The sequence below is a fragment of the Lethenteron reissneri genome, chromosome 18 (genome assembly GCF_015708825.2).
Source record: "Lethenteron reissneri isolate LAM-NWPU_2019-01 chromosome 18, ASM1570882v1, whole genome shotgun sequence".
Lineage (NCBI taxonomy): Eukaryota > Metazoa > Chordata > Hyperoartia > Petromyzontiformes > Petromyzontidae > Lethenteron > Lethenteron reissneri.
Genome location: NC_083796.1, coordinates 1,085,364 through 1,200,159, shown reverse-complemented (window position 1 = coordinate 1,200,159; position 114,796 = coordinate 1,085,364). Strand labels below are relative to the sequence as shown.

At 53.7% G+C, this 114,796-nt stretch overlaps 6 protein-coding genes across 20 annotated transcripts; 2 read left to right on the top strand and 4 right to left on the bottom strand.

The window, feature by feature from the left end:
• Window positions 1-3,758: 3,758 nt before the first annotated feature.
• LOC133343664 (CUGBP Elav-like family member 3) lies at window positions 3,759-48,591 on the bottom strand. Of its 9 annotated transcripts, XM_061553390.1 has the most exons (13): window positions 48,456-48,591; window positions 47,146-47,353; window positions 41,852-41,934; window positions 15,888-15,936; window positions 13,646-13,774; window positions 13,233-13,312; window positions 7,493-7,636; window positions 6,223-6,379; window positions 5,637-5,789; window positions 5,122-5,184; window positions 4,767-4,850; window positions 4,126-4,269; window positions 3,759-3,946 (listed from the first exon to the last, which is right to left on the bottom strand). In XM_061553390.1, the coding sequence occupies exons 2-13, from the start codon at window positions 47,270-47,272 to the stop codon at window positions 3,819-3,821; spliced, it is 1,341 nt and encodes a 446-aa protein (XP_061409374.1). In that variant the 5' UTR covers window positions 47,273-47,353; window positions 48,456-48,591; the 3' UTR covers window positions 3,759-3,818. The 9 variants fall into 9 exon arrangements, with proteins under 9 accessions (XP_061409374.1, XP_061409372.1, XP_061409373.1 ...); XM_061553388.1 differs by lacking the exon at window positions 48,456-48,591 and having other exon boundaries at window positions 6,250-6,379; window positions 47,146-47,632; XM_061553389.1 differs by lacking the exon at window positions 48,456-48,591 and having other exon boundaries at window positions 7,553-7,636; window positions 47,146-47,630.
• LOC133343663 (ATPase family gene 2 protein homolog B-like) lies at window positions 48,060-57,526 on the top strand. Its single transcript, XM_061553382.1, has 7 exons — window positions 48,060-51,335; window positions 51,621-52,151; window positions 53,030-53,239; window positions 53,543-53,737; window positions 54,553-54,672; window positions 55,739-55,864; window positions 56,538-57,526. The coding sequence occupies exons 1-7, from the start codon at window positions 49,854-49,856 to the stop codon at window positions 56,688-56,690; spliced, it is 2,817 nt and encodes a 938-aa protein (XP_061409366.1). The 5' UTR covers window positions 48,060-49,853; the 3' UTR covers window positions 56,691-57,526.
• Window positions 57,527-60,110: 2,584 nt separating this feature from the next.
• Window positions 60,111-67,842, bottom strand: SUB1 (SUB1 regulator of transcription). 5 transcript variants are annotated; one of them, XM_061553377.1, is made up of 5 exons: window positions 67,720-67,842; window positions 65,490-65,555; window positions 62,681-62,803; window positions 61,962-62,067; window positions 60,111-60,723 (listed from the first exon to the last, which is right to left on the bottom strand). In XM_061553377.1, the coding sequence occupies exons 1-5, from the start codon at window positions 67,840-67,842 to the stop codon at window positions 60,644-60,646; spliced, it is 498 nt and encodes a 165-aa protein (XP_061409361.1). In that variant the 3' UTR covers window positions 60,111-60,643. The 5 variants fall into 5 exon arrangements, with proteins under 5 accessions (XP_061409361.1, XP_061409362.1, XP_061409363.1 ...); XM_061553378.1 differs by having other exon boundaries at window positions 67,716-67,811; XM_061553379.1 differs by having other exon boundaries at window positions 67,726-67,792.
• A 2,282-nt stretch (window positions 67,843-70,124) lies between these two features.
• LOC133343660 (protein FAM219A-like) lies at window positions 70,125-82,248 on the bottom strand. Its single transcript, XM_061553376.1, has 6 exons — window positions 82,162-82,248; window positions 80,876-80,960; window positions 78,185-78,290; window positions 77,017-77,097; window positions 76,321-76,372; window positions 70,125-74,484 (listed from the first exon to the last, which is right to left on the bottom strand). The coding sequence occupies exons 1-6, from the start codon at window positions 82,201-82,203 to the stop codon at window positions 74,341-74,343; spliced, it is 510 nt and encodes a 169-aa protein (XP_061409360.1). The 5' UTR covers window positions 82,204-82,248; the 3' UTR covers window positions 70,125-74,340.
• Window positions 82,249-84,415: 2,167 nt separating this feature from the next.
• DNAI1 (dynein axonemal intermediate chain 1) lies at window positions 84,416-108,268 on the top strand. 3 transcript variants are annotated; one of them, XM_061553375.1, is made up of 20 exons: window positions 84,416-84,510; window positions 86,541-86,594; window positions 86,854-86,949; window positions 92,053-92,133; window positions 93,301-93,430; window positions 93,735-93,823; window positions 96,057-96,188; window positions 96,346-96,405; window positions 96,740-96,883; window positions 97,798-97,882; window positions 98,347-98,464; window positions 99,507-99,550; window positions 102,210-102,460; window positions 103,248-103,337; window positions 103,631-103,721; window positions 104,474-104,553; window positions 105,059-105,207; window positions 105,976-106,075; window positions 106,383-106,568; window positions 108,059-108,268. In XM_061553375.1, the coding sequence occupies exons 3-20, from the start codon at window positions 86,875-86,877 to the stop codon at window positions 108,152-108,154; spliced, it is 2,001 nt and encodes a 666-aa protein (XP_061409359.1). In that variant the 5' UTR covers window positions 84,416-84,510; window positions 86,541-86,594; window positions 86,854-86,874; the 3' UTR covers window positions 108,155-108,268. The 3 variants fall into 3 exon arrangements, with proteins under 3 accessions (XP_061409359.1, XP_061409358.1, XP_061409357.1); XM_061553374.1 differs by lacking the exon at window positions 84,416-84,510 and adding an exon at window positions 85,255-85,433 and having other exon boundaries at window positions 93,301-93,412; XM_061553373.1 differs by lacking the exon at window positions 84,416-84,510 and adding an exon at window positions 85,255-85,433.
• An 84-nt stretch (window positions 108,269-108,352) lies between these two features.
• LOC133343658 (ubiquitin-conjugating enzyme E2 R2-like) lies at window positions 108,353-112,085 on the bottom strand. Its single transcript, XM_061553372.1, has 4 exons — window positions 111,914-112,085; window positions 111,199-111,296; window positions 110,261-110,395; window positions 108,353-109,825 (listed from the first exon to the last, which is right to left on the bottom strand). Exons 1-4 carry the CDS (start codon window positions 111,992-111,994, stop codon window positions 109,594-109,596), a joined length of 546 nt encoding a protein of 181 aa, XP_061409356.1. The 5' UTR covers window positions 111,995-112,085; the 3' UTR covers window positions 108,353-109,593.
• Between the last annotated feature and the right edge of the window lie 2,711 nt (window positions 112,086-114,796).

Here is a 114,796-nt window from a genome sequence, read left to right as displayed (position 1 = left end):
TGTCACAATGGATGTTTTACCTCCAGCTGTCCCTTGCGCTGTCAGAAGCCTCTAAACCTGTTGGGTAATGCTGCCAGGCCAGAGGGTTTACCTCGAGTTTAAAACGTTCAAAGTGGATACATACATTTTACGCGCTTAGACAAATGTGAGATTCTTCAAGTTGTTTTGTTTAGTTTTTAGCACAATTAGCAAAGGACCCGGACGGCCAACAACACACACGAGGTTTGAAAAATGCCATATTTGCTTGGCGGTGGTTGAATTGAACGAATTCTTGCGTGTTGTGTTAAAGTAATATTTCTTAATGTTAATGGGCTGTTTTTTTTTAAATAAATATATTGTATTCCTGAGGATTTATTTTAATCCCCCTGATTCGCCAATGGTGAATGGACAGAGCCGGTAACGAATCACACAGTGGAAACAACTTGTCAATAAATAGTCAAATTGTTACATAAATTATCAATCCATAAATCATCATCTTCGTCATCATCATCATCAATATCATCATCAATATCATCACCATCATCAATCATCGTTAATGCCACTATGGTATTTATATGCCTAAAGGTGACCGCAATACACGTGTTCAATTTGTTATTTTTTACACCCGAAACGCATTAATAAGTAAATAAAATAAATTAACGATCAATAATCACGGCAAGAGTCTATAAATACATCAATAATTTAAAAAGTAGAAAAAATGGAATGTAAATCATAAATAGCGTGGTTAGCAGTGACCGTGGGCTACTCAAGCCCGCGGGCTGCGGCTCTCCCCGCTCGGCGTTGGCCATTGTGAACCCGGGGCCCCCACAGACCCCCACAGATCCCCACAGACCCCGCACAGACCCCCCACAGACCCCCACAGACCCCCACAGACCCCCCACAGACCCCGCACAGACCCCCCATAGACCCCCATCCCACCCCTGACGTGGAGAGCCGAGCCGCAAAGCCAAGAAAGCCCAAGTTAAACCCCGGGGCGCGGCGCACGGAGCCGGATTTTGCGCGGAAAAAATTAGATGGGAGAGGGGGGGGGGGCGGTTGGCCCCCTCTGAGGGGGACCTAGGAGGGCCGTAGTGATGGAGGGGGCACAGGGGGTTCCCCGACACCCCCCCCCTCGCCCCGTCCCGTCACCCCTAGCCGCCCCCCTCAAGGGAAGCCCCGTAATCGTGATATGTAAATGAGCGCCCCGGACTATGATATGCGTATCCTCGCTTGAGCCCCGGGGCAGTGGCGTAGCTATCGAGTGTGCAGGCGGTGCAACTGCGCCGGGGCCCAGGCGCCGGGTTGCAGAGAAGGGGGGGGACATTGGACTAGGGGCAAGCCTCCACTTCATCCTTTGCACCGGGGCCCATGCCAACCACGCTACGCCACTGGCCCCAGGCGGCTACACCCACGGTTGCCACCCCAGAGTTCCCACTTCGTGGCCGCCGCACCTCGGTGGGTCTGACACTTTTGGAATTTGGTGCTCGGTGTCAGCCATTGGTGAACGTCTGATTTCCTGCCAGGACCAACCAGACGATGGCAACCGGGGCTGCACGGACAACGACCGCCCCGAACCCCTCAACGCCTCGACCTGGTGAGCAATGGCGGATGCTGCGATTGGCGGGAATGGGAAAACAAAACGGTGGCAGCAACTGCCGACCCTCCGTGGCCGGTGGCCTCAAAGGGCGGCAGTTGCTTGTGTAAAGTATCATCGGCCAATGTGATTGCACGGGGCGACGGCCACACGTTGTTGATCAACGCCTGAGAGGTGATGGGGCACGAAGATGGTGTTGAGAACAAGATGGAGGAGGGGAACCAAGATGGCAGTGATTGTTTCCATGGACCGCCAAATCGAGGTGTGCACTCGAGTTGGCGATATTTCTCTCACAACTCGAGTTGATTTGGTAAAACAAATTTGATACTCAAGAGTTACTCCCATCATCAGACTTTCTAAAAAATACTTGCAAGTATAAGATTCAGACTGCATTGCCGACAATTAAACGGGAAATTATAAAATGTAATGTTCCTGCCATCTATATTTCCCTGTAAAATGTTTGGTGGTCTCTTTCCGCTCAATCCGAATTCCGGCTGAGGGAATTCTTGCCAGCCCTGTGAAGCGAAATCAGCCCAGAGAATTTGGCCTCCAGCCCAAAATGGTGGCCAACACGTGCCGACTGAAAACGTGGAAATGCGGCGCCACCCAGTAAGCACGCAACGTCGGGTCAACCTTGGCACGTGGGTGGAACCGTTGGACCAACATCGACCCAACTGGGCAGGGCGCGACTCAAGTATGTACTCATTTGAGGGTAGAATTACCGTTTGGGTTCATGGAAACGTGGTACAAAATGGCGTTGAGTATCAAGAGATGGCAGACAGAACCAAGGTGGCAGAGGACATGGGCTATGTTGGTGATAGCATCCGGAACCTACATGGCAATGGGTACCAAAATGGTGCCGATAAACAAGATGGAAGTGGCCACCAAGATGGCAGCCGACATAAAATGGTTATGTGCACCGAATTCATCGGATGGGGTCTGACGAGGAGGGGTGGGAGAGGGGGCGGTCCTTGCCACGGGCGACCAACAGTGGCTCGCTAATAGGTAGTCGTATTAGTCAAAAAACGGGTGATTGTACGATCATGTGACATTCGTCCATCGCCATGGCAACCGATAGTGAGCACCTGAGCAACCATGAGTCGTCATGGCAGCGGCGCTTAACTACTGTCGTCTACACTACACGCGGAGCAACCCCACAGGTGGAATGTCATCAGTAAAGTCTACCTACACCCTCATTATAACAGCTTATCTCTTAATCTCTAAAGTCTAAAAAATAAATACGTAAAAGTTTTTCACTATATTTTTTTCAATTATAATCTTTTTTTTCACTTGGACCCATATTTCTTTTCTAGATCAGAGGTTTTTTTTTCAACTCGTTAAATCGACAGCTCGCGCTCGTCATTAAACAGTACAGACATCTCCCCACCAACCCCTAAAACTTCTAAAATATCTACTTTTTTAATTAAGCTTAATTCTCTTTTTTTTGTTTTTTACAACTATGTGTAATATGTTTTGCGACGAGGAAATACACAAAGTAAGGAAGTTAGGCAAAGAGTGAAGGATCAGTCGCAAAATAATCTCTCCATAGAAAAGGGTTCGTTTGGTCCCACGGTGGGGGTGGGCAGGGGAGACGCGGGAGGGAGACGCGGGGGGGCAGGGGGGAGACGAGGGAAGACGAGGGGGCGGGGCCAAAGGGAGACGCGGGGGGAAGCAGGAGGGGAGAAGGGAGAGCTGGCGGCGGGAAATGACGTTTGCGTTAAGAGCCTCAAGGCAGATCGGTTGTCCCTTTATCCTGGTGTCCCGGGCGCTTGGGTGCACGGAAACACCAGATCCCCCGTCTCTCGCCCAGGTCCCCGTGCTCCTAGGGCAGTCCGATCGTGACCCAGGTGTGGCAGGCAGGTAGACAAAACACAACCCACAGTTGCAATGTGTGAATTGTACTTGGCAGTTGGTCCGGCAGGCTGGGGAGCTGGGATGGTGCCGTCTGGCGCGGCAACACGAGGCCCCACGCCGGCCTGAGCCGGCCTGGAGCGTGTGGCTCGGCGGGGTGGGTGATGCGGCCGGGCCCACTTCACGAGGCCCGGCCTGGTTCGGAAGGCTGGCTTGGCCCATCACGGCCGACTTTTTAAGCCCGATTCGCTCGGTAATCACACCCCCCCCCAACCCTCCCCCCTCCCACCCTCCCGTACCCCCCCCCCCCCCCCCCCCCGGACCACCGCCACCACCTCGCCAAGGCCGAGGAGGCCAGACCGGGCCTGCGTCGGCCGACGCGGCGTGGCGGTGATCAGTAGGGGCGGCTCGCGTCCTTGGGCCGTTTGAGCTGCACCTTGAGCCGCTTGGTGCCGACCTGGAAGCCGTTCATGGCCTGGATCGCGGCCTGCGCCGAGCCAGCGTTGTCAAAACTCACAAAACCTAGCGGGGCGGGAGGGGGGCGGCACACAGCACCGGACATGTGACTCTGCGCGTAACGATTCACCCCGCTGCCTGTGCCCCCCGCCCTGAACCTTGGATTATGACCCTGGTGTGAGGGGTCAGGAGTGAGAGCCATGGGGTATGAGCCTGGTGTCACAGGGGTGAGGGGTAAGCCGTACCGAAGCACTTGCTCTGGTTGGTAGCTCGGTCCACAAACACCTTGGAGGAGATGACGTTCCCGAAAGCGGCGAACATCTGCGTGAGCTCCACGTCCCCGAGCTCCTGCGGCAGGTGGTAGATGAAGAGGTTACATCCCTCGGGGCCTGGGGGGCGGGGGTCAGGGGTCAGGGTCAGGGGTTGAAGTCGGGGGGTGGGGGGCAGGTAGGAGGGGAGGAGTAGGAGTTTGGTGGGGGGAGGAGGAGGAGGGAGAGGTGACAGACCGTTAACCGTTAACGCCGGTGCGACCTGGCGTGAGGTTTAAACGCAGGGTACTGTGTTTGCGTGTGTATGTATGTATGTACGCACGTGCATGTGTGTGCGCATGCGTGTGTGTGTGTGCGTATTCTGCACGGCTGTATTGGTCGACGGCAGTGCTTAATTTCAGCCGGGTCTGTACGGGCCACAACCCAGGGAAATCCTTATGCACCCGGGACACCACATCCAGTATAATCCCACAATGGCTGTGGCTACCACTGTTCACCTGCCACCTAACCCCTCGGTCTGACCGAGCGACGCATTAAACAGTGAGCGAGAAACGAGGCCCTGGTCAACCACGACGGCCGTGCAGATCGTCGGGACGTCGCGTCGCACTCGCACGCACCCTCACCCTCGCGCTGGTGCAGCACCATCGGCTGCGGCGGCGGCACCATCTGTCCCACGGGGGTGTATGCGGCCGGGTACGCCGCTGCTCACCGCACACACAAACGCAAAGCAAGCGCCCGTCGCGCCGCGGTCACGTGCCGCCGTACAGTGGCGTGGCCGAGATGTGTGGGCAGGGTGGCGCGAGTGCGTTGAGTGGTGGCGGTGCGATTACGTTTTATGAGTGGTGCTGGAGTGATGAGGTTTGATGAGGTGCGTTGAGCTGGTGCTGGTGTGATGAGGTGTCATGAATGGTGCTGGAGTGAAGATGAGGTGTGTTGGGTGTTGTTTCAGTGACGGGGTGCGATGAGGATTACCCGTGTATTGGTGCATCCCCGCGTATGCCTGCTGCATGGGGTCCGAATTACTTGGACTGGAGACTACGCGCACACACACGCAGATAAACACACGTAAATACAAATATGTAAACACACACCTGTAACACACAGAATCACCAGTGAACACACATACACACACGCACACACGTAAACATGCTCGCGGATATATGTGCTTGCATACACACACGCATGTCAAAGTTTGAACGGACTGTTGGGGCAAGTGCTGTTAGCGAGTAGCACCTATGAAGGCCGGCACGGTATACGAGGGGGTGGGTGGCCACCACCACGCCCAACTGCCTTTGTCTCCCCAGTGGCGATGTTTTTACGCACCGCACCAGATATTCATTTGAGGCTGAGTCGACCTAGTGGAGGCCCAGAAACGGTTCAGATAATCGTCACCGGTGTTGGTGGCCGTGAGCGGGAATCGAACTCGGGTCACCAGGTTTCACCACCGCTGTCTGGATGCATGTCACCGTGTGGGGGGCGGGTGTTACCTGGGTAGGGGTGGTATCCGTTGGGGTACACGTGCTCCCCCACCACCTGCCCGCTGGACGGAGGAGGCAGGGGCAGGGCGAACCCGTTGACCCCCATAGGGGTCGGGAGAGGAGGGGCTGGGGGGGCTGCCATGGCTGGGGGGGAGCTGCCTCCTGCATGGGGTGGGGGATGAAACAGGGTTAAAGGGGCGATGTCGGCCTTCATCGTTCAGTCATTAGCGGCGAGGGTCATGCAGGCGCGCTGTGCGCAGCTGCAACGTGCAGGTGTGAGCCGTTCAGGTGTGAGCCGTGCAGGTGTGAGCCGTGCAGACACCGTGCGCGTGCGTGCTGTGTGGGTGTCGCCCGCCGGCGTGCCGCTCCTTGTCGTGCAGGTGTGTCGTGCGGCGATGGTGCCAAGCATGCTTACGGGGGACGCTGTGCAGGTGCGTGCTGTACGCGCGTACGCCGCGTGAGTGTGCCTTGCTAGCACGTCATGCGGGTGCGAGTCAGGCGACCGTCGTGCAGCCGTGAAAGTGTGCCGTGCAGGCGCGCGTGTGTGTGCGTGTCCTGCGGTTTACGCGCTGGTGCCACGCGCGTTGACGCTAACCGGGCGACGGCGTCAGGGCGCTGGTACCCAGGATGTTGAGGCCCAGGCTGGCGCCGTGCTGCATGTGCGCGGGCACCGGCGCGGGCACGAATGCCACTGGCGTCACGTACGCCCCGTGCGCCAGCGCCGACATCAACGCCGCCTGCTGGTGCATCAACTACGCACAAGACAAAGACAAAGATCCCCCGTATAGCCTTTAACAGACTGCAGGAGCAAGTGCTGTTAGCGAGCACCTATGTAGGCCGGCACGGCACACGCGGGGGTGGGTGGCGAAGACCACGCCCGGCCGCCTTTGTCTGGCAAGTGACGATGTTTACACACCGCACCAGGTACTCATTTGAGAGTGAGTTGACCTAGGGGAGGCCCAGAACCGGTTTTCATATGTGCAGCTGGCCGTCCTCACTCCATGACCTCCACCACCAGCGCGACGACGGCAGCCGCGGCAGCGGCATCATCGCTAACGCCCAACCTCCGCCGATTGACACCGGCCAACGTCGCTCCAACGTTGTGGCATGTGGTTGGAACCGCTGGACCAACATTGGCCCAATGTTCCACGTTTACTGGGAAGCCCTCGACTTCTAGAAGCAAGCAGGGGCCGCCGAACCAGAGCCCGCGGCCCGAGCGAGGCTCGATGGAGATGTCGATCGTCTCCCGTGACCTTTCGAGAAAGATCCGATTTGAAACTGGAAACAAATCTGCTGGACCAGGAGCAGTGCGGTGGGGGGGGGGGGGGGGGGGGTGAGGAGGTACTCGCGCCCTGCATGAGTGCTCCCGGGGCGCTCCCACAGATTTCAAAACTCTGCTGCCCACCAACGTGGGCGATACGGCCACGTGACCCCTTGGGGTCGACCGCCCCCCACGAGTCTTGTGAACGCTGTCGGCCATACAAAGGTTTCGGTTTCGCGGCTCGTAGCGTCGAAAAGCGTGGCCAGCGCTGACGCGAACCACACGAGAGATGGCCAGAGATGTCGCACCAGGATCCAACCCAAGGCCGGTGCTTGCTCGAGAAGGATTCTCGAATGCAGGAGCCGTCCTGCCGGGTTCTCTCGCTCTCTCGTACGGGGTTGGCGTGGCTCTCTGGGAGCGAGGCTCTCTGGGAGCGAGGCTCACCGAGGACATGGCTCACGAGGGGTTTGTCTCGAGAGGCGTTACTCACTGGGGGCGTGACTCACTCACGGCGTGACTCACTGAGGGGCATGGCTCGCACGTACCACACACTGCACACCACACACGTATGCATGTACACACACACACATGCACAGGCACATACCGCCTGCGTGTACGCGGCGTAGGGGGACAGGTGCACGGCGACGGGCGCCAGCATGCCCACCTGCCCGGCCACCTGCTGCATGCGCCGCACCGTGCGCTCGCGCTCCGAGTCGGCAAACTTAACCACCAGGCTCGAGGAGGCGCCCTGCGGAGACAGAAGGGTTCGGGGCGCAGTGACACACCGCGCAACAACGTCACCATCGTCACCACCGTCACCAGAAACCTCGGGGTCATCATCTGCATCGTCAGGGCCATCATCGTCAACTTAAGGTGCGTTTGCGATTTTTGGATGAATTCTAAAAGTATTTTTTCTGTGCTCTGAAGAAGGACCATTGCCCGAAACGTCACCCATCACATGCGCGCGCAGTGCCACAGACGGATGCGTTGAGGTTTTCCTTTGTTCACTGTGCTTGTGCGCACTGCCAGCTGACGCAGTAGTGCCAGATGATTTTGAAAGTCCCAAAAATATTGGGTCTTGATATAAAATTTACAAAACGATCCGAAAATGCGGCATCGCAGCGAGTGGCATTACTCCAGAGCATTTTACGCCAATCGGGCCGCTGTTATCATGAGACATCATCCGAACCTGGAATAAATCTGTTTCCTTCTTCAGCACCTCACTCACGTGTACTGCATAGTCAGACGTGATCGCACTCGCCACGATCTCATACCTGTCAACCAATACGGGTTTGTTTAACACGTAGGCTTTCGCAACCAATATCATCCATAATGTAGTTTTTTTTTGGGTTAGATCGCGTAAACATGTTTTTTGGGTTAGATCGCGTCAGATCTAACCCAAAAACCTATACTATGGACAATATGGGTTACCCCGTATTCTTGTGCAGGGAAATTGAGTTTTCAGGTCCATACGGCGTGCAGTCGTTTCAATACGGGCAAAAAATATTTTTTTTTGCCTATTTGTGTTTCTCCCTTGTGATGGGACTTTGTAGGATGAACGTTGAGCTATACAAGGGCACGGGGTGACCAATAAAGTCTGAATTTATTAGTAATTAGGCAGGGAACTGATAAGGGGTTGACAGGTATGCGATGTAACAGTAACACTCTTTAATTGTGGGATCACAGCCCTCAGCAGCACCTCATGGCTCTGCCCACACTGCCCCAAAAATAACGGCGGGGAAAACGTAACTCGGTTATTAGGAACTTGTAGTAGTATATGAGCTGTGTTGTTATTAGGAACTTGTAGTAGTATATGAGCTGTGTTGTTATTAGGAACTTGTAGTAGTATATGAGCTGTGTTGTTATTAGGAACTTTTAGTAGTATATGAGCTGTGTTGTTATTAGGAACTTGTAGTAGTATATGAGCTGTGTTGTTATTAGGAACTTGTAGTAGTATATGAGCTGTGTTGTTATTAGGAACTTGTAGTATATGAGCTGTGTTGTTATTAGGAACTTGTAGTAGTATATGAGCTGTGTTGTTATTAGGAACTTGTAGTATATGAGCTCTGTTGCATAATGAAAGCATTAGCACAGAGGCGGACCTATACACGTGCCAGTGAAAAGGGGGAGATCCCGACATTTCTAGCTTTTAATAAACAAAATCAAAGACACCCAACGTCTTTTCCCTGGTAACTATTAATAATAAAATACCAATTAAATGTTCAAGGTCTCTAGGGGGGAAGGGGGAGAATTCCACTATCACCTCCTCCCCTTTAGATCTACCACTGCATGAGCAACATCACCACTAGCGCCATCACCACTACCATCATCACCACCACATCAGCTGGGGAAGAAACCAGCCACCCTGCACAGGGAGAGGCAACCCCTAGTCTCATTTTCCGACAACAGCTTCCAGCGAAATTCACACCTCGACAAATCCAAAGGGAAGCACTTTGGGCAACTGCGAGGATTCCGGGAGGAGATCCGACTTTGAGATGTGAGATGGCCGTCGAGTGAGCAGCCACCGCATCCCACAGGGCTCGTGGCGGTAAATACAAAACGGAGACGCGGCTCAGAGAATCGAGTCCCTGCGTGCCGCGGCCTCCAGCAGGGGACTTCACTTCGGCCGGATCTGTCTGGGCGACCCGTAACGTAATCTCACACCCGGCCCACCACTTCCAGTGTGCCTCTCGCTACTGTGCCTATGGCTGGCCTATTCGTCACGTGCCACCCACTCCTGTCAGCCTACCCGTGCAACCTGGAAAACATTTAGTGAGAAATTAATCCCTGATGATATACAGTGAGGGAAAAAAGTATTTGATCCCCTGCTGATTTTGTACGTTTGCCCACTGACAAAGAAATGATCAGTCTATAATTTTAATGATAGGTTTATTTGAACAGTGAGAGACAATAACAACAACAAAATCCAGAAAAACGCATGTCAAAAATTTTATAAATTGATTTGAATTTTAATGAGGGAAATAAGTATTTGACCCCCTCTCAATCAGAAAGATTTCTGGCTCCCAGGTGTCTTTTATACAGGTAACGAGCTGAGATTAGGAGCACACTCTTAAAGGGAGTGCTCCTAATCTCAGCTTGTGACCTATATAAAAGACACCTGTTCACAGAAGCAATCAATCAATCAGATTACAAACTCTCCACTATGGCCAAGACCAAAGAGCTCTCCAAGGATGTCAGGGACAAGATTGTAGACCTACACAAGGCTGGAATGGGCTACAAGACCATCGCCAAGCAGCTTGGTGAGAAGGTGACAACAGTTGGTGCGATTATTCGCAAATGGAAGAAACACAAAAGACCTGTCAATCTCCCTCGGCCTGGGGCTCCATGCAAGATCTCACCTCGTGAAGTTGCAATGATCATGAGAACGGTGAGGAATTAGCCCAGAACTACACGGGAGGATCTTGTCAATGATCTCAACGCAGCTGGGACCATAGTCACCGAGAAAACAGTTGGTAATACACTACGCCGTGAAGGACTGAAATCTTGCAGCACCCGCAAGGTCCCCCTGCTCAAGAAAGCACATATACATGCCCGTATGAAGTTTGCCAATGAACATCTGAATGATTTATAGGACAACTGGGTGAAAGTGTTGTGGTCAGATGAGACCAAAATGGAGCTCTTTGGCATCAACTCAACTCGCCATGTTTGGAGGAGGAGGAATGCTGCCTATGACCCCAAGAACACCATCCCCACCGTCAAACATGGAGGTGGAAGCATTATGCTTTGAGGGTGTTTTTCTGCTAAGGGGACAGGACAACTTCACCACATCAAAGGGACGATGGACGGGGCTATGTACCATCAAATCTTGGGTGAGAACCTCCTTCCCTCAGCCAGGGCATTGAAAATAGGTCGTTGATGGGTATTCCAGCATGACAATGACCCAAAACACACGGCCAATGCAACAAAGGAGTGGCTCAAGAAAAAGCACATTAAGGTCGTGGAGTGGCCTAGCCAGTCTCCAGACCTTAATCCCATAGAAAATCTGTGGAGGGAGCTGAAGGTTCGAGTTGCCAAACGTCAGCCTCGAATCCTTAATGACTTGGAGAAGATCTGCAAAGAGGAGTGGGACAAAATCCCTCCTGAGATGTGTGCAAACCTGGTGGCCAACTACAAGAAACGTCTGACCTCCATGATTGCCAACAAGGGTTTTGCCACCAAGTACTAAGTCATGTTTTGCAGAGGGGTCAAATATTTATTTCCCTCATTAAAATGCAAATCAATTTATAACATTTTTGACATGCGATTTTCTGGATTTTTGTTGTTGTTATTCTGTCTCTCACTGGTCAAATAAACCTACCATTAAAATTATAGACTGATCATTTCTTTGTCAGTGGGCAAACGTACAAAAAAAGCAGGGGATAAAATACTTTTCTCCCTCACTGTATGTCAGTCGGTGGGTCCTGTCTTAGCCTACGGGTGTAATTTTAGTCTATATGGGTGTTATTTTAGTTTATGCGTCCTATGCTAGTCTGTGGATCCGTTGCATGGCTTAATTTCAGCTGGGTCTGTACTGGTCAGCAACCTGGAAAATATTCCCGCACCTGGCACACCACATCCAGTATACCCCTAGCTACGGCTGTGGTTACTACGAATACATAATCACCTGTTTGCCCCAATACACAGCGACCCAGAAATGATTAAGCGGGAAATTAAGCCTTTAATTGCGCGCTGCCAGCGAGCTACGGAACACGCCACAGTCCTGCCTTAGGGTCATCATTAAGAAGCCGGCCCGTTGGAAAGGTCACGTGACTTGGAGGAGGCGACTTTGGGGTAAATGTGATGAGACGGTGAAGACACGCGTGGCAGAACACGCAAAACTTTATATTTTGTGTCTTTTTTATTTCACCGGGATTTTATTTGTTGGGTCGACTTTATCAAATATCTAGGCACGTTCAGCTTGGCTAGATGACGCCGGCTGGCATTTATTACAGTGTTGTTATCTTGCTTTGATCGCGGTTTATTGTGTTTGCGCTGTCGACTGTTGCTCGCTCGCCGGTCCCTTAAAAATATATTTTGTGGCGCTCAGAACAAGCCATTGCAGATTTTTAATGCTTGATAATAAAAAAACTATTATTATCGTAAAAAACTCAGTTTTAAATCGGTGCGTAGGACTCGCAGCAACCGATGGCTCAGAACCACAAACGTCAAATTTAAACAAGGGCTCAAAAGTGCGCAAAACATTCGCGGAGAGGCGAATGTTTGCGATCATCAGAGAGAGAAATGGAAAGGCGCGGATCGGAGAGAAGAACGCGCGAGTCGGGGACGCCGTGTTGACTGTCGAGAAAGGGGAGCAGGGGGGCTTGGGGCAGGAGGGGACGATGGCCGATGGCCCGAGGGGCTGTCGACGTGAATGGCAGCAAAGGGGAGGGAACATGCCGGCGGAGGACGCCCACCGCGGAGATGGAGCGGTGAGATTGGCACGGGCACAGCAGCGGCTTGACGCATTGCGGTGTCGCGGGAACGTGACAGACGGTTGCCACGTGGTGAGGCCTACGTGCAGCAGTGGATTGACCATGGACGACGATGATGATGATTAGATGAGCTGGGTATCTGCTGTTGCTGTGATCTTCCACAATTTTTGTAATTTCATTTGAATGCAAAACTGGGTTCTGATGATTCTTGACAACGGTTTCAAGCCAAATTTCGCTGGTAAATTTAGATGTGAGAATTACTCCATAACCCATCCACTGTGAGTGAGTGGATGAGTTGTAGAGTGAATGGGTGAGTGATTGGATGAGCGAGTGAGTGGGTGGATGAGTGAGTGACTGACCAAGTGAGCTGAAACAATAAAGATGGACGCGTGGTCAAGCGCTTGTGTACCACGTGACAATTTAATTTCTCTGTGCCGGGTGGTGGGGAGTTTCACGACATAAACTTAGCCAGATCATTATATACGTGGCCTAATGCAAATATTATTCGTATATTATAATATTGTTTTAATTTTAAACATTACCTTTTTATTATGGACGATATTGTCTACGTGAAACTCAATGTCTTGTATGTTGGTAGTGTTAGCAGTCGTGTCAATTTTATGATTTTATTTAGAGTGCCCCGAGACACCTGAAGTGACGTAAAGCACGATTCACTGGACAGACCCCCAGTACCCTGCACCCAGCACTCTGCACCCTGCAGCCTGCACCCAGGATCCCAGTACCCAGAACCCTGCACCCTGCAGCCTGCACCCAGGATACCAGTACCCAGAACCCTGCACCCTGCAGCCTGCACCCAGGATACCAGTACCCAGAACCCTGCACCATGCAGCCTGCACCCAGGATACCAGTACCCAGAACCCTGCACCGATGATGCCCTTTGCTGCCACTCACCGGCAGGGTGGTGCTGCCGTGCAGGGCGGTGATTGCCGATTGGGCCTCGGCGTGCGAAGAGAACTTCACAAATGCACATCCTGGCATCACACGGTGGGGGGGGGGGGGGGTAGAGCAGAGGGGGTTAAAATGTACAACACAGGCGTCAGAATGAGAGAATATGCCTCGCAGCCAGAATATTTGTTCTACCAGCCAGAAGCGTGGCACGCTTGACATGTCTGGCACGGGCCCCGGTGCGATGAATTAACTGGCGGTTGCGCTGTTCAATTCCGCCCCGATCGTCACCTGGCACCCCCCCCCCCCCCCCCGGGCCCTTTCGGCGCGTGGGCCCCGGTGTGGTGGCACCGCGTACGGTGTGCACGCGGTAGCACCGCGTGCGGTAGCACCGTCTGCGCGCTCGACGGCGACCGTACCCTTGCTGGCGCCGTCCGGCCCGCGCAGCACCGTGCACTCCTCCATGTTGCCGAACGGCTGGAAGAGCCGCGCCACGTCCTCCTCGGTCTGCTGTTTTCCCAGCATGCCCACGAACAGCTTCCTGTCTGCTGGGGACCGGGGGCAGCAGGGGGGGGGGCAGCAGGGGGGGGGGGCAGCAGGGGCAAGTGGGGGGCGGTGGGGGTTGCGCGCACGCGTGCGCCCGTGTCACTCACTGCGCGCCGACGCTCCGGTTGCCGTTAGCGACGGTCGCCCACGGCAACCGGAGATGTTCAGAGGTGGCAATTGTCACAAAATTTGAGATAATTTTTGTGTTTCCCTTGCGATTACGTTCAGTCAAAGCGATGAGCGACAAGTCGAGTGAACTTCTGGTATGAGAACATGATACAGATTTAGTTTAATACCTGGTAAATTGTGGAGTGCCATGATTGCTGGTCTGTATTTAGTTTCATCTCTATATCTAAACCAGCTCAAGCATCCCACAAATCACGTGACTCGGAACCCCTCCCCTGTCTCCGCCGCCCCCTGTCAAAACAGACGCCGCTCCTCGGCGCGACAGAATCGAGGCCCTGACGCAGCCTCTTCCTCCCGATCCTCATCTCTCCTGACCCTCTGCTCCTATTTCTCCACTCCTTTTCCATCCTTTTCCTCTAATTTTCCACGTCTTATTCCCCCCCCCCCCCCCACGCATTGCATCCTTGGCTCTGCTCCTCTTCCCGCGGTGCGCCACGGCTACATAGTTGCGAGTAATAATAATTTAAACTTGTACCCGCTATCTCTTCGAGAGAGAGAGAGATCCTTCTGAAAAGGTACGATGAACCACAGACAAGCTGGAGCGCAGCCAGGATCCACTGCCAACAATTTCCCAAGCTCTGCGGTCCTTTATTGATTAAAATATGTTCAGCCAATTGATTCGCGTTTATACAAGTGAGAGGAAAACCGGAGCACCTGGAGAAAACCCCCGAGTGTGAGGGGGAAACACTCTGTACCATACAGACGGAACAGGTGGAGTCCACATTTTGCTGTACCACCTTCTCCCAGCGAGCCAGGGTGCAGCTCCTCCCGGCATCTGTTTGTGATCCACCAATCCTCGCCGCTGCCTCCGCAGTGCTGGGTCACAGACCACGTGCGGCGGCGGAGCCACCGCTGCCTGCCTATTGAGGATCCTGCATCGGTTTGCTCATTTTTTTTGTCTCCGCAAAGTAATCTCCTGCTCACGTGAGCATCGTGGCAATGGCGCTCACCCCCCAATTGCAGCCCCGCAGAGCCGGCGGTGGAAATGTGACATTTGTATGGCGAGGGCGAGTCTGTCCATGGGACAACCATTTGTCGACTTCTCCACAAAGGGGAAGTGATTCTATTGAGGGGCTGCGGGGAATGTCGGGTACCCTCGTGACTTGCTGCTTTTAGTTGTTTGCAAAATGTGACACCCGCAGTCACCCCCCACCCCATCCCACCCCGTCCCACCCCTTACCCAATGGATTACCCAGCATGCCCTGCAGGCAGCTTTTTGCAGGCAGGTCATGGGGATGGTGGGGGGTGAGTGGATGGGGGGAGTGGGGGCGGAGTTGGGGGGTGGGGGGTGTGGATAGGGGGGGACGGGTGGGGGGTGAGCAGGAGTGGGGGGGAGTGGATGGGGTGTAGGGGGAGTGAGGGGGAGTGGGGGAGTGGGTGGGGTGTAGCGGGTGAGGGGGAGTGGGGGGTGAGGGGGAGTGAGGGGGGGAGTGGGGGGGTGAGGGGGAGTGGGGGGTGAGGGGGAGTGAGGGGGGGTGAGGGGGGGATGGGGCGTGGGTGGGGGAGTGGATGGGGGGGGGGGGTCCGGCTTGGAGGGGGCGTTCCCGTTACCTGCGGGGCGTGATGCGAGGCTCTGTAACCGTGGCAACCACTCCCTACGGTTGCCACGGCAACATAATTAGCCTCATTAGCATCACAAAAAAAATCGTCAGGGCTCCTCGCGTGTTCGTGCCAACGGGTTGCGTTTTAATTAGAGGCCTGTGCGTGGCGTCGTGCCTATCCGACGTGACGAGGTGTGGGGTGTGCGAGGAGGTTGGTGTGACGAGGTTGTGCGGGGTATGCTCAAGTGTGCGAAGAGGTACGCGCACGTGGCGTGTGACGATGTCAATAAATTACGTGTGTAATTCGGTCTTGTGGCGGTGTGGTTTTTGAGGGGTGTGTGACGAGGTGTGACGAGGTGAGAGGTGTGATGAGGTATTCCGGCGTTACCTCCCCGGCTCTCGCAGTCGGCTGGTTTCACCTGAATAGGCCGCGTCATCTGCACACAAAGAACGACACGGCCATCACCATCATCACCATGATCATCACCACCACCACCATCATCACCACCATCATCAACACCATCATCAACGCCATCATCAATGCCATCATCACCACCATCATCACCACCATCAACGCCATCATCACCACCATCATCACCACCATCATCACCATCACCACCATCATCAACACCATCATCAACGCCATTATCAACGCCATCATCACCACCATCATCACCACCATCATCATCACCACCATCATCACCACTATCACCATTATCATCATCCACCACCACCATCATCACCATCAACACCATCATCACCACCACCATCATCACCATCATCATCACTATCAACACCACCATCATCACCACCATCATCACCATCAACACCATCATCACCACCATCATCATCACCACCATAATCATCACCATCATCATCACCACCATCATCACCGCCATCATCATCACCATCATCACCATCATCATCACCACTATCACCATCATCACCATCATCATCACCATCATCACCAATGAACACCATCATCACCACCATCATCACCACCATAATCATCACCATCATCATCACCACCATCACCACCACCACCATCACCACCATCACCACCACCATCCACCACCATCAGCCCAGTATCAACACCAGAATCGTCACTAACATCATAATCATCGGCCCCATAACCAACATAATCATCTTCATCATCGCTATCCACTCCAAACAAAGATCCCCCGTATAGCCTTAACAGACTGTTGGGGCCAGAGCTGTTAACACCTCTTCACAACAACAACAAGAGCCGCCATTCGCCACAAAGCGGCGGAGACATCACCACGGCGCGTGTGCCAGGCTAGGTGCACTCCGAGGCCACGTGAAGTGTCGAAGTCTCCCCGACGAGAGGTCACCCGCGCACCTCTGTACACAAGACGACTCACCACGGAACTTGCGCTCCCGTCGACGCGCGCGAACGCCGCGCCCCCACCGCGCACTGCACGGCGCGACCACGGCGCGATTCGCACGCAGCTCCCACGAGAATCACCGTGACCCAGCGCCCTCGCGATGGATACAATAATCGCCGAACGACGACGCTCGCCGTTCTTGATTACGAATTCCTCCGGCGTCGCGGCGCCCTTCGCGCGCTGTCCGCGAACGCCGAAACGCGACGCGCGTTCATCGCGAGGGGGGCCACGGGAACGTGGAGGGGGGCCACGGGAACGTGGAGGGGGGCCACGGGAACGTGGAGGGGGGCCACGTGAACGTCGAGGGGGGCCACGGGAACGTGGAGGGGGGCCACGTGAACGTCGAGGGGGGCCACGGGAACGTGGAGGGGGGCCACGGGAACGTGGAGGGGGGCCACGGGAACGTGGAGGGGGGCCACGTGAACGTCGAGGGGGGCCACGGGAACGTGGAGGGGGGCCACGGGAACGTGGAGGGGGGCCACGGGAACGTGGAGGGGGGCCCCGGCGCGGTTCGCCGTCTGGATGAAAACGCGCGCCGCTAATTGGGAGCGACCGCCGTCATTAATTGGCGGTGATTGCGAGCGGCGCGTGGCGGCGAGGAGGCGCTTTGCCGCCCGCCTCTTTAATAAAACTTGGACCGGGCGAGGAGGAGGAGGAGGAGGCGGCACGGGCGGACAGAGACCGGGGTAGGAGGCACGGACAGATTGACAGATGGCTCGAGCTCGCGCACAGATGGATGGACACAGGGCGAGAGAAGCGCACAGATAGACGGACAAAGAGGCGCACGGACAGGCGGACAGGGAGTGAGATGGACAGAGGGACGGGAAGATGTAAAGACGGACGAACAGAGGGACAACCCAGACGGACAGAATTGACAGGCGGGCGGGCGGTGGAAAGAATGGCGGAGATGTCGCGTCTCTCGACGTCAGGGCGCATGGCATCACGCGCGTTTGTTAAGTCGATATACACACAGATGCCTCCAGCCGTGGAGATGGAGCGATGTAATCGACTCGCGGGCAGGTGCTACGTGCAGAGCAGTCCCTGGGGTACGCGAATCGGGGCGACCGCCCCGGGCCCCGCGCTTTGGGGGGGGGGGGGGGCTGCGCTTTGGCGTCACGGTGGTGTCGGATGCGATGATGTCCGTTTAGTTTGAAGGCGTCAGGGGAGCCCACGCGGGGCCGGCCCTGGCTACGTGGATTGTTATTGCATCGCAGGATCGCGAAAGATGAGGGCGGCTTGGGGGGAGGCCGTCATCCAGCAGTGGGTTGGCCATGGCTCACGATGTGTCTGTGCGCTGCGTGCAGGTGGCGCACAGCGTGAGAGCAGGGGACGCTTTTCGTGTACCCAATAGGGATGGCATCTTATACAGATTTGTATCGAGGTCTGTGTGTATCGAGGTGGACGCACGGTGTCGAACCCGGCGACCAGAGTTCGATTTCCGTTCACGATCAACACCAGTGACGATTATCTGAACCGGTCTTGGGCCTCCCTTCAGTTGACTCAGCCTCAAATGAGTACCTGGTGCGGTGTGTAGTAAACATCGCTAGCACCGGGAGACAAAGGCGGCCGGGCGTGGTGCTGGCCACCCACTTTGTGTGCCGTGCCGGCCTTCATAGGTTCTTGTTAATTGCATTTGCCCTAACAGTCTGTTAGGCTAGACGGGGGATCTTTGTCTTGTGTGCATATAGAGGCGCGTGTTCGTAGGAGCGTGTATATCGAGGCGTGTGCAGGGGTGTGTATATCGAGGCGTGTGTAATGGGTATATATATAGAGGTGTGTAGGGGCTGTGTATAGAAGGTTCGTATATAGAGGTGTGTATAGGGCTGTGTATTTAGAGGTGTATATATAGATGTGTGTATATATATAGATGTGTGTAGCTATAGGGGTTGTAGCTATAGGGTTGTAGCTATAGGGTTGTAGCTATAGTGGTTTGTAGCTATAGGGGTGTGTGTATATATAGGTGTGTGTGTGTATATAGATGTGTGTGTGTATATAGATGTGTGTGTGTGTATATAGGTGTGTGTGTATATATAGGTGTGTGTGTATAGATGTGTGTATATATAGAGGTGTGTGGAGCGGGGTGTTGGTGTGTGCCCCCACCCTCACACACGGAGCGGCGGCACCACGTGACCTTTAAACGAGAGGGGTGTGGGGGGGGCGGAGGAGGAGGGGGGGGCAGGAGGAATTGAGGGGGGGACCACATGAGGGGCGGGGGGATGGGGGGAGGGGACTCACCCAAGCGGAGATGGGCATGGGGGAGGGGAGGGGCCGGGCAGTGAGAGGGAGAAAGTGGGGAGGGGTGGGGGAGGGGTGGGGGTGAGGGAGGGGTGGGGGAGGGGTGAGGGAGGGGTGGGGGAGGGGTGGGGGAGGAGAGAGCGACCGAACCAGACAGGGGGTGGGGGGAGGGGAAGCTGGGAGCGCCCATTGCCATGGCAACCACCTCCCCTGCGCGCGACAGTTGCCTAGTAACGGCTGATACAAGGAATGCACGGACACGCGCACACACGTGCATACTAACACACGTGTACACACACACACACACGTGTACACACACACACGTGTACACACACACACACGTGCATACTAACACACGTGTACACACACACACACACGTGTACACACACACACGTGTACACACACACACACGTGCATACTAACACACGTGTACACACACACACACGTGTACACACACACACGTGTACACACACACACACGTGCATACTAACACACGTGTACACACACACACGTGTACACACACACGTGTACACACACACACGTGCATACTAACACACGTGTACACACACACACGTGTACACACACACGTGCATACTAACACACGAGTACACACACACACGTGTACACACACACGTGCATACTAACACACGTGTACACACACACACGTGTACACACACGTGCATACTAACACACGTGTACACACACACACACGTGTACACACACACACGTGCATACTAACACACACACACATGTACACACACACACGTGCATACTAACACACACACGTTTACACACACACACGTGTACACAACACACGCGTACACACACACGTGCATACTAACACACACACACGTGTACACACGCGTACACACACACACGTGTACACAACACACACACAGGCACACACGTGCCTACTAACACACGTGTACACACACACACGTGCATACTAACACACATACGTGTACACACGTGCATACTAACACGTGTACACAACACACACACACGTGCATACTAACACATGTGTACACAACACACACACAGGCACACACGTGCCTATTAACACACGTGTACACAACACACACACACGTGTACACACGTGCATACTAACACGTGTACACAACACACACACACGTGCATACTAACACACACACGTGTACACACGTGCATACTAACACGTGTACACAACACACACACACGTGCATACTAACACATGTGTACACAACACACACACAGGCACACACGTGCCTATTAACACACGTGTACACAACACACACACACGTGTACACACGTGCATACTAACACGTGTACACAACACACACACACGTGCATACTAACACACACACGTGTACACACGTGCATACTAACACACGTGTACACAACACACACACGTGCATACTAACACACATACGTGTACACACGTGCCTACTAACACACGTGTACACAACACGCAGGCACACACGGACACACACAGGCACACTCAGATTGCGAATTAAATAACGCGTAATTCATCTACATTGTGTTTAAGCACATTTTGATATGTATGCTCTATATATTGATTTACACGCGATATTTCTATATAAATAAATAATCTACGCGTGTGTGTGTGTGTGGTTATGTGCGTGTGTGTCTATGTATATAATTGCGTGTGTGTGTGTAACTGTGTATATATGTGTGTGCATGTATAATGTGTGTGTTTATGGTTTATATAAACCCACACAGGGTCCTGTGTAAATGTCATCACGCGTGTGTGTGTGGGTTGCGGTGTGTATATTACGTGCGTGCACTACGGTATTGTGTACATGTACCATGGTATTGTTTACTGTGTATACATATATATGTATACTTTAAATAAGATATTATATTGTGTGTAGGCGTATGTCTTTGTTTTTATTGTGGATGTGTGTAATTATATTGTGTAAACGCGCGTGTATACACCGGTGTGTGTGCGTGCATCTTGATGTGTACGTGTGAAATGACGTTGTGTAAAGGAGTGCACTCAGATATAGTGTTGATGCGTGTGTGTGTACACCATTGGTACATACGGTTACGTCTACGATATGTTTTTTTCGTCATAACGGCGTTACGTAACGTATACAGGTGGTGTGTGTGTGTGACCCGTGATGTGTGTGTGTGTGACCCGTGATGTGTGTATGCGTGTGCGATTGTGACCGTGGTGTTGTGTACACGTGTGTGTACACAAACATACACAACGCGGGCGAGCATAAAGTTACATTTATTTCAGTGTCAGTAAAGCCCCGTTGATTGTGCCTACACGATTATGTATACACAATGTTGTTGCGTGTGCACAATTGTGTGTATACGATGGTGAATATACGAGTTGATGTGTACACGCTTATGTGTACACACTAAATTGGGTAAGTGGCCACGATTGTTGCCTGCGAGTATACTATTGTGTGTGTACATGATTGTGTGTACATGATTGTGTGTACATGATTGTGTGTACACGAGTGTGTGTACATGATTGTGTGTACATGAGTGTGTGTACATGATTGTGTGTACATGATTGTGTGTACATGCGTGTGTGTACATGATTGTGTGTACATGAGTCTGTGTACATGATTGTGTGTACATGATTGTGTGTACATGCGTGTGTGTACATGATTGTGTGTACATGAGTGTGTGCACATGATTGTGTGTACATGATTGTGTGTACATGAGTGTGTGCACATGATTGTGTGCACATGATTGTGTGTACATGATTGTGGTACATGATTGTGTGTACATGATTGTGTGTACATGAGTGTGTGCACATGATTGTGTGTACATGATTGTGTGTACATGAGTGTGTGCACATGATTGTGTGCACATGATTGTGTGTACATTATTGTGTGTACATGATTGTGTGTACGTGATTGTGTGTACGTGATTGTGTGTACATGATTGTGTGTACATGATTGTGGTACATGAGTGTGTGTACATGATTGTGTGTACATGATTGTGGTACATGATTGTGGTACATGATTGTGTGTACATGATGGTGGTACATGATTGTGTGTACATGATTGTGTGTACATGATTTGTGGTACATGATTGTGTGTACATGATTGTGGTACATGATTGTGGTACATGATTGTGTGTACATGATTGTGTGTACATGATTGTGGTACATGATTGTGTGTAGATGATTGTGTGTACATGATTGTGGTACATGATTGTGTGTACGTGATTGTGTGTACATGATTGTGTGTACATGATTGTGGTACATGATTGTGTGTACATGATTGTGTGTACGTGATTGTGTGTACGTGATTGTGTGTACATGATTGTGTGTACATGATTGTGGTACATGATTGTGTGTACATGATTGTGTGTACATGATTGTGGTACATGATTGTGTGTACATGATTGTGTGTACATGATTGTGGTACATGATTGTGTGTACATGATTGTGTGTACATGATTGTGGTACATGATTGTGTGTACATGATTGTGTGTACATGATTGTGGTACATGATTGTGGTACATGATTGTGTGTACATGATTGTGGTACACGAGTGTGGGGAGCGGTGGTGAAGTTGTTAGCGCTACGCTGCGCTACGAACCTGGCGTCCCGGGTTTGATTCCTGCTCAGGGCCAACACCGCCAGTGACGATTATCTGAACCGGTACTGGGCCTCCCCTAGGTCGACTCAGCCTCGAGTGAGTACCTGGTTCGGTGTGTAAAAACATCGACACTGGGAAGACAAAGGCGGCCGGACGTGGTGCTGGCCACCAGCCGGCCTTCATAGGTGCTCGCTAACAGCACTTGCCTCAACAGTCTGTTAAAGGCTATACGGGAAATCTTTGTCTTTGGTATGCGAGTGTTTAAATGTCGCACTTGAATGACTGCGTATGTGAGGGTTTAAAACAGAACACATTCAACACACAACACGGATCCCAGATTCCACACAGTGCAATGGTGATCCATCACATCAACACCGATATACACGCGTCTCTCACACACAACCTGCACACACCTGAGCTCGCGTGTGCATATCATTCACACTTGTACGTGCGTGCGTGCGTTTATCGGCCAATGCTGAATTGTGTTTCTTGATATACACGATTGTGTTATGTGCGTTTTAGTGTAGTGATTGAGTACATGAATACACACAACGCAAAGCAGCCAGTGCACTAACTACGACATTTAGTGCACAGAGCACAGTGCACCACAAGCACATCCTGTAAACGTTACGCATATACGTAACACAGACACACAAACAAGATGACACATTATACATGTATGCTGAATACATTAACACACGTATTGTGTTACGGTTGTTTCCACACACACAACAGACTGGCACACACACACATCAGACTCACACACGCACAAGCAAACGTGCACCCTCCGTCACAGCCAGCCCACAGAGGCGGCAATGACTCTTGGGGCTGCTGCTGCTGTTGTTGGCGAGCACCGACTGAGGAAGGCCTGGACAATGTGGCCAGCACATGGGCAGGAATCGAACTCGGCTCACCGGGGTTCCTAGTGCTGCGCGCTAACCGCTGCGCCACCACTCCACAAAAACAACAGCCGCCGTTCAGCCACGAAGTGACGGTGCCGTTACCACGTCGCCTGTGCCAGGCTAGGTGCACCTTGAGGCCACGTGAAGTGTCGAAAGGCTCGCTGCTGACAGCAGGTCTCGGGACAGACCCAGCAGGTGCCATGGCTTGGCTGACTGAGATGACCGCACCACCTGTTCCACCTTGCTGCGTTTTAGCCGCCCGGCACTCCGCTCGTTGTTGTGAGCGTCGCTCCTCTGCCCTCCGTTGTTGTTGGAGGGCGACTGCCTCCAATTGACCAGTAGCGTCCTTCACAAGCCTCCTCAATACCCGTGAACACACACGCGCATCTAAAGCACACACACACAGGCATCTAAAGCACATACACACGCATCTAAAGCACACACACACACGCATCTAAAGCACACACACACGCATCTAAAGCACACACACACACGCATCTAAAGCACACACACACATCTAAAGCACACACACACACACATCTAAAGCACACACACACATCTAAAGCACACACACACGCATCTAAAGCACACACACACGCATCTAAAGCACACACACACGCGCGCATCTAAAGCACACACACAGACGCATCTAAAGCACACACACGCATCTAAAGCACACACACACACACGCATCTAAAGCACACACACACAAACACGCATCTAAAGCACACACACACGCATCTAAAGCACACACACACACATCTAAAGCACACACACACGCATCTAAAGCACACACACACGCATCTAAAGCACACACACACGCATCTAAAGCACACACACGCATCTAAAGCACACACACACGCATCTAAAGCACACACACACAAACACGCATCTAAAGCACACACACACACGCGCGCTTGCTCCGCTTGTCGCCGCGACTGGAGGCAGGTGGGAGCCGCGGGGGTAGGGGGACGGGAGGTTGCCCGGGAGGACATGGGGACTCTCACCACCAGCACGGTGGAGTGTGCCCACTAACACGGCGCAGTGTTCCCACTAACACGGCGCAGCGCCACCACCGATATGGCGTCCGAGGGCCATCACAGTGGAGACTTGTGACCAGTAGAATGGTGGCAGTGACCACCAACCAGGCGGCGAATCGGAATCTTTATTCATACTGGAGGAATCCGATGAGCTACAAAGCTCTTTTTCTCAGATTTCCAGTAGAATGACCACCGTCACGGTGGTCACGTTCCATCGTGGCGGTGGAACGTGACCACCGTGACGGTGGAACGTGGCCACCGCGGCCGAGATGTGGGCCCAGCACCAACATGGTGGGCCTGGTCGCCAGTATGGCGGTGTGCGATGGTATCATTTGATTCCCCTGGTCTGATTTTCGAGGGTGAACGTTTCACTGCCGTGTGCGGTGTTGAGTGTGTGTGACGAATGGCGTTGTTGTGGGGTGCTCGCAAACAGCACTTGCCCCAACAGTCTGTTCAGGCTATACGGAGGATCTTTGTGCTATGTGTGTTGGGCGTGATTCTATGCTTGCGAAACGTGGACTCCTTTAAATGCACATCTGTGCCGGCTTTAAACATTCAGGTAGGCCTGAGAATGATCAATCCAGGGGTTAATCAGGCTGCCCTGTGTCCCATCAAGTGAGCTCCTCCGGCAAGAGAGGCTGCGTTGGCTGGGTCATGTATCCCGCATGCCCAAGCAGCTTCTGTTTGGCCGGATAGAGGGGGATAAATGGGCGCGGCACGGGCTAGAGAAGAGATGGAATAATGTGGTAATGGAGGATGTGGAGCTGAGTGGACTTGATAAAGATAGGTACCAGCGGTGTCAAGATCGGCCTCTGTGGAGGAGGCTCGTGAAGAACGCTGCTACTGGGCAGTTGGAGGCAGTCGCCCTCCAACAACAACGGAGGAGCGACGCTCACAGTGTGGGGAGAACAGGCGGTGCATCTGTCGGTCATCATCCCAGGAAACCCATGGTCTGTGCCGTGACCTCCTATCAGCAGCGATTCTTTCACACTTCATGTGGCCTCAAAGTGCACCTAGAATGGCACAACCGGCGGTCGCTGTGTGGTGGTGTGTAGATGTGTGTGTGTTGGGTTTCGTGCTGTACCGGCTGTGTGGTGGTGTGTAGCTGTGTGTGTGTTGGGTTTCGTGCTGTACCGGCTGTGTGGTGGTGTGTAGCTGTGTGTGTGTGTGTTAGGTTTTGTGCTGTACCGGCACCATGGGGAGCGGTGGTGCAGCGGTTAGCGCGCTGTGCAAGGAACCTGGCCACCCAGGTCCGATGCCCGCTCACGCCCAAAACCAGTGACGATTGTCTGAACCGGTCCTGGGCCTCCCCTAGGTCGATTCAGCCTCAAATGAGCACCTGGTGTCGTGTGTAAACATCACTACTGGGGAAACAAAGGCGGCCGGGCGTGTGCCGTGCCGGCCTTCATAGGTGCTGCTCGCTAACAACACTTGCCCCAACAGTCTGTTCAGGCCATACGGGGATTTGCGTGTTGTTTGTGGTGTGTGTCACTGTGTGTGTGTCGCTGTGAGTGTGTGTCGCTGTGTGTGTGTGTCGCTGTGTGTGTGTGTCGCTGTGTGTGTGTGTGTCGCTGTGTGTGTAGCTGTGTGTGTGTAGCTGTGTGTGTGTGTCGCTGTTTGTATGTGTCGCTGTGTGTGTGTCGCTGTGTGTGTGTGTGTCGCTGTGTGTGTCGCTGTGTGTGTGTGTCGCTGTGTGTGTCGCTGTGTGTGTGTAGCTGTGTGTGTGTGTCGCTGTGTGTGTGTGTGTAGCTGTGTGTGTGTGTCGCTGTGTGTGTGTATCACTGTGTGTGTGTGTCACTGTGTGTATGTGTCGCTGTGTGTGTGTGTCGCTGTGTGTGTGTGTCGCTGTGTGTGTGTGTGTCGCTGTGTGTGTCGCTGTGTGTGTGTAGCTGTGTGTGTGTAGCTGTGTGTGTGTGTCGCTGTGTGTGTGTGTAGCTGTGTGTGTGTGTCGCTGTGTGTGTGTGTCGCTGTGTGTGTGTGTCGCTGTGTGTATGTGTCGCTGTGTGTGTGTGTGTCGCTGTGTGTGTGTGTCGCTGTGTGTGTAGCTGTGTGTGTGTGTGTAGTTGTGTGTGTGTGTGTAGCTGTGTGTGTGTGTGTCGCTGTGTGTGTGTGTCGCTGTGTGTGTGTCGCTGTGTGTGTCGCTGTGTGTGGGTTCGATTCCCGCTCACGGCCAACACCAGTGACGATTATCTGAACCGGTCCCGGGCATCCCCTAGGTCGACTCAGCCTCAAATGAGTACCCGGTGCGGTGTGTAAACATCGCCACTGGGGAGACAAAGGCGGTCGGGCGTGGTGCTGGCCACCCACCCCCTCGTGTACCGTTCTGGCCTTCATAGGTGCTCGCTAACAGCACTTGCCCCTACAGTCTGTTAAGGCTACACGGGGTATCTGTGTGTGTGTCGCTGTGTCTCTGTGGCTGTGTGTGTTGTCGCGCACACCCCGAGGCGCGCGCGCACACCCAGCAGGGGTCGCTCGTATGGAATTGGCCGCTTAACATCCACATCTGCAGTAAACTCCCCATCATTATACTCTTATATAAGCGCACAACTTTATCTATCTGTGATGAACGCTGCACTTTCCGTCGTTTTCATGCAGGGGGCGCTGCAAACCTACGCGCCCCCTGCATGAACGACGGAGGTGCAAGGACAGACGCTCGATGACGTTGGAATCGATCTGCAGACGGCGGTCTTCTCACACGGCCAGCAGCTCCGTGTCGCCTTGTCTCGATCCCGCAATCCCAAACTGGTGAAAGTCCGCATCGAACCGAACCCCCAGCAAAGCCATATCTACTTAACGACGAGATAAAATTCACACGAAATGTCCTTTTCAATTAAGTCTTTCAGATGTAAAATTATATAAGCTTTTAATTAAGAAATAAAATTATCTAATTCAAAACATAATGCAATTCAAAAAATTTCAAACTTCAAAACGGAGCATCGGGTGCTTGAGTGAATTTTTTTTGTGACTTTCCTGGCCGAAGGCCGTAAATGGTTGTGAGGGGGGGGGGCGCCCCCTAACAACCCCTAATAGTCAAATAATTAATTAACACTGACACCCATCCGGCCGACGGTGCGGGCCGTGTGCGGGCAATGTATAAAGCACACAAGCCCCTGATACACAACAAATACCGAGACAAAGACCCCTCCCTATAGCCTTTAACAGACTGCTGGGGCAAGTGCTGTCAGCCAGCACCCATTAACAACAGGGACACGTGTTGGTAAGCGGCACACGAAGACACATAACGCATGCTCATTGAAATATTCACGAGCATACACACTCGGAAGACACACATCGTGATACCCACACACATATAGTCTGACGTACATTGACACTTGGGCTGAACGGTTAATCGATTTCAAATCGAAATTTGAAACAATGCGATTAGCAAATCACAAAGGCTGCGATTTGAAAAGTCATATTACTTTCTTATTGGCATTGTTTAATTTTGTATTATTATAACTTTATTTATTTAACTTAACAATTGTTTTATGTTTTATTGTTATATTTCAATTAAAACTTTTAAATAAATACATGTTGGAAGCAATTCATATATTTTAAGTTCTCATCCTTGCATTAGAATATATAGAGCATTTCACATTTTGATGGTATCATGTGGTAATGGCTCCATCACATGTTTTTAATATATTACACAGTGAATATTGAACTGAAGCTTGACTTTAAAAAAAATCGCAAATCAACTCGCAATATCTGTCAGAATAATCGCAATTAGATATTTTCACCAAATCGTTCAGCCCTATTTGCCACACCTATTCCTTCAACACACGGACATTAAACACACGTGAACAATACTGTGAACCCATGTACACACACAGCATACTGTGAAATACCCATAACAGTGACACACGCAAAGAGAAACGTCTCCCGTAGAGACTTAACAGATGACTGGGGCCGAGTGTTGTGAGCGAAGAGCCACTAAGGCCGCCATGGCACAGGAGGGGTCCGTGTCACTAGAACCACGCCTGGCCGCCTTTGTCTCCCCAATGTGTTCATGTCTTATACACACCGGACCAATAACTAACTTCTAGCGCTGAATCGACCAAGGGGAGCCCAGGCCCGGTTCAGATATTCACGGCTGATATTGGATATTGGATGTTAGCGGGAATCGAACTCGGGTGGCCAGGTTCGAAGCACTAACCACTGCGCCACTGTGCACTGGCACACAGACAGAGAGCCACACACCAATGACACACTTACATACAAAGTACCCGGCTTTTTCCTGGTGATAAATAAAATCCATCCATCCACAAACACTCAAACACATCCACCAGACACCACACACACACTGACACCACACACACACATCACAACGCACACACCCAATGACACCACACACACACACTTACACCACACACACATACCCTGACACCACACACACACATCACAACGGACACACCCAATGACACCACACACACACACACCACACACACATACCCTGACACCACACACACAAACCTCACAACGCACACATCCACCAGACACCACACACACACACTGACACCACACACACACATCACAACGCACACACCCAATGACACCACACACACACACTGAAACCACACGCACAAACCTCACAACGCACACATCCACCAGACACCACACACACACATCACAATACACACACACACTGACACCACACACACACCCTGACACCATACACAAACCTCACAACGCATACACACACTGATTCCACACACACATCACAACGCACATACCCAATGACACCACACGCACACCCTGATACCACACGCACAAACACACTGACACTACACACACACACCTCACAATGCACACACACACACTCACCTCACAACGCATACACACACTGACACCACACGCACACACATACCATGACACCACACCCATCACAACGCACACACAAACTGCCACCACACACACCCCCTGCCACAAAAAAACTAAAGATAAAAGACAAAGATCCCCCGTGTAGCCTGAACAGACTGTAGGGGCAAGTGCTGTTGGCGAGCACCTATAAAGGCCGGCACGGCACACGAGGCAGCCTTTGTCTCCCCAGTGGCGATGCTTACACTTGGCACCAGATATTCATTTGAGGCTGAGTATACCTAGGGGAGGGCCCAGAACCGGTTCAGATAATCGTCACCGGTGTTGGCCGTGAGCGGGAATCGAACTCGGGACGCCGGGCTCGTATCTCAGCGTAGCGCTCTCCGCGACACCACCGCCACAAAAGACACGGACAGACACAGACACCCTCACACCACACGAAGACAAAGATCCCGCTTATCGCCTGAACACACTTTTAGGGAGAGTGCTGTGAGCGAGCACCACCAGCACTCTGACATACGCCCGGCTCGCCCCCCCACCTCCTCCTCCCCACCCTCCCCACTTCTTGATGTCGCCTCTGGGGGTTGTGGGGGGCTGGGGCCCCCGCCGGCCTGTGGGGGGCTGGCGGATTGAGCTTCACCGCCGACCGCGGGGGGTCCCGCGTTTGATAACCAAATTAAGGCAGAGGGGGGCGAGGGGGGCGAGGGGGGCGCGCGCCTAATTACCGCGACGTGCACGCGGCCTGGCACCTCCCTTGACCCCCCCCCCCGCCCAATATCTCCTCCATACACCCCCCCCCCTTTCCGCTACATTTCCCACACGTTTCCTTTTCTGACAATCTCCCGCGCATCTCCACTCCGCCCCCCGCCTATCTTCCGCCACCTTCCTTCCATCTCCCTCCCAATGTTACCCTTCACCTCTCCTCCTCATCTCCCTCAAATCCTCCCCGGCCCGCCTCCACCTCTCTCTCCACACCCTCCCGCCCCGATCTCCCTCCCATCTTTCTTCCATCTCCCCCATCTCCTCCTAATCAGATCAAGGATCACAGTCCTATCGGCACTCATTATCTCGTGAATCAATCAGTGGGCGGGCGCGCGTGAGCCGCGACCCCCTCCAGCCCTGCTCCCCTCTGCTCCCCCCTCCCCCCTCTGCTCCCCCTCCCCCCTCTCCCCTCTGCTCCCCCCTCTGCTCCCCCCTCCCCCCTCCCCCCTCTGCTCCCCCCTCTGCTCCCCCCTCTCCCCTCTCCCCTCTGCTCCCTCCTCTCCCCTCTGCTCCCCCCTCCCCCCTCTCCCCTCGGCTCCCCCCTCTCCCCTCTGCTCCCCCCTCTCCCCTCCCCCCTCTGCTCCCCCCTCCCCCCTCTGCTCCCCCCTCCCCCCTCTCCCCTCTGCTCCCCCCTCCCCCCTCTGCTCCCCCCTCCCCCCTCTCCCCTCTGCTCCCTCCTCCCCCCTCTGCTCCCCCCTCCCCCCTCTGCTCCCCCCTCTCCCCTCCCCCCTCTGCTCCCCCCTCCCCCCTCTGCTCCCCCCTCTCCCCTCCTCCCCCCTCTGCTCCCCCCTCCCCCCTCTCCCCTCTGCTCCCCCCTCCCCCTCTGCTCCCTCCCCCTCTGCTCCCTCTGCTCCCCTCCCCCTCCTCCCCCCTCTGCTCCCCCTTGCTCGCCCCCCTCCCTCCACTCCCCAACCCCTCCCCCCACCCCAAAAGCCCCCACCCCCAACCCCCGCCCCGCGTCCCCGTTCAGGTGTGTCGCCTGTGGAGGCCGTGTTGGCGCTCCGGGTAATGGTGACGGATATTGGGGCTCTGCTGAGGGCTGGGACAAGGCGACCATTACACACCCAGCGCTCGATTGGTGCCTATTGTGGGTGTTGGGGACAGAGACCCTGTCATAGACTACTAGGGGGTTACTCTCATAGACTACATAGACTAATAGGGGGTCACTGTCATAGACTACTTAGACTAGGGTCACTGCCATAGACTACATAGACTACACAGACTACATAGACTACATAGACTACACAGACTACATAGACTACATAGACTACACAGACTACATAGACTACATAGACTACACAGACTACATAGACTACATAGACTAAACAGACTACACAGACTACATAGACTACATAGACTACACAGACTACATAGACTACACACACTACACAGACTACATAGACTACACAGACTACATAAACTACATAGACTACATAGACGACACAGACTACACAGACTACATAGACTACATAGACTACACAGACTACATAGACTACATTGACTACATAGACTACACAGACTACACAGACTACACAGACTACATAGACTACATTGACTACATAGACTACATAGACTAGAGCTACTGTCATAGACTACATAGACTAGGGGGTCACCGTCTTAGACTAGGGGGTCACTGTCTTAGACTAGGGGGTCACTGTCTTAGACTAGGGGGTCACAGTCTTAGACTAGGGGGTCACTGTCATAGACTAGGGGGTCACTGTCTTAGACTAGGGGGTCACTGTCTTAGACTAGGGGGTCACTGTCTTAGACTAGGGGGTCACTGTTTTAGACTAGGGGGTCACTGTTTTAGACTAGGGGGTCACTGTCACAGACTAGGGGGTCACTGTCTTAGACTAGGGGGTCACTGTCTTAGACTAGGGGGTCACTGTCTTAGACTACGGGGTCACCGTCTTAGACTAGGGGGTCACTGTCTTAGACTAGGGGGTCACTGTCTTAGACTAGGGGGTCACTGTCTTAGACTAGGGGGTCACTGTCTTAGACTAGGGGGTCACTGTCATAGACTAGGGGGTCACTGTCTTAGACTAGGGGGTCACTGTCTTAGACTAGGGGGTCACTGTCTTAGACTAGGGGGTCACTGTTTTAAACTAGGGGGTCACTGTCACAGACTAGGGGGTCACTGTCTTAGACTAGGGGGTCACTGTCTTAAATTAGGAGGTCACTGTTTTAGACTAGGGGGTCACTGTCTTAGACTAGGGGGTCACTGTCTTAGACTAGGGGGTCACTGTCTTAGACTAGGGGGTCACTGTCTTAGACTAGGGGGTCACTGTCATAGACTAGGGTCACTGTCTTAGACTAGGGGTCACTGTCTTAGACTAGGGGTCACTGTCTTAGACTAGGGGGTCACTGTCTTAGACTAGGGGGTCACTGTCTTAGACTAGGGGGTCACTGTCTTAGACTAGGGGGTCACTGTCTTAGACTAGGGGGTCACTGTCTTAGACTAGGGGGTCACTGTCTTAGACTAGGGGGTCACTGTCATAGACTAGGGGGTCACTGTCTTAGACTAGGGGTCACTGTCTTAGACTAGGGGGTCACTGTCATAGACTAGGGTCACTGTCTTAGACTAGGGGGTCACTGTCTCAGACTAGGGGGTCACTGTCTTAGACTAGGGGGTCACTGTCTTAGATTAGGGGGTCACTGTCTTAGACTAGGGGGTCACTGTCTTAGACTAGGGTCACTGTCATAGACTAGGGGGTCACTGTCTTAGACTAGGGGGTCACTGTCTTAGACTAGGGGGTCACTGTCTTAGACTAGGGTCACTGTCTTAGACTAGGGGGTCACTGTCTTAGACTAGGGGGTCACTGTCTTAGACTAGGGGGTCACTGTCTTAGACTAGGGGGTCACTGTCTTAGACTAGGGGGTCACTGTCTTAGACTAGGGGGTCACTGTCTTAGACTAGGGGGTCACTGTCTTAGACTAGGGGGTCACTGTCTTAAATTAGGAGGTCACTGTTTTAGACTAGGGGGTCACTGTCATAGACTAGGGGGTCACCGTCTTAGACTAGGGGGTCACTGTCTTAGACTAGGGGGTCACTGTATTAGACTAGGGGGTCACTGTCATAGACTAGGGGGTCACTGTCTTAGACTAGGGGGTCACTGTCTTAAATTAGGGGGTCACTGTCTTAGACTAGGGGGTCACTGTCTTAGACTAGGGGGTCACTGTCTTAGACTAGGGGGTCACTGTATTAGACTAGGGGGTCACTGTCATAGACTAGGGGGTCACTGTTTTAGACTAGGGGGTCACTGTCTTAAATTAGGGGGTCACTGTCTTAGACTAGGGGGTCACTGTCTTAGACTAGGGGGTCACTGTCTTAGACTAGGGTCACTGTCTTAGACTAGGGGGTCACTGTCTTAGACTAGGGGGTCACTGTCTTAGACTAGGGGGTCACTGTCATAGACTAGGGGGTCACTGTCTTAGACTAGGGGGTCACTGTCTTAGACTAGGGGGTCACTGTCATAGACTAGGGGGTCACTGTCTTAGACTAGGGGGTCACTGTCTTAGACTAGGGGGTCACTGTCATAGACTAGGGGGTCACTGTCTTAGACTAGGGGGTCACTGTCTTAGACTAGGGGGTCACTGTCTTAGACTAGGGGGTCACTGTCATAGACTAGGGGGTCACTGTCTTAGACTAGGGGGTCACTGTCATAGACTAGGGGGTCACTGTCTTAGACTAGGGTCACTGTCTTAGACTAGGGGGTCACTGTCTTAGACTAGGGGGTCACTGTCTTAGACTAGGGGGTCAGTGTCATAGACTAGGGGGTCACTGTCATAGACTAGGGGGTCACTGTCTTAGACTAGGGGGTCACTGTCTTAGACTAGGGGGTCACGGTCATAGACTAGGGGGTCACTGTCTTAGACTAGGGGGTCACCGTCTTAGACTAGGGGGTCACCGTCTTAGACTAGGGGGTCACTGTCTTAAATTAGGGGGTCACTGTCTTAGACTAGGGGGTCACTGTCTTAGACTAGGGGGTCACTGTCTTAGACTAGGGGGTCACTGTATTAGACTAGGGGGTCACTGTCATAGACTAGGGGGTCACTGTTTTAGACTAGGGGGTCACTGTCTTAAATTAGGGGGTCACTGTCTTAGACTAGGGGGTCACTGTCTTAGACTAGGGGGTCACTGTCTTAGACTAGGGTCACTGTCTTAGACTAGGGGGTCACTGTCTTAGACTAGGGGGTCACTGTCTTAGACTAGGGGGTCACTGTCATAGACTAATGGGTCACTGTCTTAGACTAGGGGGTCACTGTCTTAGACTAGGGGGTCACTGTCATAGACTAGGGGGTCACTGTCTTAGACTAGGGGGTCACTGTCTTAGACTAGGGGGTCACTGTCATAGACTAGGGGGTCACTGTCTTAGACTAGGGGGTCACTGTCTTAGACTAGGGGGTCACTGTCTTAGACTAGGGGGTCACTGTCATAGACTAGGGGGTCACTGTCTTAGACTAGGGGGTCACTGTCATAGACTAGGGGGTCACTGTCTTAGACTAGGGTCACTGTCTTAGACTAGGGGGTCACTGTCTTAGACTAGGGGGTCACTGTCTTAGACTAGGGGGTCAGTGTCATAGACTAGGGGGTCACTGTCATAGACTAGGGGGTCACTGTCTTAGACTAGGGGGTCACTGTCTTAGACTAGGGGGTCACGGTCATAGACTAGGGGGTCACTGTCTTAGACTAGGGGGTCACCGTCTTAGACTAGGGGGTCACCGTCTTAGACTAGGGGGTCACCGTCTTAGACTAGGGGGTCACTGTATTAGACTAGGGGGTCACTGTATTAGACTTGGGGGTCACTGTCATAGACTAGGGGGTCACTGTCTTAGACTAGGGGGTCACTGTCTTAGACTAGGGGGTCACTGTATTAGACTAGGGGGTCACTGTATTAGACTTGGGGGTCACTGTCATAGACTAGGGGGTCACTGTCTTAGACTAGGGGGTCACCGTCTTAGACTAGGGGGTCACCGTCTTAGACTAGGGGGTCACCGTCTTAGACTAGGGGGTCACTGTATTAGACTAGGGGGTCACTGTATTAGACTTGGGGGTCACTGTCTTAGACTAGGGGGTCACCGTCTTAGACTAGGGGGTCACCGTCTTAGACTAGGGGGTCACCGTTTTAGACTAGGGGGTCACTGTCTTAGACTAGGGGGTCACTGTATTAGACTTGGGGGTCACTGTCATAGACTAGGGGGTCACTGTCTTAGACTAGGGGGTCACTGTCTTAGACTAGGGGGTCAGTGTCATAGACTAGGGGGTCACTGTCATAGACTAGGGGGTCACTGTCTTAGACTAGGGGGTCACTGTCTTAGACTAGGGGGTCACGGTCATAGACTAGGGGGTCACTGTCTTAGACTAGGGGGTCACCGTCTTAGACTAGGGGGTCACCGTCTTAGACTAGGGGGTCACTGTCTTAGACTAGGGGGTCAGTGTCATAGACTAGGGGGTCACTGTCATAGACTAGGGGGTCACTGTCTTAGACTAGGGGGTCACTGTCTTAGACTAGGGGGTCACGGTCATAGACTAGGGGGTCACTGTCTTAGACTAGGGGGTCACCGTCTTAGACTAGGGGGTCACCGTCTTAGACTAGGGGGGTCACCGTCTTAGACTAGGGGGTCACTGTATTAGACTAGGGGGTCACTGTATTAGACTTGGGGGTCACTGTCATAGACTAGGGGGTCACTGTCTTAGACTAGGGGGTCACTGTCTTAGACTAGGGGGTCACTGTATTAGACTAGGGGGTCACTGTATTAGACTTGGGGGTCACTGTCATAGACTAGGGGGTCACTGTCTTAGACTAGGGGGTCACCGTCTTAGACTAGGGGGTCACCGTCTTAGACTAGGGGGTCACCGTCTTAGACTAGGGGGTCACTGTATTAGACTAGGGGGTCACTGTATTAGACTTGGGGGTCACTGTCTTAGACTAGGGGGTCACCGTCTTAGACTAGGGGGTCACCGTCTTAGACTAGGGGGTCACTGTCTTAGACTAGGGGGTCACTGTCTTAGACTAGGGGGTCACTGTATTAGACTTGGGGGTCACTGTCATAGACTAGGGGGTCACTGTCTTAGACTAGGGGGTCACTGTCTTAGACTAGGGTCACTGTCTTAGACTAGGGGGTCACCGTCTTAGACTAGGGGGTCACTGTCATAGACTAGGGGGTCACTGTCATAGACTAGGGGGTCACTGTCTTAGACTAGGGGGTCACTGTCTTAGACTAATGGGTCACTGTCATAGACTAGGGGGTCACTGTCATAGACTAGGGGGTCACTGTCATAGACTAGGGGGTCACTGTCTTAGACTAGGGGGTCACTGTCTTAGACTAGGGGGTCACTGTCATAGACTAGGGGGTCACTGTCATAGACTAGGGGGTCACTGTCTTAGACTAGGGGGTTACTGCCTTAGACTAGGGGGTCACTGTCTTAGACTAGGGGGTCACTGTCTTAGACTAGGGTCACTGTCTTAGACTAGGGTTAGACTAGGGGTCACTGTCTTAGACTAGGGGGTCAATGTCATAGACTAGGGGGTCACTGTCATAGACCAGGGGGTCACTGTCTTAGACTAGGGGGTCACTGTCTTAGACTAGGGGGTCACTGTCTTAGACTAGGGGGTCACTGTCTTAGACTAGGGGGTCACTGTCATAGACTAGGGGGTCACTGTCTTAGACTAGGGGGTCACTGTCTTAGACTAGGGGGTCACTGTCTTAGACTAGGGGGTCACTGTCATAGACTAGGGGGTCACTGTCTTAGACTAGGGGGTCACTGTCTTAGACTAGGGGGTCACTGTCTTAGACTAGGGGGTCACTGTCTTAGACTAGGGGGTCACTGTCTTAGACTAGGGGGTCACTGTCTTAGACTAGGGTCACTGTCTTAGACTAGGGGGTCACTGTCTTAGACTAGGGGGCCACTGTCATAGACTAGGGGGTCATTGTCATAGACTAGGGGGTCACTGCCATAGACTAGGGGGTCACTGTCATAGACTAGGGGGTCACTGTCTTAGACTAGGGGGTCACTGTCTTAGACTAGGGGGTCACTGTCATAGACTAGGGGGTCACTGTCTTAGACTAGGGGGTCACTGTCATAGACTAGGGGGTCACTGTCTTAGACTAGGGGGTCACTGTCTTAGACTAGGGTCACTGTCTTAGACTAGGGGGTCACTGTCTTAGACTAGGGGGTCACTGTCTTAGACTAGGGGGTCACTGTCTTAGACTAGGGGGTCACTGTCATAGACTAGGGTCACTGTCTTAGACTAGGGGGTCACTGTCTTAGACTAGGGGGTCACTGTCTTAGACTAGGGGGTCACTGTCTTAGACTAGGGGGTCACTGTCTTAGACTAGGGGGTCACTGTCTTAGACTAGGGGGTCACTGTCTTAGACTAGGGGGTCACTGTCATAGACTAGGGTCACTGTCTTAGACTAGGGGGTCACTGTCTTAGACTAGGGTCACTGTCTTAGACTAGGGGGTCACTGTCTTAGACTAGGGGGTCACTGTCTTAGACTAGGGGGTCACTGTCTTAGACTAGGGGGTCACTGTCTTAGACTAGGGGGTCACTGTCTTAGACTAGGGGTCACTGTCTTAGACTAGGGGTCACTGTCTTAGACTAGGGGGTCACTGTCTTAGACTAGGGGTCACTGTCTTAGACTAGGGGGTCACTGTCTTAGACTAGGGGGTCACTGTCTTAGACTAGGGGGTCACTGTCTTAGACTAGGGGGTCACTGTCTTAGACTAGGGGGTCACTGTCTTAGACTAGGGTCACTGTCTTAGACTAGGGGGTCACTGTCTTAGACTAGGGGGTCACTGTCTTAGACTAGGGGGTCACTGTCTTAGACTAGGGGTCACTGTCTTAGACTAGGGGGTCACTGTCTTAGACTAGGGGTCACTGTCTTAGACTAGGGGGTCACTGTCTTAGACTAGGGGGTCACTGTCTTAGACTAGGGGGTCACTGTCTTAGACTAGGGGGTCACTGTCTTAGACTAGGGGGTCACTGTCTTAGACTAGGGGGTCACTGTCTTAGACTAGGGGGTCACTGTCTTAGACTAGGGTCACTGTCTTAGACTAGGGGTCACTGTCTTAGACTAGGGGGTCACTGTCTTAGACTAGGGGGTCACTGTCTTAGACTAGGGTCACTGTCTTAGACTAGGGGTCACTGTCTTAGACTAGGGGGTCACTGTCTTAGACTAGGGGGTCACTGTCTTAGACTAGGGGGTCACTGTCTTAGACTAGGGGGTCACTGTCTTAGACTAGGGGGTCACTGTCTTAGACTAGGGGGTCACTGTCTTAGACTAGGGGTCACTGTCTTAGACTAGGGGGTCACTGTCTTAGACTAGGGTCACTGTCTTAGACTAGGGGGTCACTGTCTTAGACTAGGGTCACTGTCTTAGACTAGGGGGTCACTGTTTTAGACTAGGGGGTCACTGTCTTAGACTAGGGGGTCACTGTCTTAGACTAGGGGGTCACTGTCTTAGACTAGGGTCACTGTCTTAGACTAGGGGGTCACTGTCTTAGACTAGGGGGTCACTGTCTTAGACTAGGGGGTCACTGTCTTAGACTAGGGGGTCACTGTCTTAGACTAGGGGGTCACTGTCTTAGACTAGAGGGGCACTGTCTTAGACTAGGGGGTCACTGTCTTAGACTAGGGGGTCACTGTCTTAGACTAGGGGGTCACTGTCTTAGACTAGGGGGTCACTGTCTTAGACTACGGGGTCACTGTCTTAGACTAGGGGGTCACTGTCTTAGACTACGGGGTCACCGTCTTAGACTAGGGGGTCACTGTCTTAGACTAGGGGGTCACTGTCTTAGACTAGGGGGTCACTGTCATAGACTAGGGGGTCACTGTCTTAGACTAGAGGGGCACTGTCTTAGACTAGGGGGTCACTGTCTTAGACTAGGGGGTCACTGTCTTAGACTAGGGGGTCACTGTCATAGACTAGGGGGTCACTGTCTTAGACTAGAGGGGCACTGTCTTAGACTAGGGGGTCACTGTCTTAGACTAGGGGGTCACTGTCTTAGACTAGGGGGTCACTGTCATAGACTAGGGGGTCACTGTCTTAGACTAGGGGGTCACTGTCTTAGACTAGGGGGTCACTGTCATAGACTAGGGGGGTCACTGTCTTAGACTAGGGTCACTGTCATAGACTAGGGGGTCACTGTCTTAGACTAGGGGGTCACTGTCTTAGGTTTGAGCGATATATATTTATTATTAGAAGATAAAGCTCGTGGCTAGGGCTAGTGTTATGGGACCGTGCTATTGTTAGACGATAGAGCTCAGTGTTAGAGGTGAGGGATAGTGTATGGGCTCGTACTTAAGGTCTCGGTCCATCGCTTTATCCGCGAGGGATGTAACTGCTCAGACCAGTCGATTTATATTGATTCTCCAAACCCGCGGCACACGCTTCTTCTCTTCGCGCGTGCCGTGTGGTCGTGCAGCCGCTAGAGGCAGCCACATTCTGCACGTGACTCTTCAATCGCTACCGCCACGGCCACTGTCCCCGTGAACTTCACTCATTGATTCCTTTTACCCACACTCGGTGTGCCAGACACCGACTCGTCTCACCCACACCGCGCTCAACTGCAGGGCACAACAACAACTCACTCACTCGTCCACTCACTAACTCACACACAGTCACTCACCCCTCACCACACTGCAGGTCACAACAACACACTCACTCACTCACCACACTGCAGGTCACAACAACACACTCACCACACTGCAGGTCACAACAACATACTCACACACAGTCACTCACCCCCTCACCACACTGCAGGTCACAACAACACACTCACTCACTCACCACACTGCAGGTCACAACAACACACTCACTCACCACACTAGAAGTCACTACATCACATTACCCACCCAACACACTGCAGGTCACCTCACTTCGTTTTTCTGCTTCACCCCTCGCCCTGCTCCACTCTGTAATTCCCTCTCCCCTTCGTTGTCTCTCACAATAACTAACAACCTGTTTGCTCTTCTTGGTTCTTTCGGTAAAGTCACGTAGAATGGAAATAATAAAATAATACAAATAAAACATTATAAAATAATTCTCACGACGTTTCGGCCACAACGCAAGTAGCCGTCCTCAGGTGGAGAACAGGTCTGTCGAGGAGACAGAGTCTGAATGGTCTGTCTCCTCGAACCAAGAAGATGAATCCCTGCAGTCACGAAAGCTTTAAATCGAAACCTGTTTGCTGCTGCTGGTGATGATGCTGCGTTGGCAGTCGTGCACAAGCACGCTTAACAACAACGCAACACATTAGTCCATAACACTGCGGCTTTGAACGAATACATATCTAGAAATAACAGGTGACGTTTCGGTCCTTCGTTGTACATTATATGACTCAGAACATACCACGAAAAAGCCTCATTGCCCAAAACGTCGCCTGTTGTATTTTTCAATGCAAGGCCACGGTGTTATTGGCGAATGTGTTGAGGTTGGTTTTCGTCTTCTTCATAATAACCTCGCTCAATTCAACAAATGCGTGCACTCGTATCTATTACGACTCCGAGAACGGTGCTGTTTGTCGCTGGCCGCCTGGCGCTTTGGACCCTGTGCCCATCGACTGTTAAACCCAAGGACCGAATCCACAAACTACGAACAAAAACAGACACGAAAAAAAAATAACCCCCCGTCGATTCTGAAATCGAATAAGCGATCCCAGCCAACGACGATTTTAAAATAGAATCGATTCGCCGGGGGAAGTGGGGGGGCGAGGAGGGGGAGGGGTAGGGGGGGTGATGACTCATCCCACGGCGCGCGCGAGCGAGCGGGCGGGCGGGCGGGCGCGCGCCGGAGGGATGGAGGGAGGGGGCCGCTTCAGCACCACGGACAGCGACGCCCGCCGCGCGGGACCCGGGGAGGCGCGGGGGAGGCGCGGGGAGCCAGGGTGGGTGGGGTGTGGGTGGGGGGTGGGTGGGGGGTGGGGGGGACAGGTATGGAGATCTGGGAGTGGCACCGGGACCCAGGGGGGGTCAGGGGATCGGGGAAGCGCAGGGATCAGGGATCCCAGGTCAGGGGGTTCAAGTGAGAAACCCCAAGTCTAAAACTCCCGTGTGCAGAACCCACCGTTGGGGTGGGGGGGGAAGGGTCTGGAAGGGTCTGGAAGGGTCGGAGTTACCTGCAGAGAAGGTTCCAGGAAGCGGATCTGGCGTAAGTGGTGAGGGTGAGGACCCCCGCATAGGGGTCCCGGGTAGGGGGTGTTGGATAGGGACCCCTGTGTCGTGGGCCCGGTAGGCGGGGGGAGGCGGGGGGAGGCGAGGAGAGATCCCTAGGGAGCGAGGGAGGGTGTCCTGGTAGCGAGGCCTGGGAGAGAGGCCCGAGTGTTGGGGCCTGGTAGGGACCCCTGTGAATGGATCCTTCGGTATGGAACCCCCCCCCCCCCCCCGGTTAAATACCCCCAGATAGAGACCCCTTTTAAGTACCCCTCATTGGGGACCCTTCAATAGAGAACGCAGATTGGCACTATTCTGTAGGACTCCTTGTGGGGGTCTCCGTGTGGGGGTCTCCGTGTGGGGGTCTCCGTGTGGGGGTCTCCGTGTGGTGGGGGTGCGTGGTGCAGGGTGCGGGGTGTAGGGTGCGTGGTGCAGGGTGCGTGGTGCAGGGTGCGGGGTGCACGTCTCACCCCCGGCAGGGTCTTCTGCTCGTGCAGGGCGCTCTGAGCCTTGAGCGCCGATTCGCGCGCACAGTACGTGAGGAAGGCGCAGCCTGCGGACAGCACGCAGCCCCCACGCACACAGCCCCCCACACACAGCACGTGAGGCACCCTCCCTCCCTCACACCCCCCCCCCTCGCTCATCCACCACCTCGCTCACCCTCCTCGCTCACCCTCCTCGCTCACCCTCTCCCTCGCTCACCCTCTCCCTCGCTCACCCATCCAACTCCCTACTCCCCCTCACTCGCTCATCAACCCCTACTCTCCCTCCCCCCTACTCCCCCTCACCCTCCCTACCCCCAACTCATCTTCCCCCTCACCCAACTTCTTCATCCACCCCATACTCACTCATACACCCCCTCCCTTTCATTCATCCACCCCCACCCTATCCACCCCCTCCCCCACCCAATCCCATTCACCCCACCTCCTTCTCCCACGGAGAGGGCGAGCCAGGGATTGCCCCACGGCGATTTGGTCCGAGGAGGCGGGGCAGGGAGACAACGGTTTGGGCCAGATTTGTAATTTGCCTCTGTTAAAGGAGCGGTGGCGCACTGGTTAGCGCATTGTGCTATGGACCTGGCGGCTCGAGTTCGATTCCTGTTCACGACCAATAACAATGACAGCAAATATCTGAACCCGGTTTCGGGATTCTCCTAGGTTTACGCAGCCCTAAACTAGTGCATTATGGTGCGGTGTGTAAACATCAGCACTTGGGTGACAAAGGTGGCCGGGCGTGATGTCGACCACACCACCCAATTTCTCGTGCGCCGTTCCGACCTTAATAGGTGCTCGCTGACAGCACTTGCCCCAACAGCCTGTAAAAGGCTCTACAGGGGAATCGTTGTCTTTGTGCGTCAGCTATGGCCGTGAGGTGGCCATGAGATGGCTGTACAGCGACGGATTGAATAAATCTGTGCGGTGGAGCTTTGAGCGGCTTGGTTTTTCCCTCCCCCCGGGATCTCCGGTTTCCTCCCAGTGGCGAAGGTAAACAGCCGTGCACGGAATTGGACAAACGCGCCAGTGTGGCAGGACTCTCCTCCGAACCACTCATACGACTCAGCCAGCCTTTCCCGTGGAGCGGGGAGGAGTAGGAGACTGTGGGATGAAGGGGCAGTGAGGAGGATGATGATGATGAGGTGGACGTGAGCTCGGTGGGTGCAGGTGGCTTCGGGGGGGGGGAGATAGAGGCGGGGGGAGGGCGGGGGAACAAGAGGGATAGAAGGGGGACGAGAAGGGAGATGGGGGAGACATTCAGGAAATGATGGTAAACGATGGGGAGCGAGGAGAGGAGAGACTATGGGAGAATGAAGAGACACGGGGAGGCGAGGTGGAGGGAAGTGGGGGGATGGGGGGGAGAGAGAAACAAGGAATCGAGTAGAGACAAGGGGTAGGAGAGACTGGGCAAGAAAAGACGAGTAGAGACAAGGGAGAGAGGCGGGGGAGACCGCGGACGATAAGGAAGAACCAAGGAGGGAGCAGGGGGCAGGAGGAGGAGGGAGAGATAACAAGAGAGGAGGGAGAGCGGGTAAGCAAGGGAGATAGCGGAGCGAGCGGAGAGAGTGGAGAGGCGAGCGCAGAGGCAAGGGAGAGGGAGAGCGAGGCGAGAGACAATGGAGGCAAGAGCAGCCGAAGGGTGAGCAGAGGGAACCAAGAGAGAGGCACGTGGAGGCAGCGGAGAGACAAGGGAGAGATTGGGAAGACGAAAGAGATATTCGAGACAGCCGAATGAGGGAGAGAGAAGCTGGAGATGAGGAAGAGAGGAAATATACAAGGGAGAGGGAGGGGAGAGAAGAGAGACAGAGATAGGAGAAGGGAGAGATAAGGTGGAGGCAGAGGAGGAATATTGACGAGAAGGGAGAGATAGGCAAGGGAGTGAGAGGGGAGAGAGAGGATCGAGAAAGACGCGAGCGATGAGAGGAGGATGGGGGGGGGGGGGATATGAGGGAGTGAGAAGAGCGAGAGGGCAGAGAGATGGGCAAGGGGAGAGGTGGGGATAGAAGGGAGCGAGAGGGGGGAGACGGTGGAAATAAGATGAGAGAGACAAGCAGGAGAGAGAGAAAAGGCAGCACAGACAAAGCCTGAGCGTCGCTACTCTGGGGTCACGGATGATCGCGCCCCGGGTGCACACCCCCCCACTCCCTCCCCTAATGCCACCATCATTAACATCTCATTAATATTACCATCATCATCATCAGCAGCAGCAGCACTGTCATCATGCCATTGTCATTAATATTCATGTTCATCGCCACCACGGTTATGATCGGAGGAGTAGCGCCCTGCTCGCGATCTCGGCTCGTGGAGGCCGCTTTCTGTCCTCACCCCCCGATTGTAATTGACGTGACCGGAGCTACGGGGGCTGCGGGGGGTGAAGAGGAGGAGGAGGGAGGGGGGGCAGTGTAATTAATATTAATTGACACCTCGCCGTCGTCGTATCGATCGATTGTGCGAGCGGCTGCCCGGTGTTTAAATCCCCCAAAAAGCCCCGCGACCACTCCCGCCCCGCCGCTTCGGGGCGCACGCGGCTCGCGCGCCGCCTCGGCTGCCACCCCGAGCCCGGCTCGAACTCGGGCGAGGTGCGCTGGGGCTCGCAATTGTAGGGAGATGTGAGCACGGCGGAGCGTGTCTATGGCAACGCAGCCACAACCACCGCCACCGGGCCCCGCGCAAACACCTGTCAGAGGTAATGGGGGAGCGCAGGTGAAGGAACCTCGCCCCCCCCCCGTCCACCACTGGAGCCACCTGTGGGACACCGCGCGGCTTCCCCGGCCCTCCCAGGGCTCTGTGGGGCCCGCGCCGTGCGGCAGTTTGACTCTGCGAGCCTCTCCATCGCCACCGCCACCTCCTCCTCCTCCTCGGCCGGGCATGGAGGGTGAGGTCGTGGTGAGTGACTGCGTTGGTGAGTTGGTGAGGTGGATGGGGAAAGGGTGAGGTGGAGTGGGTGGGTGGATGGAATGAGGAGTGGGTGGAGTGAGGTGGGGTGAGGTGAGTGGGTGGGTGTGAGTGAGTGGGTGGAGTGAGGTAGGGTGAAGTGGGGTGAGTGGGTGGGTTATAGTGAGATGAGGTGGTGAGTGAGATGAGGTGGTGGGTGGGTGAGGTGGGTGGGTGGGGGTGAGGTGGGTAGGTGGGGGTGAGGTGGGTGGGTGGGGGTGAGGTGGGTGGGTGGGTGGGGGTGAGGTGGGTGGGTGGGTGGGGGTGAGGTGGGTGGGTGGGGGTGAGGTTGGTGGGTGGGTGGGGGTGAGGTGGGTGGGTGGGTGGGGGTGAGGTGGGTGGGTGGGAGTGAGGTATGATTGACAATGGCTGAGGGTTGATAGGGGACTGATGATGGATGATTAGCGATAATGGGGGCTGGCGAGGAATGATGATGATGGCAATGGTGTGGAAAGATGAGGAATGATGATGATGGCGATGGTGTGGAAAGATGAGGAATGGATGGCAATGTATGAAGACGATGGAGGAGGAGGAGGAGGATTAGCGATGGCGAAGGATGACGAGGAATCATGAGGGGACATGACGAATAACGATGAAGAGAAGTCGTTCGGGATGATGATTTGGGATGATGATCGCAATGATCTTCATGATGGCACTGATGAGGAATGATTTGGAACTGGCCAGGATGATGAGAGACGATGGCACAGGGCGAGGGATGTTGATGACGACGACGATGAAGCAGAGATGATGAGTGAGCATTGCGATGTTCAGACGGTGTGAGGAAGAATCGTAATCATATCGGCGAGGTGAGAGTGTGGAATAGCGAGGCGATGATGATGGCGATGATGGTGATGACGATGGCGAGGGTGATGGTGTGGCAATGGCCACCATGGCTCCCCCCATCTCTCTCTCTCACTGTGCCGCTCTCTCTTCCAGCCAGTCGCCAACAGGGGACATCAACAGATTGCGGTGGCGATTTTATTTTTCTTTAACGAGTTCTGTTTTTCAAAATCTCTCTCTCCCCTCTCTCTACCCGTGTATTTACAACGAGACAATGCGAGTTCTACTGTGAATATGATCAGGATGCTGCTGCTCCCGCTAGTGGACATGTGTGTGTGTGTCTTTGTGTGTGGATGTGTCTTTGTGTGTGGATGTCTCTTTGTCTGTATGTGTGTGTGGATGTGTCTTTGTATGTCTGTGTGAATGCGTGTGGATGTTGTTGTTCTTGTCGTATGTGTGGATGTGTGTGCATGTATGTCTGTGTGGATGTGTGTAGATGTGTGTGTGGATCGTGTGTGGATGTGTGTCTGTATGTGTGTGTGGATGTGTGTATATGTGTGTGTGTGTGTGCTTATTAGCTCTGTCGCCCGCTCCACGCTCCTGACAATGGAAGGCTCTGGCTATGGTGGCGGATGTGGCGGGAGCCGTCTGTGCTGCTGCTGCTGATGATGCCCGTGCTGACGGTGACCGTAATGATTTATGGTGATGGTGGTGGTGGCATTGATAATAGAATTATCATCCTGATAATCCCTGTGATGATGGCGATGATGCCCATAATTAATTATGATGATGTCCAAGATTACGATGATGACACTCATTATGTCCATGATTATGCTGTCTGTGATATCAATGATGGTGTTGATGCCCACGATAGTGACCTGCCGAATGATTACTCTGATGATGTTGATTCTGATGGTATCCATGCTTCTGGCTTATATGGTGTCTATTCTATCGGTGATGCCCATGCTAAACGACCTCCGCGATGTTGCTGATGATAACTAGGTTGACGAAGCTGCTGCTGATGATGATGCCCGTGATGAGGGATAATGGGGGATAGCGACAAATCATCATTGTGGTGATGATGGGAGGATTGTGGATGGCGAGAGATAAAGAGCGAGGCATGATAGAACGAATGATGACGATGATGGTGCTGATGCTGCTGGTGCTGATGCTGCTGGTGCTGTCCACGCTGCTGGTGGTGCTGATGCCGCCGCCTGCTGCTGCTGCTGCTAGGGATGACGATGGTGCTGCTGCCCATCATAATGGTGCTGCCGATGATGATGAGGCTGATGGTGCTGTCCACGCTGCTGGTGGTGCTGATGCCGCCGCCGCTACCGCCGGTGATGATGCTGCTGTTGATGGTGGTGCTGCTGGTGATGATGAGAATGATGGTGCTATCCACGCTGGTGGTGCTGCTGCTGATGCTGCTGCTACCGTTGATGATGACGACGGTGGTCCCGCCGGTGATGATGTTGATGATGGTGGTCCCGCCGGTGATGATGTTGATGATGGTGGTGATGGTGGTGATGCCGAGCCCCCCCGCCCCCCGTCCCCACCTTTGTGCGTGCCCGTGACGCGGTCCTTGAGGACCGTGAGCTCGCGGATGCGGCCGAACTCCTCGAAGAGCGGCGCGAGGTCGCGCTCGTGCAGGTGGCGCGGGATCTGCCCCACGAACAGTTTCATGGCGCCCGGGTGCGCGTCCCTGGGTCCTCCACCTCCTCCTCCTCCTCCGTCCCGCTCGGCGTCGAGCGGCTGGTGATGGAGCTGCGCGCCGTTCGTGAGAGTGGCCATGTCGGCGCTGCGCTCCGTGACTGAAGGAAGAGGCGGCCTCGCCACCGGCAGCCCGACTCCCCCAATCTCCACCGCCGCTCTCTCTCCCCCCTCTCTCTCTCTCGCTCCCCCCTCTCTCTCGCTCGCTCTCCCCTCTCTCTCCCCTCTCGCTCGCTCGCTCTCCCCTCTCTCTCGCTCGCTCTCCCCTCTCTCTCCCCTCTCGCTCGCTCTCTCGCTCGCTTTCCCCCCCCCCCTGTCAACCTCTCTCGATTCTTCTCTCTCGCTCGCTCTCGCTGTGTCTCCCTCGCACGCTCTCCGCCGCTCTCCCGGTATCTCCTCCTCCCTCCCTCCCTGCCTCTCTCTCTCTCTCCCCCTCCCTTGCGCTCCCCTGCGCGTGTGTCTCTGCCCCCCTCCCTCTCCCCTCTCCCGTGTGTGCGTGTGTCACTCTCCCTGTCGCTCTCACGCGCTCTCCCTGCTCCTGCTTGTCTGTGTATCTCTCGCTCTCTCCCTGTCGCTCTCTCTCTCTCTCTCCCCCTGTGTCTCCCCCTCTCACTGCTGCTCTCCCGGCCTTCCCCTGACGTATTGTGTTTGAATGGGCGCCCTCCCTCGCTCTCCCCTTGTCTCTCCCTCTCTCCCTATATCATCTATTCTCGCTGCCCCCCCCCTCCGCTTCCGCGCTCTCCCTTGTGTTTGCCTCTCTCCCTGCCTCTCTCCCTGCCTCTCTCCGTCTCCCTCTCTATCTGGTATCTCTCTCCCCGCTCTCCCTTCAGCATCTATCTGTGCGCCTCCCTTTCTCTCCCCCCTCTCCCCTCATTAACGTCTCTCCCTTCGCTCTCACTTCGCTCTCCCCTCCAATCTCAGCAGCCCCGCCCCCCCCTCGTGACGTAGAAACTGGGAGACCACGCCCCCTCCGCCCACGCGCCCCGAGGCGAGGGGCCGCGCGGTGACGTCACGACGCTGGCGTGACGCAACCGCGTGCGTCGTGACGTCACGACGCACCGACAAAGGCGCGCGCGTTTGCCGCGAATGTTTAAAAAAAGAAAGCGGCGATGAGAATCCGGTGAAAATCGCGGCGATAATTCGGCGAAAAATTTACCTCATTAATCGAGGTTCAATCGTTCGCTTTTGAAACGCCGCGTGCAGTTGATGTGGAATTCTTCGCTTTTTCTGTGTAGGTGTCCGATTACATGACACGTTTGACAGGGCGTGAGACTCGCCCGCTCTGCACGGATTTTTTCTATGCGGCGTTTATTTTCCCCCCGAACCCCTTTTTTTAATGCGATAAAATGAAGCGGAAATAACGAAACTAAAATCAGGCAGCGCGCCGGGCGTCAGCCCCGCGTCGCCTGGTGGTCGCCATGGCGACGAGGCGACCGCGCGAGCCCAGGACCCCGAAGCGCTCGCGCCGTTATGACGTTGCGGGGGCTTTGTAAACAAGAACCGCCCTGGGGGCAGAAATAGTTGAACTCTGATTCGCGGATGTAACAGGCACAGTGCCCTCAAGGCGACTTTACTTTTGCTTCGTATGAACACGTTTTTTTCACGTGGTTGGTGTAATGGTTTGCTGGGAATGTGACAGCAGCGACAACAGCAGCAGTAGACACAACAGCAGCAGTAGACACAACAACAGCAGTAGACACAACAACAGCAGTAGACACAACAACAGCAGTATACACAACAGCAGTAGTAGACTCAAGAGCAGCAGTAGACACTAGACACAACAGCAGCAGCAGTAGACACAACAACAACACCACCATCAGTAGACACAACAACAGCAGCAGCAGTAGACACACCAACAGCAGTAGTAACAGCAGCAGCAGTAGACACAACAACAACAGTAGTAGACACAACAACAACAGCAGTAGACACAACAACAGCAGTATACACAACAGCAGTAGTAGACTCAAGAGCAGCAGTAGACACTAGACACAACAGCAGCAGCAGTAGACACAACAACAACACCACCATCAGTAGACACAACAACAGCAGCAGCAGTAGACACACCAACAGCAGTAGTAACAGCAGCAGCAGTAGACACAACAACAACAGTAGTAGACACAACAACAACAGTAGTAGACACAACAACAGCACCAACAGCTGTAGACACAACAACAGCAGCAGTAGACACAACAACAACAACAACAGTAGACACAGCAGCAGTATTAGTAGCAGCAGCAGTAGACACAACAACAACAACAGCAGCAGTAGACACAACAACAGCAGTACTAACAGCAGCAGCAGTAGACACAACAACAACAGCAGTAGACACAACAACAGCAGCAGCAGCAGTAGACACAACAACAGCAGTACTAACAGCAGCAGCAGTAGACACAACAACAACAGCAGTAGACACAACAACAACAGTACTAACAGCAGCAGCAGTAGACACAACAACAACAGCAGTAGACACAACAACAGCAGCAGCAGCAGCAGCAAGACTGCATCGTGAGTTGAGTTTTGCGCGCCCCGGGCTCGTGGAGGGAGCGGCCGAGCCATGGCGTCCCCGGCTGGGGCGCGTGGAGCCGCGCGCCTCTCGCTCGCGGGGCCCTCGTCTCTGTGCCTCCACCCCGCGGAGCTCGGCGACTCGAGCAGTCAGCGCTGCCGCCTGGGCCCCGGGGCGCTGCGAGCGCTCGGGGTCGGCCTGCTGGGCGCGCCCCTGCGCCTCTCGCTGGGCCGAGACGCGGTCGGCGAGGAGCGGCTGCTGCTGTGCGCCGCGTGGCCGCGGCCCGACCTGGCAGAGGGCCACGTTGAGGTGGACGCGCGCTGCGGGAGCCTCGCCGCGTTGCTCGGGGCAGACCCCGATCACGACGGCGGCGGCGGCGGAGAGGCCGGGGGCGTGGGAGGACGCGACCCAGCGCTGCCCGCGCGGATTCCCCTTCACCGGATCCGCGCGCTCCCGCGAGTCCGCGCCAAGCGCCTCTTCGTCACGGCGGTGTGCGCTGCTCCCGAGCCCGGGGGGGGTGGTGGGGGTGGCGGCGAGACCGCGGCCGCCGCCACCTCCGCGTTGCCCACGGCGGCCGAGCTGCGCGATGTGACGCGGGAGCTGCTGCGGGGAGCGCTCGTGTTCCCGGGCTGCGCGCTGCGCGTCGCGGGCCACGGCCACCCCGTGCTCTACGTGCTCGTGCGGCGAGCCCAAGCCGAGGCCCAACGGGGCGGCCAGGGGGCCGAGGAGAGCAGGCCGGCAGATTTGGGGGAGGAGGAGGGACCCCCCGGGGATGAGACGACGGTGAGAAGAGAGGAGCCGGAGGAGGAGGAGGAGGCGGCGGCGTGCTCCGTGGCCATGCTCGTGCACAGTCGCACCGAGATTTTCGTGGCGCGCGTCTCTCCCGTGCGCCGCTTCCTCTCGGCGCTGCGGGCCAAGCGCAGGCGGCAGCGGAGCCGCCTCGTCGGCTTCCCCCTGGGCGGCCTGGACGCCGAGGCGGAGCGGCTGCGGGAGCTGCTGCTGCTGCCCGCGAGGTTCCCGCGCGCCCTGCGGCGTCTGCACCTGTGGGGCCCCCCGGGAGGACTCCTGCTGGCGGGGCCGCCCGGCGTGGGCAAGACGCGGCTGGTGCGCGCCGTGGCGGACGAGGTCGGGGCCGAGCTGGTGTCCATCAACGGCTCGGACGTCGCGGGGCCGCGGCCCGGAGACGCCGAGGCCGCGCTGCGCGCCGCCTTCGCGCGGGCCCTGGCGCTGGCGACGCCTCCCGCCCAGGACGGTGGCGGTGGTGGCGATGGGGGTGGTGATGATGATGAGGATGATGGAGGTGCCGGGACCCCGTGCATCCTCTTCATTGACGAGGTGGAGTCCCTGTGCCCACGGCGCGGGGATGGAGGCGCGGTGGACACGCGCGTCGTGGCGCAGCTGCTGACCCTGATGGACGGGGCCCGCGGCGAGCGAGGGGGCCCCGGGACCGGGACCGTGCTCGTGGTGGCCGCCACCAACCGGCCAGAGGCCCTGGACCCGGCACTGAGGAGGCCCGGCCGATTTGACTGCGAGGTGCTCCTTTGTGTGAATGAATGAACGAACGTGGCAGTGATGGTAGTAGTGGTGATGGTGGTGGATGTGAGGGTGATCGTGATGGTGGTGATGGTTACGGTGGTGCCGATGGTGCCGATGGTGGTGATGGTGCCGATGGTGGTGATGGTGATCGTGATGATGGTGGTGATGGGGATTTCCGCATTGTTATTGATTGTGATGTTGTCACGTAACTGTTGGTGATGGGCCTATCAATTGTGACGACGTTAATGACGGCGACGATGACGGTGGTGGCGCGCGTGTCAGCTGGTGCTTGGCGTGCCCACGGAGCGGCAGCGCGTCGCCATTCTCGCGGCGCTCACGCGGGGCATGCCGCTGGCGCCGGGCGTGGACCTCCAGGAGCTCGCGGCGCTCACGCCGGCGCACGCGGGCGCCGACCTCGCCGAGCTGTGCCGCCACGCGGCCGTCGGCGCGCTGAGACGCCTCCTGCGGGCGAAGCCGCCGGGGGTGTCCGGGCGCGACGGAGGGCCGAATGGGCGAGCGGCCGGCGGAGAGCGTGCGGCGGCGGCGGCGGCGAACCCGGTGGAGCTGGCGGACGAGCAGAGAGAGGGACGGGGCGAGGAGGAGGAGGGGGAGGATCCGCAGCGGAGCGACGAGCTGACCCGGCGGGCGCTGCCGGCCGTGCGCGTGGAGATGAGCGACTTTCGCAGCACGCTGCGCTTGGTGCGGCCGACCGCCATGCGGTGCGACGCCGCCGTGCCGGCCGTGGAGAGCGGTGGGGCCGGAGACTGGGACCGCATCGTGGGGCTGGATGACGTCAAGCGCCGCCTGCTGCAGGTGGTGTCCCCCTCCTCCAGTCAAGGTCTCCCGCGTGGGGGGTATGCCGGGAATTGTGACTCGCTAAAACGAGCCTCGCCAAGGTGCTCAACGTCGCTGGATGGAGATAAATCTCTCCAGTATGCGTTTGGTTCGCTGCACATGCCGGGACCTTCTTTCATGAATAAGATCCCAGCATCTGGAGCGAAACGTCGGACGTCGTGTCTAACAGGGTGCAGTATGACCAGATTACACAGCAGAGAGCGGCACAGCAGCAGCAGCTCAGCCGTGAATAAACGATTTGTCCCTCTGAAGCCAACAAAACGTCGCGAGGCAGTTTACCGAGTGTCTCGAGTTGCGAAACTAATGCAGGGTGTGTAGCACAGACCAGCAATCGCTCGTGATTTTGCATCGCGTATACGCCCCAGACATTTGCTAGACTTGTCACTCCAGCGACGTAACATGACGACACGGTCGCCCGCTCGACCTCGTGACGAACGCGGCGTGGTTGGCGGCACCGGAGCTGGGCGCGTGTCGCGACTCCTCGATTTTAAAAGTCTCAAGCCACTCGCGACGTTTGTGGTCTGTGATTTCACGTGAGGATGTGGCCACGCGACGTGCAATGTCACGGTAGCCTGACGTCGTGCGGCACCGTGATTGCCACGTGACCTCTGTATTACACATTGGGTGACGTCGTGTGGCACCGTGATTGCCACGTGACCTCTGTATTACACATTGGGTGACGTCGTGCGGCAACGCCACGTGATGCGTTGGCGGCGGCGACGTTGGACAGGTCGTGCGACAATGTTTTGTACATCGCGAAATTCTGCGACGACGTTGGCTGTGTGATGATGATGATGACGTCTTGCGCTGCTGCTGATGCTGCCGCTCCTCCACAGTGCGTGGAGTGGCCCTTGCTGCACCCCGCGGCGCTGCTGCGTCTGGGCGCCCGCCTGCCGCGCGGCGCACTGCTCTACGGGCCGCCCGGCTGCGCCAAGACCTCGCTGGTGCGGGCGGTGGCGGCGCGCGCCAGCGTCGCCTTTCTCAGCGTGTCGGGCGCCCAGGTGATGTCGCCGTACGTGGGCGAAACCGAGAGAAACCTCGCGCAGGTTCGACTCCCAGTGCGGGCACGCCACCGCATGCCGCACGCACCACCGCACGCACCACCGCACGCACCACCGCACGCACCACCGCACGCACCACCGCACGCACCACCGCACGCACCACCGCACGCACCACCGCACGCACCACCGCACGCACCACCGCTCTCACCGCCGCCCTCACCATTGCTCTCACCATCGCTTTCACCATCGCTCTCAACACCGTGATCGCTATTGTGATCATCGCCGCTCTCACCTTTCCACCACACTCACCACCACGCCTGCCCTCGCCGCCATGCTCCACCGCCCCAGGTGTTCCGTCGTGCGCGGGCGGCCGCCCCGTGCCTGCTTTTCCTGGACGAGGTGGATGCGCTGTTGGGGTCGCGGGGTCGCGCCGCCGGGGTGGCGCAGCGCGCCCTCGCCACGCTGCTCAGCGAGATGGACGGCGTCGGGGTCGACGCTGGCGAAAGGAGGGGGGGCGGGGGAGTGGACAGCGAGGAGGAGGAGGTGAGGGAGCGAGCGCACACGGGGCGCCGTCTGCGGCCCCGTGGCCGAGCGGCTCGCGGCGCTGGTGCATCACCGACGTGGCCGAGCGGCCGCACGCTCGCCGCTCGTCCCGGAGGCTCGCGGTTGGAGCCCAATGGCTGCTCTGGTCAATATAGCCAGGTCCTGCAATTCTAGTCAGGCCTTACAATTTTCATCTCAGGCTCAACAACACATTCGGTTGCTATTGAGTCGTGACAAGGCCAACACGGTGACACGTGGCAGAGTATCGACAAGGCTCCATTATTGCAACCCACTACAGGACGTATGGCAAAAACATTAGAAAGCTGCAGCGTGTATAAAAGTCTTTGGAATGTGCCTTGACGGGCACGGCAAGATCCGACCGTGTCTGTCGGGTGCTCGCCGAGCTGTATTGGCTTCCGGTTGCTGAACGAATGCGTTATAAGGTCGCACTCACAAAGTGCTTGCCGCAAATGAATCACACTGCCTTGCTGCTGATCTTATCAAGGAACATAAACCACCATCATCACGTGAACGCCGGTCATCCTGGCAGTGGATTTTGGCTTACCATCGAACAAAGACGGTCAATGCATCGCGTGCTTTCAGATGCGCTTCTGTGGCCGTCTGAAGCACATCTGAAAGCTCTTCAAATATTCGGAAGCCACTGGAGCCAAGCACTTTTAAATATAGATTGAAAACGTACGTCTTTAGAACTGCTTTTTGTGTTTAGTCTGTTGTCCTTCCCCCATGCCTCCTATTAGCACGGTTGGCTGTGTACGGTGCAAATGAAGTTAACATGCCTACATTACACTCCCCAGCTGTCGAACCAGCACGTGCTGGTCGTCGCGGCGACCAATCGGCCCGAGGTGCTCGACGAGGCGCTGGTGCGTCCGGGCCGGCTGGACAGCGTCATCTTCGTTCCGCCGCCCGACGCAAAGGTGAAGCGATGCCCGCCTGCTAGCTCCCAGTGCCGCGCGGCTCGGCCACGAGCGGCCCGCGTCACTCGGAGGGCCACGGTCCGAGTCCGCACACGCGCCAGCCTAGCACCCTAGCGGCCTAGCGGCCTGCCGGCCTAGCGGCCTGCCGGCCTAGCGGCCTAGCGGCCTAGCGGCCTACCAGCCTAGCAGCCTAGCAGCCTGCCGGCCTGCCGGCCTAGCGGCCTAGCGGCCTAGCAGCCTGCCAGCCTGCCATCCTAGTGGCCTAGAGGCCTGCCGGCCTAGCGGCCTAGCGGCCTAGAGGCTGCAAGGCCAGACCCCCTCGCCTGGTTGGCCCGGCCCAGGGAGGACAGCAGGAGTCATACTCTTAGTTTTTTCGGTAAAGTCACGTAGGTAAAAAACGAACTTAAATTAATAAAAGTAATAATAGAAATAAAATAATGTCATTTTTATTATTTTATTTCTATTATTACTTTTATTAATTTTAATTTCATTTTTTACCTACGTGACTTTACCGAAAAAACTAAGAGTATGAATCCTTGCAGTCACGAAATCTTCAAATCTAGGCCAGCAGGAGATTTGGGCGTTCATTGGAAGGCCCCTTTTTGGCTGATGAATAAATGAACAATTACGTTGGCATTGTTGAAAAGTCGCTGAAGGCAAATACAGAGACGTTGATAACGTGAACGGGGACGAGTGTGAGATTGCGTGTAGAGACAGATTAAGCTCGTTCTCTGATCGACATTTCCGCACCTCGGTTTGCGTGAGAGATTCGGCCATGTTGAACCTATTTCCCCAACGAACCCGGGACCCCATCCGGACAATCGTGGCGCGAGTTTCCTTGATGAATGGAAACTTTGTTTGTTTAGAGGAGTTTTTTCAAACCGAGGCCCCCGAACGTAAATTGTGATTCTCCAATAAAACATTCAATCCGTGCAATTGGAATGACGCGTTGCGTACGGGGCTTAGAGCAACGTTGTTATGGAATCGTGAACACCACCTCGTTCTAAGCGTGCGTCCATTCCGGCAGGCCTCACGATGAGCTCCTCCCTCCGCCCCCTGCCCACAGACGCGTCTCGCCATCCTGCAGCTGCAACTGGCGCTGGTCCCCCTGGCGGAGGACGTCTCCCTGGCGGAGCTCGCCGACGCGACCCACATGTACACGGGCGCCGACCTCAGGGGGGTGTGCAGCGAGGTAATGCACACACGTTCACACACGCACGTTCACACGCACGTTCACACGCACGTTCACACGCACGTTCACACGCACACACGCACGTTCACACGCACGTTCACACGCACGTTCACACGCACACACGCACGTTCACACGCACACACGCACGTTCACACACACGTTCACACGTTCACACACACGTTCACACGCAAATGGGTGCCCAGTAAGTGCACAGGCTGGTGGTTTGGCAACCACCACGCCTGGCCACCTTTGTCTTTCCACTGCTGATGTATTTTTATACGCACTTCAGCAGGTACTCGTTGAAGGCCGAGTTGACCTCGGAGAGGCCGAGGGCAGGTCCGGACACGGCTTGCCACCGATGTCAGCCGTGTCTGGGAACGGAACTTGGCCGTTGCGTTAACCACTGCGCCGGAACGGGCTGGCGGTTCGTGTGCCGCGCGTAACGGAAATCACGTGACCCCTGCAGCCACTAGAGGTGCTAGCTGACGCCGCAGCGTTGAACAATGGAACGGACTCTTGAAACGCAGCAAGGAGACGCCCCAATCACGAGAGGGGAGGGCCACGGAGACCGTCGGCACGACGGGTCCCGTCGGATCTGGCGGTGGCTGAAACCTGTCGCTTCCTGCACCCCCCCCCCACTCTCCCTCTCCCCCCCCCCACCCCCGCGGTGCAGGCGGCGCTGCTGGCCATGGCGGACGAGGGTGTGGACGTGGAGCGCGTGCGGCAGGAGCACTTCCTGCGTGCCCTGCGGCTCATCCCGCCCTCGCTCACGGCGCAGCAGGTCGCGCGCTACGAGGCGCTCTACACTCGGCACGCGCTGGGATGATGGACGCCGTGACCGCGGGCGCCGAGTCGCGATTGCCAGCGTGGTGATGGGTGGTTTGGCGTTGTGATGATTCGTGCCGTGATGACGGGCAATCTAAGCTAAAAACTTAACTTTTTATTTTACCAGGTGAGGCCTACTAAACCATCGCGATACGCGAGTTCTGGATTTGCAAGTTTCGCATATTCGCGAGTTACTAAATGGACCAGTGTGTTATACAACATAACACACTGGTCCTCGTAAAAGCCTGAAATCTAAATTTAAATCGGCAAATGTGTTTATCAGTCTTTAATTGACCCTGTCGCCAAGTTTAGCGTGATTCAAATGTTTATTCAGTCGACTGAGACTCGCTAAAAAGGTAAATGTTGACCGTTGATTTGGGTCCGGGGTATGCAATTTTTTGGGCTAACCGGGAGGGCGAGCGCCTGGAGCAGCAACAACAGCAGCAGCTTTCTTGTGTTGGATCACGAGCCTGAGGTGGGACTGGTGCATCATCTTCGTCTGGAACTGCCGATGGATTGGACGGCAAGCAGAGCGTTGGGATCATTAGGGTTAGGTTAGGGTTGTTGTCATGGCAACAATAAATGGTGAAAATATTAATATTTTGTGAACAAGCAAATGCTATTTGAGGTTTTCCAATATAACCCTAACCGTCCGACCAAGTCTAGAGCACAAGTCAAAACACAGAGCCAGCCATCACCACTGTGAAGCTTCGTGTTCAGCTACCCATAACATTCATCTTCTGACTGCTTCGACATCACGAGAACTGGTTTTGGTGCACCACCTCGCATGATTTTCTGACCGGGGTTGTGAATTGCAGGAAAATAAAGTAAATTATTGCGGAAATGTTCCTTTTATTTTTCTATAGAGTGCACCGGTGTACCGCCAATACGTTCAAATGTGTACTCATTCCCTATTCACGAGTTACTGAATGTGTACTCATTCCCTATTCACGAGTTACTGAATGTGTACTCGTTCCCTATTCGCGAGTTACTGAATGTGTACTCATTCCCTATTCGCGAGTTACTGAATGTGTACTCATTCCCTATTCACGAGTTACTGAATGTGTACTCGTTCCCTATTCGCGAGTTACTGAATGTGTACTCATTCCCTATTCGCGAGTTACTGAATGTGTACTCATTCCCTATTCACGAGTTACTGAATGTGTACTCATTCCCTATTCGCGAGTTACTGAATGTGTACTCGTTCCCTAGTCGCGAGTTACTGAATGTGTACTCATTCCCTATTCGCGAGTTACTGAATGTGTACTCATTCCCTATTCACGAGTTACTGAATGTGTACTCATTCCCTATTCACGAGTTACTGAATGTGTACTCATTCCCTATTCGCGAGTTACTGAATGTGTACTCATTCCCTATTCGCGAGTTACTGAATGTGTACTCATTCCCTATTCGCGAGTTACTGAATGTGTACTCATTCCCTATTCACGAGTTACTGAATGTGTACTCATTCCCTATTCACGAGTTACTGAATGTGTACTCATTCCCTATTCGCGAGTTACTGAATGTGTACTCATTCCCTATTCGCGAGTTACTGAATGTGTACTCATTCCCTATTCGCGAGTTACTGAATGTGTACTCATTCCCTATTCGCGAGTTACTGAATGTGTACTCATTACCTATTCGCGAGTTACTGAATGTGTACTCATTCCCTATTCACGAGTTACTGAATGTGTACTCATTCCCTATTCGCGAGTTACTGAATGTGTACTCATTCCCTATTCGCGAGTTACTGAATGTGTACTCATTCCCTATTCGCGAGTTACTGAATGTGTACTCATTCCCTATTCGCGAGTTACTGAATGTGTACTCATTCCCTATTCACGAGTTACTGAATGTGTACTCATTCCCTATTCACGAGTTACTGAATGTGTACTCATTCCCTATTCGCGAGTTACTGAATGTGTACTCGTTCCCTATTCACGAGTTACTGAATGTGTACTCATTCCCTATTCGCGAGTTACTGAATGTGTAATTCCCTATTCGCGAGTTACTGAATGTGTACTCATTCCCTATTCGCGAGTTACTGAATGTGTACTCGTTCCCTATTCACGAGTTACTGAATGTGTACTCATTCCCTATTCGCGAGTTACTGAATGTGTACTCGTTCCCTATTCACGAGTTACTGAATGTGTACTCATTCCCTATTCACGAGTTACTGAATGTGTACTCGTTCCCTATTCGCGACCCGCCGAACTCGAGTACTCGCGAGTGAACGTCGTGCCAGGCCACCGGCATCGGGGAGGTTGCGTGCAGAACGTTGTGACATTGAAACCGTCTGCTACCAAGAGTAGGCGCGCCCGCTGTTCTCAGCCTGGCAGGAATCCCGCTCTGAACTCGCTGTTGGCATTTTTACTTGATACCTACTTAGTGGACTCGCCGATACATTTTGGAAGAAACGAGTCGACTGCGAGGTCCATTCAAAGGAACGCGAATGCAGTCGGGGAAAGTGTTGCGGGCAGCGCTGCCCAGAGTGCTGGAATGATAACAGCTGTGCGGCGTTGTGATCAAACAGCTGCTTCTCCCTCCTGCATTCCTCACCATCTCCACCACCTCCATTGTCGTCAAATCCAAGGTGATGGAAACATTGTTATTCACAATTCTATTATTTATTGTCATTGTTCTTAAACATTTACCATTACCCCCCCCCCCCCCCCATGTTCACTCGTACGAGGAACCCAACCCCACTTTTCCCATTGGAACAAGGTTTCTGCATTCGCGAGCGTTTCCAAGAACACAATCATCGCAAATCGAGGGGGTTTACTGTCGAGCTCTTTTTCAGAAGCATGTTTCTAAATGTACAGCGAAATCCACGCGATCACGGAGAGAACATGCAAACTCTAAATAGACAGCAGGCGTCAGGGTTGGGATCGATCCCACAACCTCCTGTAGACCAGGTGAGGGAGTTAACATCTCAACACTGATGTATCTCACTGGGTGACGTCAGCTCCACACGGAGTGTTTACCATTCCTACGCTTGGTCACCCAGGAAAGCCCTGACGAGTCTCGAAGACTCGGGAGAGTCCAGCCAAGTTTCTTCATTAGAGGGCAGATGCCAACGTGAGTGACCCCAATGGGTTAATTTGAAGGGGATTTTTCAGCTTTGGGATGTTTTGGCCAACACCTTGTGTGTGTTTGCCTATGGGAGGCAAGTTGAGAACCTTGGAGTCAAAGGAGATACAATGGGTGGCGTTTCAATGACCCTCCTTGCGCTATGAACGACCATCACCCATTAGATACTTTTAACTGTGCAGCTTGTGCACCACGACGGACAAGAGATGTTCGCTGGGCGTGCGTACGTTGAACTCCTTTCGCGCCGCACGTAGCCAACCCCGCGCTCATCGCAGGTGCGGGTGGGCGTCTTTGCCGTGACCAACGAATGAACGACGCGGCGACGACGACGAGGTGCGCGCCCGGCCCTTTTTATTGAAACCGAAATTGCGTCACCGCCGCAGCCAGAAAACCCCGCGCCACGTGGCGCTCGCGATGGGCGGGAGCGCTGCGGCGCACGGCGAGGCGTGGCGGCGGCGGCAGCGCTGGGCCCCTTCTCCTCCTCCTACCGGTACAAAATCTCGTGGTGGGGAGGTGGCGGTGGGGTACGGCGGGAAACAACGGTAACATGAAAAACACACGATGGAAATAACGACTTTGGGAACTCACGAGTGGAGCGCGTCTGCCTTGACCAGAAACATAATGCACACACGCACAACTACACACACACACACACAACTATACACACACGCGCACACACACAACTACACATGGGTGCACGCAGCTACATGTGCGTGCACGCAGCTAAACGCCAACTTTATTCATGTAAAAAAAAAAAACCCATGCCCCCGTTGGTCACAAACAGAAGAGCCCCGGCTCGGATTAAAACTTTGCAGGCGTCTGGGTGGAAGCCCTCGACGACGGAGACGATGAGAATAGCGGCCCTCACATCTTCTTGACGGCTGCGTCGATGTCGGGCATGAGCTCCTTGAGCCGTGCCCACTGGTCCACGGCGAGAGAAATCCCTGTGCACAGAGAGCGGAGTGCCGAGTGAGACACTCCCGCCAGCGCGACCACGACCAGGAAGACCACTTGTGACCAGTAGCACCACCAACACGACTGCCAGTAACACCCACCACCAACACAGCCCCCAGCAACCCCACTTCAACACCACTCACATGACCAGTAGCACCACCAACACGACTGCCAGCAACATTTGTAGGACCACCAACAACCACCGGCACCAACTGGCACGGAGCACCAGCAGTAAAATAAAACGATTTGATCAGGTAAGGCCCACTGAGCTATATAGCTTTCTTTCAGATGAGACCTGGCCACAATGATAGCCCAATAGAAGTGTTTTTATATCGTCATTAGCACCACCTACGGACCCAGCCTGACCCCGTCAGCCCTCAGTGATGCTGCGCTGGCGGTGGTGCACAACATAAAAACACCACATTCGTCAATAACGGTGGCTTTAAATATACATTTATACATAAAGTGCGACGTTTTGGGTAATGGCCCTTAATGTGCTATGAAGAAGGGCTATTGCCAGAAATGGTGCCTGTTATACATGTACTAGGGGCTGTTCGGGGGCGCCCCCGAACAACCATTTACAGCCTTCTGCCAGGAAAGTCACAAAAAAATTGCACACGAATAACGCATTCACGCAAGCACCCGACGCTCCGTTATGAAGTTTTTAAATGAAACATCTTTGAATTGTATTATGTTTTGAATTAGATAATTGTAATTCTTCATTAAAAGCTTATATAACTTTACATCTAAAAGACTTAATTGAAAAGGACATTTTGTGTGAATTTTCTCTCGTCGTTAAGTAGATATGGCCTTGCTGGGGGTTCGGTTCGATGCGGACTTTCACCAGTTTGGGATTGCGGGATCGAGACAAGGCGACACGGAGCTGCTGGCCGTGCGAGAAGACCGCCGTCTGCAGATCGATTCCAACGTCATCGAGCGTCTGTCCCTGCGCCTCCGTTGTTCATGCAGGGGGCGCGTAGGTTTGCAGCGCCCCCTGCATGAAAACGACTGAAAGTGCAGCGTTCATCACAGATAGATAAAGTTGTGCGCTTATATAAGAGTATTATTTGAAGGTGTGTTGTATGTGTATATATGTTGAACTTCTTTCGCACCGTACACAGCCAACCGTGCCAATTGTGTTGCGTTTTGTCGTCAGAAGTTGCTCGACTTGCGTGTGTGATGGGGGGCTCAGTGAGGGGGGGGGGGGGCTCAGTGGGGGGGGGGGCACCTTTCTTGGTGGGCTTCATGTCCCCGTCCTTGTCGTAGTACTCGCGCACGTCGACGAGCACCTTGCCCTTGAACTCGCGCACGCTCACGTACCGCATCTTGGACAGCTGCGGCGTCAGGCGGGCACAAGCACACACAACCGCTACGGCAACCGCCACCAGCACCCCATCGCCACAGCCGCGCGAGCGGCAAGCATTGTCGCCGCACAACCGCGTCGTCACGACCACGCTACGACGCGTGCATGCTTGTGTGTTGGTGCGTGACGTGCTGGTGTATTGCTGTTGTCTGTAAATTTTGTTACACAGTTGCCGAGCGCAGGCTGAAAAAGGCACAAATGTGCCAGCAACAAACAGCACTATCGAAGTTAGAATAGAGAAGAGTGCAACACATTTCTTGAATTGAGCAAGGTTATTGCAAGAACTTGGGGGAGGGGGGGGACGATGGGAGGGAAATCCGAAGTGGAGCAGTGCGAGTGACGAAATAGAGAAATGCTGCGACTTCGGGTATGGTGAATGGGGGAGCGAGTGGGTGAGTGAACAGGCAAGTGAGCGAGCGTGTGGGTGAATGTGTGGGTGAATGGGTGAGAGCGTGGGTGATATCATGGTGGAGTGAGCGGCCGAACGAGCGTGTTCGACACGGTTCAGATGAGAGTCTGGGGAGACCGAGTCCTCGGCAGGTGAGGTGGGGTGGAGGGAATCTACGAGCGAGGTGTCACCGCACCTGGAACATGTTGTTGTCACTTTCAGACTCCTGGGCACGCGCCGCCGGCTTGGAGGTGCTCGCCTCCGTGCGCGCTTTCTTCGCGGGCTTTGAAGACACCTTCTCCTTCTTCGATCTCTTCGTCTGCGTGGCCGCGGGGGGCGAGGGAGAGACACAGACTGTCGGTGGCCCCGATGAAGAGGTAACAGCGATGACAAGATGTGCGATCGGGATGGAGCAGCATTCATCCAGCATTTGATTGAGAATGATGATGTGCCAATAAATACTAAAGTGGTGTTGATGCTGATGGTATCAATCTTCTTATTTCGCTTGGCTGCTGAAGAAGATGCAGAGCAGCAACTACAATGTCACATTCAGGTGGTCAAGCCAGACCACCGCGTCAGGAGCAGCCGAGTGGCTATCGCTGTGATGTCTCCTGTTTGTGGATTGGGCATTGCGTCGTCACACGTTTACGGTCTGTTTTGGATGACCACAGTCGCACACTGGAGAGTTTCACGTTTAATATTTGTGCAGCAGCAGGTATCCGCATCTGCCATGGTTTGTGCAGTGGAAGATCATACCCAGGAATCTTATTCGTTGGGTCTTTCACATTAACACAACATCGCACTCGCCACTCGCCAGCATCTCGGCCCGGTCACCGATGACCGCACAAGACACCCGTCATCGGTTAAATTCTCCCGCTATGAGATGAAAAAAATGTCAAATTGGCTGTCGTCCAATGAACATTACTCTGTACCAGAGGTACCAGAGGTCACTTGAAGGAATCTCGGAGGTAGCTCTGCGGGATCCGTTTAAGTGGGTTGCAGTCTAATGTGGGAGTGCTCCCAATGGACCTTTGGTTTCTTGGCACGACACGGCATCATTGGGATAAAAAAAATTTGAAAATAAATACAAAAATATAAACTTACAACATTGAATATTAACACTGCCTAAAACAGACAAATAAATATAACAGGCCAACGTTTTAGGTAATGGCCCCTCTTCAGAGCAGAAAAAGGGCAGAGATTGTCAGACTGGGACCACGGCTTGTCTCCACGGGAAGAAAGTTTCACAAAATGCGTGATCCTCAAACTCTCGCTGCCTGCGCAGTGCTGGAACGTAACGTTGTAAAGGTGCCATTCTTTCACCTTAGCACCACTGCTCATCCAGTATTTCGTCATTATTCACGAACTTGATATCCACGATTTTGGCTATCCGCAAATCACATTGGAAACTCTACACGGCTGATAAGATAAAGTGACGAGAGATCAATTGATGAGATAAATAGATGTGTTATCATAATGTTCATGTAATTAATAGTTGATGTATGTATTCAAGGTAATTCATGAAGAAGATAGGTGTTCGTAGGCAAATATCATCCGCAAAATGTTCGATTCACGAGCATCTCTGGAACGTGTCCCTCGCGAATAATGAAGAGGGAATTCTGTAAACACGCTCGTGCCCTTTCGTAGCTGCTGCAGAGAAGCGAATGCGTGCCCTCATCTTCTCTCGACTCGACTACTGCAACGCTTTGCTCGATGGCATACCTAAGAATGTTTTTTTAAATCTGCGGTATGTGGCAGAACTCAGCTGCCCGGATCTTGACTAGATCTAAGAGATTTGACCATACTTCACCTCTGTTGGCATCTTTGCTGCACTGGCGGCACCCAGTGCAATTCAGAGTCGAATTTAAAATGACGTGACGAACCTATAAGGCACCGAATGATCTCGCGACCTTCTACCTCGCCCTGGCGATGGGTGCTCCCTGGACCAGGCTACTCCTCTCCATTATATCTGGCTTTTATCCAAGTTTGTTTTTCATTTTTACTACATTGCAAGTGTAATTGTTACTATTATGAGCGTTTCCTTTCCTGTATTTTAATTGGATTTTATCTATAATTGGGCACGTAGTTTATATGTTTCTTTTTACGTACAGCGCTTTAGATATTCGTTATGAAAGTCGCTTTATAAAATAAACATTAATATTATCATCAGCGGCATGCGTAGCCACCACCACCCGGCTATTCATCTTTGCGTCGTAGTTTCCGAGGCTGGCAGGAGCCTTCAAAAACTTAGGAACGTGAACCCCACCCCCAGACCCCAGCGCAGTCCCCCTGCTGTGGTTAGCGCGGTGAGGCCTTGGTCGCAACGGATCGGAAAAAACATGCGACTCCCGCCTTCCTCGTCGCGGTCAGCACGGCGGAGCAGTACGCCGCGTGGGCGACAGGGGCTGCGTGGTGGCCGTGGAGGGGCGGCTCGAGCCACACGCAGGCGAGGGCCTCCGGACATCCCGGCCAGGCCGAGGAGGACCCGTTGGTCTCAGAAAGGGCAGTCCTAGTGTCCCAGAGATTTGTGAAAATCAGAATTTATTTTTTTATTTAAACACGAGTTGAAAAAGTCAAAGGTCCAAAACGTCCAACGGCCAGAAACAAACCGTACGATAAAAGTTGTAATAGATAAGACTTAACGCGTTTATTGAAATTGCGCAATATTATTATTATAAGAGCATACTGAAGCCGAGCAGTGTGTTGATGAGACAAACCAGTCAGTCTGGTAGGCCCAAGTCCTGACCATGTTGACTCCGGTTTAACATTATCTGGCTTCCCGCTTGACTCACGATACCGGCAAAGAACGGGGCTACCTGAGCAGGTGGTGGGGTCAATATTAGAGCCAATGGTGAGGCTACTCCGTGTGTGGCCGGGCTAGCGGTTGAGTGGGTGTGGATATTTAAAAGTAGGTGCGACTGACGGGTCCGCAAGGCAGTGGCCGTCAGCTCATCGCGGCAAGCTGACCCTCCCAGAAGAGCGAGGTGGCCTGAGTGCAGACTTACCTGCACGTCGGAGTCGCTGTCCGAGTCGCTGGACTCCACGAATTCACGGGACTTGGGCATGCTGCTCTGTGGGGGGGGCAGAGGCGGGGAGAGCGGCCGTGAGACCCGGGATGGGGGCAACGCGATCCTGTGATACCCACACATCTCCATGCCACTCCATGACATCTCCATGCCACACAGCATCACCAAGGCGACAAAGGCGAACCTAATCCGACGCAGGGCAGACCTAGGGGATCAATTATATTATCACTGTAATTCAATCATTCTTTTTATTATCACTGTAATTCAATCATTCTTTTACATTCTTGCCCATGGCAACTTATTCATCAGCTAATGTCGAGGTCTGCTGGCCACGAGAGGGCTTCGGGAGAGAATTTCTTAAGTGTTTTCTATTCCTCCATGTAAGGAGCACAGACTACAGCGGTTTACTGTGCGGTCCACAGTTGAATTGCATGGCCACAATCACACCACCGTTGCTTGCCTTTCATTTTCCACACTTATTGAAGGAGATGTGAGCATCACCCTGGCGATGCTCTGATGCGGTTGGGGTGGGAGACGGCAGCGTTCTCCTGCTGGCCTGCGCCCTCCGTGATTTCAGTGTCACACATCAGAATGTTAATTTATCCCGGAGAAATCCGATGAGCTATGACGCTCTTTCCCAGATGTCCAGTAGGGGGGCACGGGGTCACCCGTCGTCATTGGGACGAAATGGATGTCGTTCGTTCGAAACCCAGATGCTCGAGACCGAGTTGCAATCCACGATGTATTTGTATCTCGGATAACAACGCTGACACCGACGTTCTAAGTGCGATTTCTATTAAACCCAGGGGCTATGCCCATCCAAAGGAAACGAATTCAAACGCGATACGCGCCAGCTCCTTGCACCTCGGGGAAACCCAATGCGACATCCGCTCATAAGTCATTAGTCAAGGAACACTGCGGCCTTAATATAGGGGACATACACACACACATAAAGGGCCGTTGCCGAAAACGTCGCCTATTATATCCTTTTTAAGGTTACGTGGTTATTGACGTGAAACGTGCGAAGCTGCCGCTGTTGTTATTGCTGCTTTGCACAATCCTGCCAAGGCCGCAGCACCAAGCCGGGTCACTTTTTTGCTTTTCACGTGGCGGCGATGCCCCCCCAACCTCGCCAAGCCCGAACGTGAGCGCGGGGACCCCTCTTCACTGCTCGGATGGGCCACAACCGCCATGCATAGCCCTGCTGCTGCAGCTGTGCCCTGCTGCTGTAGCCTGCTGCTGCAGCTGTGGCCTGCTGCTGTAGCCTGCTGCTGTAGCTGTGCCCTGCTGCTGTAGCTGTGCCCTGCTGCTGTAGCCTGCTGCTGTAGCTGTGCCCTGCTGCTGCAGCTGTGCCCTGCTGCTGTAGCCTGCTGCTGCAGCTGTGGCCTGCTGCTGTAGCTGTGCCCTGCTGCTGTAGCTGTGCCCTGCTGCTGTAGCTGTGCCCTGCTGCTGTAGCCTGCTGCTGTAGCTGTGCCCTGCTGCTGCAGCTGTGCCCTGCTGCTGTAGCCTGCTGCTGTAGCTGTGCCCTGCTGCTGTAGCTGTGCCCTGCTGCTGCAGCCAACGGCTGTAGCCCTGCTGCTGTAGCCTGCTGCTTGCTGCTGTAGCCTGCTGCTGCTGTAGCCTGCTGCTGCTGTAGCCTGCTGCTGCTGTAGCCTGCTGCAGCTGTGGCCTGCTGCTGCAGGTCTACGCGGCGGGCAGTGCAACTACACCACGCGTCGTTGCGCTGCACCTCCGTGCTCCTGGCCCTTTCGCCAACCAGCACTGGCGCCGCACGTGGCGAGGCATGGACCGGAGCAGCCGCGAGGAGGAGGACGCAGCTCATCCAGCAGTGGATTGACGCAGAGGGGGGGGGGGGGGCTGTGAATGTGCGATCCCATTCGTGTCCCCCCCCACCCCACCGCGAGAGGGCCACGCGATCTCAGTCGCCACCCGAAACCTCCCGCGTCTCCATTGTTGTGAACACCGAGGGCTTGGCCCGGGTATCCCCGATTAGCCTCCCCTTGCCTAGTTCCCATACCGCCCAAGGAGGCCTCTTCCCGGCGAGTCTGGCGAGGCGGAGGGGGGGGGGGTCTGCGAGGGGGGACGGGTCAGAGCCCGGGAGTCCATGGTTTTCCAGCGGTGCCAAACTTTCGGCGCAACCTCCGGCGTCCCCTGCCGCGCCGCGAGGGGAGAGCCGGGCGTGGTGAGCGGTGCGCGCCTCCTTACCTACACTTGCCTCGTGGGGAGATGTTTGGAGTGGAAATGCACGGGAGCCCTGAGCGAGGTTCGTCTCGTGCGCTGATTGGTCAATGGGGCGGCACGTGACTTCTGCCCGCAGGAAGCTCATTAACATAACCCGCGAAGTTAATCGATTCTGATGCCCCCCCCCCCCCCACGGGCGCGCGCCCGTTCGATTCGATTATGAAATCGATTCGTGTCGAGTGTGCGGGCGGGTGGATTCAGGCACGAAAAATAATTCTAGATTTGAAGCTTTCGTGACTGCAATGATTCATATTCTTAGGTTTTTTTTGGTAAAGTCACGTAGGTAAAACATCAAAATTAATAAAAATAAAATAAAGATCACGACGTTTCGACTTGTGTTGCCTCCGAAACGTCGTGATCTTTATTTTATTTTTTATTAATTTTGATGTTTTACCTACGTGACTTTACCGAAAAAACCTAAGAGCACGAAAAATAATCTGTTATCAATTTGCGTGCCCTTGCACACGCTTTGTGACGTCACGGCGTGTTTGTGTTACCCTCCCCCCACGTGCTCCGCCACGCGCTTCAGCCACCATCGATCGCCAGCCAGAGCCCCCCAATTGACGGCTGTGTGGAGACCCCCGCGAAGCCACGTCCACGTGCCGTCTCTCGCCACGGAACACTTCGCCCGCTGCTGCTCACGAGCTGATTTACCTGTGCGTGTGTCGACGGTGCCGCTTTAATGCGCCACTTCGCTGCCTTCGCGTGGTCTGGGACTGGCTGTTTTTGCTGTTTCGCTGCCTTGCGCAACCATGGGGATTGATGTACTCAGGGGCCGTCCATAAATGACGTCACGCGATTATGGACGATTTTTGACCCCCCCCCCCCCCTCGTCACAAAAAATCTGCCCCCCCCCTCAAATATGACGTCACAAAGCTCTGCCCCCCCAAAAAATACGACATGCTTCAAATCGCTTTAAACTATTGTGATTGTAGTGCGTATTTAATGTGGCGCTGCACTCTGATGTAGGAGATAACGTTTATCAAAAAGTCTATTTAATTTAGTAGAACGTGTCGTCTATATTTATTTAAAGTTGCGCATTTTGATGTGACGTCGCATTTCTCACCCCCCCCCCCTCGTCATCACAAATGTCTGACCCCCCACTAGGTGCGTGACGTCATTTATGGACGGCCCCTCATGCAATTTGAACCTATATACTTGATGTATTGTTCGTGATTGACTTACCTTAGCCTTACTTTGCACTCCGATCGTGTTTTTGTATTTAGTTGTTGTTGTTGCAACGTTCTGACCCCGTGCCCCACTCGACACCTGCGAACTAGAGCGTTACAGCTCATCGGATTCCTCCAGGATAAAGATTCTTAATTCATCGATCCGTCCCTTCCTCCCTGCCACTCCGTAAGTAGTCCTGACGACCGGCCGTGATCCGTAACTTTCCTGCCCAAGCACACTTTAAGAGTTTGAATGATGATGCCATTAACCTGCATAGAAACATTCAAGCCACGTGTTCCTCTGTTGCTCAGCGTGCAGTAATTCCAAGCACACATCTCTCCACGTTTATTTGCACTCTTCGGTGTTTGTTCATTTGTTTTTGCCACCGTGCTTCTCAGTCATAATATTGATTAATACTGGAGGAGGAATCCGATGAGCTATGAAGCTCGTTTTCACAGATGTCCAGTCGGGGTGGGTAGAAACGTTACGACAAACAATACAAAAACACGATAGACGTGAAAAGTACAGGAAAGGTAAACAAACCACCCACACACATACAAACTAGACCACCCCCAGACTACCAGGCAAAGCCCACTGAGGTATTAACTTGCTTTTCAAAAGCGACCTGGCCACTAATAATAGCTCAACAACGAAGTGGCGTATCATTTGGACATTTAAAGCAGCAAACTTATCTAATTAGTCTAAACGCGTGCTTCGTCGTGGGTAATAAGCGTCGAATTATAAACGTTATGCTTTAGGCCACGTTGTTAGTTTCACTACTTTTACATCCAAAGATTGAGACATTTCTATCCTGGAGCCCTCTGAGTTATCCTGGCATCTTTTGACGATATGCTTCCTGCATTATTCCTTAAGCATTATTATAACTATTTAAAGTATTATTACAACTATTATATCTTGACTGGTGTGAAGTGGCCTTGAACATTGTGGCATGAAAGGATCTCTTATAAATATTATCAAGTTCAACCTTACCCCGTCATCTGGCTATAAAATAAAGTTATGTAACAAAATAACCACTGGCGTGGTTGTGGATAATACAACATTAACAAGTGAACGCTTCGTGTCCTCCTGCTACACATATCCGTCCCTGCACATAACGGGACCTGCCAAATATACCTTTGTGTGTCTATATACAGACAGATGCTTGTTATTCGTCGACTACTAACAACACGAGTGCAGTCGTGCGTCGTTCACTCGCGTTTATTTTGTAAGAGTCCAGCAGCGTGTACACAATGTAACCGTCAATGTTTCACGAGACGAGAGTAATGTACAGGCAAGGGTCACAGGGCAGCAGCAGGAGCAGGGCGAGATGCACGGGGTAGACAACCACAGCCACCGTGGACCCACTGCTGGATGAAGGGCTCCCCCTCCCCGCCGGTCGTGGGGGGGGGGGGGGGGGGTCATACCTCACCACGCTGGCCAGTTCGGTATAGTAAAGGGGCTGGCTGGTGGGGGGAGGCTCAGAACGAGTTTTGATATCGCCGGAACTCGAACTCGGCCGATCGAGGTCACAGTGCATTTTGCTAACCGTTGCACCACCGCTCCATCCTACAGCATTCAGCATTAATTGTGCAAAATGCCAGAGGTGGCGATGAATTGGGGAGGTCTTCATTCAGCAGCGGATTGATCATCGCCGATTATAACAACTTGTAACGCACACCATTTGCTCACTCTCGAAAACACAGAACGCCGCGGAGACACGAGGAACCAAAAGAGAGAAGGCAGCGAGCCGGTGGTCCTCGACATAATGAAGGCGTTAACAGCCAATGAATGTCTGCAAGTGGGACGAAACTGGAGTATCCGGAGACAACACATGCCCACGAGGGGCAACGCTCTTATCCAATAACGATGGAACATTTTCCCCCATTTTTCTGTACCACCTTCGCCTGGCGAGCCAGGCAATCGCTCCTCCTCCTCAACACCGAAAGGGAGTTTCCCACCATCTGTGTGTGATCCACCAACCCTCGCCTCCAGTGTTGGATTACAGGCGTCCATCGCCGACCGCCGCCTGACGAAATGTGTTAACCGCTGGTGGACGTTAGGTAACAAATAAAGCAAGACATATCTCTGTCGTAAATACACACTGCTCCAAAAACCTGGGGGGCTTCTAAAACACTTCCTGCAACAGATGAATCGGCAGATGAATCCTGAACCGGTATTGCCCTTTTGAGTATCTTAATCCTAACCGGAGTACGCCCTGCTGATGAGATTCAGAGAGGCGACACCAGCGTTGATTGATTTTTATAAGACCAAGAGGCTGATGGACTTGCATCTTACATTGTTTTTATGCTCGTGAAGCAGACCCTTCCACGCATCTTGAATAAGGTTCCAAAAAATGAAATCGCGGCCCATGGGTCACACGAGGCCTACCACTTCTAAATGGCCGCATCAATTGGGTACCAGGAGGGACGGTGACATTTTGGCCTGGCAAGATCGCGTGTACAATTTTAGGGATATGCTCGGTCAAGAGTCACTCTTGCAAATTAAACTTCTCCTGGTCTCCCGAGTTCTCACCTGATTAAACAAAATTAAAATAAACTTTGTGTCACTGCAAGGGCCTCCTGCGGTGACAGGAGTAGGTGTGTGTGGGCGTGTTAATGTGCGGTTGCCTGCCAAGGGTAACGTGGACAGCGTATTGCGCCCTCAAGAAGGAACAAGTTGTTTTTAATCGAAATGCACTTGTTAGGATAAATAACAATTGCACGTGGATTATATACAAACTCAATGATGCTTCACGTGGGATCAGATTCCATACAGATATTATTAAAACATGGGAATCAAACACCACTTGGATTGTGAGCATACACTCCCGATTCCGTGGGCGCTCTGGCATGATGCCGCACTTACCAACGCTACCGAAATTAAGTGTGACATGAAGGGTCATTGCCCAAAACATCGCCTATTATATATTTTTAAATATATTTTTTCCCTTAAAGGGCCAGTCTTATTGATTCTACTTTGAGTTTTTGTTAAGTGGTAGGTGAATGGTTTTCAAAGCATGTCACCGCATACCGATTCTCATATTGAAAATCACATCAAATATTCAACTCTCACCAAAGTCTTTTACAAGGCAGTACGATTCACGTATTTTACATCCTTGTGCAGTAAACGGTCAAACGTGCAGCCCTGTGATTGCGTGATTGCACCTGTGCTGGTGGAGAGGGCGTCCTACCAAATACAGGGGTTTAAAAAAACCTAAAGACTGACAGCGTGCCGGTCAGATCGGTCCGGTTGGGAAGAGCGTCATTTTGTGAACACTACGAAGATTGATGAATGGATCTGTGTGGCAAAGCGTGGAAAAATGGGGTGTAAATAAACACAAAGCTCCCCCCCCCCAGCCAGTTCGATGAACATGCGACATGCACTGCAGAGGGCACGCGACACGCAAGCACAGGCGTACGTGCACACACACACACCCCGCAACCCAGCAAGTGGGAACGCTGCACACACACACAGACATCCCCCTCCCCATCCCCACTCCACTCCAGCTCGATATTACAGCCCCTGCACCCTCTCCACCCACAGCACGGAGCTTGGGATGGACCCAGGACTAAATTTTTCACCGAATATATTTTCCCGGGTCGCTGGGAGTATGGAGTAGGTGGTACGTGACTGTGACTAGTGGTGGTAGCCACAATCATAGTGAGAGGTATCCTGGATGTGGGGTATCGGGTGTAGAAATATTTTCTGGGTCGCTGACCCCAACAGACACGGCTGAAACTACTTAGGTCCCCATGCACGACCACGATATATCGCCAGGGGCCATGATGAACGAGGGCAATTTTATGGCAATCGTAGCCAGCAACTGTCATAGGAAAAAACGATTTCTGAGCGACTGCGGCGACCTGGCACAGGCAGCGGTATCGAGTGGCAGGGTCGTGTCTGGCCAATCTTGCCGACAAGTACGTTCGACGAACAGTGATTGGTCTAGAGCAGCGCACAACCTTGGGCAGGGTGGTCCGCGTGACCTTTGCCTGTGAAGTCATTGGAAGCTGCCGCCTTTGTTGCACATTCGTGGGAGCAGCGATCAAATCTATCTCGGTGCGTCAACAACTACCGGTGACAAATCACGCCAATCTGCTCTAGCCTCATTACGGCCCTGACAGATGGGCAACAATAAATAAGTGGGCTGGGGGCAAGGGGGTCAGGGTCACGGTAAGAATTGAAATTGGGCGAGCATATTGGGCGAGCATATTGGGCGAGGTCAGGGTTAGGTGGTCACGGGGTTGGGTAACGTCCATGTTTGGGCTCTTCAGCATGCCTCTGCAGCATTAGGTAAATACTGCACACTCAGTAGTTTCTTCGGCCAGGCCAGCTCTGATGAAGGAACCATGTCCCGGGCTGGATGGGTACTCACAATAAATACATCCTTCGATACGTAAAAAAAATACGTCAATGTAGGAGACAAAGCTAAAGAGTAAATTCTGTGGAATGCAGTCAGATTAAACACTCAGAACACTGTGCACATACACACGCACACACACACATGAAGATTCCCCATGTAGCCTCAACAGACTATAGAGGCAAATGCTGTTAGCAAGCACCTATGAATGCCAGCACAGCACACGAGGTGGTGGTGTGGTCTTCACCATGCCTGGCCGCCTTTGTCTCCTCAAATGTAGATTTTTACTCACCGCATAAAGTACTAATTTTTAAGGCTGAGTCGACCTCGGGGAGGCTAGGACTGGTTCAGATATCCGTCACTGGTGTTGGCCATAAGAATTGATCTCGGATCGCTAACCGCTGTGCCACCGCTCTCCACACACACACACAACAGCCGCCACACACACATGCACACACATGCACACAGACGCACAAATACAGCACCGCACGCAAGGCATGGGGCGGCATCACATTATTGCTCAACATCGGCCAGAACTGCAGGCCAACTGACCTTTTCATCTGCACAAAGGCAATAAAATAAAGTGGTAAACAAAAAAAGTATCTATATGTCGTCGCAGCACGAGCGCGCTTGTGAAGGTGCGAGCACGCACATGCGCAAGCCCATGACCAAGGAGAGGGGGGCAGCCGGGAACTTGGGGCAAGAAGAAGGCGCCGTCGCCATTGCCATTCCGGACAGCTGCTGGAAACCTGACCAGATTGTTCGGCGCGAGAGCTCGCTAAATTGTTGCCGCGGCAACCGGAGACAAAACCCGTGATGGACCACGTAGGGTCTCCCTCGGGGAAAGCGAGGTCACGCGGAGGCCAGCGTGCCGCTCGATTTGCGATTGTTCGTTCATCGCCATGACGACCGCAGTCCCCGGTTCGTCACCATCACCGTCGCCGTGACGACCGTCACCACCGTCACCACCGTGACGACCATCACCCTCGGTCGTCACCGTCACCACGATGACCGCCGTCCCCGGTCGTGGCGGCCAGCACAGCTGCCGACCCCCCGCGGTTACTGCACGGTGCACGAGCTGCAGCAGCACATGCAGGCTTGGCCGACGGGTCGCGGCGGGATGAGGTCCAGGTCCTCATCGTCGGGAACCTCGTCGAGCCGGTACCCGTCCTTCAGCAGCTGCCGGCTCAGGTCAGGGTTGATCTGAGCGGGAATGAGAGGAGACGGGAAATCGTTACGAGAACTGATATTTTTGACAGCAGTTCCCACGGCGAACCCCTACCCCCACCCTGCCATGGAGTTGAGAAACACGGTTCCATGTGTATTGCTGCGTCAAAAGCAACTCATAATAACCTCAATTTTATAACACACTGCCACTTCCGCCACAGAGTAATTGCTCGTTAACGAAGAGAGAGCGAGACAGAGAAAACGACTCGGAGGTGCGAGGAAGAACCACAGACAAGTGGGAAGATGGCAACGGCCATGCAGTGAGCCCGTGCCAAATCCCTGCCCCCCCAACCCCCAAGCTCTGTAGTCCTCTGTATATGAAGGTGTTATCATCCGATTGATGATGTTCACGTGTGGGAGAACACCAGAGCACACGCAGAAAACCCAAGCGTGTGCGAGGGGGCAACGCTCTATCTCGCACAAATGGAACAGGTGCTGGACTTCTTCTGGCAAGCCAGGCTATAACATCTCCTTGACGGCCATAGGAAGGGCGTTTCACAACATTTGCGCGATCCACCCAACCTGTCCCGCCTCCACAGTGCTGGATTTCGTAGCAGTAGGGCACAACGTTGGTGCTGTTTTGAATCCCAATTGAGTGACTTACAGGTCATCATATTTTCAACATGGGGATGTTTTGGACAATACCAGTTACACTGTCTGTGTTTTTTTAAGCTGTGGGACGAAACCCAAGAACATGGAGGAAACCCATGCAGAACAGGGGCAGAACATACAAATTACACACACTCGCTCACTCACTCATTCACACACTACAGAATAGAGGGAGAACATACAAACTCCACATTCAGTCACTGTTAAGGACTAAGAGGTAGAACATACAAACTCTACACACTCACTCACACTCACTCACACATTACAGAATAGAGGGAGAACATACACACTCTACACACTCGCTCACTGACACTCATTCACACACTACAGAACAGACGGAGAACATACAAACTCTACACACTCGCTCACTCACACTCATTCACACACTACAGAATAGAGGGAGAACATACAAACTCCACATTCAGTCACTGTGAAGGACTAAGAGGTAGAACATACAAACTCTACACACTCGCTCACTCACTCATTCACACACTACAGAACAGACGGAGAACATACAAACTCTACACACTCGCTCACTCACACTCATTCACACACTACAGAATAGAGGGAGAACATACAAACTCCACATTCACTCACTGTGAAGGACTAAGAGGTAGAACATACAAACTCTACACACTCGCTCACTCACACTCATTCACACACTACAGAATAGAGGGAGAACATACAAACTCTACACACTCGCTCACTCACACTCATTCACACACTACAGAATAGAGGGAGAACATACAAACTCCACATTCACTCACTGTGAAGGACTAAGAGGTAGAACATACAAACTCTACACACTCGCTCACTCACACTCATTCACACACTACAGAATAGAGGGAGAACATACAAACTCCACATTCACTCACTGTGAAGGACTAAGAGGTAGAACATACAAACTCTACACACTCGCTCACTCACTCATTCACACACTACAGAACAGAGGGAGATCATACAAACTCTACACAGGAAGGCGCCCGAGTCGGGAATTGAACCCAAACACTTCTCGCTGCAAGGGGCTACGAATGCCATCACCGAGGTGCTACCACCCTGCTGTGGCCCCTGTTTGGGCCGCTCGAGCAAACGAGCCTGCCCACGCAAACCGCACCTCCGATTAGCACGGTTGGCTACGTATGGTGCGAAAGAAGTTCAACGTACATACATACACACCGCTGAATGCGGCAATCCCGGTCTCACCTCTGACGAGGAGTACCCCGACGAGTGCTGCGACATGTCCAGCTCTTCCTCACTGCGGGGGCAACACGGGCGCCAGCGTCAGCGCAATGAGGACGCTTGACCGTAGGAACATGGCATTGAACTGGTGGGAGTGCGGGGGGTGACAGTCGCAGGCCACCCAACCAATTCACTTCGAATGGCCATGATCTTGGAAGTTAGCAATCATTTCAACTTGTAACACTACACCACCGCTGCAAGGTGTTTGCTTGCTCTCGAAGAGAGAGCGACTTAGAGGCTCGAGGAAGCACAGGCAGCCGGGAAGGAAGCCAGGCAGTGAGCCGGTGCCAAATCCCCCCCCCCAAGCTCGACAATCCTCTGTCGATCAATTAAGGTGTTAGCAGCAAATTAATGAGTGGGAAGGGAGTTTCACTACACCCGTGTACTATCCACCAACCCTCGCTGCTGCCTCCACAGCGCTGGATCACAGGCAACCACGTGCAGCTTAGCCACCACCTCCCAACAATGTTAAGCATGGTTGAGCCTGGTTTAGTAATTTGATGGGCGAGCGCAAACCAGGATTATCCAGGCGAGTGTTGTACGTGTGGAAGTGAGATGGGGCCGGCCGTAGATGACGGTGCCGAGTGCCGCCCCCCTTCGCCTGCCCGGCAGCGGCTACGGCGCCCCATGTGACCCGACGCGTGCCCCGTGCGTGCCCACCTGTCGGAGTCGAACTGCACAAGTGGCCGGTGGTCGGCACTCTGCCCCACGGCCTCGTAGCCCTTGTTGGGAACCAGCAGCCTAGCAGCATCACCAGACAGTTACCACAGCATCAAGCGCACGGCTCCATCAACATCGTACACACGGCTCCATCAGCATCGTACACACGGCTCCATCAACATCGTACACACGGCTCCATCAACATCGTACACACGGCTCCATCAGCATCGTACACACGGCTCCATCAACATCGTACACACGGCCACATCAACATCGTACACACGGCTCCATCAGCATCGTACACACGGCTCCATCAGCATCGTACACACGGCTCCATCAGCATCGTACACACGGCTCCATCAGCATCGTACACACGGCTCCATCAGCATCGTACACACGGCTCCATCAACATCATACACACGGCTCCATCAGCATCGTACACACGGCTCCATCAGCATCGTACACACGGCTCCATCAACATCATACACACGGCTCCATCAACATCGTACACACGGCTCCATCAACATCGTACACACGGCTCCATCAGCATCGTACACACGGCTCCATCAACATCGTACACACGGCTCCATCAGCATCGTACACACGGCTCCATCAACATCATACACACGGCTCCATCAACATCGTACACACGGCTCCATCAACATCGTACACACGGCTCCATCAGCGTCGTACACACGGCTCCATCAGCGTCGTACGCACGGCTCCATCAACTTCGTACACACGCCTCTATCACCACTCCGTCTATTTCATTATTTCACGCATGACTTCATCATTCACGCACCTTTCTGCCAATATCACTTTCATTACTCCAATATAAATTTCACACCAACAGCACAAACACATTGCCCTGTATTCAACGCTTGGCTAGTGTGGCAAGCTCAGTGTGATGGTGGGTGCAGTAGTGCAATTAAGTGGTGGCGCTGTGGTGAATTGGTGTTGTGGCGGTGGTGTAGTGGTGCTGGTGCGGTGGTGGTGGTCCAGTGTGGTGGTGCAGAACGGCGATGGTGGTGCAGTGCTGATGTGTTGGTGCATTTATGTGGTGGTGATGCAGTATGGTGGTGGTGCTGGTGCAGTGTGGTGGTTGTAGTGTGGTGGTGGTAGTGGTGATGGTAAAGGCGGTGGTGGTGGTAGTGGTTGTGGTACTCACCGTGCGCGGGACAAGACGGAGCGGCTGTTTGGCGAGCGGCGCACGGGCGTCTTCCCGGCGGTGCCGTTGCGTCCTTCGGTCCTCCGGACTCCCTCCCTCTGACGCTCTGCGAAGACAAAGATGGCACACGAGGGGATGGAAGTGGCCAGAAGCACATCCGGGCATCTTTGTCTCCCGACTGCTGATGTTTAAACACTGCACAAGGTATTCATTAAAGGCTGAGCCGTCCTAAGGGAGGCTCCAGGACCAGTTCAGGTAATCGTCGCCGATGTGGTTAGTGTGACGGTCTAGCCCAGGGGTCGGCAACCAAAATAACAAGAAGAGCCATTTCTTTCCAATTCGGTACAAAATTCAGTATTTCAAGAGCCGCAATGCATCTATGTACATACGTACATATCGTCAAGAAGCAGCCCGTAAAGAGCCGCATGCGGCTCCGGAGCCGTAGGTTGCCGACCCCTGGTCTAGCCATTCCACCATCGCTCTGCGCACACACACGCACTGTCACACGCGTACACACGTGTGCTCACAATGACACACACCTGCGCATGCACGCACACATGCACACGTGTCCAGATACTGACACGCGTACACACTAACACGCAAACACATGCACGCACATGCACACGGACACGCCCATCAAAACCCGCACTTCTGCTGTGCATGCAAATGAGCCACCGCTCTCTCCCAGGCACCCACCAGTGTTACACGTGGCAATTTGCACAAACAAGTCAAACGCAAGCTTGTGCAACTTGGCCAACAGTTTCTCCAACAGCAAGGGGTCCACGGACCCAGACGTGCACAAGTTGGGAGTCCTCTTGTCGCCTCCCAAGTGATTTATACATTTCCAAATTTTAGAAAAATGTAGGACACTACTGAAAAGAGGCAGCTTTAGGTCCAGAGAGGGTTTCCTGGGTAAATAAATAACACTGAAAGACAAAGGGTCTCACCCATCCCCGGGTCTACCAATAAATTAAAGCCACAATCAATGCCCACGCACAATGGATTCAAGATTATAAACGTCCTTGATGCAGCAGTTAGATGTGCAAACGTGCAGGACAAATGCTGACCAGCTGGTATTCCCCCTGGCCACTGTGACATGGAGTAGCTACTGTTTGCTTTGTGAGATTTAGGGATGCAATCATTCACCCCACATCTGTACATCCAAATCAGCTCAAGCCTCCTGCAATCACATGCCTTCTGTGCGGCCACCCCGAGTCTCGAATCAAACAGCGCAAGTCTGAATCATGGCAATTAATGAAATAAGAGGGGAAATAAATCATCATATGCCAAGACAGAATGATGAAGACCTCATTACAGATGCCCTTGCCCGAAAGATTGGTAATTCACCAGCATTGGTATAAGCCACCGGGGTGCCGTGGTGGCGAGGAGATTTTAAATACCTCTCCTGTTATACAGGAGGTCGTGAGTTCGATCCTGACCGTGTGACGCCTGTATATGTGGAGGCTGCATGTTTTCTTTATGGTTGCGTGCATTTTCTCCGGTTTTGCCTCCACATTGAGAAACATGCATTTCGAGTATTTGGCTGCAATACCTTTCCACGTAATAAGCCGCTTCGTTGAGTTTTCACTTGTGGCCAGGTCACTTCTCAAAAATAGCTAAATAGCTCAGTGGGCCTTATCTGGTAAAATTAAAATAGTAGTTGTAGAGTATAGTGCTGATCAGACACTATGTCGATACTGGTCCAGGATTTTGCCTGGATTGAAAGAGTGCTGCTGAAATTATGCACTCCCAAAAGGCGGTGCGGCTGGTGGCTTGTGTAAGAATTTTTATGTGGAGACGATTTGTGAGAGACCACTATGTCATTGAAGATGCAGGTCACTGGGTGTCGGGGTCCCTGCACCATTTAATCCAACATAAAATCCTAAAACACCGAAACAAAGCAACTTCCCTGATCGTGTCACTTTTTTCAAAAGCCGAATACAACATCCCAAACAAGACACCTCCAGAAAGTGTGGACACGTAGCTACACAGTGGCATCTCATAACTGTGTCCATTGATACTTGTGCAGCTTTTCCCGTCAATTATTAACCAACGTTTAATCATTGCCAACATAAAAAAGGCTCAGCCACCTGCCACCCACCCTCATGCCACGTGGGGGTGAGCTGCTAGTGAGGCCATGGCCACTGAAGGGTTGCGCAACCCCTGCTCTCACTTGGCTCCAAGTATCCCCCTCCCCGCCCCCCACATTTATATAAACACACAGCCACGGTGGCTATCCTTGTCACCTGATCATTTGACGTTGGGAATGGGGGTTTTGTTTCATCGTATCTCACAGAGCTGTACCATGTGAGTCGGTGAAGCGGCCAGGGATGGTGGGTCACGGTGGCTGGGAATCGAACTCAGGTGGCCGAGATCGTAGCACAATGCGCGAACCGCTGCACCACCGCTCCACACTATTTCTGCTTATAAGTTAATTTCAAATACAAAATGTCATGCTGCTGGTATCATATTGTTGTTGAAGGAGTAACTTAAAATAGTAGCAAAGAACCCCAGAGACCAGTACGACTCTCATTTGCAAGTGACCTGGGTCACCAAAATGGTAATAAAAAACTACGCCGACATAGGATCTCTCGCGATGCTGGCTCAGCGTCTCAGCCACAGCCCCCTCCGTGCAACTCGGTGGATCCGCTCGGCATCCAGGCGCTGATGAGGGGGGGGGGGGGCACTCACGGATTTTGATTTGTAGTGGCGAGGGGCGGTAGTTGACGGAGAGGCCCAACTTCTCCTTGCTCCTCCTCTCCGTGTCCTCTGCTTTCTGCAGCGGCAGGGTGGGACATGTCAGGCAGCCTGGGGTCATTTGTTTGACGAGGCCACGGGATAAAATGAAACCGAGAAAGGTGGAACCGGTCCACAGTATTTTCGACAAACGCCGGCGCTTCACGCTAATAGACTCCCCACGCACGTGTACTACGGCCCTTATTGTTTCACTCCACTGCTGCTTGAGGGCTTCCCTCACACCGTGCGGGTCGTGGGGGTTATTTGACCATACTTCACCACCGACTAACATAAACGTTACATTCTATTTTACGCCGAGACAGACCCGTGTCCGTTTATAATTACCCACAAGACATTGCAGTGTATCATACATTGAACGTGAAAATGCGCAAATGAGAAAGTGACGCCGGTATAACCAGATTCCAGCGAGTGTGAGGAGGTCTCTCGTTACCGATGCCTGAATCATTTAGAGCCGAATTCATCACCACCACCACCATCATCGTCCTGAATGTCCTCACTGTAATCAACCTCTTACAATCGCCACCACCACAGCCGTGAGAAAGGGACCAAGCTGGCAAGCTCGCCCCCCCCCTCCACGTCCCACAACAAGATCCCCCTCGCCCAACTTCCCCATCTCCCCGCGGTGTCCCGGAGTTCGCCGTCCCTCTGCTTTCCCGGTTCACTCCCCAATCCCCGAGCAGTCCTGGGGTCTGCCACCACCTCTCGGGACCCAAGATTGCCGCTCCCTATGCGTGTATGTTGAACTTCTTTCGAACCGTACGTAGCCAACCCTGCTAAATGGGGGTTCGGGGGAAAGACAACAAACTAAACACAAAAAGCAGTTCGAAAGAAATGAGATCTCAATCGAGATTATTTAAAAGTGGATCGCTCCAGCGGCTTCCTCATATCGGAAGGAAGAGCGTTCCAGACGGCCGCAGGTCCCTCTCGATCCCTCTATCCCCTCTGGACACCCTCACAGGCCTCCCCGTCCCCTCTAGGTCCCCTCAGCGGGAATCGCGGGCCGGATCCCCTCACACAGAGTGTCCGATCGTCTTCCTGCGTCAGATGGATCCCTCTGGGTCCCACCCCCGCACTGCCCCCCGTGTCCCAGCGGGTCCCCTCAACGGAGTCCCTGCGTTTCCTCCGAAACCCCACGTTCCTCCTGCGTGTCCTCCTCCTCCTCGGCGTCGCCCCCTACCCCCTCTCGGTCCCCCTCTCGGTCCCCCTCGAGGCCCCCTTACCGGGAGGGTCGCGGGGTCCCCTTGCCGACCCTGCTCCTCCATGGCCCACACTTCCGGGAGGGGCCGTGACGTGCGCGCGCTGCGGTTACATTTCCCAGTGCGCACGCGCAAGCCCCTCGCACCCCCCCGCCCCCTCCCGCCCTCCCGGCGCTCTCTGATTGGATCGGAGGGGGCGAGCGGCTGTGGCCAATTAGAGCGACGGCCACGGCACCGGGTGACCAATGGGAAGCGAGCGCCGGCGCGCATCCGGACTGGGAAATCTAGCGGCATGGGAGCTCCAGCCCCTCCCCCCCCAACGTCCGTGGCTGGCTGAGCGCACGAGCCCAAATCTCGCGTCGTTTACGATAATTAATCATAAACTTTGTGATTGTAATTATAATTGCTGGCTAATAATGACGCGTAGTAGTAATACTACACGAAGATGGTAGGCATGGCCCAAAGAAGACCGCGGTTTGAAATGCTCAGCGCTGTTGAGCAATCTACGCAGTATCGCTTACAAATCACTGCAATTTAACTGATTGCACCATCGTTAAACACGCGTTGTTAAATGCAGCCATAATAAATACATTCGACAATGACGCCGATTGTGTGGACTAAGGCGACGTTTCGCGAAGTGGACCTTCAACAGGACAGATACGACAGGGGGCCACCTCTCTGTTACGCAGTACGATTGCTAAGGTTGGGCCAAACTCAACGTTTCAAGTGGCTGGAACGTCCCAACGTTGGGCCCACGTTGACCCAACGTTCCATGATGTTCCACCTCCGTGGGCAGTGTTGTTGACGAATATTTTGAATTGCGATATTATAAATGCTCGTGCAAAACCGCCAACGCGGTCTCACCAACAGACGTGTAGTTGCGATTATAATAAACCCAAACTTTAATCGGCATTCTCGCGTCTAATAAAACACCCGAGTCCGAACAGAAGAAACAGTACGCACGCAACACCCACGCGCCGCGCCTCGAGTTGGTAATCGCGATGGCATTATGAGCCACGCCACCCTCCACACGCATTGAAGTGCCACGTGTGCACGTCTGTGTGTCAGTCCGAGGTCTCGTGTCGCCGCTGAGTAGAGGTCCCGAGGGCTTCCTCCGCCACTCCCTTCCACCCCTCGCTGCCTGTTAACCCCCCACCCATTCCGACGACGAACTCGCGCGTGTACGTCGTCAGCTTTTCTTCCTTTTCCGTTCCGATGACGTTCCTGTACAAGCGTCAAAACCGAGGGTGGCACAGTCGGGTTTTTTACAATCGGGTTTAATTGTCTTTTATATTAAACCCGATCATCTGAGATTGGGAGAAATCCGGTTTAATTGGTTCTAATTGCAGAACCGCACTTCTCAGCGATGGGCTTCATCCATTCCAAGCGAAGGAACTCACTGGCGGTGCCCACGATTGTGCAGGAGAAGCTCCTCCTCGTGTTCATCACGACCAGCCTGCCCGCCGCAGTCTACGACTACCCCGTGTGCCCGACGCCCCCCCGAGTACGACGATAGCAGCACCGACGAGGAAGCAGCCTAAGCCTTGGATCAGAGTTTCGTGTTCATTAAATAAAATGTTTCGCTCCGGATGATCGCTGCAAAGTATGACCTGTGTTTTGATTTAGTGTGCTGATCTTAAAGGTGCATTGAAAAATTATAATACTCTGATTGATGCTCCTGCTGCTGTTGTGGAGTGACTCATGCCGCCAGCTGTGGCTGCAGGGTTTGGTAGTACATGTTGTTTATATCGTTTATTGTGACAATTCCGTCACAGTTCCTATGATCACTGTTTCATGGCTTTATATTGGTGATTTCGAAAAGTTTACTGGTTTGGCCATGTTTGTTTGTTTGTTGTAGTACGGAGTAAGACTGATGGCCTTAATTTAAGTTGTCTTGTGGTTGTTGTTGTTGTTTGACTTGCATCCCACTAGGATTTTTGCACACAGCGTTGGTGTTCGGTGCTTTTTCTGCAATATTTTGCTGTCTTTTCTTGGATTTTCTGTTTGCACTTAGTCACATAGTCACTTTAAGATGTTTTCTTGTTCATGTTTTTGTTTTTTTGTTTGTTGCGGTTGCACCCGATTCAAGAGCCGAATGGCTCACAGGGCTATACCTAATAAATGAACTTGAACTTAAAACCGGGTTTTAATTCCCCGAAATCGGGTTTAATTGTATTAAAGAAAAAACCCGATGCCTGCCGCTGGAAAAATCGGGTTTTTTCCACCCATGGTCAAAACGAAACAGGAATAAAATAAAAAGAAAGTACCGGTACCGAGGCTCCCCCCCCCCCCCACAAGGCGACGCGTGGAGGGCGTGCGCCAGTCTGGTGCCAGATGTCATAGAGTGCGGTCGTGTCGCTACAGTTCTCCGCGGTGAGTACATCGTCTTTCTAAACAACGGCTCTACGGCACTATGCACGCAATTGACGCCGAGTAGTTTACGAGTTCCGACATTCAGAGGTGAACGGGGCACCCGCCCACCCTAAAAACTTGACGACGTCTCGGAAGGGAAGGAGAGGGTTGGTAGAGACCCGCTGCTGCTGCTGCCCTGCCGGTTTTATTGCCTCAATGAGGTCGCGGATTCAAACACCGCGGTCGGCACCCCCCCCCCCCTAATGTATTACTGTATATTATTATAATTGCTTAGCGTGTAGTCATTTATACGTGAAGTGAGGAGACATCACAGCGACCCAGTGCGCTGCTCGAGACGCTGGTCGTCTGGCTTGACCGACGTGAACGCGAAATTCTAGTTGTTGCTCTGCGTCTACCATCAGCCATGCGAATGAAGATGTATACAGCTATGCATTATAATAGGACATTATAATAGGACATTATAATAGGACATTAGGGGGGCTATTTATAAGGGCCCCCACAGGGGTTTGTTTGACCATACTTCACCGCGCTAGTGCGGTGCGGATTGTAGAAGAGCTTAACAAGCGTTCAGACATCGCACTTTAGCCGCTCTGAAAACTGCTTCGATCTACGCCGGATCTTCAATAGCGTCACAAAAGCAACAACATTAAAGGGTAAAAGTTGTAAAGTGATTATCAACTTTCGTTCCCGGCCACGTGGTACCAAGTGGCCCCCACCCCCCCCCCCCCCGGGTTGCTAGGAGACGGCCGCGTGGGGACGCCCCGAGGCCCTGCACAGGCTTCCCTGACAACCACCAGCAGCACCACGCCGCTCTTGTTGTTGCTGTTGTTGTTTAACTTTCGTATTCATCTCTTAACAATCAATCTTACACACACGCCGCTCGCCACGATATGCCCACCAAGGCGCAACAGAAAGTCAAGCAGGTAACGGGGGAGGAGGGGGGGGCAGTAGCTGTTCCAGCCTGGCTCGCTGGGGTCCCGCCGGGCGGCCTCCATGCGTCACTGCGGGACAAGTCTTTGGTCATGATTCGTAATAGCTGCTAAATTCGCCGGTTAATTAGTCATTGATTTGTATTGTGTATTGCCTACATCTGCATCGCGTCGACAGATCGTTATTGTCTATACACGGGGTGGGGGGGCGGTGTTGCCCCGCGGCAGTTTGGTCCGGATCGATTGAGCTATGGGGCTAAATATCGGAATAAAGTGAAAAGAAACCCCGCGTCACCGTGATTAAGCACATTGCGCGAGCCACTTTAAACTCGCTATTGGTGACGACAGGGTGGTATGGTGCGACCTCGTGATGGAATGACGATTTGACCATTCTGCCGTGTCTCCCCGTGTCTCCCCGTGTCCACCCCGTGTCCCACCGTGTCTTCCCATGCCCACCCCATGTCTCCCCATGTCCACCCCGTGTCTCCACATGTCCACCCCGTGTCTACCCCGTGTCTCCCCATGTCCACCCCTTGTCTCCACATGTCCACCCCATGTCCACCCGTGTCCACCCCGTGCCCCACCTTGTCAACCCCGTGTCAACCCCATGTCTCCCCGTGTCCACCCCGTGTCTCCACATGTCCACCCCGTGTCTCCACATGTCCACCCCGTGTCTCCCCATGTCCACCCCGTGTCCACCCGTGTCCACCCCGTGTCCCACCGTGTCACCCCCATGTCTCGCCGTGTCCACCCGGTGTCCCACTGTGTCCACACCGTGTCTCCACATGTCCACCTCGTGTCTCCTCGTGTCCACTCCGTGTCTCCCCATGTCCACCCCGTGTCAACCCCATGTCTCCCCGTGTCTACCCGGTGTCCCACTGTGTCCACACCGTGTCTCCACATGTCCACCTTGTGTCTCCCCGTGTCCACTCCGTGTCCCACCATATCCCATATCCAACTCTGTCCCCTCTCCTTCCCGTGACCCCGTATCCCACCGTGCCCACCCCATGTCCTGCCCGTGTCGTGCTGCCCCCATGTCCCCTTTATCCCCCTGTCTACCACCGCGTCTCGTGCTGTCCCTGTGTCTTTTCTTGACGATAGGGGGGCCCTGTAGTCAAGGCCCCGAGCAAGCAGGGAAAATCCAAGAAATCCAAGGTACAGTACAGACACCTATAAAAACAACAACACTCAACAACAATGATCATTCATTTACACAGCCTTACACTCTAAAATACAGATATCTAGTAGGCCGACGTTTCAGGCAATGGCCTTGACTCAAATTTTACTGGAGATAAAACATGACACTTTGGTGCCTTGGGAAAACTGGGACATGTTAATAGTTACTGCTTCCAGCGTTCAGAACAACATTTATTGTAAGAATTGAATCACTAATCCTTGAACGCTGACCCTCCAGGAAGAGGAAGAAGGCACAGAGATGGGGGATGGAGATGACTGGGTGCAGCCACGGACCCTCGTGAAGCCTGAAGACCAGCTGGAGCTCACGGATGCTGTGAGCGCCATGCACTCAATCTAACATCTCCTTGCACTCCATGTTATTTCAGGCATAAAGAGGGGCAATTTAGTATGTGCTCATCTCCTGCTCACAGACATGATGAGCCAGTGGTGGACATTCTGCATTGCTATGGTGGGGGCGAGTATATCCATAGGACAAGCGCTGTTCACATCCCCACAAAGTGGTACTTATTGTATCGACCCCAGAGGGATGATGGGACAAGTCAATCAACCACCAGCCAGGTTTTTGATAAAATTCACAACCATTATATTTGGAGCTGCTCGCTCCGCGGCTGAACCACCACCACTAACAGCAGCACTCAGGAATCCTGTACTGCTATTGCATCAATCTGACATGCATTCCAGACGATTTGACATCTATATATCGCATACAATACGTAAAGCACCAATGATTACTTGAGTTAAAAACAGCACAGATGTCAGGGCATTGAGATGGCACTGCTGAGCAGGGACGTCCATAGCAGGGTGCGGGGTCCGGGGCAAACGCCATTGTGTGTGCCCCCGATGCCTTCAAACTAAACTGGGAGTATTACATCTGACATCCCACCAAAGCTCGGCGCCCGGGGCAGTCACCCCGATTCATCGTACCATAGGGACGGCACTGCTGCTGAGATTAAGTTGGGTTTGAATCCAGGCAGCTGTTGCTGGTGATACCGGGTTCTCAAGTGTAGCGAGTTGACGGTGGTAGAATTGATTGGAAGTTTGAGATTCATTTTATATTCGTAACTGTATTATCTACACATCAAGTATGAATATTGAACTTCTTTTGCACCAAACGTCGCCAACCATGCTAATCGGAGGTGCGGGGGAAGGAAAACCAAACTACACACAAAACGCATCTGTAACATGATTGGACATGTGTGAAAAAGAGCTTTATAACTCATTTCAAACCAGCTTACAGGAAGCTGGCCAATTATATATTTTATGTCATCAAACTTTGAATATAATGTATAGATGGTTGTGCAAGAATCCCTAATTGGCCATCTTCACATAGCTGTTGGTTTGAGAAGTGTAGGTGATGTGATTGAAATATAAAATGTACAGTATCTCGAACTCAAAACGGTTTTTACTGCGAGTTGATGGTTTAATCAACTGGGTATACTGAAAAATATAGCATCACCTTAAATTTGGTTCTGCTTTTAATTTGGCTGTATAAATATATATTTATTTGTCTGTCATGGTATAAATATGATGCATAATGGCAGGGTGGGTGGGACAGTGCTGCCCCTTGCTTGACTCCCAGAGACGAATTGAAAAAGCATCTCAGAGGTGGTTCTGTGATATCTTCTTCCAGAGGTCATTCAGTTATATGGGGGGTTGTGCACTGAATGGCCAATTCATATAATGACATGATGCCGCAAGGACAAGCATCATGCAATTAAAGAAAAATATAACGTTTAAAGGAAAACAGCGCTTCTCAGTGGAAATAAGCGACACACCCTCACATGACATTGTTGGGGGGAAGACAAGAGGCAAATTCTGATACAGGCACACCACTTTGGATATAAGAACTCATAGCCTTACCCCATAAGGGGTGTTCTTATATCCAGCTGTATACTGTGCTAAAAAAAAAATCAGCACTGGCTGTGTGTGAATTAAAAACACTCCCACGCACTTGCACTTTGTAGCCCGCTTGATGTTGGGCTGCTGAGTCCAGGTGAGATGGCGGCATCACGTGCAGGTGAACCTGTATGGGGAAGGTGGGGGGGGGGTGTACAGGTGTGTGCCAGAGCCACCCACCGCACTTGCTCACTGGCTGCGTTCACACGGCGTGAGTCAGAGCAGCAGACACGCTTGTGATTACCCTCTCACCCTTGCGTTGCATTTATTCTATCGCTGTCGTGTCACGAGACCAAGAGGTCTCCATTTGGAGCTGTCACGGCTGTCGGTCGCGGCTCCACATTGTGTCAGAGAAAGACCGCAGAAGATGCCGTCGCAAAACTACATCTGAAGTCACTTTTCAAGAGGCCTCTTAAGCCGCCACACTCTGGGAAGTAGTGAATGCAAGAGGAAGAAGACTGGGAAGTCAGAGTGAGTTCCGGCTCAAATGACGAATTTGTGCTCATTTCCCATTTACAGCCATGAGCCAGTGGTGGATACGCCACATTCCTATTCGGAACAAGTCTCTCCATAGGACAACCATTTAATCGCACCTCCGATTAGCGCAGTTGGCTATGTATGGTGCAAAATAAGTTCAACATACATACAGTTTATCGACAACAGAGGTATGCTGGGCTGAGTCAACCCCCAACCATGATTTGAACTTACAACATTCCGATTGCGAACCGCACGCACCACCACTATGGCACCCATTAACATACCCTGCCAAGAGTGACTGTCGCATTCCAATCAAACTGAAAATTGTAATACTCGGAGCTGGAACATGACAGATTGAGTCACAAACCAAATTCAGCATTGTGGAATATTTAGTTTTTCTTTCTGCGCAGGCGTTTGTGTCCGGGTTGCAACCATCAACTCACTATACTTGTGAAACTGGGTTTCTATGTGAGTCTATGGGTCTCTATGTACAGTCATTGATGGCCAGGCTGAAACCATCAACTCGCTACACTTGAGAACCCAGTTTAATCACGGATGGCTGAAACAAGGCTCAAAACGCAGGATGTGAGCAGCTTCGTGTCTCTGGCATTAGCCCTGAGCCAGCCGGCAAGCTCACGCCAGAGAACCCTGCCGCTCTTACACCCACACACAAACACGTGCCTGGGCTAAACCCCATGGCCGTGTGTGAGCAGGGATAAGGAAATAGATTTCTCACTTGACCATGCAGATTTGTAAGCTATATTTCCTCGTACTTGCAGAGTTTTACCCCCTCATGCAAAAAACATCCAAGATGGAACTGTTTAAATATCCCAAAGAGAAATTAATGGCATGTTTTTCTTTTGAAAACTCACTGGTGTTTTACCGAGCCCACGTTTTTGTTTCAATAAACAATTTTTTTACTCACTGGTGCTTTCCTGAATGAAGAAGGACCAATTTTAGCAACGTTATATTAACAGTTACCAATATAATATTATACAGCATGTGATATTCTTTCATCGTTCAGCAAAGCCCCATTGAGTCTCAGGATTATTTTTTCCCATTGGCAACTGATTGGGATGTTTAAGGATTCCAGCGTGCGGATAACAAACAGATAATCCATGGAAGGAGATTGTTGAGACGACTCAGTGAGCCTTCCCGAGCAAAAAAACAATATTCGTAATGTAATTAACTATGTTTATAATCATTACTGAACAGCAATAGAACAACTATACCAGGTGCTTTGGAGCAGCACAGGAGAAGGAGCAATCTTCCAAATTGTGCAGAAAATAAACAATGACGTTAAACCAATGTTAGCCCTCTCGGCAAAAGATGAGAAACTCACCAGACAGAAAGTACTCTCCGGGTGGAAACAAATACAGGTGATACTCTCTGAATCAGAATCAGAAACGGTTTTAATCGCCATGTAAGTTTGCACAAACAAGGAATTCACTATGGCGGGACGGTGCATACATTGAACAAGTAGGAATCTTAACTTATATAAAAGGTATACACTCTAACTATACTAACGTTACAAAGTATAAGTAATACCAAAGGGCTAAAATCTTTAAAATTATGAATAAGTAGACCTTATAAAATGCGAATGTAAAATGTTAATTAGCCGTATTAAACAATCTTAAAATACAAAAATACAAATAAGATTACACGTTGTAAGTATGGAAAGGTGTAATTATGTAGATAAAATGTTATAGTAAGTGTAACAGTCATTTTAAGTGTAAAAGTCATTTTAAGCCCTTGGCCTTGTTGAGGAGGCCAACAGCGGATGGGAAAAAAAACTGTTTTTATGACGTGAGGTTTTGGTCTTGATGGACCGCAGCCTTCTGCCGGAGGGGAGTAGCTGGAACAGAGAGTATCCAGGGTGCGAGGAATCGTCCGCAATCTTCCTCGCTCGCTTCAGGGTCCTCAAAGTGTGCAGGTCCTCAAGGGTTGGTAGGTGATTACCGTACAACATCAAGTGTGACTGTGAACATAAGATCAGTCCTCCCATCATCATGCCTTGCATGTCGTGTGACATCACCATTCAGCGTCTCTGGGGAATCATCTTTGGTGAACCCTACTGAACAGGTTCTGTTTAGGGCAAGGTCCATGTGGAGCCAACCAACCTCGACACCTGGGGCCAGCGTGATCGCAACCCACTTTGCGCATGTAGTCAGCGGCAGGCCGTGTTATCACACGTTGTCGACTCGACTCAATGGGGCACTCAAGTGGTTTCATGTGGACTCAGGTGGATTTCAGGTGGTCTCGGGGCGCTCCCTACACACTGCTGATGAAGCGGCTGTCACCTGGCTCGGCAAGAAGAGCATACGATTATGCGTCCGTATCCCTGTGCACGCTCACAGATGTGTGGCTATTGAACCGCGGACGTAATGCGCCCTTCCCGGAGAGTCCGTGAGGATGGCTCACACACACAAAGATCCTCCATAAAGCCTTACCAGACTGTAGGGGCAAGTGCTGTTAGCAAACCCATGAAGGCCGGCATGGCACACGAGGGGGTGGGTGGCCAACACCATGCCCGACCACCTTTGTCTCCCCAGTGGCAATGTTGACACCACACCAGGTACTCTTTTGAGGCTGAGTCGACCTAGTCGAGGCCCAGGACCGGTTCAGATAATCGTCACTGATGTTGAACGTGAGCGAGAATCGAACCCGGGTCACCAGGTTCGTAGCGCAACGCGCTAACCGCTACACTACTGTAAAGACAGTGCGTCAACTAAGGGTTGCAAGTTCCAGAAAGGTTCGGGAACTTGCCAGAGAGTTCGAGAAGGAAAGGCGGGACCAAGGGCGGGGTGAGGTTCACGCCGAGGATAAAAGGGGGGCGAGGAATGAGGTTCTCGTCGTCGCTGCTCTCTCGTCGCCGTCGCCGCTATATTCGTGACGCCGGGGTCCTAAGCCGCGTTAGAAGTTAAATAAAAGAACCCTCTACAGTTCGAGTCCGAAGTCATTACACGACCGCTCCCCCATACACACTTACACGCAATCTAACACCACTCCACCGTGCTTGTGCTGCTACTGGTGCCGTCCGCAGGAGCTCAAGGAGGAGTTCACGCGAATCCTGACGGCGAATAACCCCCACGCCCCGCAGAACATCGTGCGCTACAGCTTTAAGGTGAGCGCGGCACGTGCTGGTTGGGTGCACGGTGGTGTGCACACAGGGACTGCCGCGTTCCCTCCTACATGGTAAGCACAGGGTCACTCGAAACAGGGGCTTCCTGCACCTGTATCCCTCAGTGGGGCAATTCCACAAATCACAGTCAAAATGTATACATCACCATAGTTATACATGTAGGTTCATGTATGGCCCTTTTGCCAAGCCACTGCTGGATGAAGGTCTCTCCCCGCTATGCGGGTGTTTTATTTAACCGTCCTTATTGCTGGCGAGTGTGGGTTGGTGAATGCGGGGAGAATAGCGGTGCAGTCCAACAATACATGTAGCTGCCACTGTCGCCTGCTGCTCACAGTATAGCACAGTCTTCTTGGTTCTTTCGGTAAAGTCACGTAGAAGGGAAGTAATAAAATAATACAAATAAAACATAATAAAATCATTCTCACGACAGTTTAACACGTAGGCTTTCGCGACCAGTATTATTAATAATAAAGGTGTTTGGGTGAGATCGCGTTACTTATAAATGTGTCGCAATCCTCCACCACCCGACACGGCCAATCAGTAAAAAATGTGTCACGTTGACAAAAGACAAATAGTTCACTGCTTTAGCCCACCGGTGTGTTGAAGAGTGGATTCATAACATTTACTATTTGAGTAGTACGACGTTTCGCTGAAAATCACATCCAGCATCTTCGGGCGATTTGCCAGAACAGTGAAGCCATCCACCTGCTTCCGGTCTTAAATAGAGCAGGACGACGTCATCATTGTTGAACCCCATCAGGATAACCCAAAAACCTTTATTATGGAGTATAGCACAGCCTCACAGACGCCTATGACAACCTGGTGGTCGTCCATCCAAGCTCTATCCAGGCTCTACCATTCCAGGTGATTTGTTTGGAGGCAGAACACTCGTCAACAGTCATGTGCAGCACGTACACAGCACGGTGAGGCAAGGACTACAAAGGACATAGGTTGAGGGTTGCGAGCTGGCCAGGCAACGGTCGATACGGCAATGAGATTCTAGAACCTCGCTTGGGCATGTGTAAACAGCCGCATGCCCGCGCCATGTATGTATGTTGATCTTCTTTTGCACCGTACGTAGCAACCGTGCTAATCGGATGTGCCGTTGTTCCCCGTGGCCACCACCCACCCAATCACCCACCCACACAGGAGCGAGTCTACAAACCCGTGGGAACCTTGGATCAGCTGGCCGTGCACTTTGCAGTAGACGGGAACCTGCTGCACCGCGAATCAGACGAGGCGCGCCGGCAGCAGCTCAGAGGTAGCGGCTGCCTCAATGGTGATGCAGCATGGGGGCCCGGGGGGTAGGTGGGGGGGGGGGGCGACAGGGGGGCTACTTCCCATTCCTCAAATGTAGCTGTTGGCTTTATACATAAAGTGGAACTCGGTTAATCTACTTCGTTGTTAGTCCCATTCCCATGCTCCCTCCACCCGGCAATGCCCCCCCCCCCACCCATTCTGAGTCGGTTAGCGCCCCCCCCCCCACCCCGACTCGTGTAATGTAAGCACCAAACAATGGTCTGGTGCTGTGCCCCCCGTGTCGTTTGCCTTACTTCACCGGCATGCACACCATGCCCCACCAGGTGCACCGCCGGTGAGCGAGGTGGAGGTTGGGGAGAGGCTAACGGATGGAGGGGAGACACTGTCCCCCAACAGGGGCGAGGGAGGAGAGGTGAGAACGCACAAAGACTCCCCTATATACATCTTGACTTAAAGCTTTCGTGACTGCAGGAATTAATATTTTTTGGGTCTTTCGGTGAAGTCACGTGGATGGGTTCAAAATGAATAAAAATAAACAAAAAACCCACGACGCTTCGATCGCAACACAAGCGACCATCTTCAAGAATTGAAGCGACCGTCTTCAAGAATTGAAGACAGTCGCTCCACACTCATGGTGACCTCCACACACACAGTGACCTTCACACTCACGGTGACCTCCACACTCACGGCGACCTTCACACTCACGGAGACCTCCACACTCACGGTGACCTTCACACTCACAGTGACCTTCACACTCACGGTGACCTCCACACTCACGGAGACCTCCACACTCACGGTGACCTTCACACTCACGGTGACCTCCACACTCACGGCGACCTTCACACTCACGGAGACCTCCACACTCACGGTGACCTTCACACTCACAGTGACCTTCACACTCACGGTGACCTCCACACTCACGGAGACCTCCACACTCACGGTGACCTTCACACTCACGGTGACCTCCACACTCACGGCGACCTTCACACTCACGGAGACCTCCACACTCACGGTGACCTTCACACTCACAGTGACCTTCACACTCACGGTGACCTCCACACTCACGGAGACCTCCACACTCACGGTGACCTTCACACTCACAGTGACCTCCACACTCACGGAGACCTCCACACTCACGGTGACCTCCACACTCAAGGCGACCTCCACACTCACGGTGACCTCCACACTCACAGTGACCTTCACACTCACGGTGACCTTCACACTCACAGTGACCTCCACACTCACGGAGACCTCCACACTCATGGCGACCTCCACACTCACAGTGACCTTCACACTCACGGTGACCTCCACACTCACAGTGACCTCCACACTCACGGTGACCTCCACACTCACGGAGACCTCCACACTCACAGTGACCTCCACACTCACGGTGACCTCCACACTCACAGTGACCTTCACACTCACGGTGACCTTCACACTCACAGTGACCTCCACACTCACGGAGACCTCCACACTCATGGCGACCTCCACACTCACAGTGACCTTCACACTCACGGTGACCTCCACACTCACAGTGACCTCCACACTCACGGTGACCTCCACACTCACGGAGACCTCCACACTCACAGTGACCTCCACACTCACGGTGACCTTCACACTCACGGAGACCTCCACACTCACGGAGACCTCCACACTCACGGAGACCTCCACACTCACGGTGACCTCCACACTCACAGTGACCTTCACACTCACGGAGACCTCCACACTCACGGAGACCTCCACACTCACGGAGACCTTCACACTCACGGAGACTTCCACACTCACGGTGACCTTCACACTCACGGTGACCTTCACACTCACGGTGACCTTCACACTCACGGTGACCTTCACACTCACGGAGACTTCCACACTCACGGTGACCTTCACACTCACGGTGACCTTCACACTCACGGAGACCTCCACACTCACGGTGACCTTCACACTCACGGAGACTTCCACACTCACGGTGACCTTCACACTCACGGTGACCTTCACACTCACGGTGACCTTCACACTCACGGTGACCTTCACACTCACAGAGACCTCCACACTCACGGTGACCTTCACACTCACGGAGACCTCCACACTCACGGAGACCTCCACACTCACGGTGACCTCCACACTCACGGTGACCTTCACACTCACGGAGACCTCCACACTCACGGAGACCTCCACACTCACGGTGACCTTCACACTCACGGTGACCTTCACACTCACGGTGACCTCCACACTCACGGCGACCTTCACACTCACGGTGACCTCCACACTCACAGTGACCTCCACACTCACAGTGACCTTCACACTCACAGTGACCTCCACACTCACAGTGACCTTCACACTCACGGAGACTTCCACACTCACGGAGACCTCCACACTCACGGAGACCTCCACACTCACGGTAACCTCCACACTCACAGTGACCTTCACACTCACGGAGACCTCCACACTCACGGTGACCTTCACACTCACAGTGACCTCCACACTCACGGTGACCTCCACACTCACAGTGACCTCCACACTCACGGTGACCTCCACACTCGAGCTCTGGACTGCTGGCAAAGCGAACTCTACGCTCACAGCGAGCTGCAGACTCACTGTGTAATGCATGCGTGTGATCCTGCGTGCGTCCATGCTGGGCGAGGCAGGTCAAAAGCCAGGACGACGAGGAGGAGGAGGAGGCCAAGGAGACCAAGGTGGCGTCCAAAAGCGAGCAGAAGCTCACCAACCAGTTCAACTTCAGCGAGCGCGCCTCCCAGACCTTCAACAACCCTTTACGGGTACGTAGCAGTAGCGGCGGTGGGGAAATCTTCACCGTGCCAGCCAGGACAGCTGCTAGTGCTCATTGCTGCTGGCGCCATTCGCATGTTTCACTCCAGACAAAGTGGCCGGTGTCACAGATGTGTGTGTGTTTGTGTGAATGCCTGTTATCTGCAGGAGAAGAGCAGCCAGACTGAGCCACCACCCAGGGCCATCTTCTCAGCCACGGTCAATCAGGTGAGAGGTTGCGAGTCTGAATGGAATGAGTGGAAGAGCTGACACGAACCTGGCGATGCACTGCTCATGAAGAAAGATGGGTCTTTCCTAACCAGCGGCACTGTAAATATGGTGCCGCTGGGTGTCGTAATTCGCGAAACCACTGTGCCCCAGTGGCTGCGTGGGAGGTGGGACTGTGTGATTGGCAGTTAAGCATTCCATCGGTGGGTGGGTGGTAGGGCACAGCTCAATTGTGGGGTTAGGGCGAGTCAGTGAAGCTACTGACTGGCCTTTGACCTCGACCTCACCCTGACCTCTGCAACCCTGGTCACGCGGGACGTGTGCACGCGCCCAGTGGGAGGTGTACGACGCCTACGTGGAGGAGCTCAAGCGGCAGGAGAAGATCAAGGAGAAGCAGCAGCAGAAGGGCGGCGGGGGCGGCCGGCGCGACGAAGGGGGGCCCCGTGCCCCAAAGAAGTTCACACTCGTAGAGACGCAGGTGAGCGGTGGCCGTCAAAGGACCTTGACGAACGCACAGCGACGGCCGAGGAATCTGCTGTGAGCTGACGGCCGAGTTGGAGTGTATCCACGCTCATCGATGGCGCCGGTTCTGTCGGCGCCGGTTCTGTCTGCCGCCTTCCAGAGCACTTTCAATAAATTAGAGAATTTTGTGATGAAATTTGCATGAACGATGCCGCTTTATACAAATAAAACATTGTTTTTGTTGTTTGCCTCGAGGTGAGCCAAGTGGCTGGGTGGGCCATAGGACTGATGCCGTGTCAGAGCACTGAGCTGGAAGCACTTTGAACCTGGGTATGAGCAATCCAGGTTTCAGTCGCTGCTGTTTAAACTGGCTCTGTGTGGCACGTGGCAAATTGATGCTCTCAGCCCAGTGACCCATGACGACATGAAAAAAGCATGATAGTAAATTTTGGCTTCACACTAAAGTGTGGTGCCCTCCAGCTCTGAGAATTACACTGTCAGTATATTTGACACACGACAAACACTCTCTGCCGGGCATATAAAGGGTGTGCACCTCGTGTGCATAAAGAGCCCTGTTGAAGGGATTTCAAAAGTAGTTCTATTACATCATCTTTCCAGGCCATTCCCTGATACAAGGTGGTGCACTGTTCAATGCGAGAGTTCCGATTGGAGATTTCTTAGTACCATTACTTGACACCAACTGGAGTTCTTTCCGGACTAAATGAAAAGAGGATGAAAAAGACTGGAAATAAATTCTGATGTACGTTTGTCTTTGCGCCCACACGATCTGGTCGCTAAAACACGGGCCCGGCCACGCCGGCCGCTGCGTCTTTCGACCTGCGTTTCATTAACTGACCGCCCCGTCGGCCCGTCGGCCCGTCGGTCCGTCGACCCGTGACCCGTCACACCCCCCCGTGGTTCCCCCCGCAGGGCGATGACATCACCAAGGTGGCCATGGCAGCGAAGATCATCGAGCGCATGGTCAACCAGAACACCTTTGACGACATCGCTCAAGGTGAGCGCCGTGAGCTGCTGCCACTGCTGCTCATCTCCCTCTAACCGCGGCCCTGCAGCGAGAGCTTGTGGTGGCGGCGGCTTCCGGTAGGTTAACTCAGCCTTAAATGAGTGCCTCCTGCAAAGGCGCCTAGGCTTGTTGTTCTGGCCACGCCTCCCCCTCGCGTACTGTGCCAGCTTTCATCGGCACTTCCGCAGTTGCCTATGTCGCGCTACGAATCCAGCAACCCGAGTTCAATTCCCAGTCACGGCGAATATTTTAACAGGTCTTGCGGCTCCCCTAGGTCAACCCAGCCTAAAATGAGTATCTTGTGTTGTATTTTGGAAATGTCAGCACTGGAGAGACGAGGCGGCCGGGCGTGGTGTTGGCCCACCCACCCATTCATAGGTGCTCACTAACAGTACTTGTCCCGACAGTCTGTTAAAGCTGATGCAGGGGATCTTTTCCTTTGTGTGTCTATGTAGATTTCCGCTACTTTGAGGATGCCTCAGACGAGTACCGCGAGCAGGACGGGACGCTGCTGCCATTGTGGCGCTTCCAGTGCGAGCAGGCGCGGCGCCTTACCGTCACCGCTTTGTGCTGGTGAGTGGCACCAGCACCAGCACCAGCAGCTACCTACACAGCAATATCGTTACACCGGGTGGAGCGGTGGCGCTGTGGTTAGCGCACTACGCTACAAGTTTGAATCCGTACCACGGCTAATAATGGCGGTGGCGAACAATATCTGTAAATCCACCTGGGCCATCCATCCCCACCTTCACTCACTCGCACTGACCAGCATGGTGAAGTATAGTCAAACAATAATCATGATCCATGACGAGTGCGGGGAGGCTGTCATCCAGCAGTGGATTGACAAAGGGTTGTAAATTACATTGCATTCTGGTTAAATGCATTTAAATAGTGAAACTCTTAAAGTGGCGCTGGTGACAATAACATCGCCACTTCCTTCCAGAATCACAACTATAGCCACAACGCTATCTATTGATTTTCTTCAATCATATGCATTCTTCTGTTTACATTACACACATCATCAAATCGTGTGAGTGTGTGTATGGATTACTTTACACTTAGACAAATTATACGCAAGTTATCCTCTGATGCTCTTTGGGTCCTACGGTAAAGTCACGTAGATAAAAAAAATCACAAAACATTTTATTATTATTTTTCTATCTACGTGACTTTACCGAAAGACCCAAAGAATATGAATTCCTGTAGTCACGAAAACTTTAAGTCAAGATTTATCCTATGATCTTTCATCGAGGCTCACGGATCGAACTAAAGTTGTTCAAACGAGAGACCATGTAAATGAGACGAAAAAATATTTTCGCCTCTTACATCAAAATGCTGTCCTGGATTTGTGAAGATTAATGGGATCGTCGTGGGTTAGGGTGCAGGGGTGAATCGCTACTCGCCTAATCGCAACCACAGTCACCGCCGCTGGCAGCGTCGCCATCATCGGAATCTCGGCGCTGTCATCGCCGTCATTGTCCCCACTGTTGCCGTGCCCCATCGCCGGCCGTGCCGACGTAGCGCCGTCGCGACTCGCTCGCTGCTCACCGCCGCTCACGGTGGTGCGTCGTGCGCCGTGTGCGTGTGATCCGTGTGTGTCGTGGTCGGTCTGCAGGAACCCCTGTTATCACGACCTCTTTGTAGTCGGCTTCGGCTCCTGTGAGTAACGGTGCATTCGGACACTCGCGCGCACACACACACACAGCACAAGGCACACACAGACACACACGGTGACACACACACACGGCACACCCCGACGACACACAGCACAAACATACATGACACCTTGGTGACACAGACGCACCCACGCACACAGCACAAACCCAGCGATTCACACCCACACAGAGCACACACTGGATACACACACACACACACAAGCTACGCCGGCATCTCACACACTTACACATGGCACCCCGGTGACACACACACACCGCTCACCAGCCTCGGGGACTGCTCCCTTGCTCAGCCCACAATTCCAAACACTTGAGAGTTGTATTGCAACTTCGTGGCTACCCACGGCTGAGCTGCACGATGCACTGAGGTGGCCGGGCAACCTGCGGGTCGGCACGCTGAGCCGCCACTGCAGCGCTCCTGGGCTCTGGTCTGGGTTTCAGTCGCCCAAACACAGTGATGACACCACCGGGTTCTCAGCTGTAGCGAATCTCAGTCCAAACAAAACATTACACCGTATACTATTCGGTTCTGCACTTAATTTGGCTAAATTCCATCTGTGAAAATTACACGTATTTGCGTGGTGGTCACACGGCCAACATTTCCCTGGGAAGTGCTGCCCCCCCCCTACTTGAACAGACCTCAGAGGTACAGTGAGGGGAAAAAGTATTTGATCCCCTGCTGATTTTGTACGTTTGTCCACTGACAAAGAAATGATCAGTCTATAATTTTAATGGTAGGTTTATTTGAACAGTGAGAGACAGAATAACAACAACAAAATCCAGAAAAACGCATGTCAAAAATGTTATAAGTTGATTTGCATTTTAATGAGGGAATTAAGTATTTGACCCCTCTGCAAAACATGACTTAGTACTTGGTGGTAAAACCCTTGTTGGCAATCATGGAGGTCAGACGTTTCTTGTAGTTGGCCACCAGGTTTGCACACATCTCAGGAGGGATTTTGTCCCACTCCTCTTTGCAGATCTTCTCCAAGTCATTAAGGTTTTGAGGCTGACGTTTGGCAACTCGAACCTTCAGCTCCCTCTACAGATTTTCTATGGGATTAAGGTCTGGAGACTGGCTAGGCCACTCCAGGACCTTAATGTGCTTCTTCTTGAGCCACTCCTTTGTTGCCTTGGCCGTGTGTTTTGGGTCATTGTCATGCTGGGATACCCATCCACAACCCATTTTAAATGCCCTGGCTGAGGGAAGGAGATTCTCACCCAAGATTTGACGGTACATGGCCCCGTCCCTTTGATGCGGTGAAGTTGTCCTGTCTCCTTAGCAGAAAAACACCCCCAAAGCATAATGTTTCCACCTCCATGTTTGACGGTGGGGATGGTGTTCTTGGGGTCATAGGCAGCATTCCTCCTCCTCCAAACACGGCGAGTTGAGTTGATGCCAAAGAGCTCCATTTTGGTCTCATCTGACCACAACACTTTCACCCAGTTGTCCTCTGAATCATTCAGATGTTCATTGGCAAACTTCAGACGGGCATGTATATGTGCTTTCTTGAGCAGGGGGACCTTGCGTGCGCTGCAGGATTTCAGTCCTTCACGGCGTAGTGTGTTACCAACTATTTTCTTGGTGACTATGGTCCCAGCTGCCTTGAGATCATTGACAAGATCCTCCCGTGTAGTTCTGGGCTGATACCTCACCGTTCTCATGATCATTGCAACTCCACGAGGTGAGATCTTGCATGGAGCCCCAGGCCGAGGGAGATTGACAGTTCTTTTGTGTTTCTTCCATTTGCGAATAATCGCACCAACTGTTGTCACCTTCTCACCAAGCTGCTTGGCGATGGTCTTGTAGCCCATTCCAGCCTTGTGTAGGTCTACAATCTTGTCCCTGACATCCTTGGAGAGCTCTTTGGTCTTGGCCATCGTGGAGAGTTTGGAATCTGATTGATTGATTGCTTCTGTGAACAGGTGTCTTTTATACAGGTAACAAGCTGAGATTAGGAGCACTCCCTTTAAGAGTGTGCTCCTAATCTCAGCTCGTTACCTGTATAAAAGACACCTGGGAGCCAGAAATCTTTCTGATTGAGAGGGGGTCAAATACTTATTTCCCTCATTAAAATGCAAATCAATTTATAACATTTTTGACATGCGTTTTTCTGGATTTTGTTGTTGTTATTCTGTCTCTCACTGTTCAAATAAACCTATCATTAAAATTATAGACTGATCATTTCTTTGTCAGTGGGCAAACGTACAAAATCAGCAGGGGATCAAATACCTTTTTCCCTCACTGTAGCTCTTTCATATCTGCTTCCGTGGGACATTCTCTTACACGGGGATGAGAAGGAAGATGTGGGACAGTGTTGAGGGGAGTAGAGTTAGACGAAAGGTGAGAGGTAAGAGAGAGTGTGTGGAGAGGAGTAGAGCGAGGCTGGAGGGGAGAGGTAGGAGTGTTTGGAAGGGAGTCGAGTGAGATGAGAGTGGAGAGGTAGGAAAATATTTGGAGGAGAGTCGAGTCAAATGAAAGGGGAGAGGTAAGAGACAGCGTGTGGAGGGGAGTCGAGCGAGGCTAGAGGGGAGAGGAAGGACAGCACATGGAGGCGTGTAGAGTGATATGAGAGGGGAGAGGCAGGGGAGCTAGTCCCTGCAGGATCTTGAAGCCAGTGGTGGCCGCTCCCCTGCGGGTGCAGACGAGTTCCAGAAGCAGGGCCGCGGCGCGCTCGTGGTGTTCACCCTCAAGAACCCGTCCTTCCCGGAGTTCGTGTTCACCACGGAGAGCGGCGTCATGGGCGTGGACATGCACGGCGCGCGGCCGCACCTCGTGGCGGCCGGCCTGTACGACGGCACGGTGGCCGTCTACAACCTGGCGGCGCCGATGGACGCGCAGCCCTCGCACCGCAGCAGCGCCCGCTCCGGCAAGCACACCGACCCCGTGTGGCAGGCAAGCGGGGCCGGGACACCCCGGGGCTGCCAGGGCACCGGCACGCGCTGACGCCGATTTAACACGGGAGAGAGAGACAGGACAGCTCGCGGGTGTCGCGGAAGATATTTGGTAGCATTTGATTGGTTTAGAGTCCATTATCTCACCACAGGAGGACAAGACTGTTGGTAGTCCATCACTCGCCGATTCACTCGTCACTCGCTCGCTCACCCACAGTCAGTCGCCCCCTGATCGCTCTTCCATCGCTACTACTGTGGTTACGCTACCCGTGAACTTCACTCACTCATCCACTCACTCGACCACTCACTCACCACACTGCTAGTCTCAACACTTATCTTTCTGATTTTTCCCTCGCACTGCTCCACTTTGTAATTCCCACCCATCGTCTCTTTTCCCCAAGCTCTCGAGTTAGCTCGTATCTGTTACAGCTTTGCAAGTGCCATTTCATTGCTGGTCGCTTGATGTTCTGGGCCTTGGGCCTGTATGCTCAGAAACGGTGTTTATTGTCCAGGAAGTTGGCCTTTGTTGAGAGTAACATTAAACCTCAACACGTCTGCCAATAACGCTGTGCGGTGACGTGTCGGGCAATGGCCCTTTCTCACAGTTCGCCGAGAGGGGCCGGAGAGGTAGAGTGGCAGTGTTCATGTTGACGAACGAGTTTGTTCGCTGTGCTTGTGCACCAATGCCAACACAGCAGCAGCGCCAGGTGAGAGTGGGCGGACGAAGGGGGTGAATGCGGCGAATGCGGACGTTGAACGAGTGATTACTTTCACGACTCGTGCCGCAGGTCAAGTGGCAGAGGGACGACCTGGACAATAACTTAAACTTCTTCTCGGTGTCCTCGGACGGGCGCGTGGCCTCCTGGACACTCATCAAGGTGAGGCGCACACACACATGCACAGAGACACAGATCCACCGGGAGGCTGAATCGACCTAGAGGAGGCCCAGGACTGGTTCATATGTTCGTCACCGGTATTGGCCGTGAGCGGGAATCCAATTCGGGTGGTGCCACCACTACCCACGTACACACGCACGCACACGTACACACAAATACACATACAAACACGTCACGCACGTTCACACGTTCGTGCGTGCATACACACACGCGCACGTGCACAAACACACCCGTGAAGGAGTCATGCACGCCTGGCGCACGCGTCTCCTCTGCAGAACGAGCTGCTGTGCATGGACGTGGTGAAGCTGAGCGCGGAGGAGGGGCAAGCGGCGCCGCTCGGCGAGGACCCGGTCTTAGAGACTCTGAGTAGCCACACGCACACACGCACACACGTGCACACACACACGCACACACGCACACACGCGCACACACACACGCATACACACGCACGTACACACACGCACGTGAACACACACACGCATACACACACACACACGCACACACACACGTGCACACACGCATACACACACACGCACGTACACACACGCACGTGCACACACACACGTGCACACACACACACGCACGTGCACACACACACGCATGCACGCGCACACACACACGCAAGCGCACACACGCACACACACACGCACGTGCTCGCACACACACGCATAAGCACCACCCTCGCGTACAAAGACAAAGATCCCACATATAGCCTGCACAGACTGTTGGGGCAAGTGCTGTTAGCGAGCACCTATGAAGGCCGGCACTGCACACGAGGGGTCAGCACCACACCCGGTCGCCTTTGTCTCCCTAGTGGCGATGTTTATTCATCTCACCAGGTACTCAATTGAGGATGAGTCGAGGATTGGTTCAGATAATCCTCACTGGTGTTGGCTGTGAGCGGGAATCAAACTTGGTTCGCGGGATTCGTAGCACGCCACGCGCTAGCACACACACGCACCTGCTCGTGTGCACTAGCATGCACACGCTCACACGGGGTCGCCACGTGCACACGTGTGCACCGAACGCTCACGTCACGCGTGTCGTGCCTCCCATAACTCTGCCGTGCCCTCCACCTTCTCTTGGTCGCCCTCTCTCTCCTCCCGCTGCGACGCCAGGTAGCGGGACGTCCTTCGACTTCCACCGGCAGATCGACCACATGTTCCTCGTGGGGACCGAGGAGGGGACGATTCTCAAGGTGATGCATTGCTCGCTCAACCGAGCTCAGTTGCCTGTGTCGCCCGCACACGCGTGTCGCCCGCACACGCGTGTCGCCCGCATCACGCGTGTCGCCCGCATCACGCGTGTCGCCCACATGACGCGTGTCGCCCACATCACGCAATTCTTCTGCCTGGGGGTCACACGTGACTGCCGTTCAGTGACTGAACAAAGACGGTCACCGCATCGCGCGCCGCTTTCAGATGCGCTACTGTGGCCATCTGGAACGCTCTTCCTTCCAATATTAGGAAGCCACTGGAGCTCTGCACTTTTAAATCGTCATCGAGATTGAAAACTCATTTCTCTAGAACTGCTTTTTGTGTTTAGTGTGTTGTCCTCCCCTCGCACCTCCGACTAGCACGGTTGGCTACGCCTGATGGCGATTGCTTGCGTTGCGATCGAAACGTCGTGATCTATTATTTTTCTGCCTACGTGACTTTACCGAAAGAACCAAAGAGTATATATACATATATACGTGCGCGCAGTGCTCCAAGGCGTACTCGAGCCAGTTCCTGGACACGTACGAGGCGCACCACATGGCGGTGGAGGCTGTGCGCTGGAACCCCTTCCACACGCGCGTCTTCGCCTCCTGCAGCGCCGACTGGAGCCTCAAGATCTGGGAGCACACGTCCAAGTGAGCCCACGCACACACACGCACACACACACGTACGCGCGCACATGCACACACACACACGCACACACACGCACACACACACACGCACACACACGCACACACACGCACACACACACGCAGACACACACACGTACGCGCGCACATGCACACACACGCCTATGTACACAAGATCACCACATGCCTGTAATCCAGCACTGTGGAGTCCAGAGTTGTTGGATCGCACGAATGTTGTGAAACACCATAGGTCCCTAGTTCCTGCCGGTCAGTCGAAAATGACTCGAGAACCCTTTACAAAACACACACCATGTCAACCGGCATAGTTGCTGTCTCATCGTACATTCCGTCTCGCCACCTCCGATCGGCCTCCAGTGGCCTCCTCGTCCAGCCCCATCCACTCTCGCACCAGACGGGGCAAACATCCCTTCTCCGTCGCAGCTCCGGTCGGCTGGAATTCACTTCCACCTCCTCCTCTCCCACCGCCCCACACATCGGCTTCGGTGTCGTCACTTCTGGCGGAATCTCACGACTTCTCTCTCTAATTTATTCTCCAACGCCACTGAATGCAATTTTAAGTTAAACTTGTGCCGCGTTACGAACGATCGACTGACAATCGGACGCACAGATGCACTTGAATCAAATTCAGTTAAGAACTGTTCGTTTTCCCTAAATTTTCCTGGGTAGTCGATTACGAGTCTTGTTGTTGTTTTGCCATTGTCTGGGCTGCGTCATGCGATGCACGTGCCTGCCCGTGTTCTGCGGTGACCCCAGGGCGCCCGTGTTCACATTCGACCTGGGAGCTGCCGTGGGCGACGTCGCCTGGGCCCCCTACTCCTCTACCGTGTTCGCCGCCGTCACCGCCGATGGGAAGGTTCGTGACGGCCCGGAGGGCCAGCGTCCATGACGGCCAAGGAGCAAGCATCGGGCTAACGTTCTGACTAACCTATGGGCTAGCGTTTGAGCTCGCCCTGGGGCTAGCATTTAGGCGAGCGCTCGGCTAGTATTCGGGCTGCTCGATAGAATGGAGGGTTCCCCTGGCGATCCCTCCATTCGCTCGCGCGCTCTCGGTGTTCCGCCGTGCCACGGTGATTTCCAGCCTCCCCGCGGTCCCAAGGCAGATGCCCATATTGCTTGTCGCGTGTCTCGTGCGTGCGTGCGTGCGTGCGGGGGGGATGCAGGTGCACGTGTTCGACGTGAACGTGAACAAATACGAGGCGCTGTGCACGCAGAGCGTGTCCACCAAGAAGCACACGAAGCTCACGCACGTCGCCTTCAACCCCTCGCAGCCCGTGCTCATCATCGGAGATGACCGCGGCGTCGTCTCCAGCCTCAAGCTGTCGCCCAATCTGCGGCGCATGCCCAAGGTGCGCGCTAGTGTGCGTGCGTGCCGCTCTCACCGACACTAACCCTGCCTCGCTAACAGCCGCCAGTACGAGCCCTTTCACTGACCCCGACCCTACTGCTACCTCTCACCGCCTGCCCTTCGCCAGGCTCCCACCCCCCACCCCCGCCGGTCACCTCCCCGGCGAGCCACCCTCCACGCTCACCGTGTCTCTGTTTGTGCCGCTCCACCACCGTGCTCGCCGGGTCCAGCTGGTGGAGGAGGAGGGCGACCCGTCGTGCTGGCCGACGGAGGAAGACGCGGGAGTACGTGCGGCGCCGGCAGTGCGCTGCTGCTGCTAACAGTGCAATACATTATATACTGTTAACAGTATATAATGTATACTGTCTACATATGTCTGTTTATACTCTAGACCGGAGCTTAATTTCAATCAAGTCTCGTCTTCGGAGTCAGCGAACCCTAAAAATGATGTTCCTATCTGGCGCACCACATCCAGTTTACTCTCGCTATGGCTGTGGCAACGACTGTGGCGAGTCACGTGCCACCTCCTCTGGCCAGAGACCCGGAAAATATTTGACTTAAGAAATTAAGCCCTGTATATACACATACATGTATGACGACATTATTTGGTGATGATGCCACGTTGGAAGTGTGGTGCAAAAGCACAATTAACAAAGAAAATCAACACATTTGTCAATAATAAGTGTGGCCTTGAAAGGAAAATATATATAATCGGTGGCATTTCAGGTAATGGTTTATGTGCTATGAAGAAAGGCCTTTGCCAAAAACGTAGACTTTTATATTTTAATTTCAAGGCCAGTGTTGACGAAATTGTTGAAATGTTTGCAAAGTGCGTAGATCAAAGGAGCATGCTCATCTGCTCTGATCCAACACACCGCAGACAAGATTGTGTGTGGAGTGGGGTCGATGCGTAGACCCACGTCAGCCTCTGCCGACATTGGTCACGTAACCTGGCCTCCACACACAGATCGGCTTCGTGTCTCACACGCACCGGTCGCTCCGTCTTGACAATCGCCACGTTATCCTGCAGGCGCCAGCGATGGTTTGGGTTGGCGCCGCTTTGTGCCTCGATGCCCAGGTTTTTTTTCAGTTCCTGGTCACCATTCATTCCTGTGGCCATGCGCCCACGGTTTTCAAAACCTTGCGACCTGCCACGGCGCGTCTGCCCGTTTTACTCTCCGTTGAAATCCAAAAAGTCACACGATGTTCGTGCCAGACGATTTGCAAACACATCCTGCTATGTCCGCACGCGGGAGCGCGCCCATTCAAATCGCCGCCCCGAGGCCACGGTCGGCCAACTCCGCGTCACGTGGGAAGAGTTTAGAAATCATCAGGCACAAGTCGTGTGTAACAACACCCAATTCGTCCTCGAACGGAAGGTAAATCGGTCAAATTCGAGACGTGCCGAGCGGGGAACCACGAAATGGCGTTCAGTGGAAACCCATTGGTTGAGGCTGGAGGTGACCGCTTGCCCGCGTGTGCCGCCCGCAGGAGAAGAAGGGCCAGGAGACGGCACGGGGCCCCGAGGCCGAGACGGCCAAGCTCGAGCGCCTGCTCGCCCTCATCCGCGAGCCCGACGGGAAGTAACGCCGTCGCGCCGGGCACATGACAGCGACGCGTGCGTTCGGTCCGTGCGCCCGAGTCTGAGGTTTTTTTCCTTCCCCCCTCTTTCCCAATAAATTAAACCTATGCAACATTCCGCACCGCCATTCGGCCGCAGTTATCTCCGTGTTGCACGCACGCACGCACACCGACGACGCGCCCATGGAAACACAGACGTGTAGATGGAGCTCTGGGCGGATCGACATCCTTTATTTACAGCCACAGGTCTAAGACAGAGGCGGGTACAGACGTGCCCGTGCATAAACGCGCGCGTGCGTGTGTGTGTGCGTGCCAACAGAGTCAAACGTACATGAACACTCTCACTAGTCCGTCACTCTAATGCGGCCCGGAGTTTGCGGCGTAGGTTAGGAAGACCAATGAGGGGAGGGAGGCTCAAGCCGCGCGGGGCACGCAGAGCTTTGTGAAGCACACGACAGTGCCTCAACTCGCACCGCGGGGGTCGACTCCGGGAGGGGGGGTCGAGGCCACGTGTCCCCGCGGTGGCCCCCACCAACCCAAAGGTCACCGGATTCTCACTCCTTGGCGTCCCGCGCCCTGGCCTCTACCCCTGGGTCTCCCTCGCACTCCAAAGCGTTGACTTAGGGCCCAAGAAATGGAATGGAGAGAGGAAGAGAAGGTAACAGACGAATTTAAACGCAAAACTTTACTAAACGAGCACAATCTCGAAAAACGCAACGAGGACAGGAGACGGTAACGTTACGGTGGGGAACAGAAGCACTTCACGAAATAAAATATCAAACGCAAAACCAAAAGTGTTGAAACGAGACGGGCACGGTCTCGTCGGGTGCGCACGCGCGACGCCAGTTCGCTGGCGCTCGGAGGCCGAGATGGCCTGTTCACTCATCACAAACACGCCCTTGTCAGCTTAACATTTTTATTTCTAACTTACTCTCTTTAAAAGTTTGTTTTATTATTTATATTGCGCACAGGATATGGGGGGGGGGGGGGGAAGAACCTTTGCTGCAAAACAACTGTGGGCGCTGTCGGTGCCTCGCTGCTACTGCTGTTGTCACGACTGATGGAGTTGCTGGCAAAAATTATAAAAAGGGATTTTTGAGGTCATTTATTTGGGGGTTTCAGGGTGGGAGGGGCGGAGGGGAGAGCTTATGAGGAGGGGGCAAAGCTACCCTACTGAATCACGCTGCCCGCGCCACCACCACTCGCATCGCCTCCTTTGCATCTTTGCCGCTGCCGCCGTTCGTTAGCCATCATTACTGTGAGTTATCGCGCAATGTATTTTACAATGGCCGCAGTCGGCCCGGGTTTGGCGGCATATCGGGGGGGGGGGGGGGGGGGGGGATTGTGGGAATTGAGCGGCCTGCGTTGAGAGAGAGAGAGAGAGGAGCAGGCGGGAGCAGTGGGGGGTGGGGGGGGAGAGGTCGCCGGGTGACGGGGCCGTGCCGTCAGGACTCCTCGTTGCCAGAGTCGTTGTTGTCTCCGCCGTCGTAGTATCCGTCCTCGTTGTCGTCGTCGTCCTCCTCCTCATCGAGGTCGTCGCAGAAGTCGTCGTAGAGGAGGTCGGAGGTCGAGTCTCGGGGGGGCGGCGCCCGCGGCTTCACGCAGTACTCTGCGAGCGTGGTGGGCACCTTCACGCCATCGCGGTCCGCGTCCGCCTGCGTCGCCAGCACCCGCATGCTGCTCGCCGCGGGCAAAGGCACGCGCGGACACACGCGCGGACAACAGAATCGGAACCATTAAAACAATATGAACCAGACGGTACGAGAGTAACAAAACATCAAGAACTTTGGAGTAGAACCTCGACTACAAAATTGTGGCCACGAGTAATCGAATCGCATCGGGTGGCTGGCCGGTGAATTGCCGCACAGGCACGTGCGTACGGACTGGTGCCGGTGAACCAGTTCACCAACGACCTGCCCCGCAGCGAGCCTTCCGCACTTCGCTTGGCGGCCTCAAAAGTGCATCCCACCCGGCACAAGCGCCGGGGCGACGTCACCACCACTCTGTGGCGATCGTCGATGGTCATCGTGCGTGGACGATGCCGTGTGGACGATGCCGTGTGTACGCGCGCATGCGGCCGACGCTGTGCGTGCTGTGGGCGGGCACCCGCACCGGATGATGTTCTCGTACTCCTTGTCCTTGGCCCGGCTGTCGCGCCAGCGGCGGTACATGACCGACGCGTCCACGTTGGCTGGCGAGAAGGTGTTGGGCTCTGACAGCAGCGAGATCACGCTCAGCAGGATCGTCCTGTAGCAGCGCCGCACGGAGGGGGGGGGAGTTAAAACAATGGAACCGTCATCGCAACTCGTATGGACCGCCGGTGTGCGCGCCCGCGTGGGCACAGCGGGAGGGCAGGTGGTGCATCCGCCAGTCTCCTCGGTCATTGGACCCAGGGGTCGGCAGCCTGCGGCTCCGGAGCCGCATGCGGTGGCTCTTCAAGGACCGCTTTGTGACGTTTATTTATTGAGGACCACCATCTTATATTCACGTTGCATGGCGGCTCTTGAAATGTGGCGTTTTTTTACCGAATTCGAAAAAAGTGGCTGTTATTTTGGTTGCCAACCCCCTGGTGTAACCCACAACACCTGCCAGCAGCGAGCTTTCCACGCTTCACGTGACGGCCTCAAACCCTTAGTGTGGCACAAGAGCCAGGGTGATGTCACCGCCACTCAGTAGCAAATGGCTGCTGTTGCCGTAGTGGTTGTTATGTCCGCGGCGTCGTGGATAGCGCACTACGGTTTCTCGCGATCAGAGTTCAAGTCGCCCAACTGTGAGTGAGGCGAAGTGTAACCCATCACTCCCATGGCCATCGTATCGTATCGTATTGGCGTATAGCTCTTTGTGCGACTTCCCCCGTAAGTAGGAAATTAAGGAGGCGCTTAACAGCGACTGCAATCTATCGCTCACCCCCCACATGCTTTGCCGGGGAATCCATCTGAGGACCTCCGACCCCACGGAATAGCTTCGGCAATCTTAGCACAGTTATTGTAAACTCGGTCCGCTCCGACCGATTCGCCGCATGGAGGGGGGGGGGGGGTGAGGATAAGTACCGGACGTTCTGCGTGGGGTTCCACCGCTCCGAGGGCAGCTCCCCACTCTGGGGGTCATCCACAGGCGGGTGCAGGATGGAGATGCACACGTCTCCATTCTGCCGGCACCCGGTGAGCACACAAAGACAAAGATCCCCCGCTTAGCCTTCAACGGACTTCTGGGGCAAGTGCTATTAGCACTCACTTTCGAAAGCCAGCACCTATGAAGAACAGCCCGGCACATGCTGACGTTTACAACATCCCGCATCAGGTACTCATTTAATGGCGTTAACATAGCACATAGGTACACGCGCACAGGTACACACGGGCGCAGACATACGCACGGGCAAACAAACACAACCGTACACATAGGCACAGTGAGGAACAGACACCACGTCACCCACACAATACCACTACATGTCACTAAAACAACTTGCACAGCCAAACTTCCCTGAAACGCGGCACACGTGGCTAGCAGTCATCGCTCGTGCACAGCGCGACACTGCGACAACAGCGAACGTCTCAAGCGCACGCAACCGAGAGAGTCGTGCAGCACCGGAGGCCACAACAAGTCCGCTTGTCACTTCCCCCGTTTGTTTCCTTTCCCTGCGCCCCCTCGCGGCACCAAACTCCCTCCCCCGCGCCCCCCCCCCCAATGTGTTTCCTCTGACCGGCGCGTGTATGGTGTGGGGTGCCCGCCACCCTTGACGCTCCCATACCCCGCCCCCCCACTCACCTCGTACACGTTGGGGTGCCACATCTTGGTGAGGAACTTGAACGTGGGGGGCGAGTACGGGTAGTCCTGGGGGAACTTCATCTGGGCCTGGTTCCCATCAGAGGCACACACAGGCAGACACAGTCATAAACACATGATGGTACAGACATACAGAAACATAAACACATGATGGTACAGACATGCACAGGCACACAAACAGAAGCAGACAGGTATAAACACACACGCAGTTACATAAGCACACACATACACATGGCTCACGCTAGCGTAGACACACTGTTATGAACTCGGGAAGGCATGGACACACACACACAAAGAGCCTCCAATAGCCGAACGAGCAGTTGGGGCGAGCACCGTTAGCAGACACCTATTCAGGCTGGCACAATCGGCCTCCTTTATTTCACCGGGAGGTGAAATAAACCCACGGAGACACACAGGTGAAACAAGGAGCCGATCCGCCCGCCTGGGTTGCATCTCCGGCGCCGTGACCGAGCCGCGCTCAACAGTTGCGCACAGCGGAGCCTGCGCAGGTGGGGAGGAGGGGGGGGGGTCACTACGCGACAGCCCGCACTAAAGCCACGGCGTAAGCCAGACGATCGGGCGCCCCCCCCCCCAACCCCCCCCCCCCCCCCCGCTGAAGTCGGCGTTCGCTAACCAAGCCCAGCGGAGGCCCGTGGACACCGCCGCCGCGCTCTGCTAACGACGAAGCTACTGCCCCGCGCGGCTCAGCGCACGCACACTAAATAAATAATCATTTGCCCCTTTTGCGAGGGCGATTTGGGTTACATAAAAAAACCTCAAACACATTAGTCGATAACACTGCCTGTGTGTGTGTGGCCTTGAAAATACATAATAGGCGACGTTTAGGGGAATGGCCCCTTCACAAAACAGTATACGACTCGTAGCTACACTGAAGGGTCATCGCTCAAAACGTCACCTATTATAGTTTTAATTTTAAAGGCGAAAAAGTGTTCTTGGCAAATGTGTTGATGATAAAGTTGGAGACTGCACTTGCTTACACCATGGGGCCTGATAGGAATGATATTGTAAACATGTTTACTGATGACCAGTTTATAAATTGGCATATGAAGTTACCTAAATCTCAGCCGCTGAGTAACACGCAAACACCCAAGGAAATTTAACTACACGATATATTAAGAACTTTAAGGTATAACATACAATTTTATAATTTGATACAAATTTGAAGAAGGCCAAGTAAGAAAGTTTAAATATACCCCACCCCCTTCCTGTTATACCATCTTCTTCCCCTCCCCTTAAAATACCCTGCCCCCACCCTGCTCCCACCCTGCTCCCACCCTGCTCCCACCCTGCTCCCACCCTGCTCCCACCCTGCTCCCACCCTGCTCCCACCCTGCTCCCACCCTGCCCCCACCCTGCCCCCACCCTGCCCCCACCCTGCCCCCACACTGCTCCCACCCTGCCCCCACACTGCCCCCACTCTGCTCCCACCCTGCCCCCACCCTGCCCCCACCCTGCCCCCACCCTGCCCCCACCCTGCCCCCACCCTGCTCCCACCCTGCTCCCACACTGCTCCCACCCTGCCCCCACACTGATCCAACCCTGCTCCCACCCTGCTCCCACACTGCTCCAACCCTGCCCCCACACTGCTCCCACCCTGCCCCCACCCTGCCCCCACCCTGCCCCCACCCTGCTCCCACCCTGCTCCCACACTGCTCCCACCCTGCTCCCGATCTTTACCCCGACTGCGGTCGGGCAGCCAGAGCCCGGATGGCCCCGCTCGGTCCCTACACTTTGGGGGTTTCTAGCGCTGGGTTTGTTCAACGTTACCTGCCGTTTGTATCCCCTTTTTGAAATCTACTCTGTATTCTGACTTCCATGAATGACGATAACATTTTATATTCAACAAAAAAAGTTGAAAAGAGGATAAAGAGAAAGTAATTGCTGCTGGAGAGGAAAGCACGTATGCATGCATGCATGTATGTAGAACTTCTTTTGCACCGTACATAACCCACCATGCAGTGCAGACGACAGCACAGAATGGTGACTGATTGTAAGCAGACTGGGTCTCTGCTGGAGAACATGAACACCAACGCGTCACCAAAACATGTACACGGTGCACATGGGGTGGTGCGCTGAGCACCATACCCGGCCGCCTGCATCTCCCCAGTGAAGATGTTTAATACACCGCCACACCAGCGAACGCATTTAAGGCCGAGTCAACCTAAGGGAGACCCAGGGCTGGTTCCAATAATTGCCGCTGATGTTAGCCATGGCTGGGATTCGAGCCTGGTTCACGGTCACAAAGACAAAGGCCCCCTTTGACCGTGTAGCCTACACAGGGCACACACAGGCAGGCACACACAGCGGCACAGGCAAGCCCACACATGCAGACATGCGCACAGTGGTCAAGAAACATCGGCACACAGGTACAGATACACATTAAATCACACACACAGCCATGAACACAAGCACAAAAACAAAGCATGACACAAAGAAACAAACGCACAGGCGCAGATGCACCCATGCGCAAACGCACTGACACACAGGCGCAGATGCACACACACAGGCACCAACGCCGGCTCGACGTCCTTTGTTCTCCGTGTGAGCCATGGGGTGTTGGGCTACTGGCCACAGCATCGAGCTCAAGAGAGACTGCAGTGTCAGGCGAGAGGGACATGATAATGGAGTCACACACAGGTGTAAACACATCGATGGATATACGCGTGCAAACAGGCGTGACCGCAGTGGCACACAACACGCATGCACGGGCAGGCGCAGATGAGGCCGGGCTAGTGGCTGCCCTGTTCGTCTCTCCTCCGAGTAGCCCCCTTTGTTCCCTCGTCCCAGAACACTGCGGTCAACAACAATAGCAGCAGCATGGGCAGCAGCTTCATTACTGGAAGC

Bases quoted from the DNA above. Each gene is read 5' to 3' on its own strand.
- LOC133343664 (XM_061553383.1), bottom strand. From the start codon at position 47,380: ATGGCCACTCTCACGAACGGCGCGCAGCTCCATCACCAGCCGCTCGAC. The intron at 6,380-7,492 runs GTATGTGCCTGT...TCTTGTGCGTAG, and splicing joins ACGCCGCGTACACGCAGGCG to TTGATGCACCAGCAGGCGGC. The intron at 3,947-4,125 runs GTACGGCTTACC...CCGCCCCGCTAG, and splicing joins CAACCAGAGCAAGTGCTTCG to GTTTTGTGAGTTTTGACAAC.
- LOC133343663 (XM_061553382.1), top strand. From the start codon at position 49,854: ATGGCGTCCCCGGCTGGGGCGCGTGGAGCCGCGCGCCTCTCGCTCGCG. The intron at 52,152-53,029 runs GTGGTGTCCCCC...GCTCCTCCACAG, and splicing joins TCAAGCGCCGCCTGCTGCAG to TGCGTGGAGTGGCCCTTGCT. The intron at 53,240-53,542 runs GTTCGACTCCCA...CCACCGCCCCAG, and splicing joins CCGAGAGAAACCTCGCGCAG to GTGTTCCGTCGTGCGCGGGC.
- SUB1 (XM_061553377.1), bottom strand. From the start codon at position 67,842: ATGTTAATGAGCTTCCTGCGGGCAGAAGTCACGTGCCGCCCCATTGAC. The intron at 62,068-62,680 runs GTGCGGTGACAC...CTGACGCCGCAG, and splicing joins GTGACAACAACATGTTCCAG to CTGTCCAAGATGCGGTACGT. The intron at 60,724-61,961 runs GTGCCCCCCCCC...CTCTGTGCACAG, and splicing joins CATGAAGCCCACCAAGAAAG to GGATTTCTCTCGCCGTGGAC.
- LOC133343660 (XM_061553376.1), bottom strand. From the start codon at position 82,203: ATGGAGGAGCAGGGTCGGCAAGGGGACCCCGCGACCCTCCCG. The intron at 80,961-82,161 runs GTAAGGGGGCCT...CTGCCGCTGCAG, and splicing joins GGGACCCCGCGACCCTCCCG to AAAGCAGAGGACACGGAGAG. The intron at 78,291-80,875 runs GTGAGTGCCCCC...TTGTCTTCGCAG, and splicing joins GCCACTACAAATCAAAATCC to AGCGTCAGAGGGAGGGAGTC.
- DNAI1 (XM_061553373.1), top strand. From the start codon at position 85,401: ATGCCCACCAAGGCGCAACAGAAAGTCAAGCAG. The intron at 92,134-93,300 runs GTGAGCGCGGCA...CCACCCACACAG, and splicing joins TCGTGCGCTACAGCTTTAAG to GAGCGAGTCTACAAACCCGT. The intron at 93,824-96,056 runs GTGAGAACGCAC...TGGGCGAGGCAG, and splicing joins ACAGGGGCGAGGGAGGAGAG to GTCAAAAGCCAGGACGACGA.
- LOC133343658 (XM_061553372.1), bottom strand. From the start codon at position 111,994: ATGAAGTTCCCCCAGGACTACCCGTACTCGCCCCCCACGTTCAAGTTC. The intron at 111,297-111,913 runs GTGAGTGGGGGG...GGGTGCCGGCAG, and splicing joins GGCACCCCAACGTGTACGAG to AATGGAGACGTGTGCATCTC. The intron at 110,396-111,198 runs GTACTTATCCTC...GCGCTGCTACAG, and splicing joins AACCCCACGCAGAACGTCCG to GACGATCCTGCTGAGCGTGA.